The sequence below is a fragment of the Sorex araneus genome, chromosome 6 (assembly GCF_027595985.1).
Source record: "Sorex araneus isolate mSorAra2 chromosome 6, mSorAra2.pri, whole genome shotgun sequence".
In the NCBI taxonomy this organism is placed as follows: Eukaryota; Metazoa; Chordata; class Mammalia; order Eulipotyphla; family Soricidae; genus Sorex; species Sorex araneus.
In genome coordinates this window covers 160,895,846-161,004,249 of record NC_073307.1, presented here as the reverse complement: position 1 = coordinate 161,004,249, position 108,404 = coordinate 160,895,846, and the positions used below count along the sequence as shown (strand labels likewise).

At 60.7% G+C, this 108,404-nt stretch overlaps 9 protein-coding genes across 10 annotated transcripts in view; 8 read left to right on the top strand and 1 right to left on the bottom strand.

Annotated features, from left to right (window-relative positions):
- The first annotated feature begins 3,565 nt into the window (after positions 1–3,565).
- On the top strand, positions 3,566–8,203 carry INTS5 (integrator complex subunit 5). Its single transcript, XM_004621511.2, has 2 exons — positions 3,566–3,686; positions 4,976–8,203. Exons 1-2 carry the CDS (start codon positions 3,604–3,606, stop codon positions 7,950–7,952), a joined length of 3,060 nt encoding a protein of 1,019 aa, XP_004621568.1. The 5' UTR covers positions 3,566–3,603; the 3' UTR covers positions 7,953–8,203.
- Positions 8,204–8,308: 105 nt separating this feature from the next.
- Positions 8,309–26,375, top strand: GANAB (glucosidase II alpha subunit). 2 transcript variants are annotated; one of them, XM_055141035.1, is made up of 25 exons: positions 8,309–8,441; positions 11,536–11,640; positions 11,796–11,904; positions 12,083–12,210; positions 16,163–16,342; positions 16,777–16,842; positions 17,848–17,921; positions 18,246–18,326; positions 18,408–18,504; positions 18,727–18,907; positions 20,252–20,405; positions 20,593–20,828; positions 20,911–21,037; positions 21,133–21,212; positions 21,368–21,511; positions 21,602–21,698; positions 21,874–21,975; positions 22,153–22,396; positions 23,857–23,921; positions 24,130–24,206; positions 24,339–24,413; positions 24,501–24,614; positions 24,729–24,841; positions 24,947–25,047; positions 25,135–26,375. In XM_055141035.1, exons 1-25 carry the CDS (start codon positions 8,398–8,400, stop codon positions 25,242–25,244), a joined length of 2,904 nt encoding a protein of 967 aa, XP_054997010.1. In that variant the 5' UTR covers positions 8,309–8,397; the 3' UTR covers positions 25,245–26,375. The 2 variants fall into 2 exon arrangements, with proteins under 2 accessions (XP_054997010.1, XP_054997011.1); XM_055141036.1 differs by lacking the exon at positions 16,777–16,842.
- A 1,587-nt stretch (positions 26,376–27,962) lies between these two features.
- On the top strand, positions 27,963–33,803 carry B3GAT3 (beta-1,3-glucuronyltransferase 3). Its single transcript, XM_055142166.1, has 5 exons — positions 27,963–28,132; positions 29,079–29,253; positions 31,929–32,289; positions 32,462–32,752; positions 33,295–33,803. The coding sequence occupies exons 1-5, from the start codon at positions 28,051–28,053 to the stop codon at positions 33,391–33,393; spliced, it is 1,008 nt and encodes a 335-aa protein (XP_054998141.1). The 5' UTR covers positions 27,963–28,050; the 3' UTR covers positions 33,394–33,803.
- An 86-nt stretch (positions 33,804–33,889) lies between these two features.
- On the bottom strand, positions 33,890–36,197 carry ROM1 (retinal outer segment membrane protein 1). The gene is made up of 3 exons (XM_004621484.2): positions 35,437–36,197; positions 34,836–35,082; positions 33,890–34,706 (listed from the first exon to the last, which is right to left on the bottom strand). Exons 1-3 carry the CDS (start codon positions 36,024–36,026, stop codon positions 34,491–34,493), a joined length of 1,053 nt encoding a protein of 350 aa, XP_004621541.2. The 5' UTR covers positions 36,027–36,197; the 3' UTR covers positions 33,890–34,490.
- Positions 36,198–36,530: 333 nt separating this feature from the next.
- On the top strand, positions 36,531–45,671 carry EML3 (EMAP like 3). The gene is made up of 22 exons (XM_055142165.1): positions 36,531–36,822; positions 37,341–37,491; positions 37,572–37,826; positions 37,915–38,031; positions 38,915–38,982; positions 39,165–39,288; positions 39,479–39,649; positions 39,798–39,867; positions 39,957–40,067; positions 40,304–40,399; positions 40,652–40,807; positions 41,780–41,921; positions 42,348–42,514; positions 42,599–42,724; positions 42,805–42,936; positions 43,331–43,398; positions 43,835–43,923; positions 44,009–44,106; positions 44,287–44,374; positions 44,808–44,906; positions 45,026–45,156; positions 45,264–45,671. Exons 1-22 carry the CDS (start codon positions 36,801–36,803, stop codon positions 45,465–45,467), a joined length of 2,685 nt encoding a protein of 894 aa, XP_054998140.1. The 5' UTR covers positions 36,531–36,800; the 3' UTR covers positions 45,468–45,671.
- A 306-nt stretch (positions 45,672–45,977) lies between these two features.
- On the top strand, positions 45,978–55,272 carry MTA2 (metastasis associated 1 family member 2). The gene is made up of 18 exons (XM_055141802.1): positions 45,978–46,371; positions 47,091–47,158; positions 47,438–47,531; positions 49,651–49,768; positions 49,902–49,965; positions 50,072–50,189; positions 50,599–50,701; positions 50,883–50,982; positions 51,080–51,268; positions 51,544–51,618; positions 51,722–51,780; positions 51,908–52,005; positions 52,102–52,241; positions 52,448–52,676; positions 53,603–53,692; positions 53,990–54,108; positions 54,208–54,356; positions 54,480–55,272. Exons 1-18 carry the CDS (start codon positions 46,344–46,346, stop codon positions 54,643–54,645), a joined length of 2,007 nt encoding a protein of 668 aa, XP_054997777.1. The 5' UTR covers positions 45,978–46,343; the 3' UTR covers positions 54,646–55,272.
- A 2,221-nt stretch (positions 55,273–57,493) lies between these two features.
- On the top strand, positions 57,494–68,163 carry TUT1 (terminal uridylyl transferase 1, U6 snRNA-specific). Its single transcript, XM_004621482.2, has 9 exons — positions 57,494–57,655; positions 60,210–60,400; positions 62,820–63,135; positions 63,282–63,382; positions 64,243–64,691; positions 66,049–66,158; positions 66,264–66,374; positions 66,495–66,587; positions 67,018–68,163. The coding sequence occupies exons 1-9, from the start codon at positions 57,574–57,576 to the stop codon at positions 68,136–68,138; spliced, it is 2,574 nt and encodes an 857-aa protein (XP_004621539.2). The 5' UTR covers positions 57,494–57,573; the 3' UTR covers positions 68,139–68,163.
- Positions 68,164–71,235: 3,072 nt separating this feature from the next.
- EEF1G (eukaryotic translation elongation factor 1 gamma) lies at positions 71,236–85,954 on the top strand. Its single transcript, XM_004621504.2, has 10 exons — positions 71,236–71,357; positions 72,207–72,365; positions 73,952–74,015; positions 74,131–74,273; positions 74,901–75,044; positions 77,893–78,022; positions 78,798–79,002; positions 85,091–85,263; positions 85,368–85,492; positions 85,707–85,954. The coding sequence occupies exons 1-10, from the start codon at positions 71,346–71,348 to the stop codon at positions 85,863–85,865; spliced, it is 1,314 nt and encodes a 437-aa protein (XP_004621561.1). The 5' UTR covers positions 71,236–71,345; the 3' UTR covers positions 85,866–85,954.
- A 10,822-nt stretch (positions 85,955–96,776) lies between these two features.
- AHNAK (AHNAK nucleoprotein) overlaps positions 96,777–108,404 on the top strand; it is a 29,097-nt gene continuing 17,469 nt past the window's right edge. The window contains exons 1-4 of the mRNA XM_055141037.1: positions 96,777–96,916; positions 107,053–107,146; positions 107,318–107,474; positions 107,686–107,873. Coding sequence (XP_054997012.1) covers positions 107,318–107,474; positions 107,686–107,873 — 345 coding nt within the window. The 5' untranslated portion in view covers positions 96,777–96,916; positions 107,053–107,146. The remainder of the gene's footprint in view (positions 96,917–107,052; positions 107,147–107,317; positions 107,475–107,685; positions 107,874–108,404) is intronic.

Genomic DNA, 108,404 nt, shown 5'->3' with positions numbered 1-108,404 from the left:
CCTGGCTCAATCCCCAGCACCCATATGTGGTCCCCCTGGCTACACCAGGAGCAGGGCTCCAAAACAACAAATCCTAGAAACGTGGTTAGTAAGTGTCAGATTTCCTAGCTGTTAAGACAACTTTTCCCTTTATAGTTTATAACTAAATCCTAGTTCCGATGACCTTTCACCCCAGGGTTATAGCATCCTTCTTCTTCCTCTCTCTCTTTCTCTCTCTCTCTCTCAAGTGCTAGATACAGAACCACCCAGGTCATACTGCATGCAAGGCAAGGCATGTTCTCTTGAATCTGTCACTGCCTTTGCATGGTGGTGTTCTATTTACCATATTCTATCATTTGTCTATTCTTACTCATTGGATATAATCTACAAAGAAAATTCCTTATTCCCTTTTATTTATCTTTTTTTTTGGGGGGGTCACACCCAGCAATGCTCAGGGGTTACTCCTGACTTTGCACTCAGGAATTACTCCTGGCGGTGCTTGGGGGACCATATGGGATGCCGGGGATTGAACCCAGGTCGGCTGCGTGCAAGGCAAACGCCCTACCCGCTGTGCTATCGCTCCGGCCCCTATTCCCTTTTATTTATTTTGGGCTTAGGGCCCACATTCTCAGGGGCTACTCCTAGCACTGTGCTGGGGGTACCATGTGGAATCTGGGACCAAATATAATCTCTTGCATGCAAAGCACGTAATCTACCGCCTCCTCTTCCCAGTAGCCTCCCCTTCCCTTTCTTCCAAAATGTCACTGGATTGGGCCTGAGAGGTCATTAAGCAGGTAGGGTGCTTGTCTTGCATGGGACTGATCCCAGCACCACATATGGTCCCCAAGCCCTGCCAGGAGTGATTCCTGCGCATAGAACTAGAATAACTTAACAATCACTGTCACTGTCATCCCGTTGCTCATCAATTTGTTCAAGCGAGCACCAGTAATGTCTCTCATTGAGAGACTTGTTGTTACTGTTTTTGGCATATCCAATACACCACGGGTAGCTTGCCAGGCTGTGCCGCACGGGCTCGATACTCTCGGTAGCTTGCCAGGCTCTCCGAGAGGGGCGGAGGAATCGAACTCAGATCGGCCGTGTGAAAGGCGAACGCCCAACCGCTGTGCTTAACAATTAACAAACTTAATTTGTTAACAGCCCAACTTAACAATATCAAAATTAAAAAACATTTAGGCATATTGTTTTAAAAATGTCATCACTTCGAAAGCATCGTATTGTGGGGGCAGGGGGCAGCCCAAACAATGCTCAGAGGTTCCTAGAATGTGTAGAATTTAGAACCAGAGCAACAGTACAGTGGGTAGGGAGCTTGCCTTCCATGCAGCCAAACTGGGTTTGATCCCTAGGACCCCTCTAGTCTCCTGAGCCCACCAGGAATGAGCCCTGAGCACAGGGTGAGGAGTAAGCCCTGAGCATCACTGGCTATAACCTCCCCGCCCTCCCACCAAAAAAAAAAAAATCGTAGAATTTGATTCTTCTCGGCTCCAGCGGTACACACAAGGCACACACATTAACCCCTATGCTGTTGCTTGGACCCTCCAAAGGATCCTTAATGAGAACCTACTACATACCTGGCAGACACCGGTGTAGACGACGAGGATATTAATTTTTCACAAAATAGGCAAAGTCTCTTTGTCAAAGGGCTTATTTTCTGGAGCTCATGCATCAAATTGGAAAACAAAATCAGGGGGAAAAAAACAAAAACAAAATCAGGGAAAGGCAGGGTTCAATGCCCACCACAGTGTGGCTCCCTGGCACTGTCATGTATCTTTCCATGCATGCTCCTGAGACTTGAAAACATGTTTAGTGTTCTCCTCCCCCCCTAAAAAAGGCAGGGGAGGAGATTGTTCAAAGGTGGAACATATGCCTTGCATGCAGAAGCATCACCAGGAATGCCTCCCTGGAAAATATATTAATTTCATCAAATTATATTAATGTTTCAGGCCAGAGAAACCTTAAGGGTCTGGCTCTTGCCTTGCATGTGGTGGACTCTGATTTTATCCCTGGCATCACATATGGTTCCCTAAATATTGCCATGAGTGAGCACAGAGCCCAGAGTAAACCCTGAGTGCCTGGGGGTGTGGCCCAAAATCAAAACAACAAAACAGAAAAACAACGAATCAAGCAAAAAATACCCCACCAAGTTGTCCTGAAGTTTTGATTTTGTAAAAGCATTTGTGGCATAAGCAAGGGGTAGGGAGGGGGGCGGGGGGGTTTAGACCTCACCCAATAGCGCTCAGGGCTTACCCCTGGCTCTCCACTCAGGGATGACTTCTATCACGCTTGGGCGGACCCAGGTTGGCTTTGTTCAAGGCAAGTGCTTTACCTACTGTACTACTGCTCCAACACCCTATAGTAACATTTTTAAAGAAGTTAATTATTAATAGTGCGATACTGGAAATTTATTACCTGATTCCAATATTCCCAACAACCTTAGGAGTTTTTTTTTTTTAATTAAATCACTGTAGAGAGGTATTTGTACTCTGCCATCCACCCTCATTTACAGAATGAGGAAGCTTTCAATTATGCTGGCCAGAGAGATAGGATATCCACTAAGACACTAGCCTTGCTTGCGGCTGACCAGGTTTTGAACGAGGGCACCACGTATAGTGCTCTGAGCACTGTCAGGATGATCCAAGAGCACAGAGACAGGAGTTCACTGTGAGCACAGCCAGGACTGGCCCTCAAATCAATAAACAAATAAGTGAGGAAAAAAAAGTTAACTATGCAGTTAGGAAGTGGGTTAGCTGGAACTTGATCTCGAAAGATGGCTAGGGTCAGGCTCTGATGAAGATACTAGCAGCAGGTTCCTCCTCTGCAGACAAGCAGGTGGGGGTGTCCTGGGCTGGACATTTGCAGGGAGAGGCCAGTCCAACAGTCCAACCAAGGAAATGGATGGAGCGACTGATCACTGACGCCTTCCTTCGTGCCAACCAGTTTACCTCGTATTTCCTCTCCATTCTTTTTTATTTTCTAAATATTTATTTCTTTAGGCTTTTTTGGGTCACACCCGGTGATGCTCAGGGCTTACTCCTGGCTCTGCACTCAGGAATCACTCCTGGCGTTGCTCAGGGGAGCGTCTGGGATGCCTGGCCCCGGGGGGGTGGGGGGGGTAGGCAAACGCTGTCCCCGCCGTCCTCTCGCCCCTCTCCCTTTTATTCTTTTATGAACTCAATCTTGGTCTCACTTTCTCCGTCCCTCCCTTCCCTCGTGACTATTCCCTTGTCCCGTTTGCTGATTTCGAATGATCCCCCGTGCTCCCTTTTGAAAAACCGCGCGAGTCCAACGTTTTGTCACTTAGGCCTTCGGTAGAAATAAACAAAATCACCGTGGGAACAGCGGCGGTGGGGCAACGGCCCCGAGGCGGGGAGGCGGGGAGGCGGGAAGGTGTCCCTGCCCGCGCGCGCCGGCTTCCGCTCGGCCTTGCGCTCCGGCTCTCGGGCCCGGGCCCCGCCGCAGCCCGGAACCATTGTGCGGGCGCCGCGGGCGTGGCCGGACGGCTTTTCCGGGGAGGCCACCCGCTGGTTCCTCCTGGGCCTCCCGGCCGCGCGCATGCGCTGCCTGCGCTCCGCCGCTCCCGCCTCGGGCTTGGGCTCGGGCTCCGGGATGTCCGCGTTGTGCGACCCTCCCGGGGCCCCAGGGCCTCCCGGGCCCGCCCCGGCCACCCACCCCGGTCCCGCGCCGCTCAGGTAGTCAGAGCCCCTGGAATTTCCCCCTTCGCCGCGCGGCCCCGACCTTCGCGGCGCAGACCCGGTTCCTGCCTCGAGAACTCGCCGCAGGGTTCTCAAGAGGTCCCGGCTCGGGGCTCCGCAGAACCCAGGCGCAGCCGCAGCCGACCCCGGGCTCCAGCGCCCGCCGCGCCGAGGGCCCGATCGTGCCTCCGCTCAGCCCTTAGCCCCGCAGCCCGGCCTTGCTCTTCCAAGAGTTGGGACTCTGGAGAACTCTTGGGACCCCCCCCATCCCTTCCTGCCCCTTATAGAACCGAGGGGACCCCAGGGCCCCCCGATTTCACGGCGACCAGGCCCAGAAATGCACAGAATGCTTCATTTTCTTGCCTCCCATAGACACCCTCCTTAAGATGTTTTTAATTTTTTTTTTTCCTTTCGGGAGGGGAGGAAGAACAGGAGAAAAGCAGCGCTCCCGGACCCCTGTCATCCTGGATAGGAGGCTCCCTTGGGCCGAAGAGATACTAGGAGGAAGGGGATTTTGCCTCTTTCCATCACGCCGGCTTCTGAGCTCATGCTTCGGCAGAGAAAGGGTTGAAAAACATCCCTATGTCTGCATGGCGGCTCCTGGGTTGCTCAGCACCAGGACGGGGCTGGGCAGGGCTTATGTTGGGTGTCTGGGAGGAGTTCAAGAGGCAGGAGATGGAGATGCTTGCAAAATGTGGGGAGAAACAGATACCAACCAATTACCCCCCCACCACCACCATTTATAGGGGACAGCTTCCCAGATTCTTTGCACTAAGGCAGAATTCTTCTGGAGTGTGTGTATGTGGGGGGGGAGGAGGGGGGGAGGAGGGGGGAGAGTATTCCTGCCCTGTACTAGTTTGAAGACCTGCCAGAGAAACACCCAGTAGACTTACTCCAATATTTATTACTTGCAGGTAGAAGGGGATTTCATGTCAAAAAGCCCAGAAATGGTTACTGCCCTAAGTCTAACGACTTAACCCGTTTCCTCATCCGTAAGATGGTATTGCCATAAGTCCCCACCTTGTCCGCAGTGCAATAATTCATGGGAAGTATCTGTGCGGTAAGCACTGCGAATGGTCTGATATTGAGAGCATAATGGACAGGATAGCATCATTTAGCGAGTGATGAGTGTGGTCTAGGCAGAGTGTACGTGCGTTAGGAACATTACTGTAGGACGGCCGAGCAGTTATTCCACTCGATGTAGGAGGAAACCAGCACCCAGCCAGAACATGACTTGGCTGAGCACCTCCCAACATTCTAAGCCCGCCGCTCTTGCTTCCTTACAGCGCCCAGGAGCTGTCCCAGGAAATCAAGGCCTTTCTGACCGGCGTGGACCCCATTCTGGGCCACCAGCTCTCCGCCCGGGAACATGCTCGTTGTGGTCTCCTCCTCCTCCGCTCTTTGCCACCTGCTCGGGCTGCCGTGCTCGACCACTTGCGAGGGGTCTTTGATGAGAGTGTCCGGGCCCACCTGGCCACCCTGGATGAAAGCCCCCTGCCTGGGCCCCCTCACCTCCGCCCACCGCCACCCTCCCACGTCCCTGCGGGGGGACCTGGCCTAGAGGACGTGGTACAGGAAGTGCAGCAGGTACTGTCCGAGTTCATCCGGGCCAACCCCAAGGCCTGGGCACCGGTGATCAGTGCATGGTCCATTGACCTCATGGGGCAGCTGAGCAGCACGTATTCAGGGCAGCACCAGCGTGTGCCCCATGCCACGGGCTCTCTGAACGAATTGCTGCAGCTGTGGATGGGCTGTCGGGCCACCCGCACGCTGATGGACATCTACGTGCAGTGCCTCTCGGCGCTCATTGGGAGTTGCCCAGATGCCTGCGTGGATGCCCTGCTGGATACGTCCGTCCAGCACTCCCCACACTTTGATTGGGTCGTGGCACACATCGGCTCCTCTTTCCCCGGCACCATCATCTCCCGAGTTCTCTCCTGTGGCCTCAAGGACTTCTGCGTGCACGGTGGGGCTGGAGGTGGCGCTGGTGGCAGCGGCGGAAGCTCGTCTCAGAACCCCTCTGCAGACCCCTTCCCTGGATCGCCTGCTGTCCCTGGGGAGAAACGGGTGCCCAAGATCGCCTCGGTGGTAGGCATCCTAGGGCACCTGGCCTCCCGCCACGGCGACAGCATCCGACGGGAGCTCCTGCGCATGTTCCACGATAGCCTGGCTGCGGGCACGGGGGGCCGCAGTGGGGACCCCACCCTTCAGGCCACTGTTCCCTTCCTGCTCCAGCTAGCGGTCATGTCACCCGCTCTGCTGGGCACGGTCTCCAGCGAGCTGGTGGACTGCCTGAAGCCCCCGGCCGTGCTGAGCCAGCTGCAGCAGCACCTGCAGGGCTTCCCCCGAGAGGAGCTGGACAACATGCTGAACCTGGCCGTGCACCTGGTGAGCCAGGCCTCGGGGCCCGGGGCCTACCGCCTGCTCCAGTTCCTGGTGGACACAGCCATGCCCGCCTCCGTCATCACCACCCAGGGCCTGGCGGTGCCGGACACGGTACGCGAGGCCTGCGACCGGCTGATCCAGCTGCTGCTGCTCCACCTGCAAAAACTGGTTCATCACCGGGGCGGGTCTCCTGGGGAAGGGGTGCTCGGCCCGCCCCCACTCCCCCGGCCCGTGCCCTTTCTCGACGCCCTGCGGAACCACGTGGGCGAGCTCTGCGGAGAGACCCTGCGGTTGGAACGGAAGCGATTCCTCTGGCTGCACCAGCTTGTGGGGCTACTCTCTGTCTACACCCGGCCTAGCTGTGGACCTGACGCCTTGGGCCATCTTCTGAGCCGGGCCCGGAGCCCTGAAGAATTGAGCTTGGCCACGCAGTTATACGCAGGGCTGGTGGTCAGTCTCTCGGGCCTTCTGCCCCTGGCCTTCCGAAGCTGCCTGGCTCGGGTGCACGCGGGAACCTTACAGCCTCCCTTCACGGCCCGGTTTCTCCGCAACCTGGCACTGCTCGTGGGGTGGGAGCAGCAGGGCGGCGAGGGCCCTGCTGCCCTGGGGGCGCGATTTGGGGAGTCGGCCTCGGCCCACCTGTCTGACCTGGCTCCTCTCCTCCTGCATCCCGAGGAAGAAGTAGCGGAAGCAGCTGCCTCCCTCCTGGCCATTTGTCCCTTTCCTCCGGAATCCCTGTCCCCCTCCCAACTCCTGGGGCTGGTGAGAGCTGGGGTGCATCGCTTCTTTACCTCTCTCAGACTGCACGGCCCCCCGGGCGTGGCCGCAGCCTCCCAGCTCCTCACCCGCCTCTCTCAGACCTCCCCGGCGGGCCTCAAGACTGTCCTGCAGCTGCTCGTTGAGGGAGCCTTGCACCGGGGCAACACGGAACTGTTCGGAGGGGAAGCCGATGGGGACGACGAGACACTCTCTGCCGTCTCGGCTCCTTTGACTTCCGCCTCCCTGTTGGACACAAACCGGCGTCACACTGCGGCGGTGCCAGGCCCCGGAGGCATTTGGTCTGTTTTCCACGCCGGAGTCATCGGCCGGGGCCTCAAGCCACCCAAGTGTGTGCAGGCGCGCAACCAGCACGAAGTGATCTACAACACCCAGAGCCTCCTCAGTCTCCTGGTGCACTGCTGCAGTGCCCCCGGGGGCACGGAATGTGGGGGCTGCTGGGGAGCGCCTGCCCTGAGCCCAGAGGCCGCCAAAGCAGTGGCAGTGACCTTGGTGGAGAGCGTGTGCCCCGACGCAGCTGGGGCCGAGCTAGCCTGGCCCCCTGAGGAGCACGCCCGGGCCACCGTGGAGCGGGATCTCCGCATTGGCCGGCGCTTCAGGGAGCAGCCCCTGCTCTTCGAGCTGCTGAAGCTGGTAGCCGCCGCTCCGCCTGCCCTGTGCTACTGCTCTGTGCTGCTGCGCGGGCTGCTGGCTGCCCTCCTGGGCCACTGGGAAGCCTCCCGCCATCCTGATACAACCCACTCCCCCTGGCACCTGGAGGCATCCTGCACCCTGGTGGCTGTCATGGCCGAGGGGAGCCTCCTGCCACCAGCCCTGGGCAACATGCACGAGATATTTAGCCAGCTGGCACCTTTCGAAGTGCGGCTGCTGCTGCTCAGTGTCTGGGGGTTCCTCCGGGAGCATGGACCCTTGCCCCAGAAGTTCATCTTCCAGTCTGAGCGTGGCCGCTTCATCCGGGACTTCTCCAGGGAGGGAGGCGGTGAGGGAGGAGCCCATCTGGCCGTCCTGCACAGTGTCCTCCACCGCAACATCGATCGCCTGGGCCTTTTCTCTGGTCGATTCCAGGCGCCTTCATCCACTGCCCTTCGGCAAGGGACATAGCCTTATCTACGCGCTGGAAGCCGAGGGAATTGGAGCAGAGAGAGAGGGGACTAGGAGCTGCAGAAAAGTGGAATATCCCCTCATTAGCTCTTGGCCTAAAGAGCGCTGTCACTTCCTCCCCCCCCCTACTCCCCGCCTTTTTGTAAGAAATAAAATTTGCCGAGTTGAGAAAAAAAAAATACAAAACCACCACTCGGGTTCCTGAGTCTATGGTAATTCACAGCCCCGCTAAATCCGACAGCGAACCGCTCGGGATAATCCGGCCCCGCCCTCCAGCCTCGCCAGGCCCCGCCCCCCCGCGCTCCGCCAATGGGGCCGCCGCCCGGCCGCTTTCTCGCCGGGCCAATCAGAAGGCCGGAAGGGGCGGGCGCCGAGCGACGTGGCTCAATGCGAGCCGGGCCGGGGGGAGGCGAAGCTCCGGGTCAAGGAGCAAACCCGGCACAAGATGGCGGCGGTGGCGGTAGCGGGATTGGCGGCGCGTAGGACGCGGTGAGGAGCCCAGAACCCAGGGGCGCCCCCGGGACCTCCCCCCCCGAACCCGTCTGTATCCTTCTTCTCTGGAGACCCTCCCGCCCCCGGCCTCGTGAGGACCCGTCGTTTCTCCGGCGGCGGCCCCGAGCCCTCGCGCGGCGCCGCGGGAGGCCGCGGTCGTGTGCTCGGGGGGCCGTGGGCGCCCCCCGCCGCCGCGCCGCCCGCCCACTCGCGGCCGTTGGTGCCGGCGCCTCCCTCGGGCGGTGCGCGGGGCCCCGAGGGCGGGGGGGCGAGGCGCTGCCCCGCGGCCCCCCCCCACGCCCGCCCCCGCGGCCCGGCCGGACACACCTGCCCCGACCCACCTGCTCTCCCGGCCCCTCTCCCCGCGCCGCCCGCCCCCGGAGCCCCGGACCCTGCCCTGGCCTCGTCCGCACGTGGACGCCGGCCGGGGCCGGACCCGGACCCGGACCCGGGAATACGCTCAGTCTCCCTGCGTGATGTTGCTCAAGCACCACATGTGGAATAATGGTTCGGTCTGCGCTCGAGTTTCTATTCCCGAAAAAGAAAAAAGGTTCCAAACAATCACCAGCGCCACAAAAAGCTTCCCCCCCACCCCCGCACCCCCCAGCACCTAACGGACCTACTGGGGTGGGAGAAGCGTGTACTCTTGGCACCAATGGGAAAAAAAGGAAAAAAAAACAAAAACAGGGATCGGAAAGTCCGTTCTCTCGTAGCCTGTGGTCGGGGGCAGTTCAGACGGTGCTCCATGCCTGGCTCTTCCTTCCTGACATTGATTGGCATGACATTGATTGGCTTTTTGCTCCGGGCCGTTCGAGACCTTCTCTCCTTCCCTGCGGCTCTCCAGCACCTGGGCGAGAATCTCGAAATCCTTTCCCCAGGGGCATCCCAGCAGACCCTTTTGGTTGTTTTTTTTTTTTTTTTTTTTAAAAAAAAAAGACTGTGCAAATAGGACTTCAGAAGGGGCTTAAACTCACTGTACTTCCGGATTACTGCTGCTTTGGGCACACCGTCCAGGGCATCAGTGATTTGGTACTTGCTGTAAGTCTGCCCTGAGCCGGGCTGCTTTCTGCTAGCGTTTCTGTCTGACACTCCTGCTCGCTCTTACTTGGCCTGTTACAGCGCAGTGCCTGGTGTTTGCTTCTCTCCCAACTTGCTTCTCCCCCTTCCCCCCCTTCTCCACTTTCTTCTGGAACTGGAGGGCCTGCTTTCTCTCTGGCCTTGATGAATTTCTTTGCTTTTTTTTTTTTTTGCTTTCAAGTTTAAACTGGGGCTAATGTTGGATACAGTGTATGTGTAGAGAAGGCAGCAGGTCATTGGCAGTTTAATTGCCTCTAAGCCTTTGTGTGTATTTCTTTCTGCCCTCTGGGACCGTCTGAATCTGGAGGGTACCTCCAAAATGCGTTGAAGTCCTTGCTCTGACCTTCTCCTTCTTGCAGGGGGCCCGGACTCCTGCCCCGGGACCACCTGGGTCCCTGAGCACCACTGGGTATGGCCCAAAGACCAAAAAGGAAGTTTTGCTTTTAAATAAGCAAGAGACAGGTTTTTGGTAGCGTCATGTAGCTCAGTGGTAAAATGCATATTTCACGTGTATATGCGATGCTGAGATTAATCTTCATGGCCAAGTGTAAAATGCAGATTCCAGGAGCTTGGACTCTTCCTCCCCCCCCCCCCCCCCATTTTGGGCCTCATCCTGCCTTGCTCAGGGCTTACTCCTGGCTCCATGCTTAGGGATCATTCCTGGTGGGCTCAGGAAATCATATGGTGTTCCTGGGATCCATCCCAGGTTGGCCACATGCAAGGCTCTAGCCACTACTCTCTGTGGCCCCTGGGCTTGGATATTTTTATTTAGCAAGTACTGCAGGTGACTCTTGGCAGATGTAAAAAAACCCTGGTTAAGCTTTACTCGGAGTCGTTGAATATCCTTCAATTATTTTTTGGGGGGTGGGGGCACTCATCTCTCAGTGCTTGGGCTTACTCCTGGGTCTGTCCTCAGGGATCACTCCTGGCAGTGCTTGGGAGACCATAGGGGATGCCAGGGATTGACCCTGGGTCGACCATGCGTTAGGCAAGTGTGCTATCTGCTGGCCGGGCTCTCCAACCTCCCTTCAAGCTCTCTTGCTCCTGTAGGAAGCCTGTCTGCCCCCTGTCCTGTCATTTAGGGGAGTGACAGCTTATGGGGACATTAAGGCGATGGTGCTAGATGAGGCAGGCCCTACCAGAGGTTAGTGTGCTGTTTTGTAATGGAAACAGATTGAGCCGACGTCAACCTCACTTTCACCTCTCACTAGTAGTTGAGTCCTGGACAAGTTATTAAAGCTTTTATATCTCAGTGTTCTCATCTGGGTGGGAAAACCCGGGCTAAGAAAGCAGTGAAAGAAAGGGCGGAGACGTGGTGCCTATAGAGGTGATTCGGGACCTTTGCTCCCCACTAGCACTGTTTGTGTCAATCGAAAAATCCCACTCATCGCTAGTTACGTGGGATCTCAGATAAGGCCCAGATGTTGATACTCTTAAAAAACTGCAGACCGCTCAGGACTCCGGGCATAGAGTAGTAAACCTTAGGATACGGGGGGATCAGCCCCGTGTTCGCCACTGGTATTCTCTGCTAGGCCTTGGGAGTGAGGGGTGCAGGCGTGTGGTGCTCCGGGAGAAGCAGGTGCTTGCTTGGGATGTCAGGCCGGCCCAGGCTACCCTGTCAGCATTTTCAGTCGTTCACCCAGTGCCTTGCTCAGGAAAGCATGACTGACTTTCTCCTGGCACATCTCTTTTCCCTTCCGTTCTGCCACTTCACTGGAGACTGGCCGTGCCTGCTCCTCACCTCTGAGAGGCTGATATGACCAGAGTCGGTGCCAGGGTGTCTGCTTGTGAAGGCCAAAGGTCTCTGTGCACTTCCTTGCTCTGCACGCTGCAGGCCGGTGTGAATGTGCCAGTCCCGACGCCGGACACTGAGCCGGAGCCCCCCGGCCGCCCTGGCTGCTGAATGGAGCCCCCCCCCTCCACTTCTCACCTTGGAGACTCGGGGCAGAAGCCTGGACTTAGAGGGGGTGCCCCTTTCTGACCCTTGTGCTGATGGTCCCCCTTTTCACTTTAGGTCTTGGACGACTTTGGTGCTGGTGTGTCTAGGGGCCTGCCTGGGAATTACGCTTGCAGTGGATAGAAGCAACTTTAAGACCTGTGAAGAGAGCTCCTTCTGCAAGTAGGACATTTGGGGGCATTGGGGTGGGTGGAAAAGGAGGCAGGGGGCATGGGGGAGGTGTCTGCGGTGGAGGGTGGCCTGGGGTCACGGCAGGCGAGAGGGGGACCAGAGGACATTGGGATCCCTCCTACCTCCTGAACTGTTTCCCTTGGCAGGCGCCAGCGAAGCATCCGCCCAGGCCTCTCTCCCTACCGAGCCTTGCTGGATTCCCTGCAGCTTGGTCCCGACGGCCTCACTGTCCATATCATCAACGACATCACCAAGGTCAGGGGCGGCGAGGAAGAGTCAGTCAGGGGTGGGGAAGTTGGCCCTCTGGGACTTGAGCTTTGCTAGAAACTCCAACCCCGGGTCCCTTGGGCTAAGGGCTGAAAGAGGAGAGATCCCTTTGAGGGAAACGGATGAGAGACCTCTGCCCTCTCCGGGCGTTTGCCTCTGCCCACAGGTGTTGCTGATCCTGGAGCTCCAGGGGCTTCAGAAGAACATGACTCGGATTAGGATTGACGAGCTGGAGCCGAGGCGGCCCAGATACCGGGTGCCAGATGTGTTGGTGGCTGAGCCTCCCACAGCTAGGTAACGTTTCCCGGGAACGTCCAACTTCATGCTCCTTCTTTCCTCTCGCTGACTCTGCTTACCTGGCTTTCCTGTCATCCCATTACAGCTGACCAGCTGCTTTCCCTCTCCCAGCCTTCGGGCGGCGTCTCTCCCTCTGCTTCACTCAGCAGCTTCCTTCCCTCGTCCATTCAGCCAGCACATAAAGCTTGCTCCTCTGTGCCTGGCCCGGCCGAGGTGCTTGCAAACTTTTTCCTCAGACATTCAAGTTGGGGTGCTCCGCTTCTTGTTTTTTGGTTGGTTTTTTTTTTTTTTTCCTTTTTGAGTCACACCTAGAGTTGCACAAGGGTTACTCCTGGCTTTGCACTCAGAAATTACTCTTGGCAGTGCTCAGGGGACCATATGGGATGCTGGGGCTTGAACCCGGGTTGGCTGCGTGCAAGGCAAATGCCCTACCCACTGTGCTGTAGCTCCAGCTCCCTGCTCGGCTTCTTGGATCTTGACATATTGTCATCTCTGTTCTATGTGTGGCTCTCTATTAAGACCTTAATTTAGAAATGATTTAATAAGCTGTCTACCTTGTAAATCCTTCTCCTAACTCTAATACTTCAATAATGTACTGCACCCAGCTCCGCTGGAGGTGATCATTATTCTAAAGTTAATCATTCCCTTTTATTTTAAAGCTGTATCATGTGTCTTTACACATATTAATATGTCTTTGTATTTGTGTCTCATCAGTAAATTGTGTAGTTTTGCATCTCAATGAATATCTTTTAAGATTTCCCTTATTCTCTTAACCTTTCCTTGATCACACATTTTTTTTTTGCTTTTTGGGTCACACCCAGCGATGCTCAGGGGTTACTCCTGGCTTTGCACTCAGGAATTACTTCTGGCGGTGCTTGGGGGACCATATGGGATGCCGGGGATTGAACCTGGGTTGGCCGCATGCAAGGCAAACACCCTACCTGCTGTGCTATCGCTCCGACCCCACCTCCTTGATCACACATAATGAGGAATTTATATTTACTGTCATGAATGTTACTGTGCATGATGATATCCTAATCTATTAGCCTGTGTCTACGTTGGTGAGCATTTGGTGTGTTACACCATTTTGCCATTTAAAATCTTGGCACGAACGTTCTTTAGGATTGTATTCGATTCTCTCTCCCACGCTTCATTTTGTCATTGTAGTTTGGGAGGGTTACTCCCGTGAGTGCTCAGGGGTCCTTGCAGTGTCAGAGATTGAACCTAGGACTCTGGCATGCAATGAATGTGCTTGTAGACCGGGGACATGGCTCAGAGACAGAGCACTTGCCTCGCGTGGGCCTTAAACGCTCAGCATTGCTTCCCACCAAAGCAAATAAAATTAAGTGAAAGGACTGGAGAGCTAATACAGCCCGTGGGGGGCACTTGCCTTGCATGCAGCTGGCCTGGGCTCAGTGCCCAGCTGCCCATATTGTCACCCTCAGGCCTGCCAGGAGTTATTCCTGAGCACAGGTCCAGGAGTAAGGCCCGAGGATCGCCAGGTGTAACCATCACAAAACAGAATGTAGGAAGCACATGTGTCTAGCCCTTTGAGCTGTTGCTTCATCCTGGCCATGACACTGACGAGTGTTTCACTGTGTGTCTGTTTATGGTGTAGAACAATCTCGTGTCTCCTGTGTTTCTTTGTTGGAATATAGTTGGAGAAAAGGTTGAGTATAGAATATGAAAGTGGTTAACTTTCCAAAATAGAGCCCTGGTGAGGCCAGGGATTTGTCCGAAGTAGTCAAAAATTGAAATAGAAAACAAATTCACAATACAGTACAGATTGATGCTTTCACCGACGCTATCTAAGGTACCACTCCCCAGTTCCTCTCCAGACCTGGGTACTCTCAGACTCAGTTTTCATCAGCCGCGTGCGTGTAGGATGATGATGCCGTGTGCTGATCTTGGCCTTGCGGTCTTTTTCAGTTGACTAATTTTTGAGAATTTTGCACCACACCCAGTAGCTTCTTGCGTTACTCTCTGCTCTGGGCTTAAGGTGGCATCATTCTTGGCACTGCTGGGGATCGAACCCTGATCTGCCATAGGTAAGGCTAGTGGCTTGAGCTCTGTAGTCTTTTCTGGCTCTCTTCTTCAGTTTGTTTTGTTTCCCTCCCCCTGACCCCCCAGTGGTGCTCAGGGGCTGTTGCTGTCTCTGTGCTCAAAAGTGAGTCCTCGGGTGCTTAGGAGACCACAGTTGGCTCGTGCAACTCTGACTCGACAGTCTCCCAGCCCCAGCGTTTCCAGTGATTAATGCAGTTGGTCTGTTCACTCGGACTCCCTGTTCAGGGAAAATGGTAGTCCATAACTGTTCTTGCTTTCTAGAGAGAATTTAGAGGGAGGCCTGGATGTAGTGCCCACATCCACATATTTTTTTTCTTTTAATGAAGCAAGAGTTTTTTTGTTAGTTTTTATTTTTTTGCTTTTTTGGTCACACCAGGCACTGCACAGGGGTTACTCCTTGCTGTATACTCAGGAGTTATACTCCTGGCGGTGCTCAGGGGATTATATGGGATGCTGGGAATCGAATCTGGGTTGGCTGCGTGCAAGGCAAACGCCCTACCTGCTGTGCTATCGCTCCAGCCCCTGAAGCAAGATAGTTTTTATTGAAACTTACTTAGAAAAGTGAGGAGAGGGACAGAGAGGAAGTGTGCGTTGGACAGAGAACACGGGCTTCTCCAGAGGGGAAATAGCAGAGGCGAAGAGACGAGCAAGCAGGATGTGTGCCAGAGAGAGCAGGGGCTCGATGAGGAAGCCTCATGTGTTGTTTTTGCCATCAATGGTCTGGAAATTCGGTTGTCTTGACAAAGTAGTCTTTTTTTTTTTTTTTTTTTTTTTGCTTTTTGGGTCACACCCAGCAATGCTCAGGGGTTACTCCTGGCTCTGCACTCAGGAATTACTCCTGGCGGTGCTTGGGGGACCATATGGGATGCTGGGGATTGAACCCGGGTCGGCCGCGTGCAAGGCAAACGCCCTACCTGCTGTGCTATCGCTCTGGCCCAATTCGGTTGCCTTGAGTCTAACTTTAGACAACGTTCAGGCTTATCTCGTGATGCTGGGGCTGTAATCCAGGCCCAGTCACTCAGCACAGAGCACACGGGAATTGGTGCTGTGTTCTTTTTCAGTTCATCTTATTTCCCCTCTTCATTGTTGCTGTCACATTGGGGTCCCGCACAGATCACGTCCTTGTGGTGCTGGGGACCTTTGTAGTGCTGAGTACGAGCAAGCCACGTCCTGGGGTGCCTCTAGACTAACTTTTTTGTTATTCCCGGGCCCACACCCGGCAATCCTTAGCGGTCACTCCTGGCAGTGCTGACTGGCTGAAGCTATGCCAGGGGTTGAACCCTGGCCTTCCATGTGCAAAGCTCGCCCTGGCCATGTGCTTCCTCTCTTGCCCTGTAGTAATTTTTTTTTTTTAACGAGTAGGCATTGCAGCTCAGTTTACCCAGGGTTTAGCTTAATGATTCCCCCCCCTTTATTTAGAAATAAAAAATCTTCAATTTTTACTTCAACTTTTTAAAAATATTTTCGAACTTGCTGCGCACCTGGCTCTGCTCAGGGCTTTACCCCTGGCTCAGGGCTTCGTCTGATTCTGTGCTCGGGGATCACTCTTGGTGCCGCTCAGGAGACCATAGGGGGTGCTGGGGATCAGACCTGGGTTGGCCACGGGCAAGGCGAGCCGCCCCGCCTGCTGTACTATTTCTCTGGCTTGGACTATGGCTCCTACTAAACAGAAACTCTTTCCCCTCCTCTCTGACTGTCGGCGATTAGACTCCCACAACCCTGCCATCTGCTTCCCGGCTCTGCGCTGCCGCTGGTCTGTCCTTCCGCCCCGGCGCTCTCGGCCCCGCAGTCTGTCTGTCGCCTCTGGCGGGGCTCCGTTCCTCTCGAGTGCCCTGTTGACGCTCGGCCCTCTCGCGCCTCTCCTCTCCCTTTTCCTCTCCCTCAGACTCTCCATCTCGGGCCGTGATGACAACAGCGTGGAGTTCACGGTGGCGGAGGGGCCCTATAAGATCATCCTGACGGCGCAGCCCTTCCGCCTGGACCTGCTGGAGGGCCGCAGCCTCCTGCTCAGCGTCAACGCCCGGGGCCTCCTGCACTTTGAGCACCAGCGCGCCCCCAGGGTCTCGTGAGTACCGGACTCGGAATGAAGGGGACTAGCGCGAGAGAACCCGGGGGGCCGGGGTCGTGGGGTCCCCGGGCGGGGGCAGGGAGCTGGGCATCGCGATCTGTCAGGGAAGGCAGGAAGCAGACCCAGGCTGCACGCTCCGTTTCCTGGGCAGACCGGGGGCAGCCGCTCTTGTCGCTGAGCTGTCCCCGGGGCACCTCCTCGCTAGGCTGGCCTGGGTCTGCCTTTCCCTCCTCCCGTCTCACACCATCATCCTTCTCAGGTTTATTTTCATCTTGTTTTTGTTGTTTTTTTTTTTGTTTTATTCTTTTTCCCTCCCCTCCCCCCACCCCCCATCTCTGGAAGTTTGTCAACTGAAACTCACTTTTTTGTTTCTGTTTTTGTGTTGGTTTTGTGCCTCCTTTTCCCCTTCCCCGATCCATCTCCTGCCCCAGTTTCTCGGATAAACTTAGTGTCACGCTCGGTAGCATATGGGATAAGATCAAGAACCTTTTCTCTAGGTAAATCTATGACCACTGGTATTGTATCTGTTCCTCCGCCCTCACCTTTCCTTTACTTCACTCTGGTCCAGCCCCTAGGGAAAGGTGCCCGGCTCCTTCCGTGTCCTTCCTTCACTCACCCCTCTCAGCTCCTGCACTGCCCCCAGCCCCATCCAGCCCCAAGCTGTGCGGCCTCTGATTCCCGTTCCCCTGCCTGGGGGTGTCCTGGGAGACAGAAGATGAGACTTGGGAATTCTCTTTTTTTTTAGGGCGGCGGGAGATGGACAGGGGGTGAGGGCCAACACCCACCTGTGCTCGGGGTATTCCTGGTTCTGTGCCCAGGAGTGACCCCTGGTGGCGTCTGGGGGACCACATGTGGTATTGGGGATTCCAACGAGGGTGCATTGCAAGGCAGTTGCCTTCCTCTCTCTCTAGCCTGACCTTGGGGATTCTTTGGGGGTGTTGAGCGCTTCTTGTTTTGCCCAGGGGTGAGACTCTGGCCTAGTGCTGACTCCTGGCTCTTGGTTGGGGGAGCCTGAAGCTCTGGGCACTGCTGCTGCGTAACTCGAAAGTCGCCTTCAGTATAACTTCCTGAGTCCCCGCATATCTGTACGGGCTCAGGCTTGGGGCGGCCCATTTTCCCTTGTAGTTACCCTTGTGTCAGGCCAAGAAACTGAGGCCCAGTGAGGGCTGCTGGGGCCCTAGAGTCGGGACTGCCCTTCCCATGCAGGCCCTTGAATGTGCCCGTCCCTCTGGAATGCTGGCAGAGGGCGGGGTGACTGGGGCCTGTGTGTGGAAGGCACCTCCTGGCGTTGTTTTATTTATTTTCCTTTCTCATCTCTCTCCCGTCCTTTGCATCCGTCATGCTTTCCGGTGGGGGCCCTCTCCAAGCTTTAACACTCAGTCCCTTCCTCCATTGCTTTCGTTCCTTTGGACCCTTGGCTCTCTATTCCCTCACCCCTCCTTCCACTAGCCCCTCGTCCCTGCCCCCTCTGGATTGGAGCAGACAGCTCTCCTACCTTCCAGGCAAGGATCAAGAGACCCAGCTGAGGGCAATGAGGCCCAGCCGGAGGAAAACGCTGAGGATCATGACAAGGCAGGTGGATGGAGGTGGGGGCGGGCGGGCCCGGGACGGGCTGACCAGGACGAGCTGAGAGGTCAGAGGGAAGAGGCCCACAGGGACCGGAGCTTAGGGGCGGCAGTGCTAGTACAGCGGGTAGGGTGTGTAACTTGTACGCTGCTGGCCCAGGCTCAGTCCTTGGCACCGTGTATGATCCCCCGAGCCCTGCCAGGAGTGATCCCTGAGCACCGCCAAGTGTGGCTTGACCCCCCCAGAGAGAATGGGACCTGGGGCTTAGTGTCTTGACCAGGGAGAGAGAACTGTCGGGTGATTGGCAGTGATCTGCTTTCCTCCTCGCAGCCAGAGTCCCATGAGAAGGCAGAGAGGGAGGAGCCAGGAGCATGGGAGGAGACGTTCAAAACTCACTCTGACAGCAAGCCGTATGGTGAGGGCCGGGCGCGCGGCAGGGGGCCCGGGGGGCCGTGCCAGGCCCCGGCTCCCACGCTCATCCCTGCTTCCCTTTCAGGCCCTACGTCTGTGGGTTTGGACTTCTCTCTGCCAGGCATGGAGCATGTGTATGGGATCCCCGAGCATGCAGACAACTTGAGGCTGAAGGTCACTGAGTGAGTCCTGGAGTGTTCTCGGGGTGGGCTGGGGGCGGGGGCGGGGGGCTCAGTAAGGTAGGGCTGTGGGAGATGTGTTTGTGCCCACCACGGATCACCTGCTCGGCCCTCCTGAGCCTCCCTCTGGGATCCGGGGTGCCTTTGAGAAGGGGCGATGCGGACAGTGGGTGGGTGGGTGTGTGCCACAGCCTGGGGTCAGTTGCTTTGCCTGCCCTTCCGCAGGGGCGGGGACCCGTATCGCCTCTACAACCTCGACGTGTTCCAGTACGAGCTGTACAACCTCATGGCCCTGTATGGCTCCGTGCCTGTGCTCCTGGGGCACAGTGCCCATCGGGACCTGGGCATCTTCTGGCTCAATGCCGCCGAGACCTGGGTGGACATATCCTCCAACACCGCAGGGAAGGTGAGGTTGCTGGCAGGTCGGCTTCAAAGCTGCTGCTGGGACAGCCTCTTCTTGGGGGGTGGGGGCTTAGAGTTGGGGTTATACTTGGCTGTGCTGAGGGCTGACTCCTGCCTCTGTGCTCAGGGATCACTCCTGGTGGGCCTCAGCAACCATACGGGGTGCCGGGAATTGAACCTGGTCAGCTGCGTGCAAGACCAGCACATTGCTCGCTACATTGTGGGTCCAGCCCCTGGGACAGCCTCGAGTGGAAGGTCCTGGGGCTGTGATGAGAGAAGGGTTCCTGTCTCGTGAGACGCAGTCGCTCCCAGAGGGCACAGCTCCCGGGGCCAGCCTTGCCCCTTTTCTTTCAAAGGGGCCACTGGGGCTCCCCATGGTCGTGCTGGCAGTGCCATGCAGTACTGGGCCTCACCTGTGCTAGGCGTGTGCTCCTGCCCCAGAGCTGTTGCCTGGGCCCCCGGTGCCTACTTTGCAGGAGGTGTTTGTGTCACAGGGTGCCTGGGGGCTGTTCCTGGCAGTGTCCGGGATTGCACCTCGGCATCTCACGTGCCGAGAGTGTTTTCCTGCTTTGCTGCGCTCAACCCGATGAACTCTCCCTTGGACTTAGTTTTACTTTTTGTTATTTTTAATTCGGGGCTTCCCAAGCAGTGCCCAGGGGGCCTCGCTGCCCCTCTCAGCAATGCTTCATCCAGGCAGGCCAGTGGTTCAGTGTGATGGCCCGAGAATGTCGTGCCGGGGATGACTTGGGCCATCCCAGGGTGTTTGAGGGCCTTCCGGACCACATCCTGGCGACGCTCTGTGGACCAAATGGTGCCGGGGATGAAACCAGGGTCAGCCAGTGCTATCTCTGACTCACGTCAGTACTTTTTGTATGAACTACTGGTGACCGTGCTAGGCTGTTTTCCCAGAGGTGCTGGGTGTTGCTCTTTGTGGTGGAGAAGAGGAAACGTGATACCAGATGGGTAGCACAGAAGGCAAGGTGATTTTGGTGGCAGTGGATGATAGGAAAGAGGTGAAGTGCTCGGGGGCCAGAGAGCTAGGAGCAGAGTGCTCACCTCGCACCTGGCCAAGCCAGTGTCCCGTCAGGTCCCCAAACACCGCCAGCAGTGATTTCCTGAAGCAGATCCAGGAGTAGGCCCCGAGTGTCACTGAGTGTGGCCTCGGAACCAAATAGGGTCACGAAGCCAGGCAGGGACACTGCTGCTTTAGCGGGTGCGGCCCGGAGAAGCCTCACCCAGGAGGTGGCATGGAGTCCCTGTCAGCGTGGCCGGGGACGAGTGCGCTGCTGCTGATCTTGGATTGGGCCCCGAGCGCGGATGTTGACCTGGTCTCGGGTTCGCCCCACAGACCCTGTTTGGGAAGATGCTGGACTACCTGCAGGGCTCCGGGGAGACCCCGCAGACGGATGTCCGTTGGATGTCGGAGAGCGGCATCATCGATGTCTTCCTGATGCTCGGGCCCTCCGTCTTCGACGTCTTCCGGCAGTACGCCAGCCTCACGGGTACGGGGCCCCCCTCTCAGCTGCTCCCACCCATTCTGACCCTGGCCTTGAGAGGGGTGGCTGGCTTCCCAAGAAGCCCCTCTTTGCCTCCTGCTCGTCGCCAAGGCTCTGTCCATTCCTGGTGTCCGCTGCTGGCCCCAGGTTGGGTCTGCACCCAGCGTGACCCCATCCCTTGCTGAACCTGCAGGAACCCAGGCATTTCCCCCGCTCTTCTCCCTGGGCTACCACCAGAGCCGCTGGAACTACCGGGACGAGGCGGACGTTCAGGAAGTCAACCAGGGCTTCGATGATCACAACATGCCTTGTGATGTCATCTGGCTGGACATTGAGCACGCCGACGGCAAGCGCTACTTCACCTGGGACCCCAGTCGCTTCCCCCACCCGCTGTCCATGCTGGAGCAGCTGGCCGCCAAGAGGCGGAAGGTCAGAGGCGGGGGGAGCCGTGGGCGGGCTTCTCAGGCCTCAGCGGTCGGAGAGTGCTGACCATGCACGTTCTTGCCCCCAGCTGGTGGCCATCGTGGACCCCCACATCAAGGTGGACTCAGGCTACCGCGTGCATGAAGACTTGCGGAAACTGGGTCTGTATGTGAAAACCCGGGATGGTTCTGACTACGAGGGCTGGTGCTGGCCAGGTAGGTGGGCGCGGAGCTGAGTGAGGGGCCAGGGATGCGGCAGGCACAGCCACTCGGGCCCTGGGGGATTGACGGCCACTCTTAACTCCTCCTAGGGGCGGCTAGTTACCCAGACTTCACCAACCCCAAGATGAGGGCCTGGTGGGCTAACATGTTCAGCTTTGACAATTACGAGGTGAGGGAGGCCCTGCCATGTCCCCCGACCCAGAGCCGCGTGCCCGTGCGCTCCTGCCCTCCCTTCGGGGAGGCCCAGAGAAGGGCCTCTGCTCGGGGCTCCTGGCAACTCTCTGATGCTGTCTCCCCCCACCCTCTTCCGCCTTGCCGTCCCAGGGCTCCAACTCCGACCTGTTTGTCTGGAACGACATGAACGAACCGTCTGTGTTTAACGGCCCTGAGGTCACCATGCTCAAGGATGCACGTCACTATGGAGACTGGGAGCACCGAGACGTGCATAACATCTACGGCCTCTACGTGGTAGGGGGCCGTGGGCCCTCCCGGGGGCTGCGGGCCGGGGAGTGGAGGCGGTTCATGGCGCTCCTCACTCCGTGCTCTTCTCTTCGCCAGCACATGGCGACTGCTGAGGGCCTGGTGCAGCGCTCCCAGGGCAAGGAACGCCCCTTCGTCCTGAGCAGGGCTTTCTTCGCCGGCTCCCAGCGCTTCGGTGAGATTCGGAGAGCGGAGCTGTGGGCCTCGGCCGGGCCTCCGAGAAGGTGGTCTGTGTGGTGGCCACCGGGTGGAGGGAGGCCGGCGAGTGGGCGGTCTGGCCCGCGGGGTCGGCAGGGTAAGGCGCCAGGGTGCTCACTCTTTGCTCCCTTCCTCCCTCTTGCCCTCGTCAGGAGCCGTGTGGACCGGGGACAACACGGCTGAGTGGGACCATTTGAAGATCACCATCCCTATGTGTCTCAGCTTGTCGCTGGTGGGACTGTCCTTCTGCGGGGGTAAGAGGGGCGGGGAAAGAAGCCGGGGTCTGGGTTTGGCAGGAGGAGGCCGGGTGACAGTCATATGACTGAGACCTGGGCAGAGAGCCGAGAGTCCAGGGGAGAGCCTTGGTGACCACTAGGCTGATCCATCCTCCCCCGCCTTTCTGACTGGCCTCCCCTTCCGCCCTCTTCCAGCCGACGTCGGTGGCTTCTTCAAAAATCCCGAGCCTGAGCTGCTGGTGCGCTGGTACCAGATGGGAGCCTACCAGCCGTTTTTCAGGGCACATGCCCACTTGGACACGGGGCGCCGAGAGCCATGGCTGCTGGGATCCCAGCACAGGGACATAATCCGGGATGCCCTGAACCAGCGCTATTCCTTGCTGCCCTTCTGGTACACCCTCTTCTACCAGACCCACCGTGAAGGGATCCCCGTCATGAGGTGAGGCCAGCCTGGACGGTGTGGAGTGGGCTGGGGGCCGGGGGACAGGGGAGATGAAGCGCCACCGCAAGGCCTCCTGACTTATCTGGGACCCGGAAAGGAGGAAAATCTGATTTCAAGATCCAGAGGAAGAAGAAATCTAAGAGGGATAAGGAGAGGCGACATGACTGAGTGCTTTTGACATGCCCAGTGTTGCTCCTCACTGTGCCAGAGCCTGAAATAAGTGCGTGTCTCCTGCCTTGTGAAACTGGGTGTTTGGAGAGGAAGGCAGACATGTAAACCATCATGCAGATAAGGGAAGTGCCAGGGACGACGAGCTCTCTGACAGAAATAGAGCAGGGTGATGGAATTAGGTTCCACAGACTGCCTTTGAGAGGAAGGGTGTGGAGTGAGGGCCCCCGACGAGTAAGACAGACTCCTGGGGTCTAGGGAAGCAGGCGCCAAGCAGAGATGACAAGGGCAAAAATCTTCATGGCGAAGGAGGGTCTTGTATTCCAGGCAAAGAGCCGTTTCTCGGTGGTAAGGGACCAGAGGCAGCAGCGCAGATGAGGCGGGAGATGGAGAGGCCTCTGGAAGGCTCAGGGCTGTTGGGGGAGGAGAGGAGAGGAGGCGGGGCAGGGGGTTGGGCACTTCCACCCTGAACCGAGGGGAGGCGGCCAGGCTGCGGCTGAAGCCCGCCATGCCCTCTGGCTGCAAGCTCCTCCTGGGTCAGCCCTTGGCCGTCCTGGCCACATCTTGGACTCGATGAAGCTGCAAGTGGTGAAGACACTTGCCTTACACGTGGGAGACTTTTTCCTGTTTGTGATCTGTATTCAGGGATCACTCCTGGCAGGGCTCGGGCGACCATATGGGATGCTGGAGATTGAACATGAGTCAGCCATGTGCAGAGCAAAAATGCCTTACCCACTAGACTCTCTCTCTGGCCCCAGGGCAGACTCTTTAAGTCCCCATTGCCCCGTGGTCGCCAGAGCACTGCCCAGGGTCCCAGAGTCAGGAATAGCTTCTGAGCACCACTGGGTTTGGCCCCCAAATACATGCACGCACGTGGCGTGCACACGCATGCATACACATGTGCCCTCAGACTCACTGCCTTCATCTTCTTCCCAGAAATGGCTTCAACACCGAGACATGAGTGGACAGGGACTAGGTTGGGGGTCTAGCTAGGTGTAGGGTATATTCTTAGCATGAGTAAGATCCTGGATATGATTCTTACATATTTCCTTTCCCTGCCCCGCCCCCAACTAAAAACTAAGTTTCTTTTTGCTTGTTTGTTTTGGGGCCATACTCGGCAGTGCCCAGGGCTTACTCCTGGCTCTACATTCAGGGATCACTCCTGGAGGTGTCAGGGAATGCTGGGGATTGAACCCTGGTTGCCACGTGCAAGGCAAGGAGGCAAGGGTCCTACCTGCCGTGCTCTAGCGTTAGCCCTTAAGGTAGTTTTGTCTTTGCTTCCTTCCTAGGCCCTTGTGGGTCCATTATCCTCAGGATGTGAACACCTTCAGCATAGATGATCAGTTCCTGCTTGGTGAGAAGTGGGAGGCAGTGTGTGTGTGTGTGGTGGGGGTCGCTAGGGGGTGGCGGGGGGTGTGTTAGGATCAAGAAGCAGTCAGCGCTCAGGGGAGACAGGTCTGTGGAGGCGCAGGGCGAGGGGGTGAGGGAGGTGGCAGGGCAGGGGGCAGCTGCTTTGGGAATGGACAGTTCCCTCACCTCAGAGTTGATTTGGTGGGTTTCAGGGGATGTGTTGCTGGTCCACCCTGTGGCTGACGCTGGAGCTCATGGCGTGCAAATCTATCTGCCTGGCCAAGGAGAGGTGAGTGAAGGGAGGGCGTAGAGGAGAAAGATGGAGGCCGAGGGGGTTTGAATAGGATGGGGGCGCCGAGGGGGTTTGAATAGGATGGGGGCGCTGTGCACCGCATGACCGAGCCTCTCCTGCGGCCCACAGGTGTGGTATGACATGCAGACCCACCAGAAGTATCATGGCCCCCAGACCCTCTACCTGCCTGTCACGCTAAGCACTGTGAGTACCCCGGCCCAGCGCCTGCTCCTGGGCCCGCCTCTCTGGGCTCATCTGGGCCCGGGTTGGACAGCTCTGCTCTCCCCCTAGATCCCGGTGTTCCAGCGTGGAGGGACCATCGTGGCCCGGTGGATGCGTGTGCGTCGCTCTTCGGCCTGTATGAAGGATGACCCCCTCACTCTGTTCGTGGCACTCAGCCCCCAGGTGAGCGCACAGGCCCTGACCCCCCTCAGCTGCCTGCCTGCCTGAATTTATCCTCTACGTGGCGCCCCTCCCTGCCCTCCGGGCTCAGGCTCTCCCCTGTCCTCCTCTGCGCAGGGGACAGCCCAAGGAGAGCTCTTTCTAGACGACGGACACTCGTTCAACTACCAGAATCAGCATGCGTTCCTGCTGCGTCGCTTCTCATTCGCGGGCAACACGCTGGTCTCCAGGTGAGCGGGGGCTCCGCACTCACAGCTCGCCAGAGCCTTCCTCGCGCTGCTTCTCCTTCCCCTGCCTCTTGCTCCCTGGCGAACGTCCACGCTTGCCTTCTCCAGCTCAGCGGACCCCCAAGGCCACTTTGAGACGCCGATCTGGATCGAGCGGGTGGTGATCATAGGGGCCGGCAAGCCTGCAGCTGTGGTCCTGCAGACGGAAGGTGAGTCGCTGGCAGGAAGAAGCAGGGCCAGGCTGGGCGGCGGTGGGGGCCTCCCTGTGACACGGGCGCTGCTTCTTCCGCTTGCAGGGTCGCCCGAAAGCCGCCTGTCCTTCCAGCACGACCCCGAGACCTCTGTGCTGGTCCTGCGCAAGCCTGGTGTCAACGTGGCGTCTGACTGGAGTATTCACCTGCGATAACGCAGAGATGTTGGGGTGGGGAGGTGCAGGCGTGACCAGAGTTCTGCCTTCTGCCTTGGAGTTGGACCCTCCCTCGACGGCACCTTTTTTTATCCCAAGACCCAGAATTTGTCAACATCTGGGCAGGATGAGAGGATTATCCTTGGCCTCTGAATTCCTCTTGTGATCTTTGACTTCTCCCACCTCGTGGACACGGCTTCCCCTCCCTTCCTTGACACTGTTGCCCCAACCGTAGAGGCCTGAGGACCACAGGGCCCCTTGCTTTCCCGTTCCCTCCTTTTGGGGACCCCTGAGTCTCCCCTAGACCCTGTCCATTCATGTCTCTGTGTTGAAGCCATTTCTTGGAAGAAGATGAAGGCGCTGAGTTTGAGGGCTCCTTTGCTCCTTCCCTTGCCCGCCCTCTTCTTTTTCCTCCTCCCCTCCACCCTCTAGAATCCCCCTGATACACTGGGACCGTCCTTACCTGATGAGAGATGAGTGGATCAGCCGAGTGAGGTGGTTGGAAAATGTCCGCCCTTCTCTCAGTCCCGATCTGCCTTGGGGGGGATGGGAGGGGGGATGTTTTGGGCCATACCTGGCAGTGCTCCAGGGCTATTCCTGGCTGTATGCTCAGGGGTCACTCCTGGCGGTGCTTGGGGGACCAAATGGGGTGCTGGGGGATCAAGTGGAGGTCAGCCACATGCTAAGCTAGCTATATCTCCGGCTCCCACCCCCTGCCCCCATTTTGTGACCCCTCCCCAATTCCTTCTAGAGAGCTGCTGCAGTTCTGATAGGGGCAGTTCTACCTCCCCTGTCCCAAAGGGGGAAGAAGTTTCTAGTCTTCCTAAGAGGGGCTAGGCATTACACTTCTTTAAACTCCTTTTATTTTGTCCCCCGAGGGGCATTCAAATGGAGAAATCACTTGTTTCATCAAATCACGGTCACCTGTATTTATTGATGGGAGCAGACTAAGGGTGGGGAGATGATCATGTGTCCCCAGGGTTGGCACGGAGCCCTGGGTGGGAGTGGGGCGGGAGGACCAATTAGGGAGGAGGGACAATATTTGTGGGAATTTTTTTTTTACTTCCTCTTAGTCCCCAGCTGTGACAGGTTTTGATAAAAGAAAAAAATAAAGAGATAAACCATAAATAACTTGGGTGTCTGGATTCTAGTTCTGAACTGAGCCTAAATAACTTGGGTGTCAGGATTCTAGTTTTGAACTGAACCTGACATTTTCATCTACCTTTCGGTAAGTGTCATTGGTTCAGTAAAACGGAAAAATTCGTGGGCGGTGGATGTCGCTGAGCAGTAGGGCAGTTCCCTGGTGTGTGTGGATTCAGAGCCTGGCACCACCAAAGAGCACACGTTCTGCGGCTTGCTAGGCTCAGCATTTTCTCTGCAGGCCCTGCAAGCTCATCAGTTTGGGTAGGCTTAGTGGTGGGGCCCGAGTGATAGTACATTGGTCAGGGCGCTTGCCTTGCACGCACCAGCCCAGGTTTAATCCCTGGTATCCCATATGGTCCCCTGAGCCCACCAGGAGTGATCCCTAAGTCCAGAGCCAAGGAGTAAACTCTGAGTACCGCCAAGTGTGGCCCAACACCTCAAACACTTCCCCCCCCCAAAAAAAAAAAATACAACGTTGGAAACATTGGTTACAAAAGTCTTGAAATAGGCATGTGTTTTTTTTTTTTTTTTTTTCTTTTTGGGTCACACCTGGCGGTGCACAGGGGTTACTCCTGGCTCTGCACTCAGGAATCACTCCCTGGCGGTGCTCAGGGGACCATATGGGATGCTGGGAATCGAACCCGGGTCGGCCGCATGCAAGGCAAACGCCCTACCTGCTGTGCTATAGCTCCAGCCCCCCCCCTTTTTTTTTAATGATAGTAATCTGTTACTTTTTTGCCTGATGATTGCCTCCAGAGAAGAGTTGTGCAAGATGGCTTATTGCTGTAAGGGGGTAGAAGTCTCTAGAACTGCTAGAAAAATGGTAGCTTAGGGTCAGAGCACCTGCTGCACCTGGTTGAGATCCCTCGGGTCCATTCACAGCAACGCCAAGAAGCTGAGCTCAGAGTATCAATTGGGAAGAATCCCTCTGGGAGGTGAGCCTCTTCCTTAGCGCCCCCGCCCCCGCTGTCATATGTGGGCCAGTACGTCCAGGAAGGAGAAATGGCGATTTTAATGACAATCTTGGTTAACTAACTTCTTAGCTATAAAATGGGGGTAATGTCCTGTCTTTTCGAAGGATTCTACGAAGGCAACCAGAGCCCAGGGCTGATACATGGTAAGACCAAGCGTTCATTTGCGTAACAAGTATGTGGCCAGGATGAATGAATATAAAAACCAGCAGGTCTGGGGCCAGAGCAACTGTACCGCGGGGACGACGTTCGCCTTCCACGCGGTCGATCCGGGTTCGACTCTGGCATCCCACAGGGGGTGCCCCCGAGCACCGCCAGGAGTAGTAATTCCTGAGCACCACCGAGTGTGACCCTAAAATACCCAAACCATCCAGTAGGCCTGCAGTCCTCCCGCGGTCGGTCCCAAGCTCCAAGGGACGGCGGCCAGCTGTGCCCACGTGCTCCCGCCGGGGCTCCGGGCGTCGCCGCACGCGCCCCGCACGCCCGGACGTGACGTCGGCGGCTCCCGCGGTTCCCAGGCAGCGGCCCGGGGCCGGAAGCGGGCGGCGCGCGAGCACCCGCCCCGGATGTGGCCCGGGCGGCCGCCCCCCCGGGGCGGGGCCGCTGCAGGGGCGGGGCGGCGGGCGGGGCGAGCCGCGAGCGCCCGGCGGAGCCCGCCTGGCGGGGCGCGGGGCGCGGGCCGCGGCGCGGCCATGAAGCTGAAGCTGAAGAACGTGTTTCTCGCCTACTTCCTGGTGTCCATCGCCGGCCTCCTCTACGCGCTGGTGCAGCTCGGTGAGCGGGGCGGGGCGGGGCGGGGGCGCGGCGGGACACCCGCTCCGTCCGCGCCCCCCCGCCCCTGCCCTCCTCTTCCCTCTCCCGCTTGCCCCGCGCGGGCCGGAATGGCTTCATTCAGATCGCGGGGTGAAAATGAAAACACCCGCCGTGCATTGCTCTCCTGCGCGCCTTCCCCGAGCCCCCCCGCGCTGCGCTGCCCTCCCCGCGCCTCCCTGCCCGCGGCTTCCTCGCACCCTGCAGGTCTCAGCCCAGACGGCCGCAGACGCCTGCCCCGACCACCGGCGCTGGCCACTGTTCTTACCCCGGGGGTGGGGGGGGCCCCACTTTAACCTCCGGCCGGCTTGCCTCCTGCCTGACCCTCACCACACATTGTCATGACGTTATCATTCATCCGTTACTTCTTTGCCCGGTGCCGGCTGCCTCCTCCAAGGGAACCAAATTTCCGTTTTTGAAGGCGGGAACCGCGTCCGTTTTGCCCCCTGTGTGTACCCCCGGGCTCCTAAGGTCGTGCCTCCCGGGGGGAGCGTTCAATAAACATTTATCCCGTGTTGCAATGAGATCTTCAATGAGTCTTGGGTTACCTAGCGGTGGAGAGAACCTTGGCCCCATGCGCAGGCCCAGAGCGCTGGAGCGGGCCTTGCGGGGGTCCTCCGAGGTCTGGAAGACCGCCCCATGTTAGGCGATGGACTTCTTCTTCAGTGCTCCAGAAGGCACAGTCAGGACCAGTAGCTAGAAAGGGGGGAAGCTGATCCTCAGCTCAGCATCCTCAGCAACACTGCAGCCGAGGGGCTGTGTTCAGAGGGGCCAGCCAGGGGGGCCGCGGGACAGCAAGGTCGAGCCCGGGCCACCCCTGCATGGGCACGGGTGATGGAGAAGGCGCGCGCCCTGGGGGATGCTGAACAGGCTCTCGTTCTCTGTCCCCATCCCTGCTTCCTGGGACCAGGCCAGCCATGTGACTGCCTCCCTCCCTTGCGGGCAGCGGCTGAACAGCTGCGGCAGAAGGATCTGAAGATTTCCCAGCTGGAAGCTGACCTCCGAAGGCCACCCCCCGCCCCTGCCCAGCCCCCTGAGCCCGAGGCCCTGCCTACTATCTATGTCATTACCCCCACCTACTCCAGGTACCGGCACCCAAGCACCCAGCACCAGGCTGGGCATGGTGGCGAAGGATTTGGGGAGGTTTCTGTCCCAGAGTATGGCAGAAGGGAAACCAACCCTGTCTTCGCTCAAAGACAGGAGGGGAAATGGCTGTTTTCTAGGAAACTCATTGGGGGTGTCCTATAAAACTGCCAGAAGTCGGGGCTGGAGCGATAGCACAGCGGGGAGGGCATTTGCTTTGCACGCGGCCGGCCTGGGTTCGATTCCCAGCATCCCATATGGTCCCCTGAGCACAGCCAGGGATAGCCCCGAGCATCGCCAGATGTGACCCCAAAAGAAAACTGCCGGAGGGGCTGGAGTGATAGCACAGTGGGTAGGGCGTTTGCCTTGCACGCGGCCGACCCGGGTTTGAATCCCAGCATCCCAGCATCCCATATGGTCCCCTGAGCACCGCCAGGAGTAATTCCTGAGTGCAGAGCCAGGAGTGACCCCCGTGCATCGCCGGGTGTCACCCAAAAAGCAAAAAAGAAAAGAAAACTGCCAGAAGTTAAGGTAGAATAATAAAATTTTAAAGAGCTTTTGAGCTTCGAATTCATGCTCTGTCCTTAGAAAGTTCAGAAAGTTTGAGAATCCCTGGTGATATATGGAAGGTCTCGGCCCCACGTGGCAGGATCTAGAATTAATGTGCCAGTGTTAATTCTCTGCTAGCCGCTGACCTAACTGTGTTGTTTTGGGGCCTTACCTGGTGGTGCTCAGGGGCTACTCTGGTCTCAATGCTTGATTCGGGGCCATATGTGGTACCAGGGACTCAAATTGGGGGTGGAATGCAAGGCAAGCCCCCTAACCTCTGTCCTGTCTCTATGGCCTATACTTTTTTGTTGTTGAGTTTGAGACACAACTTGGGGTGCTCAGCTTGTTTCTTGGGGTTACTCCTGGTGGTGCTTGGGGCTCCACGTCATTAAAGCCAGAGTTAAATCTGGGCCTCCTGCTCCTACATGCACTCGGCCCTTGGAGCCATCTCTCTGGCCTGTGCGTGTTTTACCTTTTTTTTTGTGTGTGTTTTTTTTTTTTTGGCTTTTGGGTCACACCCAACGATGCTCAAGGGTTGCTCCTGGCTCTACACCCAGGAATTACTCCTAGCGGTGCTTGGGGGGCCCTATGGGATGCTGGGGATTGAACCTGGGTCGGCTGCGTGCAAGGCAAACACCCTACCTGCTGTACTATCGCTCCTGCCTCATCGTGCTTTACTTTTGTGTGGGGGACACAGCCGGCGGTGCTCAGGGCTTTCTCCTGGCTCTACTGTCAGGAATCTCTCCTGACTGCTGGGGGCACGGGGGGAGAAGGGGAGGCATATGGGGTGTTGGGGATCGAACCCAAGTCCATTGCATGCAAGACAGATGCCGTACCCACTCTGCTATTGCTCTGGCCCCTGGTGCTTTCATTTTTCAGATTAAAGTGTCACACTATCATTGGTACAAACCAATTGAAGTTGGTTTTGGATCTATAGCCAAAAGGGCCTCCTCTCACCAAGCCACAGACAACCCGAGACCCTCTGCACACACATATGCACATATATGCACATACACATATACATGCACACGTATACACACAGAGACAGAGAGAGACACACACACAAACACGTGAACTGTAGCCGACCTAGCTGAAGGAGGAAGGAGGAAGGGTTGGGACCACACCTTCCCTGTTCACTTCCTGGTCAAATTCCCAAAGTCTTTCTTCCCTGTAGAGAGACCACATGCTTTGCATGCAGGAGACCCAGGAAGGACCCCTACAATGGCACCTCTGTGTGCCACCCCTCAGCAGAGAGGCCGGAGTGACCCCTGAGCACCGGGAGGCGTGACTCCAAAGCCAAACCCAAATGAGAAGCCGAGGGCAGATGCCAAGGGGCTGCTGTAAATTCCTCTGGGTCCAGGAGGCAGAGCACAGGGGTTAGGGCGCTGGCTTTGCTCTCGGCCAGCCTGGGCTTTCATCCCTGGCACCGCACACGGGCCCCTGAGCCCTGCTAGGAGTGAGCCCGGAACGCAGCTGGGTGTGACCTTCCTTGTTCCACCTGCCAAAAAAAAAAAAAACCACACACACACACAAAAAAAAAAACCCACAGAAAAAAAAAAATCAAAAAAGTTCCTCTGGCTGGAAACCAGAGAGGGAAAAGAGGCTGGTCTTACCAGTATGCTTGGGAAGTCAGTAGCTTATTTAATCTTTGGTCTATAGTACAGCCAAGGAAGCTTGAGCTGGTTCACCCTTCAGCACCGCGGGAGGCGGGGAGGGGGGGCTGGGGGGAGGCCGGCCGGGCGCCAACTCCCCTTCTGGAATGACTGACAAAACTTAGCTGGAGCAAGAGCACAGCGGGTAGGGCATTTGCCTTGCACACGGGTTCGTTCGATTCCCGGGTTCGTTCGATTGCCAGCATCCCATAGGGTCCCCTGAGCACTGCCAGGAGTAACCCCTGTGCATCGCCAGGTGTGACCCAAAAAGAAAAAAAAAATTCGGGCCCAATTCCGGCTGATCCCAAAGAGCCCTGGGGTCCGAGGTGGGGAGGCCCATGACTGCCGGGAACAGGGCAGGTGAGTCAGCCCGGGGAGGCCGAGTGAGCTGGGGTGTTGTCTGGGAGAGGTCATGGAATATGCTAGAAAGGTGGCTGTGCCTGCCCCGTGCCTCCTACTGCCTCTCTCCCCTGCAGGCTGGTACAGAAGGCGGAGCTGGTGCGGCTGTCCCAGACCCTGAGCCTGGTGCCCCGGCTGCACTGGCTGCTGGTGGAGGACGCCGAGGGCCCCACGCCGCTGGTCTCAGGGCTGCTGGCCGCCTCTGGCCTCCTCTTCACGCACCTGGCGGTGCTCACCCCCAGTGCCCAGCGGCTCCGGGACGGGGAGCCCGGCTGGCTGAGGCCCCGCGGGGTGGAGCAGCGGAACAGGGCCCTAGACTGGCTCCGGAGCGGAGGGGGCGCCGTGGGGGGAGAGAAGGCCCCCCCGCCGCCGGGGACCCCGGGGGTGGTGTACTTCGCGGATGACGACAACACGTACAGCCGGGAGCTCTTTGAGGAGGTGAGGCTGGCGGCGAGGCGGGGGCGGGGGGCGGCACCCCTGCAGCCTGGGTCACCCCTATTCCGCTCGGGCTGCTGGCCGAGGGGCGTGGGCCGGGCCAGGGGTGGTCTTCTGAGGCCCCCCCCTTTTCCCTGGGCCCACCCCCTCCTCCCTCCTCTCTCCCGTCTCCCAGATGCGCTGGACCCGCGGCGTCTCTGTGTGGCCCGTGGGGCTGGTGGGCGGCCTGCGCTTCGAGGGCCCCCGCGTGCAGGACGGCCGCGTGGTGGGCTTCCACACGGCCTGGGAGCCCACCAGGCCCTTCCCCATGGACATGGCAGGCTTTGCCATCGCTCTGCCCCTGCTCCTGTCCAAGCCCAATGCCCAGTTTGATGCTGCGGCGCCCCGGGGCCACCTAGAGAGCAGCCTCCTGAGCCACCTCGTGGACCCCAAAGACCTGGAGCCCCGGGCGGCCAACTGCTCTCGGGTAATTACGGGAAGGGGGGTGGGCACGGGAGGGACACTGGCTCCAGGGCGGAGGGAGGCCCTGGGGAGGAGAGTGTGGGGATGGTGGTTTAGGAGTGTGGACCTGGGGGACTGTCCCCCAGCTTGGTTTTTTTTTTTTTTTTTTTTGCTTTTTGGGTCACACCCAGCGATGCACTGGGGTCACTCAGGAATTACCCCTGGCGGTGCTCAGGGGACCCTATGGGATGCTGGGAATCGAACCCGGGTCGGGCCGAGTGCAAGGCAAACGCCCTCCCCGCTGTGCTATCACTCCAGCCCTCCCCAGCTTGGGTTTAGCCTTGCTGACTTGGCTCAGGGGTGTGGCCAGACAGGTGGAGCCGCTTCCCGGTGGCAGAGGGGAGGCGGTCAGGCCCCCTCCCCCCCCTGTGGACTCCGAGGCCTCCCCTTCTGGCTTTGATGGCAGACCTGCCTGTTTGCCAGGCAGGGGGTGGGCATGGTGGTGTTGGTTGGGGGGGGCTCTGGGCCTGACTCTCACCACACTCTTCCCCCCCCAACCCCCGACAGGTTCTGGTGTGGCACACGCGGACGGAGAAGCCCAAGATGAAGCAGGAGGAGCAGCTCCAGCGGCAGGGCCGAGGGTCAGACCCTGCCATTGAGGTGTGACCGCGGCGCCACCCACCCACCAGCGCCACCTCCTCAGGCGCAGCCCGCGTGGGCACCCAGCGCCTGGCCCGGCGCGGGGGGCTGTGGTATTCCGAGTCCCCGCTGACCCCTTAGCGCGCCAGGCCGGCCCCAAGGGCCCTTCTGTCCCGGGGAGCGCCCCGCCCCTCCCCTCGCCGCCACCGCCAGCCCTGTGACCGCTGCCCACAGGCTGGGGACAAGCGGCCCCATTGAGTATTGAGCCCCGGCAAACCCCGCTTGGGTCGCACAGAAGGACGGACGGACTCAGGGCGGGCAGCTGGGTTGCGGGGTAACTTATTGGGGCTGGGCATGCACTGGGGGGCTGGAGGAACTGGGCTGGACCCTCCCACCTGAGCATGCTGCCCCCACCGTGAATAAACAGTCTCCACCCACGCGCCCCCTGCTGTTGCGCTGCCCGGAGGGTCCGGCCAGCAGTGTCCCCCCCTTCCCCCCCTCCCTCCGAGGGAAGATCAGTGGCCTCAGTCCAGAAGCTTTATTGAGTCGGTGCCAGGGGGAGCCGCAGCCAGACCCCGGAGCTCACACTTGCTGTAACCCCTTGAATCCCGAGGTGCCCCCGTTGGGGGCCTCAGGAAGAAGTTGTGAGGCAGAGCTGGAGCGACAGCCTTGTATGCGGCCCACCCGGGTTCGATTCCCAGCACCCCAGAGGGTCCCCCGAGCACCGCCAGGAGTGATTCCTGCGGGCAGAGCCAGGAGTAACCCCGAGCATCACCGGGTGTGACCCAAAAAAAAAAAAAAGAAAGAAATTGTGAGGCCAGGCCCTCGGAGTCTCGGTGGGTTCAGCACGTGTACGTGACAGACCCCAGTGCCCATCAGCACCGCTGGGTGTGGCCCCCCGAACTATACCCAGAGTGGTGAGGTTCCCAGCCCCCGCCCCCCTCCCTCCTGCCAGGTCACTAGACCTCAGATGTTTTTTCTGGGGGGTGGGGTGGGTTTGGTTTGGGGCCACACCCTGCAGGGCTCAGGCCTTGCTTGCGGCTCTGCACTCAGGGATCCGCCCTGGAAGGGCTCGGGCATCGAACCCGGGTCGGCCCGAGTGAGCCAAGGGCCTCCAGCCCCAGCTATTCTTCGGGTGAACCGTTCTCAGGAGGCTCCTGTGGGGGGGTCTCTTCAGGGGCGGGCCTGCGGCCACCCACTGCGTGCACCCACGCGGCCTTGAGCGTGTCTCTCAGCCCCCCTGAGAAGAGGTAGCCCTGGGTCTCCCCCTCTCCTTCGATGACGCCTCCAAGCCCCTCCAGGGCTGTCTGCAGGTACCGCAGGCCCAGGAGCACTAGAACCTGCAGGGGGTGAGAGGGAAGCAAGGGAAAGGCGGTCAGGGTGGGGCGGGGACAGTCCCAAAGACCCCCGAGTTGGGGCGGTGGGTGGGGGGGCCATGGAGGGAGGCCTCGGGTGTCATGCTGACTCACGTGCAGCAGGCAGGTGGCGGCCAGCACACTGCCCAGTGTGCTCGCCAGCCCCTGCAGACGCCCCAGCAGAACCCCATGGCAGCCGTGGGCCCAGAGGTTTAGGCTGAGCGGTTCCGCATCCAAGAGGGGGTGGGCCTGGGGGTCTGAGAGCCGGCTTTGCAGGCAAGGCCGCGGTGAGTGGGGGTTGCAGCAGGAGAAAGGGACCCCGTCCGTGAGGTACAGGCCGTCCACGTTACTCAGGATCCGGCTGCAGGGGAGAGAAGTAGAGGTGTGAGGTCTGGAGCCAGGAACCCAGGGCCAGGCTGCAGGGGGGCGGGGGGAGGGGCGGGCCAGGGCTGGGATGACAGCTAAGACCTTGGCTGATGGGCACGCGGTTCGTTTGTCTTCACTGCACCGCGGCTCCAATTACCTCCGCTCTCCAAGAGAGGAAACAAGGGCCTGTCCGGAGCAGCGTGTGTGGTGACCGCCTGGGTCACCGCTAGGAAAGGGCAGAGCGTCACCAGCCTCAAGGCCTGCAGGCGCCTTCTGCTGCCGCCGTCAGGGGCGAGGGAGGGGGGGCTCGAGGGAGGAAGCCCAGGGGGTGAAGGAACCAATCACTCACTCAACCACGTCCGGGTCATTGGGATCCAGGTATCGGCTGCTGACCCACTGGACCCCAAACCAGTCCTTGTACCCGTGGCGCCCGCAACACTGGTTTTGCAGCTGCAGCTCATCCAAGAGCCGTTTGGCGTGGCAGTGGCCGGGCACCTCTGTGTCCTTGTAGTGTGCCAAGGCGGCGCCCAGGCCCTCCTCCAGCCCCGAGTCCAGACTCGCTGGCAGAGCCAGGGCTAGCACCAAGCTGACCAACAAGAGTCCTCCACCGCCGGCCGCGCTGGCCACCAGCAGTGGGCCCAGGACCCCTCTCCAGGAAGGGTACTGAGCGGCATCCAGGCTGGCGCGGCTGGCTCCTGCTCCCGCCAGCCCCGTGCCCAGAGCCACTGCCCCGGCTGCCAGGGCCACCTTTGGCAGGGCATGGAAGGGGCAGGTGGGAGCCAAGAAAGAGCCAAGGTGACAGATCTGGACCAGGAGGTGCCCGCTGCAGAGGACGGTGAGGCCTCCGGCCAGCGCCAACACCCAGGAGAGGAGCCAGAGGCCCTGCGCCAGACGGATGCGGCGCTGGACGGGCAGCACCAGGGCCAGCACCCGCGCCATCTCCCATCTCTGTCCCCACGGGCGGGCAGTGGCCACAGGGCCGGGGCCGCGCGCTGAGTCAGCCCGGCCCGGCTTGCGCTGGGCTAATGCCACCGTGACCCCAATACCCCGGGCGTTCTCCCACCCCCAGGCTTAGCCGGCTCCAGCGCGCGCGGCCTCGGCCTTGCCCCTCCGGGAAAGCGCCGCCCCCGGGCCGCGGGCCCAGGTGCTGACCCCGCCCCGGTCCCCTCGCGGCGGCGGCGGGGCGGGCCGCTCGGCTCCGCTCCGAGGGGTCGGGGGCCGGGGCGCGGGGAGCCCGGCTCGCTCGCTCCCCGGGGACGTTCCGGGGCGCCCCGGGGCGGGGACCGCGGTGGGCCCGGGAGGGGGCCGGGTGGGGGGGTCAGCGGCGGCCCCGCCCCGGGCGAGCGGCGGGCCCCGGACAGGGAGGGGTTACCAGGCGGCCCGGCCCCCCCCTCGGCCCGCCCCCCCTCCCGCGCTTCCTGGCGGCTCCGCGTCCGGCGCCTGTTTGTGCAGCGGCGCTGGGGCCCCGGACGGCCCCGCCACCCCCGCTCCCGGGAGCCCAGCGCGGCCCCGGGAGACTCGGCGGCCCCGGCGGGCCCCGGAGACGGCGGCGGCCACCGCACAGCGCCCCCTCCGGGCCCCGTCCCCGCGCCCGACAGCGCCCCCCGGAGGCGGCCGGGCCCCCGCGCGCGCGCGCCCCGGGGTGCTTCCCCTTCCCCTCTCCCGGGCCATGGCCCCCGCGGCTTAGACGCCTCCGAGCAAGCCGCGGGCCGGATGGACGGGGCCGGGGGGCCCGGTGAGTACGGGGCGGGGCGGGCGGCTGCCCCTTCCCCGAGCGCCCGACGGCCGCCTGGACGTGTCCCCGCGCGCTCCGCGGGCCCGGGCGCGCCGAGCATCCCCCGCTGCTCCCGCCCACGTCGCCCCCTTAGTTCCCGGCGGCCTCCCGCTGTCATTCCGGACGCCCCCACGCCGCCACGGGACCCCCGGCAATTCCCAGCCCCCGTGCTATTCCGGGCCTCTGCGCCCGGCGCCGCGGAGCTATTTCCCCCTTTTTCTTTCCCCTTCCGAGCCTCCCTGGAACCCGGGCGCCCCGTCCGACGGCCTGTCACTCTCAGCCTCGTGCTGGGGCCCCTCGCTCGCCGCCTCCGCCCGCGGTTCCCACGTTCCCTTTAGGCAGCGGAGGCCGGGCAGCACCTCGGGGTGCCCCCCCACACACACACACCGGCCCCTGCAGGGGCGGCCGGCCCCGTGGGACGCATGCACTGCCTTTTGGGGTGTGTGTGGACCCCGCGCCCGCTTTCTGCCCCTGCCCAGGTGAGGCCCCGGCCCCCGAGGCGCTGCAGTCCCTGAGCCGGCGGCTGCGCGTGCAGGAGGAGGAGATGGAGCTGGTGAAGGCCGCCCTGGCAGAGGCGCTGCGCCAGCTGCGGCTGCAGGCGCCCCTCTCCTCCCCGCAGGGCGCCCCCAGGTAGGCCGGTCACACCCCTCTTCCGCTTCCTTCCCGGGGGGCCGTCGCGGCCGGCCCGTGATTCTCCGTCTCTCCCGCAGCCCCGCGGCACCCCCAGGGCTGCCCGCACCGCGCACCCCCTCTTTGGTGAGCCGAGGCACCCAGACGGAGCTGGACGCCGCCGAGCCGGCCCCGGGCACCCCTGGCCTGAGCAACGGCCCCCCCTGCCCCCAGGGGGGCGGCGAGGAGCCCAGTGGGGCCCAGTCCGAAGGAGGGGGCAGCAGCAGCAGCGGCACCGGCTCCCCGGGGCCGCCCGGGACCCTGCGGCTGGCACAGCCCCCGCAGCGAGCGGATGCGTGAGTGCCCCCCGCGGCAGAGGTGGGCAGGGCCGCGAGAGGGGGCTCAGGGTCCCAGGACGCTCTCTCACCCGCTGTGCTCCCCCAGGCCCTGGAAAAATTCCTCCTCTTCCTCCTCGACTCCCTCAGAGCGGCCCCGCCAGAAACTCTCCCGGAAGGCGGCTTCCTCGGCTAACCTGCTGCTGAGGTCGGGGAGCACTGAGAGGTGTGCAGGGCGCCCCCCACCTGTCCCGCCCCTCACCTCACTCCCCTGGGCGGGGTGGGGCGACGGACCGCACTGCCCAGCAGGGAGAGAGGGACAAGCCTTCTTGGGATGCAGCCTGTGTGGGTCCACCTGGTCTTCGAGCGCCTCCAGCTCACTCCGTGCCCACCACAACTCCCTGGGGTTAGGAGGTCTCGGGCGGTGCATTGGCCAGGTGAGGCAGCAGGCTCAGAGAGGGCAAGTCACTGCACTGGGGCGCACAGCGGAAGCCAGGACTCCAGTGCAGCTTGTCCCCGTTGCCATGTCCCTTCCTGCGCACTGCAGCAGGTCTTCCAAGAGTCCCCCCGCCCTTCCATAGGGGCTGGCTTTAGAGTTTCCATTCTCCACCCCATCCAGAGAGTCTGGGGAGCTCAGTGGGCAGCCGGCCGGCGCCCTTCCCGCCCCTCCCCTGGCCGCTCCGTGAGACTCTGCACAGAGGTGGCCTGCAGCCCACCAGTGCATTTCTTCTGAGGGTCCCGGGCCTCCCTGCTGGCCTCCCCGCGCCCGGCAGGGCAGGGCTAGTGCACCTTCCGCATAAGTGGGGAAAAGGCAGAGTCCCCGGCCTGGTGATCTGGAGAAAGTTCCGCTCTTTGCTCTTCACCTGTGCTACCTCTTACGCGCTTTCTGACCTTGGACTGTGACTTGGGTCCCTTCGGCCTCAGTCTTCTCATCTCTTAAATGGAGAGGCAAGTCCCCCTGGACCTCGCCGTGCAAACTAGAAGCCTCAGGGTTGGCCTGGGTCTCTGGGGTTATCTTTCTTGTTACCTCAATACAGTCGTAGGGCCTGATCCCCACCCCCCAACTCCCGTGCTTCTTTTTTTTTTTTTGCCTTCTCTCTTCCTGACAGCCGTGGAGGGAAAGACCCCATCTCCAGTCCCGGGGGTCCTGGGTCTCGGAGGAGCAATTACAACTTGGGTATGTAGAGAAGGACAGGGAGCAATGGGGATGGGGGGAGGGGCGCGGAGGAGTCAGAAGGGAGCCGGAGCCCCAGGAGCTGTTTGGGAAGGGCTGGGAAGACTAGTGGGTAGAGTCGCTGCTCTGGCTTCATCGAGGGGAGGCTGCAGGGTGGGGGTTGACGCCCCCCCTTCTCTCTGCAGAAGGCATCTCTGTAAAGATGTTCCTTCGCGGCCGCCCCATTACCATGTATATCCCGTCTGGCATCCGCAGCCTCGAGGAGCTGCCCAGCGGCCCCCCGCCGGAGACCCTCAGCTTGGACTGGGTGTATCCACCCCCCACCCCCGGGCCCGGTGCCCCGTCTTACCCTCCCATCCCCCCCGCCCCTGTGATGGTCCACTCCTGAGTGTGCAGGGACAGGGAGCCCCCTCCCCACGCCCTCGTCCTCTGCCGCCCCCCTCCTTCCCCATGTGACCCTCCGCGTCACCCTTTCCTTGACCCGACCCCCCCACTCCAGTTATGGCTACCGGGGGCGCGACTCCCGTTCCAACCTCTTCGTGCTGCGCTCCGGAGAGGTGGTCTATTTCATCGCCTGCGTAGTGGTGCTGTACCGGCCCGGGGGAGGCCCCGGGGGTCCTGGAGGCGGGGGCCAGAGACACTACCGGGGCCACACGGACTGTGTTCGCTGGTGAGGGGGCAGCACTGGCAGGAGGCGGTGGGTCCCCCCCCCCGCGACATTCCCTTCCCCGCTGAGCTTTGTGTGCCACTGGAGGGAGGTGGCACCTGGGCGGTGGGGGTGCCCAGTGTCCTCCTTGAGAGTGGCTTCTTCCCCGTAGCCTGGCTGTGCACCCCGATGGCGTTCGTGTAGCCTCGGGACAGACGGCCGGAGTGGACAAGGACGGGAAGGTAAGGCCCAGCCAGGCCCGGCCCTGGGCAGAGAGGACCCTCTGGCCCCCCAGCGTTCCTCCACCCCGACGACGCTTCTCCTCCTCCAGCCGCTGCAGCCCGTGGTGCACGTGTGGGATTCCGAGACGCTGCTGAAGCTGCAGGAGATCGGGCTGGGCGCCTTCGAGCGGGGCGTGGGGGCCCTGGCCTTCTCGGTCGCGGTGAGAACTCGGAGACACCTGTCACCCCTCTTTGCTGGCGGGGGGGGCCCGCTCCCCCCATTCCTTGCATTTCCACCAAGGGATTCTCCCGGGCGCTCCTTTCCGGAATTCCTTCCTGCCAGGGCTCCTGAGAAAGAGACACAGACCCACTCAACCTGTCCTCTGAGCCCCTGATCACGAGCCCCCCGACGGCCCAGGCTCGCTCAGCCCCTCGCTGTGCCCCCTCCCCCCCGTAGGATCAGGGTGCTTTTCTCTGCGTGGTGGATGACTCCAACGAGCACATGCTATCCGTGTGGGACTGTGGCCGGGGCACGAAGCTGGCCGAGATCAAGGTGAGGGTCCTGAGGCTTGCGGAGAGTAGATGCTGGGGACAGCCCTGCGCCTGTCCACTCTCTTCCTGGCCGGGCGTCCGGGGCCAGCTGCGAAGTAGGGGCTGTGGGGGGTGACCGGGACCTGTGATCTTTGGCCCCGGGGTCCGGAAGGGTTGTTCGAGGCTTCCCGACTCCTGCAGCAGGAGACGCGGGTGGGTCACGCCGGGGCGCTCGGAGGCTGGCGGAGGACTCACTCTCCTTTCCCCGCCGCAGAGCACAAACGACTCAGTCCTGGCTGTTGGCTTCAACCCCCGGGACAGCAGCTGCATTGTCACCAGTGGCAAGTCCCACGTGCACTTCTGGAACTGGAGCTGTGGCGCGGGGGTTCCCGGCAACGGGACTCTCACCCGGAAACAGGGTGTCTTTGGGGTGAGGTGTGGGTGGGCGAGGGCAGGTGGGGGGCGGGGCGGGAGCCTTGGTGTTTGGACTCAGGCACCTACACCGGCCCCACACCACCCTCACCACTGTCCTTTTTATGTTTTGTTTTGGGGTCACGCCCAGTGGTGCTTGGGGACCACCACGGCTCAGTACTTGGGGGGGGGTCATTCCCAGCAGAACTCAGGAGACCGTGCAGTGCTAGGGTGGATCAAACCTGCGTGCGATGAGGGGGCAGAGTGATAGTGCAGCGGGGAGGGCGTTTGCCTTGCATGCGGCCCACCCGGGTTCGATCCCTGGCATCCCTTATGATCCCCCGAGCACCGCCAGCGTTATTCCTGACTGCAGAGCCAGGAGTAACCCTTGAGCGTTGCTGGGTGTTGCTGGGTGTGCTGTCCCCCCTCCCACCCCTGCTCCCACCCCCCAAAAAGGGGGAAAAACCTGCAAGTGCCTGCATGCATTGAGGCTAGAGCGATAGTGCAGTGGGTGGGCACTTGCCTTGCATGTGGCCAATCTGGGTTCAGTCCACGGAGTCCCATCGAGTCCCCTGAGCACTGCCAGGAGCAGTTCCTGAGTGCAGAGCCAGGAGTAGGCCCTGAGCATCACTGGGTGTGGTGTTTGTCAAAAACAGACAATACAACAACAACAACAACAACTCCAAAAAAAATCTGCACGCAAAGCTTGCACTCCACTCCACTGAACTCTCTCCCCACTGAACTCTCTCCCCGACCTTTGTTTTCGGGGAAACCATACCCAGAGGTGCTCAGCGGCTACCTCCAGCTCAGTACTCGGGGGTCATTTATTTGTGTTGGTGCTTCAGGGACCACCTGGAGCTGGGGATGGGTCCAGGGACTCTTGCATACAAAGCCTGTGCTCCAGCCCTTTGAGCCTTCACCCCCAGACCTGTCCCCTGCTACGAACCACTGCCCTTCCCTTTGACCTCTGCTCGACCCACCTCTCCCTTAGAAATACAAGAAGCCCAAGTTTATCCCTTGCTTTGTGTTCCTCCTGGACGGAAGCATTCTCACTGGGGACTCAGAGGGGAACATTCTCACCTGGGGACGGAGCCCTTCAGACACCCGGACTCCAGGCCGAGGGGGGGCCAAAGGTACGCCACTGGGCTTAGGGTGGAGAAGTCGCATACCCCGGGGGGTTTGTGGGAACCCAGGAGAGGACTGCCCAGCCTTGTACCAGGGTCCTTTGTAGGTCCTGCTGGGGCCCCGTGATGGGGTGGGGTGGGGTGGGGGGCAGTTTAGGAGGGAAGGGGGGGCAGCAAGGCGGTGAGGAAGGGGCTGAGTTTTGGCATCTGCCCTCAAAATATCAGTTGTGGCCCTATTTTCTGGTCTGTTGCAAGTTTCCTCCGTTCTTTGAGTCTCGGTTATCCCGTCTGTAAAATGGGGAGAAGAATCGCTAAGGATCAGGGACGCTTTTGAGGGGGCACTCAGTGTCTGGGAGCTGAGGTCACGAGAGCCAAAGCTGCCTCCATTTCCCCCTGCCCTGCACCCCAAGACCTTACTCGGGACTTTGCCGACAGAGACCTACGGGATCGTGGCCCAGGCACATGCGCACGAAGGTTCCATCTTTGCCCTGTGTCTCCGGCGGGACGGGACGGTGCTGAGTGGTGGCGGGCGGGACCGTCGGCTGGTCCAGTGGGGACCCTCCCAGCCGGGGCCCAGCTTGGTGGCTCTCCAAGAGGCTGAGGTGAGGGCTGGGCGAGGTGGCAGGGGTGGAGAGGAGGGGGAGGAGGACTCGGCCCCTGAGCCGACCTCTGCCACCGCCCTGCAGATTCCTGAACACTTTGGGGCCGTGCGGGCCATTGCCGAGGGGCTCGGCTCGGAGCTGCTGGTGGGGACCACCAAGAACGCATTACTCAGGGGGGACCTGGCCCAGGGCTTCTCCCCTGTCATCCAGGTACGGGGGCGCAGGGGGTGGGGGAGGAGGCAGGGAAGAGCTGTCGGGAGGGACAGAGGGGACCCCCTGTTCTGTCGCAGGGCCACACAGACGAGCTGTGGGGGCTGTGCACACACCCCTTCCGGAACTGTTTTCTCACCTGCGGCCACGACCGGCAGCTCTGCCTGTGGGACGGGGAGGGCCACGCGCTGGCCTGGAGCATCGACCTCAAGGTACAGCCTGTGTCTGCGTGTCCAGGGCCGCCGCGCCCCCGACCCCCCCGCCTCTGTGGCCAGCACCCCTCCCCACATCCCCTTTCCTTCTGCGCCCCAGGAGCGGCCGGTCTGTGCGGCTCTGTTCTAGCTGGTGAACAGACTATTCATTCCCTGGTGCCCTCAGAGCGCTGCCCATGCCCCACACCTCCCACCCCCATCCGGCAGCGGCTCCGCCCCGCCTGGGGACCTGGGCCCAAGGCGAGATACTTTGGGGAGGACAGGGGTGGGGTCCCTTAGGCAGCGCGGACCCCACCCCTGCCGCCCTCCCAGCCCTCTGTGGCTGGGCGGGAAGATGACAGGGTGTCCGGCTTGCTGGAAAGGCAGCTTCCTGAATCCACTTCTCCCCTGCCAGGAGACTGGGCTCTGCGCTGACTTCCACCCCAGTGGGGCCGTGGTGGCCGTAGGACTGAGCACGGGGAGGTGAGCGGGGACCCGGGCTCTGCAGGGGCAAAGCGCCAGGTAGAAAGCGTTTCTGGTCATAATGGCATGGGGGGTGTTATCAAGAGCCCCAGGTCATCATTTCAGTTTCCGGTGTGTCTCCCTGAGCTGGCTCGCTGCTGGTCTCCCGTGCCGGCCCCTCCCTCCTGGAGGATGGAGAAGCGGTGGACGGGAGGGACAGCGGGGAAGACCCGAGTCAGGAAGTGGTTGGCTTGCAGATTCCAGCGGGCCCTGTGGCTGGCCCGTTTCTCAGGCAGCAGCTGACGCCCCTGACTTTTCTCCGCCCTCAGTCCCCAGGCGTCCCGGCTGTCTAGGCCACAGCCTTTACATGTGTGACTCTGAGGTGGGGGGTGGGTCCAATTTCCCCCACCTGTCCGGGAAGGGTCCCTCACCCACTCCTGGCCCCACCTCTCTGCAGGTGGCTGGTGTTAGACACGGAGACCAGAGAGATCGTGTCCGACATCACAGATGGCAATGAGCAGCTCTCAGTGGTCCGGTACAGCCCAGGTGGGCACCCCCTTCCCACCCCCGGCCCCCCTCTGGGCCCTGGCCCATCCCTGACTCTCCCCTGTCTGAGCGGCTCTCCTTGCAGATGGGCTGTACCTGGCCATCGGTTCCCACGACAACATGATCTACATCTATAGTGTTTCCAGCGACGGGGCCAAGTCCAGCCGCTTTGGCCGCTGTGTGGTGAGGAAGCTGGGCTCGTGTGTGTGTGTGTGTGTGTGTGTGTGTGTGTGTGTGTGTGTGTGTGTGTGTGTGTGTGTCCTGAGCAGGGCAAGTGTGGGGAGGGAGGGTGGCGGTCGGGGAGCGGTACCTGGTGGGAAGTGACAGCCACCTTCTTTTAAGTCTCTTGGCCCTCTCCCCCAGGGTCACTCCAGCTTCATCACTCACCTTGACTGGTCCAAGGATGGGAACTACATCATGTCCAACTCCGGGGACTATGAGATCCTTTACTGTGAGTGGCCCTGGGGAAAGGCTTTGCTTTGTGCGTGTGTGGGGGGGATGTTTCCAGGTGGGAGGGGCCTTTAGGAGGGGCTGCACTGGCATTAAAATCATACACACAGGAGAACATTGTGCAATTGCTGGGGGGGGAGGGCGGGGGAGGGCCGCATCTTGGCTCTGGCAAGTATATTAACCCCTGCACTGTTGCTCTCGCCTCCAAGTCCACATTTTTTAAATATAACCATGAGGACTTGAAAAGGCCCCTGAAAGGATTTGGTTGAGCTTCTTCGGGCAGGTGGGTTGGTAATTTAGGGAGCTGTTAGGACTTCAGGAAACTCCAGGGGAGAGTCAGGGGTTTGCCCTGATCTGTGCCACGGCCTGAAACCGTTTTCCCCAACTTGACCTTTGGGCATCTTCTGACGGGTGGGTGGGCCCCCTCTCTCCAGGGGATGTGACGGGCGGCTGCAGGCTGCTGCGCAATCGCTATGAGAGCCGCGACCGGGAGTGGGCCACCTACACCTGCGTGCTGGGCTTCCACGTGTACGGTGAGCCGTGGGGGGCGCCCCTGCGCGAGAGTGGGGGGGAGGGGGCCAGCCCTGGGTCCAGGGGTGGGCGGCGGCCGGCGGAGGGCAGGAGGCGGGGCTGAGGCCAGCCGCTGTGCTAGGCGTGTGGCCTGACGGCTCGGACGGCACCGACATCAACTCCCTGTGCCGCTCGCACAACGAGCGCGTGGTGGCCGTGGCCGACGACTTCTGCAAGGTGCATCTCTTCCAGTACCCCTGCGCGCGCGCCAAGGTGAGCCGCGCGGGGCGTCCTGGGGCCGGGCGGGCCGGGCCGGGCTGGGCGGGCCGGGCCAGGCCGGGCGGGGCGGGTGCCGCCACTCCCCCCTGCCTCCCGCCCAGGCACCGAGCCTCGTGTACGGGGGCCACGGCAGCCATGTGACCAGCGTCCGCTTCACGCACGACGACTCGCACCTCGTCTCGCTGGGCGGCAAGGACGCCAGCATCTTCCAGTGGCGAGTGCTGGGCGCTGGCGGCGCGGGGCCGCCGCCCACCACGCCCTCTCGAACCCCGTCCCTGTCCCCCGCCTCCTCGCTGGACGTCTGACCGCGCGGCCCGACGGGCGGGGCGCACCGGCCGGCCCCTGGGACTCCTTTCCCCGACTTCGAGACATTCCTGATCGCGCATTCCCCTGGAGGGGGCGGGCACCCCAGCACACACTGTACAGACCCGCGGGCTGAGCCGGGCGGCCGGGTCCCGGGCCTTGACTCCTGCTGCCAGCCCCGAGGGGCAATAAAGCCAAAGCAGAGACGCCTCCTAGTGCTTCGTTGCGGCGCGCTCGGCGGGGGGCCTGCCCGGGGCGTGAGGAGCTGGGAAAAGGGGAGTTGCGGGAAGGGGACGGGAGCCTTGACGCGGACGAGCGGCAGCGCCGCCGGCCCAGGAAGCGGCGGCGGAGCGCTCGGACCCCCGCCCTTCCCGCGCGTCTGCGGGGCTCCGGCCACTCGAGGGTTAACTCCCCGCCCCGCGCCGCTCCCGCCCTCCGGGGAGGGGCCGAGCGCTGACGGAAATAGCCGAGCGCCGGGCCGCGGCGGGCGGAAGGAGCCGAGCGTCTTCCGGAAGGAGCCGAGCCGCCGGGGTCTCACTCGCCGAGCCGAGCCGAGCGCGGGGCCTTGTTCTCCGGGGCGGCCGAAGGGGGTTCCGGAAGGCGGCGAAGCCCGGCGTCGGCGAGTGCGGCGGGGGGTGCTCGGCGCGGCCGTGGGGGGCGCCGGGGCCTGGCTCCGGGCCGGCGCCGGCCTCAGCGTCCCGAGCGTGCGGGCCGGGATGCGCCGCGACGGCTGAGGCGGCGGCGGTGCCGGCTGCGCGCGCCCGCCCGCCACTTCCGCGAGCCGCCCGGCCCGCGCCCCGGGCCTCGCCGCGCGCCCGGGCCTGCCCCGCGAGCCCCCCGCGCCCTTTGTGCGGCCGGCGGCGGCGGCGGGAGCGGCCATGGCGGCCAACATGTACCGGGTGGGGGGTGAGTACCGGGCGCGGGGCCCCGGGGTCCCGAGCGCGGGCCGGAACCGGAACCGGGGAGCCCCGGGGCGCCAGGGCGCGGGGACGGCGCCGCCGCGGGCAGCCCCGACGGCGCGCGGGGGCCCCCGGCACGCCGGTTCCGGGGAGCGCGGGGTGGGAAGGGGGGGAGCCGGGCCCGGGACGGGGAAGCGGCGGGAGGTTCCCTCGGCCCCGGCCGCCGTGCGCGCCCTGTCCGGCGCCGGACCGAGCAGTTGGGGGGGGGGGCAGCCCCGTTGCTGGGTTGTGGGGGGAACTGCCGCGGAACCCCCCAGTTGCTTGTCCCGTCCTCGATCCTCACTTTCCACATCTGATGTGAGTTTATCCCACCCCGGGGCGGCGGCGGCGGGGGGCTTCACGCCGTACATTCGCCCAGTGTCGCCCGGTCCACATTGTGTTTGTTTTTGGGCCACACCCGGTGGCGCGCAGGGCTTACCCCGGGCCGTGCGCCGCGGGACCTTCGCTCCTGGCCGTGCTGGGGGACCTTACGGGGGTTCCCGGGGCCCGAACCCGGCATGCCGCGTGCGAGTCCAGCGCTCTCCTCGCAGGACTGTCTCTGCGGCCCCTGCCATGCCCGTCCAGTGGCCGCCCCCCACCCCCTCCCAGGCCTGTCCCCCCTCGCCCGGAGCGCTGCTTCCCTCTTCCCTCCTGACCCTCTGCTCTCCGCCCCCTCCCCTTCCCCAGATTACGTCTATTTTGAGAACTCCTCTAGCAATCCTTACCTGGTTAGACGGATTGAGGAGCTCAACAAGGTGAGTGAAGCAGAGGTTCCCCCCCAACCCCCCTGCTTTCGGGGTCTCTTAACTGCAGTTGGGGTGGGCTGGAGAGGGAGGGGGCTGGGGGCGAGCCTTGCGCTAAGGATCTGTTCCCAGCCCTTCACTGCTCCCCTGCTCTCAGGACCTGCGTCTGTAGAGTACTTTATGGAAACTTTACCGCGACTTTAGACACTTAGTCACTGTTAGCCGCCCGCTTAGTGCCTTTTCATTTTGAAATGACCGTTTTCCACTGCCGCTTTCCCCCCCTCCTTTTAGACTGCAAATGGAAACGTGGAGGCAAAGGTGGTCTGCCTCTTCCGGCGAAGGGACATTTCCGGTAGCCTCAACAACCTGGCGGACAGTAACGCCAGTGAGTGTCTTCTTGAACCCTCCACTATTCCCCCCCCTCACCCCCACCCCCACCGCTTGGTCCGTGTCTGAGGCCTGGGCACGTCCCTCTCTCTGCCCTGGTAGCATGCCCAAGGCAGGGCTGGGAGTCGGGGGTGGGAATGCCTGGCGTGGAGGTGGGCAGGTCTTTACTTGTTGGGGCTGGAGGCAGGGTGGAGAGACCACGATAAGGAGAGCCAGAGTGCGGTTTCTTGTGGGTGTATGTGAGGAGGGCGCGTGGAAGAGCTGAGGCTCTAAATAAAGGATGAGCAGGAGTGTGAGAGCAGCAGGAGAGTTTGGGAGATGTTGGGACCCGAGAAGGGGGCCTGTAAAGGTCAAGGTGAAGAGGAAGAGGCTGGACCAGAAACTTGCCTATCTGCAAACATGTTTTAGGACCACGTGGTGGTCTGGGGAACTGGAGGTGCTCAGGGCTTGCTCCTTGGCAGGGCTGGGGTCTGTGTATGTGGGGGGGGGGGCAGGAGATGGTGCCTGGGATCAAACTCAGGTTGGCCTTGCAGGCGCCTTAACCCCTGTGCGCTCTCTCTGGCCCAGGAAGTTATTCGGAAGTGTTTTGTTTTGAGGCCACACCTGGGGTTGGGGTGCTCCGGCTACTCCAGGCTGTGTGCTCCAGGTCCTCTGAGCAGTGATCACGGGGACCATGTGGTGCGGGGGATGGAACCCTGCCTCCCCCACACACAGCACAAGACCTTTTCTTTTCCACCCAGTGTTTTTCCTTTCGGGCTCACACCCGGCGATGCTCAGGAGTTACGCCTGGCGCTGCACTCAGGAATTGCTCCTGGGGGTGCCGGGGGACCCCATAGCACGCGGGGGATCCATGCAGCCTGGGTCAGTCACGGGCAAGACCAATGCCCTTCCCTCTGTCCTCTCCCTCCGGCCCCTCAACCCAGCTTTTAAACATTTTCTTAGCCCTTTTTCCATCCTTATGCTATTTTCCTCTCCGCTCCATTTTATATTTTCCCTGTGCTTGTGGAGGGAGCATTTCCTGCCACTTACCCTATGTTCTTTACCCCCTGCCTGACCCTCTGTTAAGGTCTTTCCCCTCTACTTTCTATCACCCTAAACTTCCCTGCTTGGGCTCCCCCACCCCCCCTTTCCTAGGGGTGGGGACCTAATGCTCGGTCTCACGCCTGTGAAGGCAGCCTTGTGCCACGGAGCTCCGATTCCCAGCTGTGTTTTGGCTTTCTTCCCCCCTTTGTTTCTGCTCGAATTATCTTGTTTCAGACTGCTCCGGCCCTGTAGGGGTTAAGGAGGAGCTGGGCCTACCGAAAGTTCCCTCGCCCTCTGGGGGGGGTTTTCTGGCCCATCTGGCAGGGGCTGACCTTGGCCTTGTCCAATCAGAAGGGGTCTGGGGGGTGTGGTCCCCTCGCCTCCCACAAGCCCTTAGACTGGGTGGAGTTTGCCCCACCCCCACCCCCTGAGGGTGAAACAATGCGCCAATGAGCCCGTGGCCGAGGCTCCTGTGCTCCGCCCACTGGGGCCTGGCACCCGGCCAGGTTAACCCTTTCCACCAAGGTTTCAGGGCAAGTTGCAGCTCCTTGGGGAGGAAGGTGTGGGCCCCGGCTTGAGAGGTACTGTCCTTAAAAGCCCCGCAAACAAACTATTATTAGCCAAGTAGAAAGCGAGGGATCGTTGGGGTGGCATGTGCAGTGCGAGAGCCGAGTCCCCGGGGGCTGGAAAGGGGAACTGGTGAGCGCAGCCGCTGCGGCCGTTTTCCCGGCCCAGCTGGTGTCGACAGCGCTGCGCTGTGCTCGGGGCTCGTTTGAGCTCAGGCTGTGTCTCCGTGGCATCCCTGACTCCACAGCTCTGCTCACTAGAGAGGCGAGAGCGGCAATGTGGACGAGGACGCAGGCAGGCAGGCCGGGGAGAGAAAAGGATTTCTCAGGGCCGGGAAGACAGTACCGGAGCAAGGTGTGTGCACCGCACACGGCCCACTCCCCTTCCACCCCTGGCCCCCTGCGCGATCTCCCAGGCACTGCCAAGTGTGGCCCCCAAATTCAGAAATCAGAGAAACGTCGTCCCTGGGTTGGAGTTGGCCCTGGTGGCTTCTTTCTGAACTGGTTTCCTCCCCCGTTGCCTCCTAGGGGAGTTTGAAGAGGAATCAAAGCAGCCAGGGGTGTCGGAGCAGCAGCGGCATCAGCTGAAGCACCGGGAGCTTTTCCTCTCCCGGCAGTTTGAGTCGTTACCAGCTACCCACATACGGTACATTTGGGACAGGCAGGGCCACTGCGGCCTGCACGCAGGGGGACGGTGGCGAGGGGCGGCAGGGGGTGGGTTGCAGATGCTGCGGAGACGAGGGGCTCACTCAGGGCGCGCCGACCTCTCTCCCCCGTAGGGGGAAGTGCAGTGTGACCCTCTTGAATGAGACGGATATCTTGAGCCAGTACCTGGAAAAAGAGGTGAGAAGTGGGGTGCGGGTAGGGAGGGCTGTAGGAGGGGCGGAGCACCCCGCTCCGCCCCGCCCGGGACCCTGCTCACCTGAGCCTTTCCTTCCCTCTCCTCCAGGACTGCTTTTTTTACTCACTGGTGTTCGATCCTGTGCAGAAGACACTTTTAGCTGATCAAGGGGAGATCAGAGTTGGCTGCAAATACCAAGCTGAGATTCCAGAACGCCTGGTTGAGGGTGAGGAGCGCACGGTCCCTGGAGTTGTCCGCGGTGCACGGTCTGCGAGGCTCTGTGCCGTCATGCCGCCACACCGGGGCATCGGAAGCCCGAGGGGGGGGAGAGTGAGCAAGCAGAGTGAGGGGAGGTCTCGGACAGAACCGAGCAGGGGGCCCACACGATAGTCCAGCGGGTAGGTCGTTTGCCTTGCACGCGGCCAACCCGGGTTTGACCCCTAGCATCCCATATGGCACCGCCAGGAGTAATTCCTGAGTGCAGAGCCAGGAGTAACCACTGAGCACGGCTGGGTGTGACCCAAAAGCAAAAAAACAAAAGAACCGAGCAGGGCACGTGAGAAACCAGGGCTGTGACACGACGCCCCGGGTCTCCCCTTCCCCTGCCCTGACGTGGCGCTCGTCCTGTTCGCCAGGAGAATCCGATAATCGGAACCAGCAGAAGATGGAGATGAAGGTCTGGGACCCGGACAATCCCCTGACCGACCGGCAGATCGACCAGTTTCTCGTGGTGGCCCGGTGAGGGGTGGGTGGATGGCAGAGGGGCTGTGGGGGGGGGGGCGTGGGAGGCCCCTCCAGCGGCCTGGGCGGTGGGGTTTTCTCCACACGCTGCCTTCCCCTTCTCTCATCCATGGCGTGGGTGCCAGCAGCCCGGCTCCGCTTTCCTCCTTCCTCCTTGACCTCTCCGTGTCTCCCCCAGAGCCGTGGGCACCTTCGCCAGGGCCCTGGACTGCAGTAGCTCCATCCGGCAGCCCAGCCTGCACATGAGCGCCGCTGCCGCCTCCCGAGACATCACGCTGGTGAGCGCGGCCGGTGGGGCTGGGGGCAGGCCGGGCTCGTGGGCTCGTGGGGGAGCGGCGGTGGTCCTCAGCCGGCTGTGTGTTGCCCTTCCCATAGTTCCACGCCATGGATACCTTGCAAAGGAATGGCTATGACCTGGCCAAGGCCATGTCGACCCTGGTGCCCCAGGGTGGCCCCGTGCTGTGTCGAGATGAGATGGAGGAGTGGTCGGCCTCCGAGGCCATGCTGTTCGAGGAGGCCCTGGAGAAGTACGGGAAGGACTTCAACGACATCCGCCAGGACTTTGTAAGTAGGTGGTGCTCGGAGAGCAGACGAGAGGGTGGAGGTGAGGGTTAGGCCCGGGGCCCCCAGCTTATTCTATTTTCTTTTTGAATCACACCTGGCGATGCTCAGGGGTTACTCCTGGCTCTGCACTCAGGAATTACTCCTGGCGGTGCTCAGGGGACCATATGGGATGCTGGGAATCGAACCCGGGTCGGCCACAAGCAAGGCAAACGCCCTACCCGCTGTGCTATCGTTCCAGCCCCCTGGCTCATTCTTTTTCTTACTGCCATTTCTAGCTACCCTGGAAGTCGCTGGCCAGCATTGTCCAGTTTTATTACATGTGGAAGACCACGGACCGCTATATTCAGCAGGTATGGGCCTGGGTTGGGGCGGGCGGGCCCTCCCGCTGCCCTCCTGCTGCCCTCTGTCTCGGTGACCCCTCCGCCCTCACACATCCTTCTCCCCTTCGTGCAGAAGAGGCTGAAGGCGGCCGAAGCAGACAGCAAGCTGAAGCAGGTCTACATCCCCACCTAGTGAGTGAGGGCGGGCCGGTGGGCGGCGTGGGCTCTGCGCTCCCAGCCGGCGCCTGCGCAGGACTGGGCTGTGGATTCTTTCTCTCTGACCCGTCGCTGGTTTTCCCTTCCTCCTTCCCCCGTGCAGCACTAAGCCAAATCCTAACCAGATCATCTCTGTGGGTTCCAAACCCGGCATGAATGGGGCTGGATTCCAGAAGGGCCTGACTTGCGAGAGTTGCCACAGTGAGTTCCGGGGGCTGCTGGATGCTGGTGGGTGGGAGGGCTGGGCGGGCCCGGGGACCTCCGGGCCTCATGCCCCCCTTCTCCGTGCTCCTGCAGCCACCCAGTCTGCCCAGTGGTACGCCTGGGGCCCGCCCAACATGCAGTGCCGCCTCTGCGCTTCCTGTTGGATCTACTGGAAGAAGTACGGCGGCCTGAAGACCCCGACCCAACTCGAGGGGGCTGCTCGGGGCACCACAGTAAGTAGCTGGGGACCAGTGGCGGGGAGGGGGGGACGTGTTGGGTCGAGGCCAGGGCTTGGGTGCCCTCAGCTGGGGGCTGCTTGAGTGGGGTCAGGAACGGGGTTGGGGGGAGGGTCCTGGCGGACTGACTTCCCTGCAGAGTGCTGGAGACCAGAGGGAGCCTCGGGCCCGTCTCTCCCCTCCCGTTCCCTGTGTCCCTCTAGGAGCCACATTCTCGGGGTCACTTGTCCAGACCTGAAGCGCAGAGTCTGTCGCCGTACACGACCAGCGCCAACCGGGCCAAGCTGCTGGCCAAGAACAGGCAGACGTTCCTGCTGCAGACCACCAAGCTCACGCGCCTGGCCAGGCGCATGTGCAGGGACCTGCTACAGCCCCGGAGAGCGGCCCGGCGCCCGTATGCCCCCATCAATGCCAACGCCATCAAGGCAGAGTGTAAGGGCAGGAGTGGGGGGTGGGGGGTGGAGGGGGCGATTGACAGGTTTGTGGCTGCTATGGCCAGAGATCAGTGATTTGGATGTTTAATGTCGATAAAATCTGGATTGTTACCCGGATAGATTTTTTTTTGGAAGCTTTTTTTCTTTCTCTTTTTTCTCTTTTGGGTTTGGGCCGCCCCCGACTGTGTTCAGGGCTTACTCCTAGCTCTGCACTCAGGAATTTCTCCCGGTGGTGCTTGAGGAGGACCGTATGTGGCGTTGGGGGTTGAACCCAGGTTGGCCAAGTGCAAGGCAAATGGTCCAACCCCTTGTATTATTGCTCTGTCAGTGGAGAGGTTTTTCTCAAGTTTTTTTTTTTTCTTTTTCTTTTTGGGTCACACTGGGCGATGTACAGGGGTTACTCCTGGTTCTACACTCAGGAATCACTCCTGGCGGTGCTCAGGGGACCATATGGGATACTGGGATTCGAACCCAGGTCGGTCGCATGCAAGGCAAATGCCCTACCCGCTGTGCTATCACTCCAGCCCTTTTGGTTTTTCTGTTTTGTTTTGGTTTTTTTTTTTCTGTTTTTCTCAAGTTTTAAGGAAAACAAAAATCTTCTTGATCCTTGAGCTGGAGAGGTACTAGATGGGTGGGGGTGCTTTCCTTGCATGTAGCTGACACCGGTTTATCCCTGCTGTCTTCCCCCAAGCACTGTCGGGTGCTCCCTGAGCACAGAGCCAGGAGTAAGCCCCGAGCATCCCTGGGTGTTACTCCCCTTTCCGCCAACAAAACAGAACAGAAAAGAACTTTGCGGAAAGGGATAGTAAAGGAGAGGGAGGAGTCTCGAGCTGTCAGATAACGGCCATGAGTCATTGGGAGATGACTCTTGACCCGGCCCCTGATAGTGCAGCCCCTTCAAAAGATTCCATCTCTGTTTTCCAGGCTCCATTCGTCTTCCGAAAGCCGCCAAGACTCCGTTGAAAATTCACCCGCTGGTGCGGCTGCCCCTGGCAACTATCGTCAAAGATCTGGGTATGGGAAGGGACCCGGTCTGTGGAACAAGGGTGGCCGGGACCTGTTAGGGTGGTGGCAGGCTCTCTGCCCTGACTCTTCCTTCCCTGTTGGTTTCCAAGGCATTTAGCACGCTGTGCTTTTGTAGGCTAAGGTGTTTCCACAAACTCCCCAGGATTATTAGTGGTACATGTGATTTTGAAATACTGGCAGTTGCTTGCGAGACCCCTGTCTGTCACTACTTCTTTTGGGGCTGCCTAGGGGAGCTGCCTAGAGAAGAGGGAGCATGAATGTTCTGGGTTTTTCTTTTCCTGGTAGTGGCCCAGGCACCTCTGAAACCAAAAACACCCCGGGGTACCAAGACACCAATCAACAGAAACCAGCTAACCCAGAACCGGGGCCTGGGGAGCATCATGGTTAAACGGACCTATGAAACTGTGAGTTGACTCCTGGAGTGACCCGAGCGGGGCGGGGTGGGACTTTGGTTTCTTACGGCACCCGAGACTCTTCTCTTGAGCATCCCCCCGCTTTTCCAGATGACCGGCGCAGGGCTCCCCTTCTCTGCCAATGGAAGGCCTCTGGCTTCAGGGATCCGTTCGAGCTCTCAGCCAGCGGCCAAGCGCCAGAAACTGAACCCCGCCGACGCCCCCAACCCTGTGGTGTTTGTGGCCACAAAGGACACCAGGTAGGCAGGCCGCCCGGCCAGACTGGGAGGACTGGGAAGTGGCGGAGCCCGAAGAGACTGGGGCTGGGACTGCAGTGTCCTTGTCCTCAGCCTTCTTTCTCCCCCGCTTCCCGTCCCGGCCAGGGCCCTGCGGAAAGCTCTGACTCACCTGGAAATGCGGCGAGCTGCCCGCCGGCCCAACTTACCCCTGAAGGTGAAGCCGCCGCTGATTGCAGTGCGGGCCCCCGTCCCTCTGCCTGCACCCTCACATCCTGCCAGCACCAGTGAGCCTATCGTCCTGGAGGATTGAGCGGCCGGGGGCACGGAGGTGAACAGAAAGCTGGGCGAGGTGCCAGGGCACCCAGCCTCCCCGCCGTCTGCTTGGGAGGGAGCAAGTGTGTGTCCTCGGAGGGGTTAGGTGCCCTCTGGGGTCACCACGGGAAGGCCTGTCCCCTCCGTGCTTCTCCATGACTGGTGATGGAGGGCTGACTGCAGGAACGTGGCTCACTGTGGGGACCTAGCCTGCAACGGCTAGGAGGACCCACAGTTGTCTCGGACAGTTTTGGGGGGAGGGTTTTTTAATTTTTTTAAAACTGTTGCCTCCCTTTGTGAAAGGGATGGGGCGGGGGAAGAGCAGACATCAGGTGGTGGTACCTGGTTGGGGGAGGGGGGCATGCACTGCCATGACTGCCATTTTTTTCTTTTTTTTTTTTTTTCTAACTGGGGGTTTCTTCCTGTCCGGTGTCCGGACTTTTCCTAATTGGAGTTTGAGGCCCCTAAGCTGGCATCAACCCCAGCCCATGCTCGCTTACCTTACTTCCCTAATCCCTCCGCCTTTTGTATGCCAATTCTCAGAAATAAAGATCTTTTGTCCGTTTTTTAACCTCGGATTCTGTAATTGGTTCTTATAGTAACAAATAAAAAGCTGTTTTCTTCAGCTCTGGCTCAGCTGTTCTCTGCCACGGGTGAGTGGGTGGGGTATGCTTGTATCTTTGATCAGGAGAACAAAGGACAGTCGGGAAGGTACAGCGGGGGCTTGCCTTGGGAATAGCTTTCTGAGATAGGCAGTGGGACAGGCTCTTCTGCAGAACGTTCCATATTTCCTGCGGGCAGCATATACTGCTCCCAGCTACGTGTGCAGGCTGTGAGAGCAGTTAGGGAAAGGGACTGGAGAGATAGTATAGCAGATGAGGCACTTTCCTTGCATGCAGCTGACCTGGGTTCAATTCCTAGGCATCCCATATAATCCCTTGAGCCCTACCAGGTGTGGCCCCAAACAAATTGGTATAAGCTGATCTCTGGATTCTGGTCTTTGGTATTTGGGCCACACCTGGTGTCTGTGTTCAGGGAGTTTGAGGCCCCTAAGCTGGCATCAACCCCAGCTTACTCCCAACTGCTCAGGGAGCTTAGGGATCACTCATGGGGTTCAGGATCATACGAGGTGCTGGTGATGGAAGCTGGGTTGGCTGCACAGCAAATACCCTCCCAACTGTGTTACCCCGCTGGCCCTGGGTCCTAGCTGCTGCTTTTTTTTTTTTTTTTTTGCTTTTTGGGTCACACCCGGCGATGCTCAGGGGTTACTCCTGGCTCTGCACTCAGGAATTACTCCTGGCGGTGCTTAGGGGACCATATGGAATGCTGGGAATCGAACCCGGGTCGGCCGCGTGCAAGGCAAACGCCCTCGCTGTGCTATTGCTTCAGCCCTTAGCTGCTTTTTATTTGGTGGGGGTCCCACATCTGGCAGTGCTTAGGGATTACTCAAGGTCGTTTTCCTGCTGGAAAGAGTACAAAGGCTAAGGTGCTTGCCTAGCTTGAGGCTGTGGCAGCTGCAACCCAAGGGTGCCCTCAAAACAGAAACAAAATTCCCTCCTTGTGCAGAGATGGAAACAGTCTCAAAACTGACTAGGTCTGGGGCTGGAGTGATAGCACAGCGGGTAGGGCGTTTGCCTTGCACGCTGCCGACCCGGGTTCAAATCCCAGCATCCCATATGGTCCCCTGAGCACCGCCAGGAGTAATTCCTGAGTGCAGAGCCAGGAGTAACCCCTGTGCATCGCCGGGTGTGACCCAAAAAGCAAAAACAAACAAAAACTGACTAGGTCTGTCAGACTTTGAGATGTGTATTAAATCCACTGCTCCACCACCCAAAGTTGTGGGCTGATAAGGTGCCAAGAGCGGTTACCCTGGGGGCCAGATCCACAGTACAGAAGGAAGGGTGTTTACCTTGCACGATGCTGACCCCGGTTCTATGCCGAAGTCCCAACTGATGCGGAGCCCTGCCCTCCAGCACTGCCAGGTGTGATAACTGAGTGCAGAGTCAGGAATAAGTAACGAGCACTACTGGGTGTAACCCCAAAACCAAACACACACAAAAAATAGGACTCTCCATCTCCCGGTCCCCATCCCTGAGCCTCCCCAGTTCCCTTATTCTCACCGAGTTTGTCTCATGACCGTGCTCTTAACTTACTATACTTATGGTACTTAGCTTGTCCCTGCCTCCAACCTGAATTCATAACTCTCCCAGCTCAAGGGAAAGCAGTATCAAAATGTAACTCATTTGCCACCTTTGGGGTTCCTCTGCGCCACTTTGTAGTGGCTCAGGCGGCTCTTTACTGCGCAGAGCGGTTTGGTTCACAGGCATCACAACATCCTGGCCCTGTGTGGCCCCGTGGGCTCTTGGAGGGATGGCAGCAGTGGAGAGCGGAGCTGTTTTTGCTGCTCCAAAGCAGTGGCGGGGCACCTGTGCTGGGGAGGATTCAGGGCAAAAGGGAAGTCACAGGGGCAGCCCTGGGCTTCGTGCATCTCCCTCAATATCCGCCTTTAATTCTCCAAGTAAATGGGGTGACGGGCGCCGCCACCCGGGCCCCAAATGTCCCTTGAACAAGTGCACGTGGGTCTCCGCAACTCCTAGCCAGAAAACCGCCGCCGGCGGAGTGGGCGGGGATACGTGTACCCGGGCTCACTATTCTCTAAGCCAATCATGGCTCGAGCAGCTCAGATCACACCAATCGACTTGCCGCATGCAAATCAGCACCCCGGAACCGCCGCTTGTCTTACCGACGGTACGTTCGAGGCCGGAACCAGGAGTCGAAGGGGCTGAGTTTCCGGAGGACGCTGCCCGCGCGCGCGGCCTCGGCGCGTCACTTCCGGTCGCGCGGGCGGACCTTGCTTCTCGGCGCGCTGCCGCGACCCGCGGCCAGTTCCGGTGGTGACCGCCGTGCTTAGTCCCCGAGAGCCGCGATGGCGGCGGTGGATTCGGATGTCGAGTCCCTCCCGCGCGGGGGCTTCCGGTGCTGCCTCTGCCGCGTTACCACAGCCAACCGTAAGCGGTGGCTGGTGAGGAGGGTGGGTGGGCGTGGGCGGCCGCCCGGCCGGCCTGGGGGGGTCTGCCGCGGGGGAGGGGCGAGGGGCGCAGTTTTCTGACGGTTGGCAGCATCACTCGCCTCGGTGTCCACTCGGCGCGCTCCGAGGGACGAGCCGGGGGAGCGGTCAGCTGCGCAGCTCCAAGGCTCCGAGGCCCAAGTTTCATTATTTATTCCTTCCCCGCCCTCCCTCCCCCCCTTGAGGGACTTTGGGCCGCCCCCGGTGATGCTCAGGGGTTTGGGCCGCCCCCAGTGATGTTCGGGTTTGGACCCCCCCCCCCCCGTGATGCTCAGGGGTTTGGGCCGCCCTGGTGATGCTCAGGGTTACCCCTGGCTCTACACTCAGGGGTTGCTCCCAGGGGTGCTTGGGGACTGTTTGGGATTCCAGGCAGTGCAAGGCTAACGGCCGTCTCTGACCCCTTAACTCCCCTTTCTGACAGTTGGGCGTGGGCTTTCTTTTTTGCGCAGGGAGCGTAGGTTTATTGAGTTACTCCCACCACAGTGTTCCCCAGTTCCATCAGGCACTAATAATCTTATGTTGCTTTTCTCTGTCCTTTATGTCACTTGCATGGTTTAGCAATGTTCTCTTCTGTATAGACACAGGAAGATAGTTCATGCTATGCTTTGTAACATGGGAGTTAATTGATTCCAAAATAATATTTACTCCTGAGCATCCATATTTACTTGACTTAACCCTCAGTTGCCCTTAGTTCCTGTCACGGTCACTGTCATCCCGTTGCTCATCGATTTACCCTAGCGGGTACCAGTAATATCTTCATTGTGAGATTTGTTGTTACTGTTTTTGGCATATCGAGTACACCACGGGTAGGTTGCCAGGTTCTGCTATGTGGGTGAGATACTCTCGGTAGCTTGCCGGGCTCTCCGAGAGGGACAGAGGAATTGAACCCAGGTTGACTGCGTGCAAGGCAGATGCCCTATCTGCTATGCTATCGCTCCAGCCCGCCCTTAGTTCCTAGCACTCCAAAAGCAGGGTCCTGACGAAGGGACTGGATGGACCCAGGACAAGTTGTAAGCTACCCTGGCATTAGAAGGGGACAAGCTAAGCACCATAAGTATCGTAAGTTAACAGCATGGTCATGGGATAAACTCTATCATGACCCAAAAATAAGTAATTGAATAAGGACCCTGCTGGGGTTAGGAAAGACTGACCTGGCCTGAGGACTGTGGTCTGGAATATATAGTGAGATGTCCCTAGGAAGAGCCAACCTTTAAGCTTTATATATCTATTAGTGTTTCGTACAAAATGACTAGAAATACTATGAGGTAAATTCCCTATGATTGTTTAAATGGATTACTAGCTGAGGGAAGGAGAAAGCAATACACCCTAGATGGAATTCCGCTCTTGAGCAGGATCTCCTAGTAACCTGGAGTGCGGAACCCTCAGATGAGATCTTGTCCTTGAGGTAATCTCCTAGAACTTCCCCTGAAGGAGTGGCTTTACCTCTGTTTGCTGTTATGACAATGTTCAGCCCCACCTCTGTGTCCCCCCACCCTTCATGATTCCTATATAACTGCTGTAAGGGGAAAGGGCAGACTAGAAAGTCGAGGACTATGAAGACTAGTAGAGGACTTTGAGGTGTAGGGCAGATCAGAAACCTCAGAAACCTGTCTTCCTGACCGCACATATACATGTCAGGGATAACAACAACAGACCCTTTCCCTACTTTTACCATCAGACTTGACCACTGGCAGTGCTCTGGGGGCCTAGTATATGGGATGCTGGGGATCGAGCCCGGGTCCCCTGGTGCAAGGCAAGCACCTTACACTTTGCACTATTTCTCCCCCTTCCGAAGTAATGCTATGTAATATGCCAGTTGCTATTTCTATTTACCGGGAGAAACTGATGCACAGTGAGATTAAGGAACGTTTGCCTTGACAGCTGAGGGTCCCGTCCCCCCTCAGGAATTACTCCTGGTAGTGTTAGGGGGACCCTATGAGATACTGGGGATTTAACCTGGGTCCTCCTGGCCCCAACAACTGAGATTGGATCAGTGATTTCATATCTGACCTTTGCAATTTCTTTTCCTTTTTACTCCTTTTTTGGGTGGTTTATATTGTTGGTGGTGCATGGAGGGGCATACCCCTCCGTGCTCAGGGTCCCCTTGTGCTTGACTCTCAGGGATGACTTCCCCAGAGGGACTTGGGGGACAGTGGGATTAAACCTGGGCCTCCTGCCTCTAAATCATGCTCAGTCCATTTTGCTGACTCCTGACTTTTGCAGAGCATTTGTGTTTGTGTGTTTCTTTTTTTATTATTTTTTGGCTTTTTGGGTCACACCCGGCACTGCACAGGGGTTACTCCTGGCTCTGCACTCAGGAATTACTCCTGGCGGTGCTCAGGGGACCATATGGGATGCTGGGAATCGAGCAAGGTCCCTACCCACTGTGCTGTCGCTCCAGCCCCTGCAGAGCATTTCTGGCCCAGAGCCCAGTCTGGTGTGAGGTCTGCTGAAGAATGATGGAGACGTGTTTTGTGTCGTATTTGTCTTTGCAGGACCCAGTTTAGATGCCCATTTGGGAGGCCGGAAGCACCGGCACCTGGTAGAGTTACGAGCTGCCCGCAAGGCCCAGGGACTTCGAAGTGTGTTTGTCAGCGGTTTCCCCCGGGATGTGGATTCTGCTCAGCTCTCTCAGTACTTCCAGGCCTTCGGACCCGTGGCCAGCGTTGTCATGGACAAAGACAAGGTAGAGTGAGTGGCCCCGGGGTGAAGGAGTTGGGCGTGTTGCCCACCAGGAAGAGCAGGAGGGAGGGCCCGGGGCTCGGTGTCCACTGGCTCCCGTGTGCTCGTCCTTGGCGAGCACCCTGGTATGCGGGCTGGTCTAGCGTGGAGAGGCTCACCGGCCCTTGCACCCGTGCTTGGGTACTTTTGCAGTTTTGTTTTGGTGCTCAGGGCTTCCTTCTGACTCTGCACTCGGGGTCACTCCCATGAGACTCGGGGATCTTGTGGGATGATGGGGAATGGACCCAGATTGGCCACATGCACACAAGCACCCTACCTGCTGTACTGTCGCTTTAGCCCGAAACATTGATTTTCTTGTTATTCTGGGGTCACGTGGTGGTGTGCAGGGCTTACTCCCGGTTCTACACTCAGGGATCACTCCTGGTGGTACTGGGAGGACTGTGTTTGGGATCCGGGTCAGCTGTGGGCAAGGCAAATGCCCTGACTACTGTACTGTTCTCTAGTCTCAATTTTTTGGGGGGTGGGGTGGGGGGAGGGTCTGGGTCACACTTGCTGATACTCGGGTACTCCTCATTCTGTGCTCAGGGATTCTGGATGGTGCTTGGGAGCCCATATGCGGCGTCAGGGATCAAACAGGTTGGCTGTCAGCAAGGCATGCACCGGAACCCGTGTGCCAGCTCTCTGGCCCTTCCACCGCTACGTGGATTTTATCATTTTTCAGAGTGGGGTTGTTGGGGACTTAGATATTTAGTCCCTTATTCTCTTTGCCAAATGTGTATGACCTCCCGTGTCCAGGCGCGTCTCAGAGGTATCGCGGGGTCAGTTGAAGTGAGTGCATGGCAGTAGAAGACGCCACATAAAATGCCTGGAGTGGCAGTTATGGTTACAGGTGCAGTAGCGAGACACTAGGACACAGCGCAGTGCCGGGCGCGCTCAGCAGGAGCACTCATGTTTCGCTTGCACGAGACCTGGGTCTCCGGATCCAGCGTGGAGGGAAGGAAGAGAAGAGGAACTTTATTTTGAGTAATGTGGCACAAAGGAGCACACACACTTTTGGGCAAACGGTGCCTGCAGGCTTGCCGCACGCAGATGGTCACACGCTTGCTGCATGGCGTGTCTGCAGCGTGCAGCCAGGTGACCTGAGCCAAACAGGTGGCACGGGTGCCTGCCCTCAGCTTGCAGCCTGACAAGCTAGGCACTGGAAGGAAGGAGGAATCCCGGGGCCTGGGGGTAGGACTCAAGTGGCAGAACATGGTCCTTGCTGGGGCGAGGGTCTGGGTTCAATCCTGGCACCTGTGGGCCACAGCAGGGGTAGCCACCGGAGTGCCCTCCTCCCCAACCCCCAGCAGAGTAACGACAACAAAGAGTAATTAGGGAAGTGGGTGCTGTTAAGCTTTGTACCATCTGGGGAGCTGGAGCTGTCCTGATTCTTCAGAAGACTGGGTGATCAGCCACTTGCCAGTGTGTCATGTTAACTCTCCTCAGAACATGCTATCCTCTGGGCAGGCTAGGAAGAGAAGTGGGTTCCTTTTCTTTGGGAGCCATACATGGCGGTACTCAGGACTTCTGATTCTTCTTGGGTTTTTTTTGAGTGTGTGTTTGGGGGCATATCCAGTGATGCCCAGGACTTACCCGTGGCTCTGTGCCCGGGGGTGACACCTGGTTGGCTAAGGGCGCCACATGGGGTGCTGGGGATTGAACCCGGGTTGGCCACACGCAAGGCAAGTGTCCCCCCTCAGTGCTGTTGTTTCTTCCCCCGGTGTAACAAGCGTTTTTGGTATTAAGAGGATCAATTCAAGCAGGATAAATGAGAGTATGGGTCCTAGTACACGCAGTGACGGTGAAGTCACATCGTTGACAAGAGTAGGGGACAGTGAAATAGGTAAAAAGATTTTTTTCAAGGCAGTTGTTCAAGAGTCTCATGTTTGGGAGAGGGTCAGGAGGAGAATCCTGCGAGATCTTCATGGAATGCAGGGGGCACGGTGGGGGGTGCAGGGGCGAGTGCCAGCTTTGCATTCTGGAGCCCTTGCGCCCCTTCTCCTGCACTTAGGATTGGTCCCTGAGCACCCAGCCAGGAGTAGCTCCGTAAGGATGGCCCCCCAACACCATAACAAACACAGGAGCCAGGCTGAGCACACGGTTTGTATATGGAAGCCCAGACTCAGCCCTCAGCGCTATGTGGTCTCCCAGAACGGGGGGGCAGTGACCCCCACGCACCGCCAGAACATGGTTCTGAGAAACAAAAGAAGTATAGCAACAACACAGGAGGAAGGGGCAGGATTGCTTCTCCCCGGATGCCCTGTTCTGGAAACGGCAGGCAGATCGCAGGGGAGAGGTGGGTCGCCGTTTCTGAGATGCTCTCTGCTTCCTGGATTCGCTTTCCTGGTTCCCAAGCCCTTGTCCCCGCGCTGTGTGGTCTGCAGGGCGTGTTTGCCATCGTGGAGATGGGGGACCTGGCTGCCCGGGAAGCCGTCCTGTCCCAGCCCCAGCACAGCCTGGCTGGACATCGCCTGCGAGTCCGGCCGCGGGAGCAGAAAGAGTTCCAGAGCCCTGCGTCCAGGTCCCCCAAAGGCGCCGCCCCCGACAGCCAGCAGCTGCTGAAAGCGCTGGCCGACGCCCCGGATGTGGGCGCGCAGATGAGAAAGCTCGTGGGGCTGAGGGAGCTGTCGGAGGCCGAGCGGCAGCTGCGGAGCCTCGTGGTGGCCCTGATGCAGGAGGTCTTCACCGAGTTCTTCCCCGGTGAGTGGCGTCCTCTGCGCGCCCGCCTCCCGCGCCCCCCTCGGCCGCACCGCCGCCTCCGTGGCTCTTCTGTCTGTGTGCCCCGTTGGTCTTGCGCCCCTACTCCCGCCATGTCTCTTGACCTTTGTCCTCTGCTCGCCACTCAGGCTGTGTGGTCCATCCTTTTGGCTCTTCCATAAACAGCTTTGACGTCCATGGCTGTGACCTTGACCTCTTCCTTGATCTGGGGGACTTGGAAGAGCCGCAGGTGAGTGAGGCGGGAGGCAGGTGGGAGGCGTCGGCCCGTCCTTCTCCGCCCGAGTTTCCTCATCTGTACGGGTGGGGGGGGGTTCCACTGGCCCCCCTGTGCGGGCGGGACAGGTCTGGGTCCCGTTTAAACAGATTCCCCCCTGCTCCCAGTCACCAGCCTTCTCCCCTGTACGGCGGGGTGCGACCCCAAAGCGTTGTAAGGGGAGAAAAGTGAACGCCAAGGAGTGTTAGGGTGAAAGTGAGCAGATGGCGATCATCAAGGGTGCAAAATAAAATTTCAAAATGGCGTGGTCAGTAGCTTGAACACAACCTGTGTGGGCCCTTCCCCCCAACAAAAATCTGTATGTTTCAGAGCAGTTTTGTGATTTCTATGTGTGTAAAGAACAAAGTTCCTGAGCGGGCGAGCTTGTGTTATATGCAGCTGGCCCTGGGTTGAGTTCTGAGCACTTTCAGGAATGATCCTGGAGCAATGGCAGGTGTGAGGCCCCCCCTAGTCCCCAACATACACACAAAAAAATTATATCCTGCCTCCAGAAAGGGATGTATTATTTATTGGTTTCGGGGCCATAGTTGGTTATCATGTGGTGATCATGCCAGGGGTTAACCCTGGAATCGCACATACTACTCTTGTGCTCTCACCTTTTGAGCTACTCCTGCAACCTTAAGAGGTTATTTTTCGTTTAAATGGTGTGGGGAGCAGATGTTTCTACATATGCATACAAAGCCTGTGACCCAGAGCCTGGCATGTATGAAAATACCCGACAATATGCAGGAAGTAATCGCTGCATCCTGTGGGTGGAAGGTGCTTCGTTTGGGGCGGGCAGGAGCGACGCTCCCTCAGCCTGTTTCCTTCCACAGCCGGGCCCCAAGCCTCCGGACTCTCCCTCCTTGGACTCGGCCCTCGCATCCCCACTGGACCCTCAGGCCCTGACCTGCACCCCGGCTTCCCCTCCCGACTCGCAGCCGCCAGCCTCTCCGCAAGACTCCGAAGGCCTGGACTTGGAGGCCCCGTCCTCCCTGGCGCCCCGGACCCCGGACTCAGCTTTGGCGTCAGAGACCCTGGCCTCTCCCCAGTCCCTGCCCCCAGCCTCCCCGCTGCAGGAGGACGGGGTGGACGGGGAGCTGGGCAAGGCCCCGAAGGGGGAGAGGGCGGAGGGCGGCGCCATGCTGGAGCTGGTGGGCTCCATCCTCCGGGGCTGTGTCCCCGGCGTGTACCGTGTCCAGACCGTGCCCTCCGCTCGCCGCCCCGTCGTCAAGTTCTGCCATCGGCCCTCAGGGCTCCACGGTGACGTCTCCCTCAGTAATCGGTACTTCCGCCTGGGCTCCGCCGAGCGTGTTGGTGTGGGAGGAGGGGGCGGGTATGTGGGGGGGCCCCTCCTGGCCCCCGTCTGTCCGCCTTCCATCTTACTGTTGTGTTCCTTGAGCTGCGCTTGGATCTTTTGTCTTGCTTTGGGGCCGCGTCTGACTCTGTGTTTGGGGGTTGCTCCCAGCCGCGCTCTGGGGACTGTGGGCTCCGGCATGCAGGACCCGCCCTCTGCCCCTGGGCTACATCCCTGGCCCTGACATACAATTTGGTGTGGCTGGAGGGGTTGGGGGGAGTTTAGGTCTCCCCTGGCAGTGCTCAGTGGCTCTGGCTGGCTTTTGCTCAGGAGTGACACTTCTCTTAGTACTCAGGGGACCCTGTGTGGTGCCAGGGATTCGAACGGGGCTTGTCAGGGTAGAAGGACAGCGCCTAGTCACTATACTGGCTCTCCCAGACACATCTGTTCTTTCTAAGGGATCTTGGAAAGAGTTTCCTAGTTGAATCGTTTTGGAACATTCTTTGTTGTTGATTTTTCCTTTTTGGGTCACACCCGGCGATGCACAGGGGTGTTTTACTCCTGGCTTTGCACTCAGGAATTACTCCTGGCGGTGCTCGGGGGACCATATGAGATGTTAGGAATCGAACCCGGGTCAGCCGCGTGCAAGGCAAACGCCCTACCCGCTGTGCTATTGCTCCAGCCCCCTCTTTGTTTTTTCTTTTGGGCCACATCTGCTGGTGCTCCGGGCTTATTCCTTGCTCTGTGCCATGGGGGGAGTTTGGGGGGCGATGCGATGCCGGCCATTGAACCTGGGTCAGCTGCCCACTATTACAGCTCTGGCCCCTGGTTTGGGAAATTCTAAAGTAAATGCAATCCTCTCCCCTCCCTCCTTTGCTCCCCTCTGTCTCACTGTCCCTCTCCCTCCCTTCCCTCTTCCTTTGCCTGCTAAAGGCTCCAAGCAGGCTCAGAACAAGGTCTGACGGTCGAGGTGGCTTTCCTCGAAGTAGTGTTTGCTTCATGTATTTTGTTTTGTTGAGGGTGGAATGTGGGGCCACACCCAGCAGTGCTCAGGGGCTGCTCTGTCTGTTTGCTCAGGAGTGAACGCTGGCAGTGCTTGGGGATTGGATAAGGTGCCAGGGATTGAACCAGGCTTGGCCACATGCCAGGCAAGCGCCCTGCCTGCTCTCTCTCCAGCCGCATACCCGCTGTTCTCGCATCCCGCTCCCTGGGTCAGGTGTCCGCAAGCGCGGTGGAGCGGCTCTTTCCTCCTCCCTCTGGCGGGCCTGGCAGTGCAGCCTAGCGGGCGTGGGGCTGGGGGTTCAGGCCTCCTGCCCCTGAGGCCCCTGTTTCCTGTTGGCTCCAGGCTGGCCCTGCATAACTCCCGCTTCCTGAGCCTCTGTTCGGAGCTGGATGGGCGAGTCCGGCCCCTCGTCTATACCATCCGCTGCTGGGCTCAGGGTCGGGCGCTGTCAGGTGAGAAGGATCCCGGACGGACTTGGGGTTGGCAGGCGGCGGGCCGGGGCCCTGGAGCTGATCGGGAAGCACCCCCGGGTCTAACTGGAGTTCCTCTTTCCCCAGGGAGCGGCCCCCTGCTCAATAACTACGCCCTGACCTTGCTGGTCATCTATTTCCTTCAGACCAGGGCCCCTCCTGTTCTGCCCACCGTGTTGCAGCTCACTCAGAAAGCAGGTACAGTCCCCGCCCTGCACCCACTCCGTCCCCCGCGGCCTCGCTCAGAGGCACAAGGGGGGCCTGGCCTGAGGTGCCGAGTCCCGCTTGGGCCCTGACGGCCCCTTTCTCCTTTCACAGGTGAGGGCGAGCAGGTGGAGGTGGACGGCTGGGACTGTAGCTTCCCCCGGGAGGCCTCGAGCCTGGAGCCGAGCAGCAACACCGAGCCCCTGAGTGAGTGTGGGGGCCGGGCGGGGGCTGACGGGCGCTGTCCGCCCCCGCGTCTCAGGGCCCGCGTCCCTCAGGCCTGGCCTCTTCCCACTAGGCCTGTTGGTCCTTTATGGTGAGGAGATGTGCCTTGGAGCAGCTAGGCAAATACCCGCCAGGCCGCCAGGAGAGGCTTGACCCCTGGTGACAGGCCCTGGCACTCAGCTGAGTCCAGGGTGGGGGAAGGGAGGAGGCCTGCAGGGGAGGGGCTGCGTCTCCCAGATCTGTTCGTAGTTTGGATCACGGCTGCTGATGCTCAGGAGTTCTCCTGGCCCAGCACTCACCCCTGGGTCTGCTGCCTGCAAGGCCAACGGCCTCCCTGCTGTCACCGCTCCAGCCCCTCATCTTGCAGTTCCGGCCTCCAGGTAACCCCCTCTCCCCTGCTTCTCCTCTCCAGGTTCCCTGCTCGCCCAGTTCTTCTCCTGCGTCGCGTCCTGGGATCTCAGCGGTTCGCTGCTGTCCCTGAGGGAAGGCCAGGCACTGCCGGTGGCCGGGGGCCTGCCCACCCCCGGCTGGGAGGGGCTGCGCCTCGGCCCCATGAACCTCCAGGACCCTTTCGACCTGAGTCACAACGTGGCGGCCAACGTGACCAGCCGGGTGGCGGGGCGGCTGCAGAGCTGCTGCCGGGCGGCCGCCAGCTACTGCCGCAGCCTCCAGTTCCAGCGCCGCTCGCCCCGGGGCCGCGACTGGGGGCTGCTCCCGCTGCTGCAGCCCAGCTCCCCCAGCTCCCTGCTGTCCGCCACCCCCATCCCGCTCCCCGCCGCGCCGTTCTCCCAGCTCACGGCGGTCCTGGCTCAGGTGTTCCGGGAAGCGCTGGGCTGCCACATAGAGCAGGGCACCAAGAGACTGCGGTCCGAGGGAGGGGGAGCCGGGGAGCCCCCTCCCCAGGCAGGGGCGAGTAAGAGACTGAGACTGGACGAGCAGAAGCACGGCGAGGCGGAGATGGAGCAGCCGAGGGGCTGCGCTGGCGACCACAGCGAAGACGGGGTGGAAGAAATGGTCATAGAGGCTGGAGAGACGGTGCAGGACTGTGCCATGCGGAGCCCGGGGCGGCCGGGGGAGCTGCCCCCCACCACCGGGAAGCCTCCGGCCTCTGACAGCAACCCGCTGGCAGAGCAGGGGCCTGGAGGACCCCTCGGGTCCCGGGAGGCACTCCAGGGTGGGGTGTCACCGGCCTCCGTGAGCTGGCGCTGTGCCTTGTGGCACCGAGTGTGGCAGGGGCGGCGACGAGCCCGGAGGCGCCTGCAGCAGCAGCAGACCCAGGCCAGGGGAGAGGGCGGTGCCGGCCCGGGGGCCCAGTGGCTGGCCACCGAGGCTCTGGTAACCCAGGAGCTGAGGGGCGCGGGCGGTGCTGGCGGCCCCGAGGTCGAGCCACTCCTGACCTTCGTGGCGTCTGCCTCCCCTGCTGACCAGACTCTCACCGTGACCCCAGCCCAGGATGCTCAGGGCCTCTTTCCCGATCTCCATCATTTTTTACAGGTCTTCCTTCCTCAGGCACTCCGGAACCTCCTCAAGTGAGGACAGACAATAAAGCTGCTAGTTTACTAAACACCAGTTTTCTTTGAGTTCCCACCCAGACCTTAAAGCCGCCGTCTTTGAGGTGCCTTCTCCAGACACCCTGACATAGGCCCCTCAGCCTTTGCATTGGGGCTACACCTGGCTGTGCTCAGGGATCACTCCAGGTGGGGTGCTGGGGATGTTGCCCTACGTACTCTTCTGTGTCTGCCCTTTTTTTAGCCCCAGTGGGTGGTGCTCTGGCTTACTCTTAGCTCTGCTCAGGGTCACTCTGGGGGTCTCAGGGGACCATGTATGTGGTGTCAGGGATGAGCCTGTATCGCTGCATGCAAGGCAGATGCCCTGCCCTCAGCCTCTACCTCATGCCACACAGTGCAGGAGGGCAAGGATGGTGTGTGCCTGACACAGCAGGGCCCTGAAAGACCCGGGCGGGAGGATGACAGAGCCAGGCTGACCTCCGCTTTGTCCTCCGTGCCCAGATTTGTGAATGATGATGTCTGTGGCTCAATTTAAGTGTGAAGCGATGGAGGTAGCTGCAGAAAGAGTGCTTCCACCCCTGCTGGGCCCACCTGGGCATCAGAGCTGGGGCAGTGTCTGCTTGGGCACAGATGCTCATGTCCCAAGTGGTGGCAGGAAGATGACCCCTGCAGCCTGATCTCTCGGGGAGTCCTGGCCTTGGGCTGGAGTGAGGAGCTGCTGTTTGCAGTAACCTCAGCATTGGTGTTCTAGTCCATCACCCTGTCGCCTTTCCCTCAGAAAAATATCGCAGGAGGCAAAGTGCTACATTGCTGCAGCCTGCACGGCCAACTTGAACCTCGGCCGGAGAGAGGGAATGAGAGTTGAGTGGGCTAGGGAGGACTGCATGCAATATACCGCTTACAGCAAGTTTATTGAAATCCAAGCAGGTTTATATAGTCTTAGCAATGATCAGCAGGTTACATAAGTGGCATAAACATTAAGTGGTGAGAGCATCTTTATTTTTGCCAATATTGCTTGTTTTTCGGTTCCTTCTCTCAGCCTTGAGAAACATGGGAAAGCAGATGTGGCCTTGAGCATGGCCATGGCAGACACGAGCCAATCCTCCCTTCAGCCTCCTCTCGAGTCCAGCTGCCAGAGCATGGTGGCTCTTCGACCCCCTTTCCAGGCTGGCCGCCAGAGCATGGTGGCCCTTTGGCCACCTGTCAAGGTCGGCTGTCAGGGGTTGACTTGCCCTCATGCCACGTTTCTCCATACTCATTCCTGTTTACAGGAACTAAGGCAGGGGGTGCCTAGGCCCCCTCCTCACCCAGTCCCTGTTTACAGGAACAGAGGCAGAGGGTGCCCAGGCCCATCCCCAACACTACATCAAGATAAGTTTTGTTATAACTGACTTTCAATAAAGTGGGGAGAGAAAGAGGAAGAACACGGGGTTTCTTCAGGAAGGAAAAAGCAAGCAGATAGACAAGTGAGATAAATACTCATGGGAGAACACTGGTAAGCGGGTATGAAGGGAGGAGCTTTTAATTCTTCCCCATGGTTCTTTTCAGGAGTTTTGCACTCGTTAATCCAGGATGTCACAGGAAAACCTAGACTGCTTAGGGTCTCAGTAATCTCAGATTCTTTGTAGCTTTTGTTCTTTGGATGCTGTCTCAGTGCCAGAGATATAAAGGCTGGGTGCAAGGCAAGGGCCCTTCCCACTGTACTACCACTCCCCTGCAGTCTTAATTTCTCCCATCCAAAGGGCTCAGGATTTGTATCCCAAAGGGATGTGGTCTTCATGACTGGGCTACTTCAGGACTAGTCATCTTCCCTTTCACCTTTCCCCAAGTATGATACCAGGCCCCCTACCTGTGATAATTGATGCAGTCTGAGACTTGGGAGCAGGGATCTTCCCCACACACCCAAACATTTTTTAACAGAAGTCAGTCACCCTGAATGCTCAGGAGTTGTTCCTGGCTCTGCAGGTAGGAATTACTCCTGGCAGTGCGGGGACTGGGGGTGTTGGAAGGATGACCATATAGATGCTAGGGAGCTTAACCGGACTGGACACATGCAAGGCAAGCACCTTAATCCAGTTGTATTATCTCTCCATCCCTGGCCCAGAACCCTATTCTTTTTTGTTTGTTTGTTTTTTGGGTCACACCTGGCGATGCACAGGGGTTACTCCTGGCTCTTCACTCAGGAATTACTACTGGCGGTGCTTAGGGGACCATATGGGATGCTGGGATTCGAACCCGGGTTGGCCGCGTGCAAGGCAAACGCCCTACCCTCTGTGCTATCACTCCAGCCCCAAGAACCCTATTCTTAACGGGTAAGATTTCACACGTGGAGCTGAAGACAGTACAGCCGCAAGGTGCTTGCGTTACAAGCAGCGTGCCAGGGTTTGATCCTCATCACCCAGATATGGTCCCTTGAGCCTGTCATTCACAGCTGAACATGGATAGACGCATCAAGATTTGTCTCTCACGACCAGGCCCCCTCCCCCGGCACTTCTCTTACCAACCGAACACTTCCCTACCAATAACATGTGGGAGCTGCGAGGCGGTAGTTTTGAAAACTTTATTATTTTTTAAATCTTGCGCTCTACCCGGCTGTGCTCAGGGCTTCCCCCTCCCGGCGGCGCTTGAGGGGGGGAACATAAGCGGTGTCGCGTGGATGGAATCCGGGTTAGATGTGTGCAAGGCAAACGCTTTCCCCGCTGTCCTCCCGCTCGGGCCCTGGGAACGTGACTTTCTCCCAGGGTTTCGGGGTTAAGCTGACACAGCCCTCCGCGAGAGAAACGTGCCAAAGCGCTTCCTCGGACCCGGTCCTTTCGGCTCCCGAGGTTAGGGGCTCGGCGGACCCTCCCATCGAGTCCGCGGAGGCTGGATCCCCCAACGCCGGCCGGCCTGCGCCGGCCAGGCAAGTCTGCCACGTTGCGGCCACGGGCTGGCTGCCCAGCCCTCAGCGCCGGCCACCTCCACGTGGGTTCTCCGGCGCGCCCCGCCGGCCGGGCGAGAGCGGCACTGCGCAGGCGCGAGCCTTCCCCGTCGCAGGCCCCACCCCCTGCTTTTTCTTCTTCGGCCTCCATTGGCTGCCGAACTGTCGTGCGTATGCCTTCTGTGTCGTCCTCGCTTTCCGGCTGCTCCTTCTCTACGGCTTCCTCCCCCCCCACCCGCACTCCCTCCTCCCCCCGGCGGCGTACTTTGCGGCAGCGCCGAGCGCCCCACCCCCTTTCTCTGCGGAATCACCATGGCGGCCGGGGTAAGTCAGCCGGCTCGGGCAAGCCCGCTCATCCTATCCGGCGCCATCCTCCGCCCGAGTGCGGCCGGCCGGCGCCGGAGGCGCCCCGGGGCCGAGTGGGGAGCCGGTCCGGGGGTCTGGAGACCGTCCCGGCGGAGAGCAGAGCGTCCGGGCCCCGCGGGGGAACTGAGGCTGGGGCTCTCCGAGGCCAGAGAAGGTGGAGGAGGAAAGAGGGGCTGGACCCCGGCGATCCGGCGCCCGACAGCGAGGTTCGGGCTCCTTGGCGTCTCCACACGCGCCGTCCGGGCAGGCTGGCAACTTTGGGGGCCGCAGGACGGCCGGGGGGAGCGAGCGGAGGGAGCTCCGTGGGCTCGGGGGGGGGCTGGCGGGCCACGCGTGGAGGGGCGCCCCGCGGAGAGGCGCCGGGCGCCGGGCTTGGGCGCGGGGGGCAGCGGCGCCGCGGGCGGGGCTGGCGCCGGGCCGTCCGGCGGGGTCGGCGCGCCGGGCCGTGGGCAGGGCCGAGGGGCCAGCAATGAATGAACCGAGGGCGCCGGGCGCCGGGGGTGGGTGGGTGCGTGCGCGCGTGCCGGGGAGCTGCAAGTTCGGGGTTGCGCGGGGCAGCGTGTGCCGGGGAGAGGATGGATGCTCGCAGGGGTGTCCTCGCGGAAGGTCAGGTGTGGCCACCGAGCTTTATTTAGCCGCGGCCGCCGCGCTCCGCCGCCCCGCCGAGTCCGAGGGTTCTGATGACACATGACACTTCCAGGAACCGAGCGCGGGGGGCGGGCCGCGCCGCTACCGCCGCCTCCTCCGGGCAGTCGGCTCTGGCGCGCCGCTGATGACCTCCTCCCCCGCCCCCCGTTTCTCTCGCAGACCCTGTACACATACCCTGAAAACTGGAGGGCCTTCAAAGCCCTCATCGCAGCGCAGTACAGCGGCGCTCAGGTCCGCGTGCTCTCCGCACCGCCTCATTTCCATTTTGGCCAAACCAACCGCACCCCCGAGTTCCTGCGCAAATTTCCGGCCGGCAAGGTAAGGGGGGGGCTTCGTTCCTGGGACTCCCCCGCCCCCTCCCCAAGGAGCCCGAGACTTCTGTCACTCTCAAGGATGACCTTTATCTTTTTTTGTGGTGGGGAGGGAGGGTCACACCCATTGATGCTCAGGGGTTCCTCCTGGCTCTGCACCCAGGAATGACTCCTGGGGGGGCTCGGGGGGACCATATGGGATGCCGGCGATGGATGGTGGCGGGTCAGCAGGGTGCATGACTTGCTCTCTAGCCCCAGGTGGCCTACCTCTTTATTATTATTATTATTATTATTATTATTATTATTATTTTGCTTTTTGTGTCACACCTGGGTCACTCCTGGCTCTGCACTCAGGAATTACCCCTGGCAGTGCTCAGGGGACCATATGGGATGCTGGGATTCGAACTCAGGTTGGCCGCGTGCAAGGCAAACGCCCTACCCGCTGTGCTATTGCTTCAGCCCCTATGGTGGCCTACCTCTTTAAAGGGAGCTTTGCGCCTTGTTTTCCTTGCTGGATTTAGGTGATGTTTTACACTGTGCTTGGGTCACAGTCAGCTGTGCTCAGGGCCGGGGCTGGGAGGGGGTCCTAGTGTGATGTTGGGATCAAACCAAGGTGGGTCAGCTGTGTGCAGGGCAAGCGCCTTACTCCCTATACCATCTTTCCAGCGCCTTTCAATGAGTAAAAAGCAAATGGCGGGGGGGGGGGGGAATGGGTCAGAGAGATAGTTGAGGCCAGAACCTGGAATAGCCCCTTGGCCCCGGGTATGACCTAAATCCCCCCACATTTCCCCACCCGCACCACCATCCCCCAAGTAATTTGGGGGGCAGGGGGCCTTTGAGGCTACACCTGCAGTGCTCAGGGTTTGGGGGGGGGGTGGGGGGGCGCGTGGGAGGGCTCAGGGGACTTTGAACCAGGATTGGCAAGATGCAAGACAAGAGCCTCGACTCCTGCACTACCTCTCCAGCCCTCAGAACTTGTACTTGGAGATAATTGTGGCCTAATGTGGAGCTGGAAATACAAAGCTATCTAGTGGCCTTATAAATTAGACTTAGGTCTTCTGTTTCTGGGGAGAATGAGTTTTGAGCGAGTGTCCTCAGTGCCAGCGTCTTCAGTGAACGGCTGGCTTTCCCGCAGGCCTATGGAGAGGCGTCACTGGCGAGGCCACGGGCTTCTTTGGAAGTTACAGATACAAGATTTTGGTTTTAGCCTTTTGCTTGCTTAAAGGACTTTCTCCAAATAAATATAGAAATCGTGGTGGGGGGGTTCTTAGACTTTATTTCTGAGGGCCCACCCAGCAGTGCTCAGGCTTACTCCTGGTTCTGCGCTCAGGGGATCGCTCCTGGCGGGCTTGCGACCCTGTCTGTGTGGTCCTGGGGTTCCAGTCCAGGCCAGCTGCCTCTTGCACGCTGCGGTGCTTTGAGTTCAGTTTGCCGAGGAGGCCAGGTTTCTCCGAACGGTTCGGTTCCCGAGTGTCGGCCAGTCTTGGTCAAGGAGCGAGCTGGCCTTTCTCCGCGGCCGCCGCTCACCCCCCGCCCCGGGCTTGCCCGCGGGAAGCGCGCCTCTCACTTACCCTTGGACTGCTCTGGCCCTAGGTCCCAGCCTTCGAGGGCGATGACGGCTTCTGTGTGTTCGAGAGCAACGCCATTGCCTACTACGGTAATGTGCAGCGGCCGTGGGCCTGGGTGGGTTGGAGAGGCGGAGGGCGAGCTGGCGGGGACGGGGGCTTGCACGGGCCGGGAGCCCCACGGCTCTGCCCTCTGTGTCTCCGCAGTGAGCAATGAGGAGCTGCGGGGCAGCACCCCCGAGGCTGCAGCCCAGGTGGTGCAGTGGGTGAGCTTTGCCGACAGCGACATCGTGCCCCCAGCCAGTACCTGGGTGTTCCCCACCTTGGGCATCATGCACCACAACAAGCAGGTAAGCCGGCGCCGGGGGAATAAGGAAGGGAAGTAGGTCGGGAAAGGGAGAGGCCGGGAACCTTGAGGTCACGAGGGAGCGGATCTCGGGCTGGGGAGTTTATGTCAGTTAGTGGAGGTGACGGCTGCGGCAGGGGAGCGGGGAGAACACGGGGCCGCTCAGGTTCTTTCTTTCTTTTTCTTTTTTTTTGCTTTTTGGGTCATATCCTGCGATTAGTGGTTATTCCTGGTTCTGCACTCAGGAATTACTCCTGGCGGTGCTCGGGGCTTACTCCTGGCTCTGCACTCAGGAATTACTCCTGGTGGTGCTCACGTGACCATATGGGAGGCGGGGGATTGAACCTGGGTCGGCTGCATGCAAGGCAAACGCCCTCCCCGCTGCACTGCCACTCCGGCCCCCCCAGGCTCTCTCTGAACTGGGCATGAATGCGGGCTTCAGTGGGAGGGGGTGAGCCTGCTGGCATGGCGCTTCTCCCTTCGCTGGAGTGATCTAGACTCTGACAGCACTGAGGGTGGGGGCGAGGTCACACCCCACGTAGTGGCTCCCTGGGATGGCATTGGGGCGAGCAGTGGGGAGGGCCCGGCATTGGTCCCCAGCAGGCAGGGGTGACGGTGTGTGAATCAACAGGCCACAGAGAATGCCAAGGAGGAGGTGAAGCGGATTCTGGGGCTGCTGGACGCGCACCTGAAGACGAGGACTTTCCTGGTGGGCGAGCGCGTGACCCTGGCCGACATCACAGTTGTCTGCACCCTGTTGTGGCTCTACAAACAGGTGAGGGTGCAGGGAAGCGCCAATTCTGCGGAGGGCCTTGGGCGGCGGGGCTGGGGGCCGCCTGCTCCTGCTTCCCGCTCCTGGGATGATCCTGTCGCCCCTGGTGTCTTGCTGAGGCGGCCGTGGCGAGGTTCTCTTGCTTGTCTCTCAGAGAGACCTGTTTGGGCCTCCGTCCGGAGGGTGGGGGGAAACTTGGGCTTGGAGCCTCTGGAAGGCAGCTGAGCTCTTGGCCTTCCGGTTAGAGGTGGCGGGGCGGAGAACCAGGCCAGGGATGGCTCCCGAGAGGGTGCAGGGTCAGAGAGGACATTGCAGGTCCCTGAGCAGCAGCTCCTGGGCCGAAACTGGTCCCAGCCAGAAATGTGGCCATAAAGCTCGGGCGCTGTGCCTTGGCCTGGGCCCGGGTCAGGGCGCGTGGGGCTGGCTGCGGGCGGGCAGAAATGTGAGTGTGGGATTGCTTCTACCCACTTCTGTCCCCAGGCCAAGGCTGTTTTTCTTCTTCTTCTTCTTTTGTTTTTTTTTTGCTTTTTGGGTCACACCCAGTGATGCTCAGGGATTACTCCTGGCTTTGCACTTTGCACTCAGGAATAACTCCTGGCGGTGCTTGAGGGACCATATGGGATGCCAGGGATCAAACCCGGGTCGGCCATGTGCAAGGCAAACGCCTTACCCGCTGCGCTATCGCTCCGGCCCCTTTCTTCTTTCTTTTTTAAAAACAAGTTCTTTATTTAGTTTGCTTTTTGGGTCACACCAGCGATGCTCAGGGGTTGCTCCTGGCTCTGCACTCAGGAATTACTCCTGGCGGTGCTTGAGGGGCCATGTGGGATGCCAGGGATTGAACCCAGGTTGGCCTTGTGCAGGGCAAACGCACAAGGCCAACCTCTGGACTGTCGCTTGGGCCCCCGTTTTCCTTCTCATCCTAGCAACTACAAAGTGGCAAATGAGCTTTTCATGAAGTTAAGTTTAGTGTTTTTTGCGGGGGTGGGCGGTGGCGGGGGGTGGGGGGGGTTGGACCACATCCCGCTGTGTTTGGGAATCACTCCTGGCAGGACTTGAGAACCTAGGGTCGGCCACGTGCAAGGCTAGTGCTCTCCCAGCTGTCCTATTTCTCTGACCCCAAAGTTAAGTTTTAGAGCTGAACTGGATGTTTCTTCTGAGGTGATCTGAATATGGCGGTTCAGGGATCACTCCCGGCAGTGCTTGGAGGAACATTTGTAGTGCGGAGGAACAAACCGGGTCCCCTGCATGCAAGCAAACGCTTGACCCTCCCTCTCCTGTCTCTTATCCCTGAAACAGGCATCTTTTATTTATTTATTTATTTTTTAGTTTTTTTGCTTTTTGGGTCACACCTGGCGGTGCACAGGGGTTACTCCTGGCTGTGCACTCAGGAACCACCCCTGGCGGTGCTCATGTGGGATACTGGGATTCAGACCCGGGTCGGCTGTGTGCGAAGCAAACGCCCTACTCACTGTGCTATTGCTCCAGCCCCCAGAAACAGGCATCTTTTGATGTTGAATATTCTTTGCTTTCTCAAGTTTGAAAAGACGTACGTGTGTATTTGTGCATGTATGTGTTAATGCGGTTATTTTTCCTGATGAAAATTCAAACCGGGATCGGAGGGATGCGAAGCAATAATCGGTAGCTCTCTGTTGCACCCTGACTTGTTTGGGGGGGTGTGTGTTGGGGGGCTGGGCCCTGCCCGGCATTTATTTCCCTGAGGACGCTTTGTGGCCGTGCTCAGGAGGGACTCCGCGCTTGGGGACCACGTGCGGTACCAAGGACCTACTCGAGCTTGGCCCCACGTAAGGCGAGCGCGTGCCTTGCCTTCCGTACCATTTCTTTGACTCCTGACCATGTTTGTCCTTGGGGCTCTGGGCTTCCTCCTGGCCCTGCTCTCTGGGGTCACTCCTGGCGGACTCGGGACCGAAAGGAGTGCCGGGGATCGAACACGGGTCAGGGGCACGCAAGGCAAGCGCCCTAGCCACTGTACCACCTCTGGCCAGTGTTCTTACATTCTGTTACCACGCGACATTCTGAAGCAGCGTTTCCCATAGTGGGTGACACTGGGGGAGGCAGGCTGTGGGCAGGTAGGGGGCCTGTTCTGCTTGTTCTGTTAGGTAGGTTGGGGGTGGGGGCGCTGAGTGGCACTCGGTCTGGAAAGGAGCAGTCGGGAGCAGTCGCCCGGATCAGTTTGGGACCCTGGTTTAAAGGATGAGGCTGGGGCCTGAGCAATAGCACAGCGGGGAGGGCATTTGCCTTGCACTCGGCCGACCCGGGTTCGATTCCCAGCATCCCATATGGTCCCCTGAGCACCGCCAGGGGTAATTCCTGAGTGCAGAGCCAGGAGTAACCCCTGAGCCTTGCTGGGTGTGACCCAAAAAAAGCTAAATAAATAAATAAATAAAGGGTGAGGCTGTGGGGGCTGTAAAGAGAGCACAGCGGGTGAGACAGTTGTCCTGCATGCCCTGGGCCGGGATGTGCCCTACCCCACCCCCCGAAAAGATGGAGATCTGAGCTCTGTGAAAGGGCCCGGGGCCTACCTGCGTGCTGCTGCCGCCGAGGTTCCTGAGTGGTGGGCTGGGCGGGGCTGGAGCACAGGCGATGCCCACACGGGGCCCTGAATTTGGTGCCCAGCACTGGGCGGTCCCCAGGCACTGTCGGTGGCCCTTGAGTGGCCCCGACACTGAGCTGAGGGGCCTGTGCTGACTGCAGAGACGGTGAATCGGGGAGGGACTGTTTGAGGGTCAGGCGGCGTTGGCGCCTGCGGCCTCGGCACGGAACGAGGAGCGGCGCGAACATTCGGGAGTCCCTGGCGTGCAGTGCTGACTGGTGTCCGCCCTTCCGCTGGCAGGTTCTGGAGCCTTCTTTCCGCCAGTCCTTCCCCAATACCAACCGCTGGTTCCTCACCTGCATCAACCAGCCCCAGTTCCGGACGGTCCTGGGGGAGGTGAAGCTCTGTGAGAAGATGGCCCAGTTCGACGGTGAGTCTGCGGGGCGGGGTGTGTGCCTGGGCGGGGCCGCTCGGGCTCGCCCCCGCTTTCCTGTCTGGTTTTGGGGTGATGTGGCCACACGGGCTGTCGGGGCCGCCTGCTGGGGCGCGTTCTGTGGGTGCACACCCCGTTTCCGAGGATTGGGATCGTGGGGGATTTCGGTGGTTTGGGTCACACCCACTGGTGCTCAGGGGTTACTCCTGGCAGTTCCCTGGGAGCCTTGTGGAGTGCCAGGGATCAAACGCGGGTCTGCAGCTGACGAGGCAGACGCCCCGCCCGCTGTACAGTCGCTCCAGCCCTGAGCCCTGGGCCTTGTGTTCTTGCTCGGGACCTCAGACTTCAGTCTGGCTGGCCTGGGTAGCAGATTTTTTTTTTTTTCTTTTTGGGTCACACCTGGCGATGCACAGGGGTTGTTCATGGCTCTGCACTCAGGAATCACCCCTGGTGGTGCTCAGGGGACCATATGGGATGCTGGGAATCGAACCCAGGTCGGCCGCGTGCAAGGCAAACGCCCTACCTGCTGTGCTATTGCTCCAGCCCCAGCAGATTTTTTTTTTTAATCTGTTTTTGGGTCACACCTGGCGATGCTTGGGTTATTTCCAGCTCCGCACTCAGGAATCACTCCTGGTGGTGCTCGGGACCAAATGAGATACACGGGATTCTGGGAATCGAACCGGAGTCGGCTGCATGCAAGGCAAACGCCCTACCCACTGAACTAGCGCTCCAGCCCCTCGCTTAGCAGTTTCTCTCCACGCCTCTTCCCCAGCCAAGAAGTTTGCCGAGAGCCAGCCCAAGAAGGAGACTCCACGGAAGGAGAAGGGTTCCCGGGAGGAGAAGCAGAAGCCCCAGGCCGAGCGGAAGGAGGAGAAGAAGGCCGCCGCCCCTGCTCCTGAGGACGAGATGGACGAGTGTGAGCAGGCCCTGGCTGCAGAGCCGAAGGCCAAGGACCCTTTTGCTCACCTGCCCAAGAGGTAACGGGGCAGTCTGTCCTCCTGCACGCCGGGGCCCCGACAGCTGTCCTGGCAAGTGAGAGGAGCATTTGAGTGGCGCACCCGGGAGCTGATGTGCCCGCTGAGTTGGCAGGGGGAAAGCAAGTGCCAGGTGTGCCCCTCCCCGGGGCCGCCTCCCGTTTGGATGAGTGTGACCAGGAGAGAGGAAGGGTGAGGTCACGGGGCCTGTGCCCTTCCCCCTGAGGGGCTGGGGACACACGTCCATGGGAGGGTCCCCTGCCCTCCTCAGCAGATTGGGTCATGGGCAGAATACTGGGTTTTTGGTGAATCTGGTGCCCGTCTGCTTGTCTTCGTTAACTCTTCAGTGCCTGCCCCAGGTGGCGTCCCTTCGCTGTCCCTTCTGAGCCGACCCCTCCTGTCAGTGTTGGCCGATCGGCCTGCATGGTGAGCAGGCACGGGTGGCTGCAGGCTCTGGAAGGTTCCGGCTGGGTTAGGAGCTCCGCTTCTCTTGTTCCAGACCACCACTGGGGAATGTGTATGGGGGCTGGGCCACACCCGCCAGTGTCCAGGGGCTCCAGGGGGCATCTGGGGTGCCGGGGACTGGAGGCTGGGTCAGTCTTGCGCAGGGCCAGCGCCTTCCCCACTGTCCTCCGGTCCAGCGCGTATTTGCTTTCTAAACGAAAGCGATTTTCTCTGCGGCCAGCGAGTAGGAGTTTGGGCACATACGAGTAAGGGGGCGAGGTGACGACTGACCTTTGTGATGTTTGTCGTTAGAGTGGAGGACTCCGCAGATAGAGGCGGTTTGTTGTGTTTTTCTCCTTTTTGGTTGGGGGACACCTGGGCTCAGGGCTCACTCCTTAAGGGGGTTCTGGCACGGGGGGGGGGGGGCGGTGAACCCAGGTCAGCTGTGTGAGGCAGCGCCTTCCCCTCTGCCCTGAATGTGTTCTCAGGGGGTCACTCGCAGTGATGCGTGGCGCGGTTTCCACTTGGGCCCAGCTGGTGTTGGGCCTTCCGGTCACCCGTGATGCCGAGGGGCCGCGTTGACGGAAACAGAGTCACTGACCGGGATAGGCCGGTCCCCCTAGGGCCTTAGCTGAGGGTTTTCACAACAAGTCTTCTTAGCACTTGACTCTGGATAGAAAAATGCACTGTAGCACTGTTGTCCCGTTGTTCTTCGATTTGCTCGAGCAGGCACCAGTAACGTCTCCATTGTGAGACTTGTTACTGTTTTGGCATATCGAATACAACACAGGGAGCTTGCCAGGATCGGCCGTGCGGGCAGGATACTCTCGGTAGCTTGCCGGGCTCTTCCAGCGGGACAGAGAAATCGAACCGGGGTCGGCCGCGTACAAGGCAACTGCACTACCCGCTGTGCTATCGCTCCAGCCCGGATAGAAAAATAGGCAGTAAAACACATGTGTTTTGATGCCAGGGGTAGAACCAGGACGTCAGGCCTGTGAGGAGACCGTCCCAGCCAGTCCAGGCCGATCTCCCCTAGTCGCTGCGTTTCTGGACCATGGCTCTGTGGGCTGCGCGGCGTGCGGGGTGGCTGGGCCCCCTCCCCTGCAGGGCTCCTGCTCGGAGGCTGCTCCTGGTCTGTGCTTAGGGATTCCTCCTGGGAGCTGCAGGGACCCTGGCTGGTGCCCGGGATCCCACTGGGGTTGGCTGCATGCATGCCTCGTATCCTCTCGGAGGGCTCGTTAAGGCCCGTTTATTGCGCTACCCTGATGCTTGACAGGGCCGCCAAGGTGGCTTTCTGAGTTTTTACTGTCAGAGGGTATAAGGCCTTCAAAGAGCAAAGACTTATTTTGGGTTTTGTGCCTGGGGGACCTGACGGGGGGCAGGGGGGTTGAATCTGAGTCATAAGACGAGCTTCCTACTGGCTGTGCTGTCCCTCCAACCTCTCAAAGACTGGTTCAAGTGAAGCCTTGTCCTTATTTATTTACTTATTTATTTATGGGTTCCACGCGGGTATGCTCAGGGGCTCCTCCTGGCTCTGCACTCAGAATTACTCCTGGTGGTGCTCGGGACAACATACAGGATGCCGGGATAGAACCAGGGTCAGCTGCGTGCAAGGCTGACGCCCTGCCCTCTAGTTCTTTCTTTTTTTCCTTAAGTTTATTTTTGGCTTTTGGGCAACCTGGTAGTACTCAGGGCTCACACCTGGTTCTGCACTCATTGATGACTCCGGTTGGGGCTTGGGGGGCACCGTGTGGGGGTCGAACCCAAGTTGACTACCTGCAGAGCAAGCTCCCTGCTCTGGTTCTGTCGCGCTGGCCCCAGTCCTAGTCCTTCTGGTGGCCGTCCCCACTATCTCTGGCTCGCTGCTGTTCAGAGATTGGTCTCTTGGGATAACGGACCAAATGTCCGAATGCAGAGTGCAAACGGTTTGGAGAGGTGTGAAGGAAACGTTTCCCGAGTCTGCTCTGAGGGACATTTGGTTTTGTTGTTGATTTTATTTCTGTTTCTGGGCGGGGCTCAGGGCCGACTCCTGGCTCTGTACTCGGTCACTCCTGGCGGGCTGGGGGGGGGGGGCGTGCATACAGTGCCGGGGATCGAGCTCAGGCCTGCTGCGTGCCGGGCCAGTGCCTTGCCTGAACTCTCGTCTCCATAGCTGAGGCTTTTGTTCTTCCAGGGTCTGAGCATGCTCAAGGCCAGTTCTCCATCGCTGCACTACCCCCTGGCCTTCTACCCGTGTTTAAATTCTTTAGGATGTGGTACTGGGAGCTGGTACCAGTCCAGTCCTGGTTGCTTCTTGCACACTCGTAAGAAAACCTTGGGTTAAAAGACGGGTTCTTGTGCCGGAGAGTGGGGTGTGTGTTTTGTGTGGTGTAGAATAACACTGGTTTGTCCTTTCTGCCTTGCCACAGGAAGCTTAGGTTTATTGGCTTACTCCTACTACAGTGCTCAGAGGCCAGATTAATCTTTCCTTAACCCTAGCAGGGTCCTGGTCTAGTTGTTACTTTTTGGATCATAACTGAATGTGTCCATGACTATGCTCTTAACTCAAAGTATTATGGCACTTTGCCCAGGCCCATTTCGATGCCAGGGTAGCTCAGAGCTTGCCCTGGGTCCATCCAGTCCCTCGTCGGGACCCTGCTCTTGGGGTGCTAGAAAGTCAGGGCAACTGAGCTTAAGTCTAGAAAACAGATGCCCTGGAGTGGATATCATTCAGAGTCAGTTAACTCCCAAGTTACAAAAGCATAGTTAACTGTCTTCCTGTGTCTATACAAAAAGGGCATTGCTCTCTGAATGAACGATGCAAAGGACTTAAGGAGAAAAGAAAAGCAATATTGGGGCTGGAGAGATAGCACAGCGGGTAGGGCGTTTGCCTTGCACTTGGCCGACCCGGGTTCAAATCCCAGCATCCCATATGATCCCCTGTGCATCACCAGGTGTGACCCAAAAAGCCAAAAAGGAAAAAAAAGCAATATTTACAAGGTAAAAGTCTGATTAGGAGATAAAGATGATTGACTGGTTGGGAAAGCAGAGCACAAAGAAGAGGCTACAGATAAACAGGGCTGGACCGATAGCACAGCGGGTAGGGGGGTAGGGCATTTGCCTTGCACTCAGTCAACCCAGGTTCGATTCCCAGCATCCTGTATGGTTCCCTGAGCAGTGCCAGGAGTGATTCCAGAATGCAGAGCCAGGAGTAACCCCTGTGCATGGCTGGGTGTGACCCAAAAAGGAAAAAAAAGAGATTACAGATAAGCACAGGAATCAGAGCACTGTGATGGGAGTAACCCGATAAATATAAGCTTCCTGTGACAAGGCTAAGAGGACAAATCAGTGTTATCCTACGGTGTGGAAACCCTGGGCCCATCCCCCACCATCACATGGTGTGCCGGAGCACCCCTGGGTGTGCCCCCAAATGAGCTAAGCCAGGGCTGATTCCATGGGGCGTCTGGGGTGCGGCTCAGTGGCAGAGCACTGGGCTTTGCAGGAGTGAGGCCCTGGGTTTCAGTCAGCACCGGGAAGGACCTGTCTGCCCAGGGCAACCTGTGTGAGTCCCACGGCTTTTACTTTTTAATTTTTAAATTGATCTTTATTGCATTTCTTCTTCTTTTCACCCACCTCACTCCCACTCCCAGCTCCCTTACAGCAAACTCTGACCCAAAGGAAGGATTTCGTTGGACCTTCAACACTTCATACACCACGCCAAGGAGTTGATTCCAATCCATCCCCTACCCCCCAAGTCATAAAAAAACCAAAAATACCCTCCCTTTGCCAAATTTGGGTGACAGAATCATCCCAGGGTGAGCACTGCTGCCCGAGGTGTAGTGGCAGGCAGATTTTGAGTCTCTTGAACGGAGCAGCCTCTTTGCAGCTGGGTTGGGTACGGGCCTGGTTTCGGAGCCTGAGACTGGGGGACTGTCAGGCAAGGAACCTTTATTCTTTATTTGGTGAGGTTTTCTTTTTTTCTTTTTTTTTTGGGTCACCCCTGGCGATGCACAGGGGTCATTCCTGGCTCTGTACTCAGGAATTACCCCTGGCAGTGCTCAGGGGACCATATGGGATGCTGGGAATCGAACCTGGGTCGGCCGTGTGCAAGGCAAACACCCTCCCTGCTGTGCTGTCGCTCCAGCCCCTATTTGGTGAGGCCTTCAGAGACCTCCCTGTCTCAGCGGGAGGTGGGCGGCACATGAGCAGGTGGATGTGTGGTGTGGGAGAACACGCCTGCAGCCCCGACCCAACTATTCATACCTGTAAACGGCAGCCCAGGGCTTAAGCCTCTTCAGAAGAGGGAGAAGCGTGGCCTGAGCAATAGCACAGCGGGGAGGGCGTTTGCCTTGCACACGGCTGACCCGGGTTCAATCCCCGGCATCCTGTATGGTTCCCCGAGCACCGCCAGGAGTCATTCCTGAGTGCAGAGCCAGGAGTAACCCCTGTGCATTGCCAGGTGTGACCCAAAAAGCAAAAAAAAAAAAAGGAGAAGAAGAAGAGGGGGCAGGGGGAGCCTGGGCGTGTTGTGCGGGCGAGAGGCAGGCATGATCCTTAGGCATCACTTAGGAATCACTGAAACGTACAGGGAGGATGAGCAGACTGACGGCCCGTTCATGTCTTAGCATCGTGATACTTCCACGGGGCTGGAGCAGTGCTTAGTGGGCTGGGCACGGGCCTTCGTGCTGGAGCCGTAGTGCAGCGGGGAGAGTTCGATTCCCTGCCACCTCATATGGTCCTTCGAGCCCTAAGCACTCCCAGCTGTGGTCCCCAAGCAAAAGCAGGCAAGCAAAAGGCCCAGTCAGAGGGTGTGGTTCTCCTCCCCTCCCACCCCCCACCCCCCGCTTCTGCCTATGGTTCCCGGGCACTGCCAGGAGCACAGAAAAGTTGGCACAGAAATGACATACAGCGACTTTGGAGCTTTGCCTTTGGGAAGTGAAAGCGTGTCAGTCTGTGGGCGGTGTGGGGGGTTTCCTTCTGTCTTGGTGTTTTCATCATTGGGAGGAAAGAAAGAGGGGGGAGGGAACTAAGTGAGCCCTTCCAACGGGGGGGGGGGGGCGGACCCCCTATGTTGACTGGCCTTCTTCATGACTCCAGGCCAGGTGGTTTGAGAGAAAACATCAAACCTGAAAGGCTTCTGAGCTAGGAACTTGTTTCTGGGTAGAGATGGAAGGATCTGGGGTAGGCCTTGGGGTGGAGGCCCTTTGGAAGTATCAAGAGCTTGCATTGTGGGTATGTAACTCAAAGAGGCCTCTGTGACTGTGGGGGCAGGAGATGGGGAGAAGAGACATGAGTGATTGAGTGACCAAGTATGACTCACGTCCAAGGGCTGGGAGTGGCTATTCCCTGGAGGGCCAAAAAAAAAAAAAAAAGGAACTAGATGCCTCATTCCGTGTCTCCACCAGGGGGCAGCAGTCAGCCGCGCCAGCTCCTCCACAGGGCTCCCTGGGGCCCCTTTCTTGGGTCCCACCCTCTTCGTGCCTAGCATATTAGACAGGGGTGAGGAGAAAGGGTGCACCCTGGGCCCCTGTTTATACTCCTGCTCGCTTCCCCCGGAAGGTCGTGCACCCCAGTGGGAACACCCTTGGCTTCCCTTCCGTGGCCGCCTTGGCCTCCTCACTAGGAACCTGCCCCCACTCCCCGCTGACCCGAGTTGTTTCCCAACCAGTACCTTCGTGCTGGACGAATTCAAACGCAAGTACTCCAACGAGGACACGCTGTCGGTGGCGCTGCCGTACTTCTGGGAGCACTTCGACAAGGACGGCTGGTCCCTGTGGTTCTCTGAGTACCGCTTCCCCGAGGAGCTCACCCAGACCTTCATGAGCTGCAACCTCATCACAGGTGCGGGGAGGGTGGGTCAGGGGCGCGGGAGGCCGGCGGGGCCGACTGGGGGCCTGACCAGGCTGCACGTCCTCCCTCCCTCCCTCCCTCCCTTGCTCTGGCAGGGATGTTCCAGCGACTGGACAAGCTGAGGAAGAATGCCTTCGCCAGTGTCATCCTCTTTGGAACCAACAACAGCAGCTCCATTTCTGGCATCTGGGTCTTTCGCGGCCAGGAGCTGGCCTTTCCGGTGAGAACAGTGTTGGCGGGGTGGGGAGTGAGAGGACAGGACAGGAGGGGAGGGGGGCACTTGAGTCCCAGGCTGTGGCTGTGCCGCAGAAGGAAAAGTGTATTCGGGAGAGAGCTGACCGTTGCTCAGAGCCCTGGGGCCTGGTGGCATGTGTCATGCTGCGCGCTTCCCGCTGGTCACCTGACCTCAACACTTTCCTCCTTTCTCTCCCCAGCTGAGCCCGGACTGGCAGGTGGACTACGAGTCATACACATGGCGGAAGCTGGACCCCGGCAGCCAGGAGACCCAGACGCTGGTCCGAGAGTACTTTTCCTGGGAGGGGGCCTTCCAGCACGTGGGCAAAGCCTTCAATCAGGGCAAGATCTTCAAGTGACCATCGCCTGCCGTCGCCGCGCCGCCTGCACCTGCCCTCCGGGGAGATGGGGGTCATTAAAGGAAACTGAACATTGAACCCTGTCTTGTGAGCCTGGCTTCTTCGGAGGGCGGCCAGTAGGTGGAGGCCAGCAGGGGCCTTCCCCGCCGCAGGACAGATCTTCAGAAGAGCCGGAGGCGGCCTTAGGGGTGACTTGGTGGCCGCGGTGGTGACACAGTTGGTGACTTGGGGCTGTACCTGACCCTTAGGGACCCGATTCCAGGCCTTCCCTCCCGCAAGACTGGGGAGCCAGCTAACGGTGGGAGAAGAGTGAGCAGAGGGTGCCGGGGACCTTCTGCGGTTCTTCCCCTGCTCTGAAGACCACCCCAGGCTAGGTGGGGGCATGTGTAGCCAAGTGGGTGGGCCAGGCGTGAGGCCCTGGGTTCGGGCCTTGCACCGGAAGTCAGAGGAAGGTGGTTTGGTTTTTGTCCTTGGGGCTGCCTGAGCAGTGCTGGCTCCGCTTAGGGTCATTGCCAGCCGCGCCGGGGGTGAGCCCGGAACTCCTGCGTGCAGAGCATGTGCTCGGTCTTCTGATCTTTCACACCCTGGCCGTGAAATCAGTAACTTGCCAGTAACGCGCGTCCAGGGGCAGGCGGCAGGGTTGGAGCCCCGTGGGTGGGTGTCATTGAAGGCTGTGCCCTAAAAGGCTTCGCCACCTGCTCAGACATGGGATTTGCCATTTTCTCTTTTTTTTTTTTTCCTTTTTGAGTCATGCCCAGCGATGCTCAGGGGTTATTCCTGGTTCTGCTCTCAGGAATTACTCCTGCTGATGCTTGGGGGACCATATGGGATGCTGGGAATCAAACCCGGGTGGGCCGTGTGCAAGGCAAACGCCCTCCAGCCCCGTGCCGTTTCCTCCTGGAAGCTTTGTTTTTCAGATTTTTACCCCTGTTGCCTTATTGGGGTCTTTTCAGGGTTGGAGGCCATACCCAGCAGTGCTCAGGGCTTATTCCTGACTATATACTCACTGATCATTACTGGCAGATTTGGAGTAACGGGGTGCTGGGGATTAAACCGGAGTCACCGGCATGCAGCAAATGCCTTATCCACTGTACTACGGCTCTTCCCCCATATCGGCTTTTCCGAAGAGGACTTCCTGTAAATAACAGCTCTGGGGAATTGGGACCCTCAGTTTGGCTTTGGAGGCATAGGCTGAAGTTTGTGACCCTTTGGCAAATTAAGGTTTTTTGCTTTTGGGGGCCATCCCCCGCGGTGCTCTGGACTTACTCCTGGCCCTGCACTTGGTGATCACTCCTAGCTGCTCGGGACCATGTGTGGTGCTGGGCATTGAACCCGATTGGGTTGCATTCAAGGCAAATGTCCTAGTGGCGTCCTAGTGTCCTGGTGCTCTGGCCCCCAGATTATGGCTTGAACTCTTCAGTGCCACGCCCTTGGTGGCTTGGGAGAGGGGGAGGCTGCAAGCCTGCAGGCTTCTGCAAACAGGCCAGGAGGGGTGTTGCGGTTTGGAATCCAGCTGGGTGAGGATGGGTTGGTTCTTGCTAGGAGTTGGCTCCCAGCGTGGCTATCTGTCATGCTTCCGAGCACCGAGGACTCTGCGGATAGGATCTGTTTTCTGGGGTGTGCCCCTGGGCTGGTTGCTGGGGCCTCGCGGAACCTGTCAGACTCCCTGCTCCGAATTCCCTTTCCCACCACACCCCCTTCTCCCATGCCAGTTTTCTTCTCCACTGCCTTTCCCCAGCATCCCATCCCCGAGGATTCAGGCTGAAGATTTGAGTGCTGACGTTGAGCAATCAGGTGTTGCTAGGGGCCCAGCGGCCCGAGGACCCTGCGGGAAAGGGGGGGAGGAGGTCGTGCAGGTGGGCCAGTTTTCAGCTCTTGCAGGCCTGGCAACCCACGTGGACGGGTCTGGGCTGGAAGGGCCTGGTTCGGAGTCTTGCGGAAGAGTGACTCATCCGCACGTCCTGCCTCTGGACTCCAGCTCCGGCGGCTCGGTGCAGAGGAAGGCGGCCAGAGGCCTGGCCTGTGCCGCGGTGGGGAGGAAGGACCCGGGGCGGCCAGTGGCCGCAGGAAAGCTCAGGGCTGGCCTCCCAAGTGGGGCGCGGCGGGGCCAGAAGGAGGTTAACAGCAGGGGTTCCTAGCGGCAGATTCGGGGCGGGAAAGAGGTGAAGAACATCTGGACTTGGTTAGGGCCCGCCCTGCCCCGGGGAGGCCTGAGTCATGCACCGCTGGGGCTTGAAAACTCGCACCCGCCCGGTAGGAACCCGGGCCGGACCGCGGCGAGCCCGCCTCTCCCGGAGCCCCGCCCCGAGGTGGGTGGTGCCCTCGCCGCGGCAGCCAATGAGGAGCGGCGCATGGGTGACGTCAGCGGTTGCTGGGTGTTTTTTCCGACGTGCCGGGAGGCGTGTGCGGCCCGCGGCGGGGGGCTCGTGGCGGAAAGGGCAGGGGCACCAGGAGTGCCTCTGGCCTGGGAGGAGGCAGCTGCCTCCTCCTGCTGATCCGCCTGCAGGGACGGAGGCAGAGACGCTTCCCCCGGGCCTTGGGGCTGCAAATAAAACCTTCGCGGCGCGCGGGGAAGGCCGGGCCTGGCGTTGGCTGGTAGATAGGCCAGCCGCTATTTAGTTTAGCCTTGTGGGTGCTTCAGCCTAAGTCACTTACTAAAAAACCCGGGTCTTTAAAGCTCTTCCAAGAAAGACTTAGATTGGAGGCTGGAGCGATAGCACAGGGGGCAGGGCGTTTGCCTTGCACCCGGCTGACCCGGGTTCGATTCCCAGCATTCCATATGATGGATTCCCAAGCATCCCATATGGTCCCCCGAGCACCACCAGGAGTAATTCCTGAGTGCAAAGCCAGGAACAGCGCCAGGAATAACCCCCGTGCATCTCTGGGTGTGACCAAAAGAGCCAAAAAAAAAAAAAAAAGACCTAGGTTATCTCCTCTTGGACACGTCCTGGCCTGAGCTGAGCTGGACAGCTGCTGCTCTGGCTGGGGCAGACCCACCCCACCAGCTGCCCACATGCCCCAAATGTGCCACTTCCTCTTTTGAAAGGTGGGGGAGGGGTCCAGAAGGGCCTGAAGGGAGGCCCCACCCAGCCATTTCTGAAATTAGTCCTGGGGTTTTCATGGCAACCCGCGCTGGGGCCCAACAACTCAAAACTCTCTCTCTGCTGCCCAGTGGGGCTTTTCTTGGCCATGGCAGCCCCCCGTGCCTCCCTGCCACCCACACACTTGGACCTCCCCAGCTTGCTTGGGTCCCCAGCAGGTTTGAATGGAATTCTCGGGGACCCACCCTCTTCTCGAGTCTTCCCCAAATGCCAGGGAAGCTAAAATGTTGGCGCTCCGGAAAGGTTAGAGAAACCGTGCCACCTGCTCTTGTCTGTTTGCTCCGAACAGGCTCGGCTGGCAGGGCTCCCGGACTAGGCTGTCATTTTCCTCCAGTGAAATTACCGGGGTGCCCCAGCCCCTCCACACCCCGGGGATGGGTGGAGTGGGGGCTAATGTGGGTCCTGGGAGATCAGCAGCGTCTCATCATCGGCTTGAAGGTCATCCTAAGAGGGAGCATTCATCAGGCAGAGGGGACTGGTTCTGTCCCCTGGAGACCCGGGAATCTGCGAATCTGCTGTCCCTGCGCCTGCCTCTGGGTGCCCCCTCCCTCGGGGTGCTGCCGCCCTCCCGCCCTCCCCCCACAATCCGAGCCCCGCAGCCCTGCCCCTCTTTTGTCTCGATTTCTCCGGGAGTTCAAAGCGAGCCTGCAGTATCCAGAGCAGAACTGGGGCTGGAGGCTCTGAGTTTGGGGCTATTTCCGACAGGATGGGCCTTGGAATGCGCGCCCCCTCCCCTGGGCAGCAGCAACAGCTGTCACGTGAGGGCCTCTTGGCTGCCTCAGCCCTTTTGCAATCCCCGGGTTGGCTCTGCCAGGACAGGGGTGGAGAGTGAAGAACTGGACAGAGCTGGGGGCTTAGCGAGGGGACCTGCCAGCAGGGGTGGGTGGGGGACTGGAGGCCAGGAGCCTGGGGTGGGGGGTAGGGCGGGCTGTAGACTTGAGAAAAGGCAGGGTGGGCATTGGGGAGGGGGGCGTTGCCAGCAGCCGAGAGCCTGGCAGAGGGAGGCCGGGTGGGGAGCCCGGGGTGCCCTGCAGAGGAAGTGGGGCTGCACGGGCTTCCGAAGTGTCAGGGGAGCAGGTGATAGAGGGAGCCCGACCAGTCATCCTCCTGAGTCACGGGGAGCCGGGTGCCCTCCTGCCGGCCGGGGACCAGCCTCTGCCGGCCTGAGTCACCGGGTTGCCGAGGGTGTTGGCCGCCCTGCGGTGGTAATGCCTGTGCCCTACTCCACCCACTCCCACTGTGAGGACAGGGTGAGCAAACACGCCCCTCCTAGCCCACTCTGCCCCCGGCCCCTGCCATCGGCCGCCGCTGGCTTTGACTCAGGCTGACAGAATGTACCTCCCGGAGGGATTGCCCAAGCGGGCCGAGAGAGTGCCCACGAGGAGCGGGGCTGAGAGGGGAAGTGACTTATCTCGGGTGCACGCTCGTCTTTCCACGGCGCGCTCAGCCGCTCCTGAGTCACTGGGACTCCCAAGAATAGCAGGAGTGCTGAGGCCGGCCCGCGGACGGGGGGCCCACAAGGCCCAGACCAGGGGGTCGGGGTGGGGCGGGCGAGGGTGGGCCTGGGCCGAGTCCCGGGAGCTCGGAGTGGGGCAAGAAGCCGAGAAGTGGAGCACGTTCCCCAGGCAGGGTCAGGCCCCGGGGATCCAAGTCCTGGGCGGCCAGAGGGCACTGGGTGTAGCAGAGGCGGGACTTCGAGTGACAGGAACCTCAACTATGCGGTGACTCAGGCCCCTTCCTTCCCTGCTCGGCCCAGTCCCTTTCAACAGGCCTTGGGAAGTGTGAGCAGAGCAGGGAGGAAACGGGGGTGCTCCCGGCTGCTCCCCCCCCAACTAGGGAGAAAGGCAGAGAGGAGGTTGGGAGCAGGGCAGATTGCAAAAAAGAGGAGTCAGGGGGGCTGGTGCTCCCCTCTCTCGGCCCCTCCCTCCCTGCTCCCCGCCGGGGGGAGGGGCTCTGGCTGGGCGCGGCTGCTCCGTCCATACGGACAGGCGCACTCAGTTCCCGTCCACACTTCACCCCTCCGCCTGCCCGCCCCAGCTCTTTCCGCTCTCTCCCCTCCCTCGGTCCCCCTCGTCCTCACTCAATCGCGTTTGGTCGCTTTTCTCCCCCCCCCCCCTCCTTTCCCGTTTCCTATTATCTGGTTAGCGCGTGCCGTCGGATCTACCCGCCCGGCCCCCTTCGCTTCTCCTTTTCGAGCCTGGACAGCTGTGGCCAGCGCCCCAGGCCCTCCGGCCCGCTTTTCCTCGAGTCCTGGCAGTTGACACCGAGAGGATTTCTGGGCCTGGGGGGCAGGACTCCTGGGGGATGCCACCAGGGCCGGGCCGGGATTCCGAGAGAGCCAAGGGAGAGGGGGCCCGGGTGGAGGGCAGAACTGTGGCAGTGGGGGTTGGGGGGAGGGTGAAGAGTTGGGGGTTGAGATTCGCTTAGGAAATCCTGGTGCGAGCCCAGAATCACCCAACAGGTTTTTGCGGTTCAGCTGGGGAAGATACCAGATCAGGAAGCTGCGAGCGAAGTAGAAGGAGGAATACTTTTTTTTTTTTTCTTTTTGGGGCACACCTGGCGATGCTCAGGGGTTACTTCTGGCTCTGCACTCAGGAATCACCCCTGGCGGTGCTCAGGGGACCATATGGGATGCTGGGAATCGAACCTGGGTGGGCCGCGTGCAAGGCAAACGCCCTCCCCCGCTGTGCTATCGCTCCAGCCCCAGGGGGAGGATTCTAGGCTGGTCCGGAAGCCTTCTCCCCGGGGTGGGGGACTGGGAGCGGGTGTCTCCGGGTCTGGGGCTAAGGCGGGTCTGGGAGAGAGGGTAAGGCAATTGCTCTGCTTCTTTGGTCACCGTGCCCGCACCACTCCCCGCCCCACTGGAAAGTCCATTTCCAGAGAGACGGCCCTTGAGGGCCCTCTTCACTCCCCTGGGCAGTCGCCCAGAGGCCAGGGCGACAGTGGAGGCCTTGGAACTCTCTGCAGAGCTGGGCTCCACGGAGTGGGGGATGGTGGGGTTCGGCAGGAGAGGTGGCGTTGGAACTCTGCACGCAGGGAGCTGTAGGGGTTAACAGTAAATCACGGGGCTTAGAATCAGAGAAAAAGAAAAGAAAAATTTCGAAAGCGCCAAGAGGCTGGAGAGAGTGTTCTAGCAAGCAGGGCTCTTGCCTTGCGTGCAACGCGCCCAGGATTGACTCCTCCCGCTCCGCCAGGAGTGACTCCTGAGAGCAGAGCCAGGAGGAAGCCCTGAGCACAGCTGAGGGTAGCCCCAAAACCAAATAAGAGGGCAAAAAAAAAAAATTGCTGAAGGTGCTGGCAGATTTCAGAGAAAGGGGCCTGTGGCGAGGAGGAGGCTGAAGGGGGAATCCCCTGGCCGGGGGCCTGCCCACAGAACTCCCCTCAGCGGTTGCGATGGAAACGGGCATAATAGGAACACAACACAGGCACGGTTGCCTGGCAACCGAGGAGCCCAAGGTTCAGCACACACACAGACGACACGTATATGTCAGGGAACCCCGGAGGGAGGGAGGGCCTCTGCGGGGAAGCTGGGGTATCCCGCGGATGACGAGTCTTCCCTCTGCCTTCCCTCGCTGACTGTGCTCGGAGCGCGGGGGCTGACAGCCCAGAGCCCGGAGCCTGGGAAGAGACACGAGGCTTTCTTCGCAACACTAGGACGGGGCGGGCTGGTTCCCAGCAGTAACTGTGTGTGTGTGTGTGTGTGTGCGCTCGTGCGCGTGCGTGTCCGTGTGTGTGTGTGTGTGTGTGTGTGCGCGCGTGAGTGTGTGTGTGTGTGTGTGCAAGCATGCATGCGTGGGGGTAGCAGGGGGGGCGCATTGGTGATGGGAGGTGTCATGGGGTGACATGTCTCAGACTGCCCAGAGAGAGGAGGCTCCCGCGGGACCCCAGCACAGCGGGGTCTCCAGTGACCCCCCAACTCACCTAATCCCGAGCAGCGCCCCTCCCCACCAGCTCCGAGGACACCCCCCCGCCCTGTCCTGCACTGCAGGGTCCCCAAACTGAACAAAAAAGATCTAGAGCCTTGCACACGGCCGACCCGGGTTCGAATCCCAGCATCCCATATGGTCCCCTGAGCATGGCCAGGGGTAATTCCTGAGTGCAGAGCCAGGAGTCACCCCTGTGCATCGCCGGGTGTGACCCCCCCCAAAAAAAAGCAAAAAAAAAAATCTAGAAAAGGCAGACCGGGGAAAGCGGCTGACTTTTCCATAGCATAGGGACCTGCTATGCTCTTGCCTTGCTCTATGCTCCCAGCCCCCTCCCCCCCACTCATTCCCCGTGCCAGGTTAGGGTTCAGCAAGGACCTTCCAGCACTCACCGGAGGGCAGGGACAGCGCGCCCACCCACCGGCTCAGGGCGGCCCCAGTCCCAAGTTGGACTTCAACCTGGAACCGTGTGTGCAGCCCGGGAGCCCCACCAAGTGGCGGTTGGGGGTGGGCCGGGACTATTCCCTGGGAACTGATCCCAGGAGGGGAGGTTCTGACCTCCCCTTACAGGTGGTGAGAGTGGGGACGAGGGAGGAGGAGGTTGGGGGGGTGCAGGAGGCGCTTGGGAAAAGAATGAACTTTGTGGGTCCGGGGCAGCTGCATTTCATTCATTGGTGTGCCAGCCCCGCTGCTCCTGACTTGGTGTAGGGAGCGGAGGGCAACACGGTGCCGCCAAGGAGGAGACCGGGCAGAAATTCCCAGAAGTGTTTCTTTTTTTTTTTTTTTTGCTTTTTGGGTCACTCCTGGCGATGCACAGGAATTACTCCTGGCTCTGCACTCAGGAACCACCCCTGGCGGTGCTCAGGGGACCCTATGGGATGCTGGGAATCGAACCCTGGTCGGCCGCATGCAAGGCTAACGCCCTACCCGCTGTGCTATTGCTCCAGCCCCCCAGAAGTGTGTTTCCTAGGGACCAGCACTGCCGGCAGGGCACCTGTCCTGCACACACATGTGTCAGCAGATGCGGGCTCCATCCCTCGCATCATTTGAGCCTTGCCAAGTGATCTCCGACCACACAGCCACACTGGGCACCGCCTGGTGTGGTCTAACCGCCACCCCCTCCAATTAAAACAAAACAAAACAAAACAAAACAGTGTGTCTCCAGTTACACCATTGAAGCCTTTGAAAAGATTCCCTTCCCCTGGACTGAAGAGGCGCTGCTCTCTGATCCCAGCTCTCTGATCTTGCTTTGTCATTTTTTTATTCTTTTGTAGAACCCAGAGCCTCACCCCATGCAAGGCAAGTGCTTGGTCCTACACGTTGGTTTTCTGGGAGGGTGGGGGGGGGTGGGAGGAGGCAGAGGTGTCCAAATTATCCTTTTCTCCAGGCGCTCAGCCAGAAAGGGGCCCGGAACCTAGCCTTGGCCACACCCCCTGGCGCATCTTGACAAGTTCACTCTGAACCAACCGTACCAAGTGCCAGCCAGTGACTCTTCTCCGAGGCTGCTCCCAAACTAGAGTCTCCTGCCTAGTCCTAGTGGACCAGAAGGGTGTCCAGGGCAAACAGGAGGGCAGATAAGGGGGCCTGATGCATGCCTGCCGCGGGGCCAAACCCGCCCTGTGCAGATCCCTCCCTCCAGGTTTGATTTCCCACACCCTTTGGGGGAGCTCACCCTCCGTCTCCGTGCTTTCTGTCATATCACAGTGCTTTCCCGAAAACCACGTGTAAATCAGCGCCCGGTTCATGTGCATTGACATCCGTACACTTTCAAGGAAAGCAATGATTCATAGTCACAAAAACCCTCTGGTAAACTGTTTGTCTTGGTTGCTTTGGTTATTTTCGGGAGGAGGAAGTGTACTTTTCTTCCCCCTTTAAATCAGTCTACCTGTATCATTATTTGCATTCTTGGCCACGGGGGGCGGGGGGGGGAGGATTGATCCTCTCTAAAAGTTGCCAGCAAAGATGACTTGATTGGTAAGCTGACAGGCTTGGTTTGGGCTCTTGATCCATATTTAAAAAAAAGCCCAGAGGACTGATTTTAAAGGACATACACATAAAAAAAAGGAAAACAATGAAAATAAAACAAAGCGCGCCTGGTTCTTATGTGCTGGAAAGCCTCATAACAAAGTGGAAAAGTCTGAGATTCTGGAAATCTGGCGGCTGGTATAGAAAGTGTCTAGAAAAGGAGGAGGGAGGCCGGAGCGATAGCACAGCGGGTAGGGCGTTCGCCTTGCACGTGGCTGACCCGGGTTCGATCCCCGGCATCCCATAGGGTCCCCTGAGCACTGCCAGGGGTAATTCCTGAGTGCAGAGCCAGGAGTAACCCCTGAGCATCGCTGGGTGTGACCCAAAAAGCAAAAAAAAAAAAAAAAAAAAAGTGTCTAGAAAAGGAGGAGGGGCTGCAAGCCTCAGGGAGTGTCTGCTGGACCCCTGAGTCGCTTAGCTGGGGATGTGTGTGTGTGTGTGTGTGTGTGTGTGTGTGTGTGTGTGTGTGTGTGTGAGTGTGTGTGGGGGAGTGAGAGACACCCAGAGCTGGTGCCCCGTCAGCCTCGTCTGTCTACGCATGTCTCTGCCTGTCCGCCTGTCTGCACACACGTCTCCGCCTCCCCTCCCGCCTGCCCCTGTACATGATGTGCGTGTCTGTCTGTCGTCCCTGGCGCTCCCTGCACCTTCACTTCCCTCCCCCCCACGGCCTGTACCCTATGCTGGTAACTGGACCTGGGACACAGCCCCCAGGCTGGCAGCAGCGTTGGCCGCTGGGTATTTTTAGCCTGTAAACATGTTGTTTGCCATTTCGGAGGACAGGGCGCTGGGCAGAGCCCCGGCCCACTCAGCCGTCTCACCACCAGGAGGGTGCCCCTGTCTGGGCAGGGTCTGGGGGGGGCTCCTTCCAGGAGAGGGCCCGGATGGCTGGGGATGGGGTGGGGAGGGGGGTGTTTCCTGGCAGGGAGTCTGCAGGAAGGAGAAGGGAAGGTGGGGGTGGACGGGGGTGTGTAGCCAGAAGGGCCGGGAACCCCATCATTAGGCGGTTAATAAAGTCTGGGGTAGTTAGAAGTGGCTGTGGGAAATGACTGTAAATTTGGAAACTGGCATCCCGGAGTGAGGAGGTGGGCAGCGCTGGGGAGGGGGTCTGAAAGGGGCGGAGGGGAGGACTTCGCTCGCTCTAGGGGGACTGGGCAGCCCCTCCGAGACGGGCTCTGCGCTGAGTTCTCTGTGGCCGGGGCCGTAGGGGGAAGGGCAGGGCGCTGGGGTCCCTGAGCCTGCAAGTGCCATCCACTGGCCAATCCTGGCCAGGGTGGGCAGGGTGGGGCTGAGGACCGTCCCCTGCCCCCCAAAGAGGGAAGGCGAAAAGCGGGCTGGGCTGCATGGAGCCTGGGAACACAGTGGGGGGACGGGCCTGGGGTCTGGGCCCTGGAGGCCCGAGAGCCGAGCGCACCCAGGCGTCCGGCCGAACCTTCCCAGCGGCCCCGCCGCCGCTTTCGAAACCCCCCTTAGGTCCAGACTACGCAACGGGGACGATTCCCAGCGCCAGAGGCGAGGGGAGCCCGGGGCACCCCGAGGCACGGCCTCCAATCCCGGGCGGTGCAGGCCCGCGACGGGCCGGGGCGAGGGGCTGCAGCCGGGACCCGGGGTGTGCGCGCGTGTGCGTGCGTGTGAGGTGGGGGGGCTGGCATCCCGTCGGGCGCGCGGGGTCCCCCGGCGCTCCCCAGCCCGCAGTCCTGAGGCCGCCCACTCCCGGGTCCCCCCGTGGCGGCCCAGCGCGGCCGGCCCAGCCCCGGCTCCGGCCCCGCCCGGCCCCGCCCTCTGCGCGCAGCTCGGGGCAGACCCGCCCGCCCGCGCCGGAGTTACAAGAGCCGCCTCCGCGCGAGGGGGCCCGGCCACTCGGAGCAGCTCTGCCGCGGGGACTGCACCGCCCGCCCTGCCGGACCCGCCCCGTCCGACCGGGGCTCGCCGTCTGCAGCCGCCGCCGCTCCGCGACCTCGGGCCCCGCGCGGGCTATGGCCGTGCCCCGGGGCTGAGCGCGCAGGTAGGGGCGCCGTCGGGGGGCCGCGATCCCCGGGCACGTCGGAGGGGCGGCGGGGCGCGTGGAGTGCGTGTCGCGCTGCAGACGCCAGGAGCGGGGCGCACGCCGGGCGGCAGAGGGGGACCCCCGCGGGTGGGCGACGCGGCGCGCCCGGGGAGCCAAGTCCCCGCCCGCAGAGTTGGGGCGCGAGTCGGACGCGCGGGGCGAGTCTCCCCGGAGCGTGCTGGGCTCCCCGTCCCCCTCCCGGGCTGGGCGCGGGCGCCGCTGCACCGCCGGGGCGTCCCGTTCCCGTCCCACCCCTCCCCGGCTCCCCGGGGCGGTGTCTCCGCGCGCTGCCGCGCCGTGCCCGTCGCCTGTTTACTGCAGAAGTTTCGGAACGGGGCCCCCCGCGGCGCCCCCAGAGCCCGGGCCGCGCGCCGTCCCTTCCCGCGCCCCCGCGCGCGCGGCGTCCCGAGTCCTCCCGGCCCCACCCAGTTCTGTACCACCGCCGGCCTCGCCCCTGCGCCCGGCCGGCCGCCCCCCTGCGCGTCCCTCCCGCCGCCCCGCCCTCGCCGTGCCCCTCGGCGTCCCGGGGGCCCCCCGAAAACTCGCGTCTCCCGGCCGCCTGTGCCCGCGGCGGGGCCCGGGACTCGGGGGGCGCGCCGCCCGGGCGGGACGGGGGCGAGCGGGTGGGCAGACTCCCAGAGGGGGGCTGCGGCCCCGCGCACCGCCCCTTCCCCTCCAGAGGCGGCGCCTCTGCCCCACCGCCCCACTCCCAAACCCGTCCGGGCGCGAGGGCCCCCGCCCCAGCGCCTGGCGGGGCGCCAGCAGCCTGAGGAATGTGGTGGTTGGAGCCGGTGACTAATTCAAACCAGAGCTGGGGAGGAGTGGCGAGGGGCAAAGGGGCGGGGGAAGGGGCTGAGGGGTGCGACTCGGGGGCCGCCGTCGCGCCCCGCCGTCGCGGAGCCGCGCTCCGGGCTCCCCTCCATCCCCGGGTGGGCCGGCGCGGCGCGGGGTCGCGCGCCGGGGCGGGGAAGGCCGAGGGGGCGCGGGGTGGTGAGCCCAGCCCGGTTATGTAAGGCCTGCCCCGGGCCGCGAGGGCCTGTGTGTGCCGTGCCAGGACCCTGGATGTGGGGGCGCAGCCCCGCCGTCCGCGGGCCAGGAGGGACACGTGGGGCCGGAGCAGGGCTGTCCGCCCCCGCGTGTCGTGTCGGGGCATCTCGCTGCGGGGGGGAGGACGTCCGCCGCCCCCACCCCCGCGCCAGGTGGGGGATGACCCTGTGTGCGCCGCGCCTAGTGGCCGCGTGTGCGCCCGCACCAGTGCATCTCCTTTCACAGGGTGTGGTTCTGGGGGTGCTGGGGGGGGTGTCCCCCAGGGAATCTGCAGCGTCTTCTCTCACTACAGCCCCGGAGGTGCCAGGGGGAAGGGGGCGCAGAGGCCACAGCTCTTGGGTTGGTTATTGGTTTTGGTCCCCAGCCTCTTGTCTTCTGGGCCCCCTGCCCTTTTCTGCACATGACAGGGATGTGGTTGATTTTATTTTTTCTTTCTCTGGGTCACACCCGCAGGTGCTCAGGGGTTTACTACTGGCTCTGCACTCAGGAATTAACTCCTGGTCGTGCTCGGGGGCGCAGAGGGGGACCCTATGGGATGCTGGGAATCGAACCCAGGTCGGCCTCGTGCAAGGCAAATGCCCTCCCCGCTGTCCTATGGCTCCAACCCCGGTGGTGGATTTTTCGGGGTGCAGAGGGATGTCTCGCGGGGCTGTGGCTGACCGTGAGAGGTTGTTGGAAGGAGAGGTGGAGCGTGTCTGAGAGCTGGGAGAGACTGCAGGGATTAGGCGCCTGATTAGACCCGTTTTGATCCCCAGCGCTGCGTGGCGCCTGTAACACCTGCCTCCGAGTGACCCAGCTAGGAGCGAGCGCTGCTGGGTGTGGTCCCCAAGCCAAAAAATGATAAAAGTTTTAGAGACCTGTTTGGGCCCTGCGTTACTGAACTCCGTGTTCAGTGACAGCCTTTCCTGTGCACAGTCCCATGTGGCCCTTCCCGAAGAACTAAGTCAGGGGTAGAGAGTTGGGGCTTTCCCTGTTCCCCCGATCCCTGACCCAGGAGGGAACTGCTGGGGACAGGGTGTGGCCCTGACTTCCTTTCATAAGCTGAGTGGGGTAGCTTCCTTCTCCGGCCCTGCCCGCGGGGATGCTGCGGTGCTCTCGGCCAGTCCCCCTGGTAGGAAGAGGGCCAGGAGGGTGGTTTGAGGGAACCGAGAGGGTCCCCCGCGTCTGAGGGGGGGCGGTGAGATCTGGGGTTACTGTGCATGCAGGGGCTGGAACTTGGGACGTCTTGGGGACGCCTTGTGAAGGTTTTCTGTGGTGCCAGTGGTCACGGGACGCCTGGACCCAGAGAAGTCACATGGGCACCACACTGCCCAAGTGGAGGCCCCCGAGAGTGTTTCTGGGGTCTTGGTTTGGTTGGCTCCTGGAAATGCTGCCCCCGCCTTCCCCCCCCCAAACCAGAGACCCCGGCAGGAGTTACAGGCCCAGAGCCCACAGGGGACAAGTGAGTGTGGACCAGGGGGATCCCTGGGTGGAAGAAGCCAGCACGGTCCAGCCGAGGGCAGGGAAGGGGGTGGGGGCTCCCCTGGAAACCCTTGGGGGAGGTGCCTGGGCCACCAGCAGGCGAAATTCTTTTGCTCCACTTGGAGCTGGCTGGCCGGTCCTGGCAGAGCACAGGGCCCGGAGCCTGAGGAGCTGGTTTGAGGGGTTGGGGCGAAGCCGTGGAGGTGGAGGGGTGTGTGGGCACTGGGTGCGGTCAGCACCTCCCTCAGAACTTGGGAACCGCCTGGGGACAACAGAGGCAGACCAGGAGAGCCTGTCCAGCTCCTGCCGGGAACTCTCTCCACACTCCCAGCCGCCCCCGGCCCTCACCCCAGCCGGCTGGCCGCGCGCATGTGTGTACGTGTGTGTGTGTGTGTGTGCGCGCGCGCGCATGCATGTACACATGGGCCTGCGTGTGAACCGTTGTGCATGGAAGTTTCTAGAGCATGCTCTCAGGTGGGCCACTCTCCCTGGGTTTCCCCGGAGGGACTGGGGGCCGAGGCGGGAGCTGGTGTCCGAGGGTCTGGGTGGGGCCTGCTGCCTCCCTGCCAGCCGCAGGTACCAGCAAGAGCCTCTCGGGGCTGCTGTGACTTTTGGTTGTTTTATCTTTTGACTGTTGGGTCCCAGCCAGTGGTTATTCATGAGTTTACTCCTGACCATGTGCTCCAGGGTGGTTCCTGGCGGGGCTGAGGAGTGGGTCTAACCACGTGTGGTGCCCGCACATGTCTTCTGCCTGTACTATCTCCCCAGCCCCCCCCCCCCCCCGCCCCCGGGTCCTGGTGTCAGTCACCGTCACCGTGAGTGTGTGTCCCTCTGGCTGGGCACGGGGCCCTCCCTGACTGTGGGGCCTGGGGCAGGCGGGGGGTGGCCGCTCTCCGCGGCCTGCAGGGGCTGCCGGGAAGGGTGGGAGGGAGCTGTTCCGAGCTGGACTCGGGGCCTGGAGGCCCGAGAAGGGTGAGGCCAGCCCCGGGCCTTGGCCCAGCAGGCGCCGCTCGGAGCTGGCCAGGGAGGGGCATCCTGCCGGGTCCCGGGGGGGGGGCCCCAGCGGAGGTTCTAGGGGAAGGGGAAGTGCCTGGAGCTGATCTCGGCTTCGGCTTAGTGTCCTGGCTGGGCTGGGGGCAGCTCTGGGCAGCCGGCCGGCCTGGCCCCGGGGGTATGCAGTCGCGCAGCCTGGCCACGGGGCAGAGAGCGTGGTGGCTCGGAGGTGCCCGGTTCCCTCGGGGGCAAGACAGGGCGTTCTGTGCCCTCCTCCTCCTCTTCCTCCTCTTCCTCCTCTTCCTCCATGGGGCTTCGGTTCCAGGTGTGGGGGGACTCTCCCCCTCCTCCCGGAGAATGTCCTGCTGCTTCCAAGGTGCCATCTTGTCGGGGGACCCCACAAGGAGAGAGAACATGGAGGTCCGGGGCTTAGGGGTTCCCTGGGGGCCAGGGCAGAAGCTGGGCGTGGCCAGGCCTGGAGAAGGGTGCCAGGGCAGAGCCCAGAGAGCACTGGCTGGCAGTGGAGGTGCAGAATTGAGCCCCTCTGGGTGCCTGAGCCTCCAGCTCTGCAGCCGCCCCCCTCCAGTGCTTACAGCGTTATGCAGGGTGGGGGTGGGCTGGAGGGGTGAGGCTGGACCAGCTGGGAGGCGGGGAGGGGACCACAGACCTCCCATAGCAGGAGACCTCCTGGGGCCCAGGGGGTCTGGGATGGAGGCAGATGTGCGGGGCAGAAAGGAGGGGCCCCTGTGAACAGGGGCCTTCTCATGGCAGGTGTGGTGAGCTGCGAGGCTCTGGGCGGAGACGAGGGAGCAGGTGTGTGTGTGTGTGTGTGTGTGTGTGTGTGTGTGTGTGTGTGTGTGTGTGTTCCTGTCTCTGAGCACATACCAGGTGTGTGTGTGATTTTTAAAAAAATTTTTAATTTTTGTTTTTGGGTCACACTCGGCAATACACAGGGGTTACTCCTGGCTTATGCACTCAGGAATTACTTCTGGTGGTGCTCGGGGGACTATCTGGGATGTTGGGAATCGAACCCGGGTAGGCAGCGTGCAAGGCAAACACCCTACTCGCTGTGCTATTGCTCCAGCCCCATGTGTGTGACTTTTGTTAGCACACATGGTGTGTGTGTGTGTGTGTGTCCCTGTCTCCGAGCACATATGAGAGGTATGTGTGTGTGTGTGATTTTTGTTAGCACTCATGGTGTGTGTATGTGTGTGTGTGTGTCTGTGTGTGTGATTTTTGTTAGCACTCATTGTGTGTGTGTGTGTGTGTGTAAGTCCCTGTCTCTGAGCACATACGAGGTGTGTGTATGTATGTGTGTGTGTGTATGTATGTGTGTGTGTCCGTGTTTCTCTGGCCTCCAGTGCCCACATGCTGCCCTGGTTTTGCACTGTTCGCCTCATCCTCCCTGTTTACCCCCCTGTGCCTAGGGCAAGTCCAGTTGAAAATGCTCCGTGGGGGTTCGGCAGCTGGTCCAGGGGCCTGAGGTCAGCTGAGACGGCTGGTCCCACAGAGGGGGGAAGAGGTCCAGGGCTGCAGAGTTGGGGATCCTTGTGAGCCTAGGCGCCCCTCAGCTCCTGAGAGTTGGTTCCGGTAGCTTTAGGACTTCAGCCCCCCCGGGCCCCGCTGAAAGTCCATCCTCCAAGGCCCCCCAGATCCCGGGCTTGCCGGCCCCACGCTGGGCCAGGAGGCGTGCAGGCCAGGGAGACCGGTCATTCCCCGTCCTCCCGGGTGTGGCCCTGGCTGTGTTGGTGTCTCTGCCCCGGGTTGGGGACCCTCATGGTCCTGGGGCAGTTTGTGCCTCGCTGGCTGGCTCTCTGCCCGCACCCCTGCAGCTCTGCCTCCAGCTTCCTCTGTGGTTACTTGTGTGCATCTCAGCATGGGGGGGGGAGAAGGAGGGAGAGGCATGGGGGTGAATCTACTGGGGTCTCCCTCCCTCTTCGAGGGTTTCCCTTGGCCCCTCCTCTGGGGGATGCCAGGGGGTCCCTGCTGCTGCTGCTGCTTTTTTTTTTTTCTCTCATTTTGGGTTACTCCTGGCTCTGCACTCAGGAATTACTCCTGGCAGTGCTGGGCGGGGGGGGGGGGAACGGGACCATGTGGGATGCCGGGGATCGAACCCGGGTCAGCCGCGTGCGAGGCAAACACCCTCCCCGCTGGACTATCGCTCCGGCCCCCTGCTGCTGCTTTTTCAGCAGGCGGAGAGGGATTCTTCATCGCAGGGCGTTGTCTGGGTCTGGAACGAGACCCGGGGCATGGAACCACCGCGCAGTCCCGGGATGCGAAAACGCTCCTCGGGTTCCCTTTCCACCTGTCGGGGTGTCCTTTCGGGGAGCTTCCGAGAGCCATCTGGGGAGTGTTCCTGGCTGAGGGCGCCTCTCCATGCTGCTGGGTGTGTCTTTTTTCTTTTCTTTTCTTTCTGGGTTTTGAGCCACACCCGGGAATGCTCGGGGCTCCCTCCTGACTCTCCGCTCGGCAGGGGACCCTCTGGGGCGCCACACTCTGTGGGGGGGCGAGGCAGGCGCCTTCCCGGGCTAATCATCTTTGTGGGGGCGCCTGTGTGGAGGGTGTTGCTGTGCTCCCTGGGACGTTACCCCCCCTGTCCCGCCGGGGCTGGGGAGATGTACAAACCTGTGCCCCTCGGGTGTGTAACTCGTTCTTGGGGTGCAGGAGGCCTGGGGGGCCTCAGGCCCGACTCTCGGTGTGTGTGTGTGTGTGTGTGTGTGTGTGTGTGACACCAGTGTCTGGCCACCCGGTCTCTGAGAAGCAGTGGTGCCTCCTTGGCTGTCTTCAGGCTGGCTCCTGGGGGGAAGAGGCCCCCTGTTTCTACTCGTCTGAGTGCACAGCGCGGCCGAGACCATCTGCCCAGGGCCGTGAGTGTGCTCTGTGGTTTTCCTGTTTAGGTTTTTGGGGTCACACCCGGCGAGGCTCAGGGCTCACTCCTGGCTCTGCACTCAGGAATCACTCCTGGTGGTGCTTCAGGGGGCAATACGGAGGCTGGGGATCGAACCCGGGGTCAGCCGTGTGCAAGGCAGACACCCTCCCCTCTTAGCCTCTGTCCTATAGCTCCAGCCCTGCTCTGTGGCTTCCTAGCCCCCCTCACCCCAAACACACACACACACACACACACACACACACACACACACACACACACACACACACACACTTGCTCAGAGCTGCCAGCTGGGCTCTGCAGGAGGGTTTGAATCGCCAGGACGTGCTCGCTCTGCTCTGGCTGCTTCCGGTCCCAGTGACTGTCTAGAGGGCTGGTGGGCGTTTCTCCACCTGGCAGTGGAGAGGGTTTTGCGGGCCCCCCCCCCCCCCGCCCCTTTCCCCAGAGTCCCTGCTGCTCAGCAGCTCTGGGGGTGCCCCAAGGCATCTGTGAGCCTGTGTGGGCGGGCACTGGCACATGGGGGCAGTCAGGGCCTCCCCCCCCCCCCCCCCGCTTCCATTTCTTCCTGCTCTGGGTCTTGCTTTTTTGCCTCTGTGACGACAGGCAGGCCAGTCCCTAGAACGTTCTGCCGTGCTGGGCACCGTCTCTCCGGGCGATGGCGTGTGCTAGAGAGGAGGGCTCCACACAGGGCCGTGGAGCGTGTGAAATGCGGCTCGTGCAGCCAGGAAACGGAACGTTCAGTATCTTTTGGCTTTATATTGTTTGTTTTGGGGGGCTATTTATTTCTGGCATGGTGCTTGGGAATTGAACCTGGGCCTCCAGCGTGCAAAGCCTCTCTCTAGTCCTCTGAACCCTCTCCCCAGCGCTTAATCTAATCTCATCTGTTTATTTTGGGGTCCCACCTGGCGGCGCTCAGGTGCTTGGGGAGGAGCGTGCCATGTTGGGGCTCCCACGGGGAAAGCTCCTTCTCCCTCTGAGCCCCCTTGAATGGGGCTGGTTTTGGGGTTTCTTCCAGCCCCTGAGGTGAGGACCCCAGAGCTCTGAGATCTCCCTTGCAGCCCCCCAGAAGGCTGACGCACCTGCTGCGTGGGGGGTTACCTGGGCAGCCGAAGGTTCTGGAGGCAGAAGACAGGTGTTGGCTGCTGGGGCCTCCTGCCAGGCACCCCCACCCCAGCCCCTCTGCACGGCCCAGATCTGTTGCTTAGTGTTCGGGCCACACCTGGGAGTGTTGGGGGACGTCCCCAGCTCTGTGTTGACGATTGATTGCTCTGGGAGAGCTCAGGGTGTGTGCAAGGAAGGATCGTCCCCGCCACCGGACTATCTCTCTGGCCGTCGGAAGTGCAGGAAAGGGGGGGGGTCCCTCCTGGCGAGGCTGAGTCGTTGCAGGCGCTCCCAGCCCACAGCTCCTGTCCTCCCAGCTCTGCCCGCCTGGGGCTGACCCTGTCCCCTCCTCATGGGGTGCAGCAGGAGCCATGCACCAACCCCCCTGGACCTCGGAGCTGTGTTTCCCAGCGGGGGGGCGGGGGGAGCGGGTGCTCCTGGCCCGGGGTCTCCAGTCTGAGAGCCTGGCAATCCCCGTGGCTCCCGTCCGGAGCCCAGCCCCTCTGTCCCACGGGGGGTCACCATCCCGGGGAGCTCTTTGTCACTGGGGTGTTAGGTGTACCCTTGGCAAGTCTGGAGCTGCGGCCCTGCAGTGACTCACCGGGGGAGGAGGAGGGTGGGGCGCGGTGTGGGCGGGGGTGAGCTGGCGGTTGGCCCCCCCTTGCAGCTGCTGGCTCAGCACCAGGGTGCGGGGCGAGCAGAAGGGGTGCCACACTCAGGAGGAAGAGGGGTGCCCGCAGGGAGTGCCGGCGGTTTTTCATCGGCAGCACCTCCCCCGCTGCCTCTTCCTGCCTGCCCAGCCCCAGGACGCTCGGCTTTGCTGTCGGAGCAGGAACGGAAGGGTCAGTGGTCAGGTGGGAGGCCAGGTCAGGCCTGTGTGTCCCCCAACGCCCGGGCCGCAAAGTGTGGGTGACTTTCCAACGGACATATTCTTGAAACCCCGTGTCTGCCTCTGCCTTCCCTTCCCTGCAGAAAGCACCAGAGTTTTCTGGAAGCTTCAGAGGCGAATGGGGTTGCACACCCTGAGCTACTACTTAGCTCACCGTTAACATCGGGCTGGGGGTGGAGGGGTGGGGGGGGCAGGAACTGTCTCTTTAGCTGGTGCAGGTTTTTTTTTTTTTTTTTTGCTTTTTGGGTCACACCTGGCGTTGCACAGGGGTTACTCCTGGCTCATGCACTCAGGAATCACCCTTGGTGGTGCTCAGGAGACCCTATGGGATTCTGGGAATCGAACCCGGGTCGGCCGCGTGCAAGGCAAACGCCCTACCCGCTGTGCTATCGCTCCAGCCCCCTCTGGTGCAGGTTTTGGCCGCACCCTGCTTGGCGCAGGTGGTAGGGATCACACCTGAACCCTCCAGCCCCCTCCTAAGCCTGCGCTGGGCCCCCAGGGCCACCTCTCTGGTCCAGGGGCTGTGTCCCGCGCCTCCGTAGCGTGTGTGTGTGTGTGTGTGTGTATGTGTGTGTGTGGGGGGGGTGTGGCTGAGGCGGGAGTGGGGTGCCACCGGCCTGCACACCCTCCGTGTTTCTCCGTGGCATCCAGCACGGCGCAGACAGGCCAGGGGCGGGTCCCTATTGATCCACTGACTAATTCCCGGATGTGGCCGCTCTCAGACGGAGCTGTGGGCGAGGTTCTCCCGGGCTGCGAGCTCCCCTCCACCCCTGACCCTCTGGCCGCGGGAGGCGGTGTGCCCAGCTCTGGCTGGCCGACGACGGCTGCCGCGCTGGACGGTCTCCAGAGCCCTGCTCGACTATCCCGTGGCTGGGGGGTGGGGGGTGCCCGCTCCTCCAGACACCGGGCTTAGGGCCCAGCGTGGGTCCCCGGAGGCGGCAGCCCTCCCCCCCCCCCCCCCCGCAAGCCCCGAGGCAGCCGCTCTTGGCCTGGGTCCCTCCTGGCAAGTTCAGAGCTGCCTTTGTCCAAGTGGCCTCTTGGAGCTCCCGCCACTGAGCTGAGGGGCCCCTGGTCCCGACGACTGGCCTAGACAGGGGACCTGAGTGTCCCTGAGGGGCGGGGAGCAGACACCCCTGCCACCCCTGCTTTCTGCCTGCCCGTGCCCTCAGTGTCAGGGACCCTCCGAGGCGAGGCTTGTCAGCTGCAGGGGAAGGAGGAGTCGCGGGGTTGGGTCTGAGCCTGCAGCGGGGGGAGTCCCCGATGGACTGTCGATCCCGGACAAATGGGCCAGCCTGAATCTCAGTCTTCCCATCTGCCAAAGGGTCACAGCTGTCAAATAATATCGGTTCAAATGGGCAAGTCTGCAGCTGGCAGAAAGGACGGGATGGGGACGTGCAGGTCACGCAGTGCCCGCGTGTGTGCCCGCGTTGCTCCACAAAGGCTCTCTCGGAAATCCTGGGGAATGGAGTTTCAGAGAGGTCTAGTGACTTGGCCAGAGTCACACAGCTGTGACTTGGCTCTGAGTGTGGCCTCCTGGGACCCACTTTCCCAGCTTGGGGAGTCCTCGAATGGCTTCGGTGGCAGTCGTGAGGGGGGACGGGGGCCAGTGTCCGGGGCTTTGGCACCCCGAGAACAATGTAGCCAGGTGCCCCTGACTCTGGCTAGCCGGGGGTTGTCCAGCCGCCAGCCGTGACCTGTTGTGAACTTTCTCCTCAGGCTGTGTGACCCAGACCCCTGAGACCGAAGAGACGCGAGGGAGGCGGGGCGGGCTCCTGGCAAGGCATCTGCGCCTGGACGAGTCCTGCAGAAGGTCAGTGGGCCAGGAGAGGGGGGGAGGGGAGGGAGGGGGGTCGCGGGGGGGAAGGGTGAGGGCTCGAGGCTGCTCTGCTCCTGCCTCTCTCCACTGTCCCCGGATCCTTCCTCCTCTCCTGCCACACCCCCCAACCCCTCACTGAGCGCCCCTTTCCCTGCCTCGCCCCAGATGGAGAAGGAAGAGGAGACCACACGGGAGCTGCTGCTGCCCAACTGGCAGGGCAGCGGCTCCCACGGGCTGACCATTGCCCAGAGGGACGACGGCGTGTTCGTGCAGGAGGTGATGCAGAATTCCCCTGCGGCCCGCACTGGGGTGGTCAAGGAGGGTGAGTGGCCGCCGCGGGGCGCGGGCGGGGTGGGGCGGGGGGGGGTGGAGGTGCCGGACCCCTGAGCCGGTGGTCTCTCTGGGGCTGCGTGTCCTCCTCCCAACACCTGGTGGGGGGCGGGTGGGTGGGTGCTGGGCACAGAGAGATGGTGCCCCCCCCCCCAAAATGCCGGGGCGCCGTCTTGCGAGCTTCCCCCCTCCTCCGTGCTCAGGGGACCAGATCGTGGGCGCCACCATCTACTTCGACAACCTGCAGTCGGCCGAGGTGACGCAGCTGCTGAACACCATGGGCCACCACACCGTGGGGCTGAAGCTGCACCGCAAGGGCGACCGTTCCCCCGAGCCCGGCCAGGGCTGGACCCACGAAGTCTTCAGCTCGCACAGCTCCGAGGTGGTTCTGGTGAGTGACCGCCCCCCCCCCTCCCGCCCTGCCCTGCGGCCGCGTCCTGAGCCTTCTGCCCGCCTTCGCATCTCCCTGGCCTTCCTTCTCCTGGCTTCTGCCCCTGTCGCTGTGTCCGGCCAGCTTTGCCGCGCCATGGCCGCGTGTCCAGCGTGTCCAGCCAGCCTTGCCTGGACACATCTTCCTGTGGAGTGTCTGGCGATGCAGGAGAGGGGCGCTGCCCCCCCCCCTCCGCTGTCTGCCCCGGGCCGGGAGGGAGGTCGGCTGTGTGGCAGGGAGCTGGGGCGGTTGCACGGGGACCGAGTTCAGCTTCACGGCCTTCCCCGGGACCCTCCGGTGGGTTCCTCGAAGCCTGCATGTGTTCCCTCTGAGTCCAGGGACATGGCCCGGCTCCTTCCCTGGCTTGTTTCTGTCACAGCTCGGGGGTCCTCCGAGTGAGGGTGTTAGCAGAGCACGCGCTGTCTCTGCAGAGGCTTTCTGAGGGTCCCCTCGGGGGAATCCCCTCCTGACCGATTTTACACACGCACGCCG

Bases quoted from the DNA above. Each gene is read 5' to 3' on its own strand.
- EML3 (XM_055142165.1), top strand. From the start codon at position 36,801: ATGGACGGGGCCGGGGGGCCCG. The intron at 39,289-39,478 runs GTATCCACCCCC...CCCCCACTCCAG, and splicing joins ACCCTCAGCTTGGACTGGGT to TTATGGCTACCGGGGGCGCG. The intron at 43,399-43,834 runs GTGAGCGGGGAC...ACCTCTCTGCAG, and splicing joins GTAGGACTGAGCACGGGGAG to GTGGCTGGTGTTAGACACGG.
- B3GAT3 (XM_055142166.1), top strand. From the start codon at position 28,051: ATGAAGCTGAAGCTGAAGAACGTGTTTCTCGCCTACTTCCTGGTGTCC. The intron at 29,254-31,928 runs GTACCGGCACCC...TCTCCCCTGCAG, and splicing joins ATTACCCCCACCTACTCCAG to GCTGGTACAGAAGGCGGAGC. The intron at 32,753-33,294 runs GTAATTACGGGA...AACCCCCGACAG, and splicing joins GGGCGGCCAACTGCTCTCGG to GTTCTGGTGTGGCACACGCG.
- INTS5 (XM_004621511.2), top strand. From the start codon at position 3,604: ATGTCCGCGTTGTGCGACCCTCCCGGGGCCCCAGGGCCTCCCGGGCCC. The intron at 3,687-4,975 runs GTAGTCAGAGCC...GCTTCCTTACAG, and splicing joins CCCGGTCCCGCGCCGCTCAG to CGCCCAGGAGCTGTCCCAGG.
- GANAB (XM_055141035.1), top strand. From the start codon at position 8,398: ATGGCGGCGGTGGCGGTAGCGGGATTGGCGGCGCGTAGGACGCG. The intron at 8,442-11,535 runs GTGAGGAGCCCA...TTTTCACTTTAG, and splicing joins TTGGCGGCGCGTAGGACGCG to GTCTTGGACGACTTTGGTGC. The intron at 16,343-16,776 runs GTGAGTACCGGA...CTCCTGCCCCAG, and splicing joins CAGCGCGCCCCCAGGGTCTC to TTTCTCGGATAAACTTAGTG.
- EEF1G (XM_004621504.2), top strand. The intron at 74,274-74,900 runs GTAAGCCGGCGC...GTGAATCAACAG, and splicing joins TCATGCACCACAACAAGCAG to GCCACAGAGAATGCCAAGGA. The intron at 75,045-77,892 runs GTGAGGGTGCAG...TTCCGCTGGCAG, and splicing joins TGTTGTGGCTCTACAAACAG to GTTCTGGAGCCTTCTTTCCG.
- TUT1 (XM_004621482.2), top strand. From the start codon at position 57,574: ATGGCGGCGGTGGATTCGGATGTCGAGTCCCTCCCGCGCGGGGGCTTC. The intron at 64,692-66,048 runs GTACTTCCGCCT...TGTTGGCTCCAG, and splicing joins GACGTCTCCCTCAGTAATCG to GCTGGCCCTGCATAACTCCC. The intron at 66,588-67,017 runs GTGAGTGTGGGG...TCTCCTCTCCAG, and splicing joins CAGCAACACCGAGCCCCTGA to GTTCCCTGCTCGCCCAGTTC.
- ROM1 (XM_004621484.2), bottom strand. From the start codon at position 36,026: ATGGCGCGGGTGCTGGCCCTGGTGCTGCCCGTCCAGCGCCGCATCCGT. The intron at 35,083-35,436 runs GTGAGTGATTGG...TCTCCCCTGCAG, and splicing joins AATGACCCGGACGTGGTTGA to CCGGATCCTGAGTAACGTGG. The intron at 34,707-34,835 runs GTGAGTCAGCAT...CACCCCCTGCAG, and splicing joins CCGCCACCTGCCTGCTGCAC to GTTCTAGTGCTCCTGGGCCT.
- MTA2 (XM_055141802.1), top strand. From the start codon at position 46,344: ATGGCGGCCAACATGTACCGGGTGGGGG. The intron at 47,532-49,650 runs GTGAGTGTCTTC...GTTGCCTCCTAG, and splicing joins CCTGGCGGACAGTAACGCCA to GGGAGTTTGAAGAGGAATCA. The intron at 54,109-54,207 runs GTGAGTTGACTC...CCGCTTTTCCAG, and splicing joins TTAAACGGACCTATGAAACT to ATGACCGGCGCAGGGCTCCC.